Raw genomic sequence first — 144179 nt, 5'->3', positions numbered from 1 at the left:
GCTTTTGATTTCTCCTGCTCAGTCATCCTTTATTCCTGGACGTTCAATTTCAGATAATATTTATACAGCCCACGAACTTTTTCATTACATAAGCCACAAGAAGAAAGGAAAGCAAAGGTTCCTTGCACTTAAGCTTGACATGAGGAAGGCTTATGACAGGGTGGAATGGGAGTTCGTGGAGAAGCTATTGCAGCAATTTGGTTTTGCTCCCCAGTGGATTAACATGGTCTCAGCGTGCTTGCGCTCGGTTTCTTATAAGATTCTCATAAATGGGGCAGTGCATGGAACTGTAACCCCTACCCGTGGTATTCGGCCGGGGGACCCTTTGTCTCCAGCCCTTTTTATACTGTGCTCGCAAGCTTTGAGCGGGGTGATATCTTCAACAGAGGAGGCGAGTCTGTTGAAAGTAATTAAAGTCCGTAATAGAGCAGCCCCTATCACTCACTTGCTTTTTGCGGATGATTGTTTGATGTTCTCTGAATTGAAACTCGCTGAGGTGTGCCACCTTCGTGATTGCTTGGATATCTACTGCAAGGTGAGTGGTTAAGCAGTTAATTTGCAGAAGTCCTCCCTCTCCTTTAGACTGAATGTTCCTATGAAATTCAGAAGGTGGTTTTCTCGTGTTTTGAAGGTTCGCTATGGGAAAGGGCTAAATAAATATCTGGGCTTACCAACTCACTTTGGTTCCTCTAAGGCTATGTTGTTTAAGGAAATTTCGGACAAGGCAGGTAGAAGGTTTGCAGGGTGGAAGAAGAGTTTGCTTTCCTTTGCAGGGAAAGAAGTTATGTTAAAGTCTGTGGCGTTTTCCCTCTCAAACTATGCCTCTTCTCATTTCAAGTTACCCCCTTCCCACCACGCCTATCTTCGCAAGGTTGCGGCTGACTTTTATTGGGGAGATGGTTCGAAGAAGAAGAAGCTGCATTGGATTTCTTGGACACGCCTCTGTCAGTCTAAAGAGAAAGGAGGGCTTGGCTTTAGAGATCCGACCCTTCACAACAAGGCTTTGCTCGCTAAGGTAGCTTGGAGGCTTTGGAGTGAGCCGGATTCGGCTTGGGCCAAATTCATGAAAAGCATCTACTTCCCTAATTGTGATTTCATGGAATCTTCTTTGGGTTTGTCCCCTTCTTGGGCCTGGAGAAGCATCCTTGCAAGGAGACAAGGGCTCCAGGTTGGTATTAGATGGCAAGTGGGTACCGGTGAGCACATTAATATTTGGCTTGGCCAGTGGATTTCGGAAGTCAGGGGTTTCAAGCCCAATTACCCTCCCTGCGAGGACTGTCCTCTCATGAAGGTGGCTAAGTTGATTGATCAGGAAAATAGATGCTGGGACCGTGCCTTGGTGGAGCGTTATTTTCATCCCAGTGACCAGGCCGCTATTTTCAAGATTCAGCTTCATCTCTTCAATTTCTCTCTGATCAGTTGGTTTGGGGAGGCTCTCGAGATGGATTATTCTCAGTTAAAAGTGTGTATCATGCTCTCTATAATCAAGAGTAGGTTGAAGCTTCTAGTAGAGCGTCCTCCTCTTCTCTTCACTCTTGGGAAGAGGTCCCTGTAGGTATTTGGAAACTGATCTGGAAGGTTGAGACACTGCCAAAGATTCGAAACTTTCTTTGGAGGGTGTGTGCTGACAGAGTGGCCACGGCATTTGCTCTAAACTATAGACAGATCCATGTAAAGTTTGCCAGAGGTGTGGTAACCATGAGGAAACCAGTGCTCACATCATTCTGACTTGCTAGTTTGCAAGAAGTGTGTGGTTTGGGAGCTCTCTTTCTCATAGAGCGCCTTTAGATGAAGATTCAATGCTTCATGGTTGGCTGAGTTCGTGGTCTCTTTTCAATAGCCAGCCAACGGCCCTCGGTAAGGCTAGCCAATCCCTTTGCTCCTTCATTTTGTGGTATCTGTGGTTGGCGCGAAATGATCTTTTATTCAACAAGAAAAGGTGGAGTCCTAAAGAGGTTATCTCGGCAGCGTCTAAAGCTTGTAAGGAGTTCCTGGATGCTTGCAAGCCCACTGTGCCTGGTATTATCACTGAGAGAACCCCACCTTCCCAGGTTTGGATCCCCCCCCTCCAGGCTGCTTCAAGCTTAATGGGGATGCTTCCTACAATAAGGAGAATGGCAAGAGTGGCATCGGTTTCCTCCTCTGTGACCATCGAGGGAGGTGCAGGCTTGCAGTTTTTGATCCTATTCGCTTTATTGATGTGGCTATGGGAGAAGCAATGGCTATCCGGCAAAGCCTCCTTGAGGCTATTTCTGAAGGGACTCTCACGGTTTTTGTGGAAGGCGATAACCTTGAGGTTATCAACGCTCTCCTCAATCATGGTCGCTACTCAGCTCTCTCCATCCGCCCCATTATTGAGGATATCCTTCACCTTGCTTCTTATTTTGATGATTGTCAGTTTCACCACATTTCTAGGGCTGCAAATGTTGTCGCAGATACCCTGGCTAGGAGGGCCCAGTTCGTTGCGGAGTGGATTGTTTGGCCAATTTTCGATCGCTGCCTAGCTACCCCCTTTGTGGTAGACGGTAGGAGTTCTATCCGTCCTTTGCAATAAATTTCCTTTCTACCAAAAAAAAAATCATCATACAACAGCGACCTTGCCTAGACTTACTCTAGAAATGAGATTATATCTCACACCAAGATTTCAATACAAAGGATTATGGCCAATCCAAAGATTCTAAACACATACTACCGTAATTGACGAAACTAAAATAGAAAGGGGTAGGATCTCATTGGGGTTTCACTTTAACATGCTATGTGTTAACCAAATGCCACATTCATTATGTGATATTTACCAATACATACACAATTAATTAGGTATAACCAAATTCTCCTAATAAACGTAGAAAAATCTCCTAATAAACGTAGATAATTATGCATCAATCTCTCCACTATACAACATCACATAATATACTAGGACATGTATAAAATTACTGTCAAGACCCCAGTAGATCGAAAATGTAATTTCAAAGATTTGGTAATTCCAATTAACCATTAAAACATTTAAAAAAATGTTAGGAGAAATGATTTTTGTGGGGTAGTGTGACCCTTATGCCCAGACTCATGGGGAAGAGTTAAATGACCGCCCCACACCCCATGGAAGGCATAAATGCTTGCCCTATTGATGCTTTCATGCGTGTTTTCATTGACCCACGTGCACTTAGGGCCATGCACCCCCATAGAGAACTATTCTCTTAACATTGAACTAGTAGGTCCCTATACTTTGAGCCACAACCTTTTTTTAATAGATATTGAACCACGTTAGTTGGTAAATTTTATTTATTTTTTATTATGGGAAGTTGGTAAATGGTTTTGAAGTGAAAGAACATATATGATCTATTTTCCTATTTCATAGGTAATAATATCATATCGGGTAGATAGTGGCTATGTTGCAGTAACAGATGAAAACTTACTCAATCTGCTATTGATAAGGGGGTGGGCATGCCATGCCATCTGCATGAAGAACCTTTCACACTACACCAACGGCGAAGAATGATATCATTCTCATGAAATCCACACGGTTAGAAGAGACACTATGAGAGGATGATGGTATACTAATTGTGGGAAATTTCTTCACCTGATTTAATTAGATAATTTTTTAATAAAAATAATAATAAGTTTTCGGATCATGTGATTGGATTCCTAAGCATTACACTCCCACTCCCACGAAGTAGAAAATCCCCTCCTAAAAACCATGGTTCGTAGTTCGTACCCACTAGTATAACTCAAGGCTAAAACAGTAACAAAACTCAATTTTCATCCAGTAAATTGCAACCAATCCAAACTGATTTAAGGCAACTTGGATTAGTATTGGCAGAGAACAATTCGGTTCAATTTCCAATACCTTTAACATTGCTCTTAACCCAAAGGTGTGATTGAATGGTTGGGTCATCATTAGACTCCCAACCCATATTCCACCCTAGTCCAATTTTTTTAGTAAAACCATCCTAATACAATGGCACCAATAAGAGTGAATGTGAAGACTCCCTAACATCCATATTAAGAAAACTAGGTCCTAAAAATAATTTATGCATGTTGCACCAAGAAAAGATCCTATAGAACTAGAGGTTTTCCTCTCTGCAATAGAAGAACTAGCAATGGAAAACGAAGGAACTCTCTTGGAACTTTCTTGATCTCTCTATTTATTGAATACTTGAATGAATACTTCCTCTTACATGGGGCACAAGGGGCCTCTATTTATACATGTTTCTCCCCCAATCCCCTTTACAAAGGTTTTACAGATCGCTTTCCTTCTGGGGAAGTGATTGAGTCGTTCTCGGTGTAGGATACTCCGTAGAGGAGTAATCTTCCCCTATTTTCCAAGGATTAGGAATCTTTCACACATGGATTACGGTTAGCAGTCATAGTCTATTTAGGTTTCTCTTTAACTGACTCTATTGACGTGTCTATAGCGATTTAACCACATCGCACATGACTTGCGAGTCTTGGACGGAACATGTTCCTTGGGCTCTAAGCTTCCACGTGTCATTCTAGAATTGGATGGATAAAATATGGTGTATCATTTGCCCCTTACTCCCTTTGTTTTGAATAAGGCATAGGGAGGATTTCAACTTTCTTCTGAGTACCATTATATCGATCACCATGTTCAGTTATCCGTGATCTTCGTTTGATGCAAACTTTCACTGATGGTCTGTTTTGATTTGACCTTGTTCATGTTCGGTACTGCCAAACATCACTCGGATGAGGAAGTTGTTTCATTTCTAAAATGCATCCCTTCTATTAACGGTTATACCCTTGGATATGAAGCGTGGGTTTTCAAAAAGTGAGCCGTCATTTTCCGTTTCTAGCACGTGGGTCCGAAATATCTTCCGGATTTCACGTCTTTTGAGGGACTTGAAAATACACCATAAAATTTAAAATTGAACCTTTTAGCTCTCGGCCATACCTTGTCGTCGAAGTTTCCCTTAAGGGTTTGACACGTGTTCACCACGTTCTCATTTCAAATTTCCCGTTGCATCTGGATCGTGTAATAAAACATGTTGGATTGATCCAAACCGTCCAACCTTTCCTCTAAAGTATATAAGGTTCTAAATTCCCTAAACCTTTCTTCTTCATCATTTCCAAGTTCTGAAGCTCAAAAGTTTCGATTCTCTGCGTCTGTTTCGTCCCCTGAAGTCTTCTTACTCTACTCCTTCTTGTTCAACCATACTCTTCTTACTTGAGTAAGTTCTCTTCTCCTTCTTTCTGCAGTTGATTCCATTTCTTTTAACAAGAGATGTCGAGTTCTAGGATGGTCCTAATTTCTGAAATTGTGCAAGATGCAGACTCTTTATTTGAGGAATCTAACCGATTGTTTCATTGTTCAGAGACTAGAGAGGTTGCCATGGCCTGCTTTAGAAGGTCTACTGTAGAACATCGCACTCAATCCAGTGCCTTAGCCGGTACCTCCTCTAGTAGTCCTTCGAAGAAGCATTCTGCCACCTTACACTGTAGTCCTTCGAAGAAATCAGCTGCCCCCTCATGCGGGAAGGTCCACCACATCCGCCTACCCCAAATTGATCCCACCATAGGAAAGAGTGTAGATGAGATTCCTTTGGTGTTAGATGTGTCCGATGTGGTGGAGATCCAAGAAATCTACTTGATTCCGAAATCTATCGATCTTAGGCCGACCACCCCTGAAGATAGTTGAATACCGAGCATCCTAGTGAGGTCACCCTTATTTCGGTTGCCTTTGAAGCCGATTTTCGTCTTCCCATTCCTCAGTTTGTTTCGTGTCTTCTTAAACATTATGGAGTTACCCCCAACCAGTTACTCCCAAATTCCTGGAGGTGCGTTGGTGCCTTCATCATTAGGTGTTTCCGGTTATGCAGATGTCCTTCCCAATCACTGTTCATTAAATGTTTTCTACTTAATTCGCTTAGTGGTCATCCTGGATGGTATTTCTTCCGCCAGCGCAATCCCACCATCCTGATCATGATTAAAATTCCTTCCTTCATCTATGCTTGGAAACAGAGGTTCTTTTGGGCTTCATGCTCGAGATACAGATTCCCCAATAAGTGGTGCTCACCCAACACTTCTGCTCAGAACAAGATTCCACTCCTCGATGATGAGGATCTGAAAACCTTCTAGTTAATAATGGACTTCAAGAGTCCGGTTGAGTTGTAAGCGTATTTCCCATATGTTCTATGTGTGTTTACTTCTTTTATCATACTAATCTTGCTCCATTGTTTTGATGCAGTAGATTTTGATATGGATTCCATGATGGAGTTTATGGCCGAGGAGAACATTCAAGTCGCTAGGGACTAGGTGACCTCATCCTTGTTTCTAGAGAAGAAGGGGAAGGAAGCGCCAACCAAGCAAGAAGGGGTTCTCCCGAGGAAGGAGCCCCGAAAATGTGGTTGCACCCATACTTTACAAAACCCCATTCATTAATGTGGTTCTACCCTTTTACCCTTAATTTACAAAACCCAAACCCATCTCTTCACCTTCCATCGTCCCAACGTCATCTTCCATCTCACCTCTTTCTTCTCCGGCAATCCGACGATCTGTTGAGGGCAGATAGGGAAAGAGAGCGTTGATTTTGACCGAGACCTTCTTTTGTCTCGCAATGGTTCGATCATTTCTAGGTGCAGCGTCCATCAACTCTAACCATGTTCAAGTCTTCAGTATTTAATTGACAGACCAATATGGAGTTTCAAGTCTCCTGTATTTTTAGTTGAGGTCACCTTTAAATATATGTAATTGACAATGAAGTCTATCTTCTGGCTCACTGTAAAAAATGTCAAGAAATAAGAGGAAAATGAAAGACTTGACTTCTAAGGTAAAGCGCTTGATGGAATATTACCATTGTTTTGTTTTGTAGTTAATTGAGAAGGGCTTGGGAGGAAACAGCAGAGCCCTAAAACCCCCAAAAACTAACAGAGGGGGGATTGCAGCCTGCAGGTATAGGGTTACAGAAGAGTTGGGGGGGGGTTGAGGTTGCAGGAAAAATGAAAGAAGAAAAATGAGAGAGACGGGGTTGTGGCCTGTGGGGCTGTGGGGGTGTGGTTGAAGAAGGGGAAAGAGTGCGTTGATGTTGATAAGAAGAAGCTCTTTTCTTATACTGGAGAAAAAGAAAAGCGCAGGAAGGAAAGAAGATGGGGCAGGATTGCAGAGGGGTGGGGGAGGAGGAAGAAGAAGAAACGAATTGGGGATTTTAGGTTTGAGTATTTAGAAAATTTATCATTTTAGTTGAACATATAATTAGGCTGTGTTTGGTAACGTTCTTTGTCAACCACTCGGTTTTTTTGCAAAAAATGTCTTTTGCTGGACCTGGAACTCTGTAGATTTTCTATAAGATTATAATTGACCGTTTGGCAAAACTGTTGCAAAAACACAAGGAAGGATTCAAGCCTATGTTATTCATTTTGCTGATTTTCCAGTCTTGATTCTCTTACAAATGCAGACATGGGAACTTCCATGTGGTGAACAATGACTACTCACTGGGAAATGTATGCCATCGGAGGATTCAGATGGTTCCATTATTGCTGTCGTTCTCAACAGCAGGGACAGATTTCTTAACAAGAGGCTAAATGCGTGAAACAAGTATATCAACAGGAATCAAACCCATAACAGGCCCCCCCCCCCCCCCCACACACACACCTCAGAGAGAGGGAGAGAGACCTCTGGAGATGGAGGTTTCAGGTCTTTCCCCTGCTTTTTTGTTTGTTTCTTCGTCAAGAGTGAAGACCCAAATCAATGCAATGTCTAGCCTTTGCAAATAACCCTCGATTTTTTGTGCCATTGAGTTGTTCCATGGGAGAAAAAAAAAAAATTGGAAAATGCAAATATGGGAAAGATATGTTTAATTGAATTTGGATCCTAAATTTAATACATGACTATTGATGTCCTCTCTTGACTATTGTCAGAAATCAATGATTCTTCCATATGGCATAACTAGGTGATTTATCAAGAAACACTCCCTAAATAGGCCACTCACATCACGAACAAAATATCTAACCAATATCAGTGAAATATATTAGCTTTAAAGAGATTTTAGTATGGCTATCTATGCCTATAGCAACATATTTTCTGCATTCAAATTCTATTGGAGTGAGCAATAGTGTGTACAACTCGAGCAAAAAAATCCAAGAATTTGGAGCTTGCTAGGATCATGTTCAGTTCAGAACACTCAGAAGATCATTGTTGTGGTTAATGAGAGACAAAAACCAATGAAACAAATTGTGCAATCCTCATATCAATTTCTGTTTAACAACTGCCACGACCTTGTCAAAGTCAACCGACATCAGGGGTTGGACGGGATATTTCTTTTCCCGCAAACAAATATCAGGGAAATAAATAAACAATCAATGTGTGTATCCTCTAAGTTATAATAGGTCAATAAATCAACAATAATAACAGCAATCAGATTCTTCAAACATATATTAATTCAACGACACAATACCCGTTTGCACATCAAGAAACCATTTCACTATGCCCTTAATATCTACCAAATAGCACTTCAGTTGGGACCTGAATTAAGTGGACAAGTTATCCATGTCATATAGGTTTAAGAAGAAAAAAAATTTGAGAAGTCTTTGAAGTCAGTTGAAATAATAGTTAGCCGGCCAAATAATGAGTTTTTATACTCACAACTGCGGTGCACTGTCCAATGCACCACACTTAAGCGTGATGGATTCTTATCCTCTTAAGTGTGGTGCACTGTCCTATGCACTAGAGGATGAAAGTCCCCATAAAATCCATATGGCTGAAATGTGACAGGTGTTACTGGAGCAACTCGGGCGTGATTGGTAGGCTTTTTGAAAACCTAGGCCCAACCCGGCCAAATCTAAGACCAAAAGATTGCAATCGACACACGTTAACACCAAGTATCACATGTATAGGAATGGTATTGTATATAAGTGTACACTTAAGATGTAAATTGGGCTAAGCCAGGCCGGGTCAACTGTGGGGTCTCAACTCTCAACCTTAACTAATCCTTACCCAACTTTGGGTTCAAATTTCTATTCCTAGGCCTGGCCCCACTAGCTGGAAATTCGAGCCCAAGCCCAAAATATTTCAAGCAGGCTTCTGGCAGGTTCAGGATTTTTGGGCCAAATTGCACCCCAGTAGGATGGAAAAGATTCCTAGTACAGGCATTGTGACATCTTTTTCCCCCAAAAAATCTGAAACCAATTTTGTTCCAGTAATATTATCGGTACAGGGTTGGTATTTTGGGACCAAAATCTGAATGACACCACCTTGTGATAATAGTTGCCACTTGTCTTATTCTCAAAGGTTTTTAAGATAGGGGTATAAAAGGATTTTTAAAAATAAGTTGAAAATGACATCATTATGTCATTATCAAAACATGTCATTGTCATGCACATATTTCGAGTATGCATATGAAATGACACTATTACCCTCACAGGGAAAAAAACGTCTAACTAAAAGGGCAAAAAAAGTACAATGACAAATTATTTAAGAAAAAAAATGTAACATTAATGTGCACTAAGGTTCGTGAACTCCGTAAAATCCAACCATTGCCTTGTGCCAAGAAATGGGCATGCGTTTATGCATGTTTTATAGGATCATGCACCCATCCTACTCATTCAGAGTTTCAACCCAATAGAATTTTGCTATATAGGGGTCAACACAAATCTTCAAAGCTATTGCAAATTACAAGAATACTGCAAATCTCACAATTCTGAATGTGCCACAAGCCCACAAAGCTTTATAACATAATAGAGGTCAATGCCATGTTCATAAACTCTTGAATCTTTGAGGCCTATTTTAACCCAGATAGTATCCTTGGGTTGGAATATAACTCATGGATCAAGGTGGGATGTCCATTATAATAAGGAGCCACTCAAATGTCTACTAATCCCTTGTCAAGTACAACTCATGCGATGGCAATATTCACCAACTTTTGTGGGCATAATCAATTCCCGGTCCTCACAATATACTAATTAGTGGACTTACTATAGTTAAGATATGTAAAACATGAAAAGGGTTCTCTGAACTACTCCATTTCCTACACCATCTCACAAAGAAGTTTTTTTTCATTTTTTCACGAAAGAAAAAATAATAAAACAATCAAATGTGAGGGCGTAGGAAACACCCTAGGGTCTCTTTGGTATCATTTTTCATTTTGTTTTTGGCCTATTTAAAAAAGAAAAATCATTATTGAAAAAACCATTTTGATCAAAAAAATAAAAATTATTTGGTAATTACTAAACACAATAGATTGTAGAATGAAAAATAAGTTTGATAACTACTAACATATAAATAATTTTTAAAGAAATAGGTCCAAAGCCTATACATATTTTAGTAATAGGTGAAGAAATTCTTCCATCACCCATCTTCTTTCCCAAATCACCTCTAGACCTTAGCTAGTAAGTTCGGGAGCGGCAATTGAGCGAGAGCGGATACATACGGCGATTAAGCGGATTAGGCGGTAATAATACTTTTCAAAAATCCGGCTTCATAAAATGCATACGATAATAATACGGTGCAGCGTTTAATACGGATATAATACGGCATAGACGGCAATAATACTTTAAAAAAACGGACATATATTCATTATATAACATGCATTCACCACCTAATAAACAAAATAATATCATGATTTTATTAACTAAAATAAACACAATAATATAATATGCTATATAACATCTCTAAGATTATCATTTAACATACCAAAATATCAATAATCTACAAGAAATGAATGTAGATTGTCCGAAAATGACATGAGCAAGTTGAAAGACCAGAGAAACAAGAGGAGAGTACAAGACTTAAGTGCCGCTTTGTTGAACGGAGATGGCGAGATGATTGGAGATGGAGGCGGCTACTTTTGCTGCTACGGTTGGATGTTCAACGCAAATCGAAAGGGACGAAAGGGAAAGTGAAATCGTTTCCTAAATTCTAATCTTTTGGATAATTTTTTTATAAAAAAATGTATAATACGTGTATTATTGAATATATACGTGCTTGCTTAAAAACGCGTTTTTTATAAAAATACGGGAAAATACGGGGACGGGAGTATTATACGTTTAAAAATACGAACGCATATAATACGCATATGATACGCGACTTTACTAACTAAGCTCTAGTGAGGTAGCCTCTTCTCTGAAATACGACATCAAAGATGTCCCTCTCGAATTGAAACAACCGTAAAGAAGTTTTCATGGAAAAACCACTCCTCTTCCCTGCCTCTGCTAACGTTTCCCTTTCAACCATTAAATAGTCCAGGAGTCCTTCCCTGTCTTTATCCCGAGATAACTCCTCGTTTCCCGTTCTCCCCCCCCCCCTTTCTCTTTCTTCCTTACCTTGACAGGGTTCTCCAGGCAGTCACAATGGGGTGCAAAGCCCGCTCGGCCCGACCCGAACCCGGCCCCGAGCGGGGGGGGACCCTATTTTTCAACCCGAAGGCGGGTTAGGGTTAGAAATAGCTGACCCTAGCGGGTCGGGGCGGGTCGGGTTAGGCCTCGGGTGAGTCCGCCCCGCCCGACGCCCGACCCTAATTGTTTATAAGTATATATATATACTTTTATATATACAATATATAGATATATAGATATTTATAAATATTATATTCTTCTTTATACTAACAAAAAATAATAAAAAAACTCAAAACCCTTGAAACCTAAAAGCGTGCACATTTCGCTCTTTCCCTTCTCTTTCCACTCATCCATTGTCCCCCAAACCCTATCTCTTTCCCTTCCAAATCCCATCTCTTTTCCCTCTGCGATGTCCTGGATTAGCACTGGCGATTCACATTTCACTCTTTCCCTTCTCTTTCCCTTCATGCGCCGTCTCCAAACCCCATCTCTTTCCCTCTGCGATGTCTGGATTAGTCTCATATATCGTTCTCGTTTGGACTTTGGAGGAGAAGGTGACGAGGAGTCTCCAAAACCCATCTCTTTCCCTCGCAATGTCTGGATTAGCCTCATCTATCGCTCTCCTTTTGGACTTTGGAGGAGAAGGTGACAAGGAGAGGCATGCAAGGCGAGTTTCGACCCATTAGGTATGTCCTATTGTTCTTCTTGTTCGTATCTCGCTCTTGATTCTCATCTCTCGCTCTCTTCTCTTTGCTCTTTCTCCTCTTTTTTTTTTTTTCTTTTCACTTGGTCGAACCCTAGAAGGGGTTAATTGAAGTTTCGAGGACCGTTATTTGCCTATAAATTTATGATTTGACTTCAATTTGTAACTTTTTTTTTGCGCTTTGATTCAGTGTTCTTCCCCATTTAACCATGGAAGTAGAAAGAGTAAATCTTCATCGAGAAAAGGAAGTGTGGTGGTCATTGCTTCACAAAGATCTTTTCGATTTAATTCGGAGATGTTAGGTCTTGCCGATCTAATTCAAGTCAGCTGCGTTTGCGGTTCACGGAGATCGATTTCGCCTCCTTTCCATCTCTAGGGGTTTTTGTGGAAAAACGGGGTGGTGGGCGTTTCGTTGGGAATCGACGGTGGTTATTTTTTTTTAATTTTTTTTTTAAGTCAAATGGGTGGGTTGTATTAACGGATGAATAGCTATTTGTTTGAGGAATCAATGGCAAAATTTTCCAAAATATCCAAAACGTATCCAGTAAGAGGTGAATGATACGCTTGAGATCGAGAATTTTGCATGCCTTTTCCAACCCTTTGGCATCATTTGTTGCCTACCACTTGTTTTATAGTTTATGCTTGATTCTTAACGTTTTAGATAGCTAAATATATTGTATGAAAGGGATAGTGAAAATTATTCTGGTTACCTGATAAGGAAAATCATTCTAGTTCGTAGTCTTTGAAACCTCAAAATTTAGCTCTAGATCAAGTGATCAAGATATTTTATGAAGTGGCTCACCAACTGAATGCATACATATAAATATAGAGTCCTGGTAATGTTCATGAAGCTCATAACCTACACGGTTTTGATTATTGAATAAGATTGGCTTTGCCTTCTTCTAATTCTGTGTGATTGAGAATATTGTTGTGAGATGCGAGGATCGGTGGGATTCCAATCTAGTTCCAGGAGAGATGCTTGGTCTATATCCTTTTACTTCTCTTCCATTCTTCTTCATTCTTTCACCATCAAATCTGGTCGGTGTTTTGTTTTCTATTCTCTTCTTGTGAATACCCTACTTGTTGCAATTTCAATTTCTCCATTGATTGCATCTGTGATTCCAAGTCGATTTCCAGTTCTACTCTATTTTAAAATCAGATTTGATTTTCTGTTTCAAATTACTATCTTCATATTATTTCTTGAAAATCGTTGGTGTTTTTGATGCACTTTTGATTACTGTTTGAACCCATTAAGATCTACTATTAGTAGTCAATTCTAGAATTCTATTTTAAAGAATCCTATCCCTAATATTTTTATTATGAATTTTTATAGATGTATGTGAATTATTTTATTTAAATTTACAAGTCCCTCTCTCCCTTTCTCTTCTTCCCCTCTTATTCTTCTTCTTTAAAGAATTTCTCAGGTTTTTTTAGATATATTCTTTGACATATATCAATCAGGGTCAAAACAGGGTCAACCCGACCCTGCCCGACCCTATCAGGGTCGGGTCGGGCCGGGCAGGTTAGGAAGACCCTGACAGGGTCGGGTCAGGGTTGAGGGTTTCTTGACCCTGCCAGGGTTGGGTCAGGGTCAGGGTTTAGGTTAAGGGCTCTAGGGTCAGGGTCAGGGTTTAGGCAGGCCCGGCCCAACCCGACCCATTGACACCCCTAGTCACAATGACTATTCCCTAGGGGTTCCTTCTTTGCTCTGCGCGCTTTCTGTTTGCTTTCCATTTCCCTGCCTTTCTCCTTTTTCTTCCCTCTTCGCCGCTGTTTTGCGACGTACCTCTCTCTGTGCTCTCCAGTGGTGAGCGTATGATTCCTCGTCCCCTGTTTTGGTGACGTTTCTCTTTCCCCCCCTCCCTTTCTTTTCCCCGTGATCCAGCTTCCCTCTACTCTATTTCTTTTCTTTCCCTTGTCATTTCCTATCCCTCTTCTCTTTTTATCTCTGATTGCTTTCGTTTTTGTTTTACCGTCTGCAGATTGTCTTAATGTCTTCCAGGGGTTCCAGCTCGCGGCATTCTGCTAACTTCCGCCAGTCTAAATGTAGGGATTTCCGGTTTGCAGATGAACGATCCCCTACCTTCTCCAACTGGGTGTCCAGATCAAAGACCCCTCTCTCCCAAAACCTCTCCCGCCATGAAATTGCAGAGCGCTATTTTCACGGGTATGTGATTGGTTTCCCGAAGCCTCCAAAGGACACTTTCTGCAAATTTTTGGGGACCCTATGGGAACTTTTTGGGGCTTTATCAGTCAAATGCTTCGACAAAGGAAACTTCTCTGTGGAATGTTGCTTCCCGTCCCAATGCAATGCTCTTATGAAGCATGCCCCTTGGTGGTATGATCAATGCCTTTTGCACCTGGTAAAGCACTCTGTGGATGTCCCTTACTATGTTTTCGAGTGGGACCCTATACCCCTTTGGATCCAGGTCTTCGACATTCCGGCTAGTTGTCTCACATTGCCTCACTCAAGCGGTCTTTGAAGGATGTAGGTAAACCTGTCGAATTTCTGTTCAACTTTGTGGAACTTGGACTACCACCTTCTTCAGCCAAGGTCAAAGTTGAGATTGACAAAAGGAAGCCCGTTGTCATCTCTTCCTCAGTTGAAGACATCGGTGGCTCTTTGGGATTACACCTTATTCGGATCAAGTATGAACTCACCTTCCTATGTTTTTGCTGCGGTCGCATCTAGATCTCTCTCATGGTCCTTATGTCAGAGGAAACCAGGTCCCTCCGCTCCCACCTTTGGGTTATTTCAATGATGCTATTACCATACCCTTACAGGTGAACCAATCGCCTGGTCTTATCCGGCTTCCTAATCCATCGGCAATAGCCTCACAATCCTCCTCTGATATGGATATCTCAACTAATGCTTCTCATCTTGTTCCCCCTAATGAACCGGTGCATACAACCACCGCTGCTGCAGTTCCTGCCAGCTCTTCCTTCCCCCTGCCTGAAGATAAGGGGAGTCCTGTTCTTTTCGACTCCACGGTTTTACCCTCTCTTTCGGAGACTTTTTGTCCCCCTTTGCCTTCCTTGTTATCTGTTGCAGAAGATCTACATTGGATCCCCCCTGCCACACCTATGCTTCACCAACAAAATCCTGCTCCTGCACCACAAGGTCGTCTGCATTTACTGGTGTCTCTTTACAAGGATTTGGATCTGCTGCCCAGATGTTCACCTCCAGCCAGTTACATTCCAGTGCATTTGTTGGACCTGCTTGTTCTTTCCCTGCCAGCAAGAAGCGGAAGTTAGAACAGCCGCATTGGACCAGCCCAGTTGCATCAGAATTTGCTGCCCTCAAGAATTCTCTGTCACAGACCCTGCTCTCCCCCTCAGATCCACGAGTCCTGATCTCTCTCCTCAGAGATTGGTTGAATAAGTTCTCTCCCTTTGCTTCTGAGAATGCCCAGATGCCTCCTTCATCGGAACCCTTGCACTCTAACTATTTCGTCACTGAGCCTGATACGGTGAACCCTGCCCAGGTAAGTTCTAGCCATTTTGCTTCTAGGTTCTTAAATTTTTTTTTATTTCTTTTGCGTTTATTTTATCCTGCTTCTTTCTTTTGCTGTTTGTTGGTTTATGCTGGATCGTAAGACTAGAAACAGGTGTTTAATCCCTCGCAGGTTGTCTTCTTTCTTCAGTCTTTATTATCTTCACTGCACTATTTTTCTCTGTATTGCCTTTTATTTCATCATGTCTATTTTCTCCTGGAATGTTAGGGGCTTGAACAACCCCTTTACCAAGCAATGCATCACCCGCCATTTAAAACTCAGACCTGATATTGTGTTCTTATGTGAAACAAAATGTGCATCTGAGAACAAAACCAATTTTACTTTTCTTTCAAAAAAATTGCAAACTATTTCTTTTGTTAATAGCAGAGGGTCTAAAGGCCTAAAGGGGGGATTTTGGGTTCTTTGCACTGCTTCTTTTACGTATTCAATCATTTTGGTCACTGACGTTTTGTGTGCTTTCAATTGGACCGTCTCTGATAACCTTATTGTTACAGTTATCACTGTTTATGCTCCCCCACAGGGACCCCCTAGAACTGAACTCTGGACCACCCCAAATACTTTTCTCTTAACCATTAAGCATCCTTTTGTTATTATCGGCGACCTCACTGAAGTTCTTTCCTCCTCCGACAAACTTGGAGGGGCACCTTTTGTCCTTCACCCCTCTGGATACCAACTTCTGCACTTAATGGAGAATCACTCTCTTAAGGATCTCATTCCCCATGGTTCTTGGTTCACATGGACCAATAAACAAAGACCTCCCCACCTTATAAAAGAATGTCTTGACCATTGTCTGGCTTCACCTTCTTGGATAACCACCTTTCCTCACTCATCAATTTCCAAATTACCAGCTATGGCTTCTGACCACAACCCCATTGTTTTAACCACTACCAGTCCCAAACGTAACCACCTTAAACTCCTTCATTACCAGGAGGCATGGTTTCATCACCCAGATTTATTTTATTTCTGTTTTAAGTAAATGGAATTGTTTACCAAAAACCAATCTCCATTGTCAACTCACAGCCCTGAGCAAGATCTTAACCCACTGGAATAAAACTGTTTTTGGTAAAATACAAGACCTGAAAGATCAGTACTTCTCCTATGCTAGCTTTCTGGAAAATAAGGACCCGGACCCTACGGTTGGGGATCAGTTTCTTTTACTCAAAACCAAACTTCAGTGGATTGCTGATGCTGTAGAGAAATTCTGGTTCCAGAAGTCCCGGCATGCTTTTATCCATGACTGGGACAGAAATACCTGATTCTACCATTCGGTGGCCAAAGCTAATATTCACAAAAGCAGGATCCCATATATTTTTAATGATCTTGGGGAGAAAATAGTGGAGCCAACAGCCATAGCCAATATATTCTCTGACCACCTAGGGGCTTTCTTCCAAACTTCCAACCCCTTGGATACTTCTTTCATTCAATGCCTCTTCCCTCCCATTCTCAATTCCTCTCATGCCCTATCATTGACATCCTTACCCTCCCACAATGAATTAAAAGGGAATTTTCACCATAGGAGCGCTTATAAAGCCCCTGGCCCTGACTGTTTCCAGGCTTGCTTCTTCCATAAATTTTGGGACTATGTTCACCCTGATATCTACAGTTTTGTCACCTCCTTTTTCACCACAAAAGCCCTCCCCCCTGGATGCAATCATACCCTCTTCTGCATGATACCCAAAAAGGACAATGCTGCCCTTCCTGCTGACTTTCGACCCATAAGCCTATGTAATGTGTCCTATAAAATCATAGCAAAGATTCTGGTTAATCGTCTGCGTCGCTTCCTATCTTCTTTCATCTCTCCTTACCAATCTGCCTTCATCCCTGGCCGCCAAATATCTGACAATATAATCATGGCCCATGAGATATTCTTCTATCTCAATCATCTTAAGGGGAAAACTGGTTATGCTGCAATTAAGATTGATATGTCCAAAGCCTATGATCGGGTTGAATGACAATTATTGGAAAACCTTGCTCGTTTCCTGGGATTTGGCTCTGACTGGACTACCATTATTAACTCCCTCATTTCCACTACATCTTTCTCTTTCAAAATTGATGGGGGTTCCTTTGGTTTTCTCAAACCCAACCGTGGCCTGAGACAAGGCTGCCCCCTCGGCCCTAACCTCTTCCTTTTCACTATGGAAGTCCTCTCTAGACTCCTGGGTGCTTACCGAGAGATTAATCTCTTTCGTGGAGTCAAAGTGGCCAGAAATGCCCCTGAAATCAGCCATCTGCTCTTTGTCGATGTGTCGATGACACTTATTTTCTGTAGAGCAACTAAGGAAGAAATTCTTACCATCAAAGCTATCTTGGACCTTTTTTCGGACCTCACTGGCCAAAAAAATTAATTTCCACAAGAGTGAGTTACACTTCAGTAAAAATGTAGACACTTCCTAAAAGGCTCAACTGTGCAACCTCTTGAATTTAAATGAGATGTCAACCCACTCCTTATACCTTGGCACCAAGTTGTTTCCGTCACGTGCTAAGACCAAGGATCTATCCCATGTTGTGAATAGAGTTAAAACCAAACTCTCACTTTGGAAAGCCAGCCATTTATCCTTTGCTGGTCGCAAAATTTTAATTCAATCTGTTCTTACTTTTGTCCCTTCCTACCTTATGTCATGTTTCCTTTTTCATCAAAACATATGTAAGTCCTTGGATTCTATATCCATGAAATTCTAGAACAAAGATACTCAGGGACAGAGGACTTGCCATCTAATTAAATGGGATAAACTTTGTCGCCCTACCTCTGCTGTTGGTCTTCGAAAATCTGAACATCATAATAGGGCCCTCATCCTTAAACTTGGTTGGAGACTCATAACTGATTCCTCCTCCCCTTGGTCCAAGGCTCTCACGGCCAAGTACTTCCCCAAATTATCAATATTTCACCCAAAAACCTTGACTAGAAAAGGATCCTGGACCTGGAACAGCATTGCGAAAACACTTCGAACTTTGCGCAGCATGATCTCTACACATATTGGAAATGGTAAGACAACTTCTTGCAGGTATGATCCGTGGATACCTTCCACGAATGGTAAGTTCTTACCCCCCTTTCCATGCCTTTAAATAACTACCAATTGGTCAATGATTTCATGCATAACTTTAATTGGAATAGAAGCAGATTGACCTCTTGTTTTGATAACTTGACTGTTTCAACAATTGAGCGACTTCCTATCTCCAATTCTGAGGATGTGTGGAGATGGTTCCCTAACCAAAACAGGGAACTTCTCAACAAAATAAGTGGCCACTCATCTCATAAATACGTCCGGCCCCCCTAGGCTTTTGCTGTTCCATGGTGGAAATTCTTTTGGAAACTTACTATTCATCCTCGATTTAAAGTTTTCTTTTGGCGTGTTTTACATGTAGGAATTCCCACAATGGCTTATCTCTCAAAATGGATTTCAGTCGAGCCTACATGTGTATTATGTGGTTCTTACGTTGAATCGATTTGGCATCTCTTCCTATCATGTGATTGGACTAAGCATATTTGGGCTGCTAGCCGTCTTGGATTAAGAACCGAGCATTTATCAGGCCCCTCATTACTTAACCTCTGTGTCTCCCTCCTTGGCAAGTTTGCCTTGGACAAACAATCTTGCATTTGGGTTTTTTCAGTTTTTATTATCACTTTTTATTATATCTGGGTTGTAAGAAACAAGGTTGCTTTATTTGCTAATAAAGCCGATCTTGCATCAGTTATTAAGAGTGGCATGAGATGGTTGATTGATCTTAACATCTATCCCCAAGATCAAACAGCAAATCAAGACCACATCTCCCAATGCACACACACTCTCACGAACACTTTATTACCTGCTAACGTTAATTTGCAATTCCCTGGTTTACTGATCGTAGGAATTTTTGAACCCGCACTTAATCTAGCTCAGTGGGCTTTTTACATTTTGTTAGATGGATACCATATGCTAACAGATGCAGGTAGATTACAGATCACTGATAGCACTGAAGTTGAATTGGTTGGACTCTTTCATGGACGGCAAACAGCAAGACAGGAAAACATTAAGCTGAAGAGCCTGTGGACCATAAACAAGAAAATATATGACATGCTTAAATATTCTTTCTCAGTCCCATCCCCTGGACTTCAATTGGTATCTACTGTGAACTCATAGATCATTCTCAGAACTTTGATAGTTTAGGGCTTAAACTATATATACTACTAACTCCCAAAACAATGGTTAATTAGGATTGTAGCCCTTTTCGTTTGGTCTTTTTTATATATTTGTGTTTTTTATCAAAAAAAAGAAAAAGAAAAAAGATGTCCCTCTCAAGGCGGCACTAATATCGTCGACGGACCTATTGTGGGAGCTGTCGTTGCCACCATCTGCAACCCCACCCTCCCTGCAACCTTCCGCCCCATATTCTTTCTCATATGCCCCACTCTCCGCTGTAACCCCTCTCGCCCCCTCACTTCGGGCAACAAAGCCCTGTGGATTATGCCCACCACCCCTAATTTTCAACAATTCTTTCTTCCACATGATTTCTTCTTACCCAACTAAGCACCTAACTTTTTCTTCTTCCCCATTAATTACTTACCCTCCTCAAAAGGAAAAATTCCATATCTCATTCTATAACCCTTCGTCACCAAGATATAGTTCTTCCATCTACCCCTCAGACTACCCTTACCTGTTATTAATTTCTCTATCAGAACCTCTCTTCTTCCATCTGTTTGAGTTATTGTGCATTTTCTGCTAGCAGATCACATCCATATTTGGATCGAGTACTTGATTATCAGGAAACTCACTCATTGCCAAACAAACTCAAAGCCCAATCTCTGTGTGACAATCAAGATGTTGATATATGGCTTTCACTAATGAGGCCACAAAGCAAACATGTTGTAATCAATTCCCCATACTTCTTGTCGATCTCTAGATGGCCGACAAGTTGATATAAATAAACCACAAAAACTCAAACCTAGACAATGAAATTATAACCTGTACGTCAAAATGGGAGAGGAGATGGCATACTATCCTTACTGGATTTGTATCGCCAATCCCAAACCCGGAAAATGAGACAGAGAGAGAGGAAATAACAATATCAGAGCAGAAAAAGATTAGCAAAGAGGTCGAAATACTAAAGAAAGCTGAGAACGAGGGAGTTTGATAGCAGATGATGAATCAGGGAAAGACAAAACCCTAGCTTGAGAGTGTGAGTAAAGCGTCACAGGCTTGCAGCCAACACAATTGACCACCTCCCATTTGGATTTTCGAAGGAATAGATGCAGAAGCTCTAAAAAAAATTATCTGTAAGCAGCGACATGATAGAGGTATGGGTGCGGGTGCAGGTGCATTGAAGAAGGAGGAGGGGCCAGGCGGGGCGTACTACAACCTATGGTTAAGGCTCGTTGCAAGAAGAAGAGGAGGGAGGAGGGGGCTTGCCTTCCTAAAAATAAAAGCAATATGATGCTTTTATCCTCAACTTTAAGGACTTAAGAGCACGTGCTCATTAAACTAGCGAAAAAATGAGGGAAAAACGTTTTTGCCCATAATCCATAAGACTCATGAGCCTAAACAAGTTTAAAAAATGATACAAAACACACGAAAAAATGAAAATGAAAAATGACACCAAAAAGGCCCTCAGGCTCAAAGAACCTTTTCCCATAAATAATAAATAAAATATAAACGGCAAAAGTTCAAATAAAGTAAGTAAATGAATTTTCAGGGCCTCTAGTCTCTAGTCTTCTGATTAAATCACTTTAAGTATTCCCAAACCTCCTAAAATTCTGGGACCACAAGGTCCTCCACATAGAATTCCTAATCTCTATTTTGATGTCATTATATCCCTCCAATTTCCAAATAGGCATTGTTGTGAATTATAATGTCCATTATACCATTTTTTGTTTAAGATTTTTATAATATCAAATTTACCCATCACATTCCACCACTTATTCCTTAATTATAATTTGATTACTTGTACTTTATTACATCAAAATAAACAACCAATATTTGATTTTAAATTTTCCTTCTCGATTGCTAAATTTGTCGAACCATGTCAACTTTTTGGTTAGATTTATCAAAGTGTTCATTTCAGAAAAAAATATAGTAAGAATGAAATGGTTAAGATTTAAATGATCCTAATCTCTTGACGTAGATAGGAGAGATGGATTTGCTGCATAGTTCGAAAACTTGGGTTTCATGCCCGTTTTGGGTATGCCCGAAATGACTGAAATTTACAGAAATTTCACTGGAAGAATGCATTTTTTGCTGGTGAGATATGGTTGGCAATTCAAGGGGGCAAACAGCTGTATTAAGCTCTGATACTTCAAGAAAAGTATCAGAGCTTATTTTAACCTCTATAAATATATGTGGGAAACCTTATTTTAACCAAGGTACAAAAACTCGGGTCTCGGTACCAACTTGGCTCTTGGAAAAACCAAGACGAGTCGAGATCTCGCTGAGTTGGTGCTTTTTTTTTTTCCAACTCGAAGTTCAACTTTAGGCTAACCCGAGATTCGAGATCTCGCCGAGATATGTTGAGTTTTGTCGAGTTAGGTGAGGTAGTTAAGTGGTAGGTGGTTAAAAAAATGGGTCAAAACCGAGATCCAAGATCTTGCCGAGTTTTCATAGAGATCTCACCGAGATATTGCACTTTTGAGACTCGTAGGCAGTATCGTCTCGGCTTTTCCAAAAATCGAGAAACTCGGCGAGATCTCACGAGTTCTCGAACTATGATTTTAACGTATATAAATATATGTAAAATTTTATATTGCAAGAAAAGTCAGAGGAAGTGGTGGCTTGGATTTGCACCCTTGGTTGGTGTTAGAATATATCCCTCTTAGCATTAGTGTCAGAGAGATTGGCACTAATCCTGAGATGGCTTCATGTTATGTTATGCTTTTTCTTTTTTGCCCTTGTGATGTAAACCTACATCTATATATATTTTATTCTTTTGGTTCTCTCTGATTATGAGAGTGCAGTCATTCTCTTGCTCTCTCAACCTCTCTTTTTCTCTCCCTTTTCTCCTTATTTACATGGTATTAGAGAAATCTGATCTGTAGGGCCACGCTTCTTTTCTCTTTTCTCAGTCTCTCATTGTCTCTACAACAAAAACAAAAAGAGGCAACCAGTAACCGATATAAGTGAAGGCTTTCGGTTTCTCTTTTTGCAATAGGGGGTGTTCTCACCCCAGTTGAAGACATGAAGTTGTTTGGAAGATGACTTCAAGACATCCTTATTTCGAATCAATCACTGATTCTCAGGTTCAATGTCTTTTTTGTTTGCTTTCTACTGAAGATTGGTTGTTTTTAGATCGACACTTCTGGTCGATGTTGCTGGTTTATGAAGATTGGTGTTGAAATCAATTTTTGAATCTATATTGGGGTCTGGTTGCTGGTTGGTTTGAGTTCGGTATTGGTGCAGTTTGATTTTTCAGATCGAAGTCTCATCCACATTGGGAGGCTGGTTGTTGATTGTTTACCTGGTTATTTTGGTGCAATTTCTAGTGCTTATTTTGGTGTTGATTTGGTTTTAATTTCTGTTGGATTGATTTTTGGTGCTCTTCCTTTTGTGCTATTTGTCTGGTTATATACTTGCTGATTGAGATGGGTGATTCACAGAAAGATACAAAACTGGTGACTGAGGTAGTGTCCTCCTCTTCATCTACTAATCTTTTTTTTTGGGCGAATAATAATTTAAATTACGAAGAAAAGAGAGGGGATATACAAGCCCAAGGGCCAACAAAACAGAAACAAGAAACTAGCTGGAGCGCAAAATGGAGGTAGGGAAACCCCAGGAGACAACAATAAGCCTGTTCCTTGGGGTATCCAAAACCCTACCCGGGGGAAGGGAGCACACTTTAGAAGAAACATCGAATAAGATGGCCTTCCAAATCCTATCGAAAGAGCGGGATTTGGAAGTCCATCTTCTAAGATGGAAGTTGGAAGGTAGCAACAATTTTCAGCAATGGCAAAAATTGTAACTCTTGTTCTCACAGGTAGAGGTGATAAGAACCACTCGAAAGGGTTGAAACCTGAAGGTACTGATGAGACTACCTGGGAGACTGTTGATGCCCGTATTTTAGGTCAGATGCTGAACTCAATGGACAGAAATATAGTTGATCTGGTGACTCATATTAATACAGTGAAGGAGTTGTGGGATTACTTGGTTGTGTTAGATTCCGGACATAATAATCTTTCTTGGATCTATGAGTTGTCCCAAGAATTTTATCATGTTGATCGGAAGGGCCGCCCTCTCACACAACACTTTGCTGACTATAAACGGAGGTATGAGGTGTTAAATTCTCTGCTCCCCATTACATCTGATGTAACACAGATGCAGAACCAAATTGAACAGCAGTTGGCAGTTATGAGTTTCTTGGGCAGCTTGGGACCCGAAGTTGATTTTGTTCGATCTCAGATCCTTGGTGGTGACACGGTTCCCTCTTTTGCAGACACTTCCTCCAGGGTCCTACGTCATGCAGTTAGGAGAAGGGTCCAATAGGGATTCTTTTTAATTTTTTAATTTTATTCATGTTATTAGAATAGTAGGAAAATAAGAGTCCAATTTAAATTACGTTTGTTTTCTGTTTGGCTGAAGTAAAGTTGAGTCTAGGTTATTTCCGTTTCACAATAGGATTGGGGATTTATTTTATAAAAAGGGCATGTAACCAAACAAATGGGAACAGATTTGAGATTTGAAAATTGAATGAAAGTTTTGTTGGTGTGCTGCCATGAGCCTTGCGTGCATCTCTTCCCTCTTCTGATTCTTTCTTTCCTCCTCTCTTTCATTATTCTTCTTCGTTTCAGGTTTCTCCCTTGTTTCTGTTGGTACCAGCAGTGCCCCAATCATTGGCATCGATCTCCACTGATTCACTTTAGATTAGTTTGAGATTCTGAGGGGTCTTTCCTGTGATAGAAATGACTTCAACTCCAGGAGCTCTCGTCCTATAGCTCTAGTTGAAGATAGAATCAGATCTGGTTTTTTTTACTGGAATCATCTTCAATATCAGTTTCTGATTTCAGATTTCACTGATCGATTGCAAGCAAAATTTTGGGGCTAATTCTCATTGGGATCGACAGACCTTGGCACTGCGATTTTATCCCAGAAATTGCAAACAGAATCATCTACATACGAGGGAGTTCCCTCTGCTGGAACGATTCCAATTCACCGCCTCTCTTGCTATCGTGTATTGCAAGGTTGAAGAAGACATAATAAGTCTTCAAATGTGGTCAAGTGCCTCGCGCACTTGGTAGCTAGTGGTGTGTAAAGGCCCATTGCTATCAGGAAGTCTTGAGTTCAAGTCTCCTGATTCACATCCTACATCCCCCCCTTACCTATTAAAAAAAAAATGTCTTTAAAATTGCAAGGGCAACTTATATTATTTACATAAAGCCCCTATATTCTCTATTTCTATTCTATTTATCCCCATTTATTTGTCTAATCCCAAGAATACCCCTCCCAATAACACGTTATTAGCCCATTCAATTTACTCTTTTACTCCATTAAATTACAGTTCTGCCACTTTACAACTTCAGATTAATTACAATTCTACCATTGCCCTTATAAATCTTGATTTATTTACTAGTTTGCCATTGAACTTTGGATTTGAGTGCTTCTTTTCTTGGGTGGGCCCTTAAGCAATCCAATAAGGGTTATTCCAACCCGGGTCTGCATCAAATTGGTATCAAAGCTAAATTTCTGGCAATTATTAAACATGATAGGTGGTCACACTACCAACACCGAGTTGCACAAATTTTATCGAGAATTGGCTGAGAATCAACAGGAGAGTGAGGCCAGACTTGAGGCCAGATTTGAAAAGAATGAGACTAAACTTGACAAATTTATGGAAGAGATGTTTACTTTTATGAGGAGAATCGACAAGCAAGTTGAAGCAGGAACGTCTGCACCACTTCCTCAATTTCATAACTTACAGATCGAAAGTACACCTCAAAGTCAACCTGATCCAGTTATACACCCCAGGATATCACCCGACAATTTTCTGATAAGGACTATGGTATCAAAGTTGAAGTTCCAGAGTTCAGTGGTGAAAAGAGGCCAGAGGAATTTCTTGATTGGCTTACCAAGGTTGAAAGGATCTTTGCTTATAAATCCTTTCCGGACGAGATAAAGTGTGAACTTATCCTCACCAAATTTATTGGGTATGCATGTTCATAGTGGGATGATGTATTACACTCGAGGCTTATCAGGCGACTTGGACCCATTACCAATTGGGAGGTCATGAAATAGATTCTGAACTAAAAATTGGTTCCTCCTAATTATGAGACGGAATTGTTTCACAAATTGATTAATATTCAACAAGGCAGCAAGAATGTGGATACCTACACTCTAGAGTTCCACAAATTATCTTCAATGTGCCAACTTCAGGAGACAGATCGACAACGGGTTATGAGATATATTAGCAGATTAAATACTGAGATTCGATTAGAGTTGGCTAACATTGAATTCAGGTCTGTTCATTTGGCTGCAATCATGCCAAGACAGCTGAAGAAAAGTATGGCTCTCTAAAGAATATGCTCAAGCCTCCTTCAGCTTATAGACCTCCACTGCGAATTGAAGAAAAGTGGACTGAACCTCCTAGGGTGTAAGAAAAGAAGTTAGACTATAACAGGGGCAACGATAGGTTGAAGAACTTTTTGTGCCGTAATTGTAGCGAAAAGGGTCATTTTGGCAATAAATGTCCCAATAAAACTCGCCCCATAAATATAGCAGAGAAACAACCAACAGAGAAGGATGATACAGATGGTGAAGGTTTATACGCTTTACCACCTGACGAGGATGACTATACTTATGATGATGATGAAGTTGAAGCTCACTTTGCCAGCCTTACACCATTCGCAAATGGGCTTGTTGATAAAGCTCCCCTCTTCAGGCAAAAGGGTATACTTTTGTACGGTACAAGTTCCACAGATGTTCATACAGTTGTTGACACCGGAGTAGAAGCCAATTTCATCTCTGCTGATTTTGTTCGAGCACATAACCTTCTATAGAAGAAGCTTTTCAAGAATATTCATGTGCGAGTTTTGGACCAACAACTCGAGAAGAGGCCACGGCAGTAGTGCGAGTACACTTGCAATTTGGGCCATTACAGTACCATGTGCCTTGCCTAGTCACCTCATTGGCGCACTGCGACATTCTTTTAGGGCGACCTTGGCAACGACATGCTGGTATTCTCTATGATGGTGCACAAAACACCATTAAAGTAAAGCAAGGAGGGCGTACGTTTCTAATGTTGCCTCATGCATTGAAGGATATGCCGCGGCGACAACTATTTTGTCCTCCTCCAGCTATGGATCACTCTCTCCTCCCTACTCATGGAATTGCAGTTCGATCGTCTACCTCGAGATATGTGCTACCTCACCATCGAAATAATTACAGAGGCATTTTGGGTTCGAGACCTAACTCGACGGAGTTGAGTTCTTATAAGACCGGGAAAGTTAATGCAATTAAAAGATGGGTCCAATAGGGATTCTTTTTAATTTTTTTAATTTTATTCATGTTATTAGAATCGTAGGAAAATAAGAGTCCAATTTAAATTACGTTTGTTTTCTGTTTTGGCTTAAGTAGAGTTAGAGTCTAGGTTATTTCTATTTCACAATAGGATTAGGGATTTTATTTTATAAAAAGGGCATGTAGCCGAACAACTGGGAACAGATTTGAGATTTGAAAATTGAATAAAAGTTCTGTTGGTGTGCTGCCATGAGCCTTGCGTGCATCTCTTCCCTCTTCTGATTCTTTCCTTCCTCCTCTCTTTCATTGTTCTTCTTCTTTTCTGGTTTCTCCCATGTTTCTGACGGTACCAGCAGTCCCCCAATCATTGCATTGATCTCTACTGATTCTCTTCAGATCAGTTTGAGATTCTAAGGGGTCTTTCTTGTGATAGAAACGACTTCAACTCTAGGAGCTCTCGTCCTAAAGCTCTTGTTGAAGATAGAATCAGATCTGGTTTCTTTTATTGAAATCCTCTTCAATATCAGTTTCTGATTTCAGATTTCACTGATCGATTGCAGCAGAATTTTGGGGCTAATTCTCATTGGGATCAACAGACCTTGTCACCGCGATTTTATCCCAGAAATTGCAACCAAAATCATCTTCATACGAGGGAGTTCCCTCTGCTGAAACGATTCCAGTTCACCGCCTCTCTTTCTATCGTGTATTGAAGGTTGAAGAAGACATAAGAAGTCTTTAAAATTGCAAGTAGGGACAACATATATTATTTACATAAAGCCCCCTATTCTCTATTTCTATTCTGTTTATCCCCATTTATTTGTCTAATTTCAAGAATACCCCTCCCATTAACACGTTATTAGCCCATTCAGTTTTCTCTTTTACTCCATTAAATTCCAGTTCAGCCACTCCTTTACAACTTCAGATTAATTAGAATTCTGCCATTGCCCTTATAAATCTTGATTTATTTACTAGTTTGCCATTCAACTTTGAATTTGAGTGCTTCTTTTCTTGGGTGGTTCCAACCCAGGTCTGCATCACCACGTGTATCCCTAGACACAACTCGTGATTCTACTTCTGGTGATAGTACTGCACTTGTTAGTAGTGGTAGTGGAGGAGGCCATGGCACTGGTAAAAGTCAGACTTCGTGTATACCCCCTTCGCCTACTGCACTGGTCTTGCCTGATAAATCTAGTTCTGTGAAGACTTGCCACCACAGTGGCAAACCTGGTCATATCCAACGATTCTGTTGGAAACTTCATGGCAAACCTTCTCAACCAAAGGTTGCCACACTGCTAACACTGAACCAGCCTCCCCATTCTAGCCTTTGGAGAAGCGTTGTGTGACTTTGACTATGACAGGAGAGGAGTTTGCTCGGTATAATCAGACAAAGGTGTCTCAAGAGTCTCCTTCTACTGCTACTTTTGTTCAGACAGGTAATGCCATTGCATGTCTATCCACTTCTAGGCCCTGGATTATTGATTCAGGGGCCTTAGATCCCATGTTTGGATTCCAAGTATATTTTTACTCCTTACAGACTTCTTCTAGTGTTACCTTGGCTGATGATTCCTTTGCAACCGTCAATGGAACTGATACTGCTCAGCCCACAACCACGTTATCTTTGTCTTCCGTATTATATTTACATAAATTCCCATTCAACCTCTTATATGTTAGTCAACTTACCAAGGCATACAACTGTTCAATAACCTTTTACCATGATTCTTGTGTGGTAGAGGCAGAGTATTAGAGGGGCAATATCTTCTTGAGGACCATCTATTGCATGTTTGAGTACATTATCCCCTCATCAGATACATTATCGGCTGGGTCATCCTTCGTTATAGAGATTGCAGGAACTTTATCCTAGTTTTCGTTCCATTTCTATTTTAGATTGCGAGTCAATTCAATTTGGGAAGCTCCACCGTGTGAGTTACCCACCTAGAGTCCATTAACGGGCCACACATCCTTTTACTTTAGTTCATTCCGATGTGTGGTTCCTTGTCCTGTAACGTCCGACCTTGGCTTTAAATATTTTGTTACATTTGTTGATGACTACTCTCGTGTTACTTTGCTTTATTTAATGAAATGTTGGTCTGAATTATTCTCTATATTCTCTGCATTTGTGGCTGAAATTAAAAATCAGTTTGGATGTTATATCATCACTTTACGTAGTGATAAACTGATAATGCTAGAGAATATTTTTCTACTCCATTTACTGACCTTATGGTTACACATGGTATTGTTCATCAGTCTTCCTGTTCTGACACACCACAACATAATGGTGTTGCAGAGCGAAAGAAATGTCACTTGATGGAAGTCACTCGATCACTTCTCTTTGAAATGAAGGTGACCAAATCTTTTTGGGTTGATGTTGTTTTGATTGCATGCTATCTTATCAATCAAATGCCGCCTTCTCTTTTAGGTGGTAGCGTTCCCCATACTTCATAGTTATCAAGGCGTATCCTAGGCGTCCAGGAACCTTGGTCGCCTAGGTGGGCGCCTTGAATTTTGGACCTTCTTCAACGCCTTGTTCGCCTTCCTGCCTTGATAACTATGCTTTACTTTGCCCTTCTGATCCTCTCTTTCTTTTGCCATCACATGTGTTTGGATGTGACTGCTTCATTCTGGACCATCGCCCTGGGTTATCAAGATTAGACCCTAAAGCAATTAAATGTATTTTTGTTGGATATTCCCGTGTTCATAAGGGATATCAGTGCTGCTCTCCAATCTTTCGTAAATGTTTTACTATTGCTGATGTGTCTTTCTTTGAGTCTCAATCCTATAAGGATGAATCTGTTGTGGAGCTTGGTTTGGATGATGATATTCCTACATACATTGTTCAGTCTCATCCTGCTATTCAACATGTTCACAGCTGTCGTCCAAAGGAAGTTGTTGCACCCCTTGATCTTTTGTCCACTGCTACGTCATTACCGTCTACAGATCCTGCGCCCGAGTGTAGTCTTCCTCCTTTTGACTTGGACTTTCCCATTGCTCATCACAAAGGTACACATCGTTGCGTTCAACATCCCCTTTCATCCCATGTTTCTTATTCTAGTTTATCTTCAAATTTCGGACATGTCTTTCTACTATTGCATCTTATCCTATTCCTAAGACCATTGCAGATGCATTATCTAGATCTGGCTGGAGGACAGCTATGGAAGAAGAATTACTGGCTTTGGAACATAACCAGACATGGAATCCTGTTCCCTTGCCACAACATCAGTAAAAATCTACGAAGGCCCATCTATATATGATTGGATCGGCCATGCCATAACAGAGCCGATCTTATCAGGTCTCCAGATCAGCCAACATGCTAAGGATGGAATCACTTCACCAATGTCATACATCTTGCATGACTTAAGGTCATGCCTTCAGCATGACTCTCAGGGACAGGTGTCCACACCAGAGGAGCTCCACCTATACACATTGTAGACCAGAATGATGGTCTATCACCGATGAAAAGCCTATGATGATCTACGATCTTAATCCTATAAATATCCAAGCATCGCATAGGTAAAAGGCCGATTCACTTCTCATTTTTTCTACTTAGAGATTTATCTATTGCAAGAGATCTGACTTAAGCATCGAAGTGAATCCCTCGGCTCAGACCAGCCCTCCATTTTTTAGCTCTGTTCTTCTATGCAGGTTAGCTCAACCACAAGAGGGCTCAGATCAGATCTTGTCGCAACACGCTGAAAGGCTACCCAAGTGATTTTCAAAACATTTAAATGATTGTCTTTCTTACGCTGTTCCTAGCTGAAAATATACACACTTGTTACTAACCTTGATCCCAAAAGGAATCTTTCTACGAAATCCCAATCAACACATAGCTTGATTCATAGTTAGGGTACATAGGCAGTCTGGGCAGCTATATGCCAAGGTTCGGTCATTCCTCTACCATTATATATATATACTAGTAAATGTGCACGTGCAAATGCACGTGTGACCATATGTTAGGGCAATATAGAAACAAGTAAGGGCAAATCCTAGAGAGAACAAGAGATTTTGAGAGAGAAGGAATGTGAGGGAGAGACAAAGAGAGAACGAGGATAGGGGGAGGGTGAAATTGTGGAGGGAGGGAAAGTTAAGTCTAAAGCTTTGTGTGTGTGTGTGTGTGTGAGAGAGAGAGAGAGAGAGAGAGAGAGAGTTTAGGAAGGAGCTAGAAAGAGAGAATGGGAGGCGATAGAGCCATAGATGGGAGAAATTTGTAGGGGCAGGAGAGAGATTGAGTATAAGAAAGAGACTCTCATCCAAAACGTCTAAGGGATAAAGAGAGTTTGTTAAATTAAATAATATATTTAATTTCTCTCTTTCTCTCTTTCTCTCTTTCTCTCTTTTCTACCACTCAATTTTAAGAGAGAGATATTAAATAGTATTTAAGAGAAAAATAATTTATTTACGAGAGAGAGAGAGAGAGCCAATCAATTTTTAATATATAAAGAGAAAGAGAGAGCCAATACAAGCAGAATGGCTTGAAGTTTTACCTAGGTATGATAAATACACATCAATTCCAGCTTGAATTGTGGACAAATAAATAAATACACATCGATTGGATACAATAGTAATTTGTAGAAAAATACACATCAATTTTTAGTATTTATAGGTTTTCATGAGCAAAAAACCAATTGCATTTTCAATCCAAAAATACATTGGAATGACATCAATTTTTTATGTATCTATGCATTTGAGAACAATATCAACAACGCCATGAGACTTGTAGGAAGGATATAGTATCTCCTATAGAAATGGGTTCACAGCATCATGGGGAAGAATAGTGATGAGTCAATTATCATTCCTCACTCCCATTACGCAAACGGTGCTCCCTTCCATGATATACCTATGAAGACCCAAGAGAGTAAAAATAAGTTGCTTTAGAACATCTAAGAATGCATATTGGAGATCAGTTTAAACCAGCTTTGTCAGCTTCAAATATTAATAAAATTGAGTTGGGGGGGGGGGGGGAACAACATTGAAATCTTTTTTACGTAAACCATTGCACCAAACCTAAAACATACAAACAAATTTCAAATTAGAGGGCTTGAATTCTCACCCTACTTTGAAAAGCATTATCTGATCATCACTTGAGAAGTTCTTCTCTAATGACCAACTGATAAATTCAATAGACAGATCTCTGTTGGAGGGTTCGATAAGGACGTTTGTGAGAGAGAGAGAGAGAGAGAGAGAGAGAGAGAGCAGAAATCTGCACTTCATTTGCTTAATTATTTCATATGTTCATTATTGAAATCAGTCTCCTCAATTGGATACAGACACCGAGTTAGATACCATACCTCGTAGTTTGAGGTTCATCTAAACTTGCACTGCCTTCTTGTTACTCTTCAAGTAGGCAAGGTACAAATGCTAGCAGGCATCTGCTAAATGTCCTAGATAAGTCGGTGGAAGCCATTGATGCCACAGCCAATGTCCTATGTAATCTTCAAAATTTTCACTTCCAAAAAAAAGGGCAAAGACAGCAGTTGGGTCAAGCATTGTTTCCCTGCACACACACAAAAAAAAGGATATAACAGTTTAGCAGGAAGGTCTGAAGGGGGTGAGACTTAAACAGCAGGACATTAACTTGTGTGTGTGTGTACACACACATGTAATCAGATGAGCAGCTAAAGGACAGACCATGATATTTTTTATATCCATTTCCAAAAAGGAGAATAAGATACAGAACTGCACTTATCACCATTAAGACTTAGCAAAAAGGATTTTACGAACACATAAGTATTTTCAGACAATGCACAAAATATTAGAACCTGGCATGTATTAGTGTGTATAGGATTGCCAGGACTCTTGGTTTGTTAGGTAGGGGCTTAAAGTCTTATCCTATTGCACTTGTTTTATGATTTAGTTTTAATTGAGTTGAATATTTTGAGAGAGTAATTTATGTCATGCTCAAAGTAAGTTCAGAACTAAGCTGCTGAGTTCAACTAATTTAGACCAAGTTTGTCAACTTTATGACAGGGTCTCTAGAGAGCGTATCTCTGTGTTTGTTTAAAGAAAGGGGTCCCAAATAGATTTATAAACATGATTAAGGACATGGTTGTGTATGCAACAAATTGTATTAGCCAAAAATTTTCATGGTTGGCCAAGTTCAGTGAATTTTGTATCACTAAAATCACTCACTGACAGCATCTTGGTTCCCAAATTAAGGTTTATAGTTGAGAGGTTGTGAATTAATAATTCTAGTTTCCCTCCTTCCAGTGTCTTGGTTTATATGGTCTTGTCATTCACCTTTAAGGTGTCTTATACATCATTTACCTACATATATGTACCTACACAAACACATGAGAAAAGGATGTTGGTATTTCTTGTGTTCTTTTTGGCATACCTGGAGATGCAATATTTTCCATTCCAATTGTAAGCATCCCTTTGTACAGGATCACTCAAAACCTGATAAGCTTCTCCCAATACCTGCTGAGCAATTGAACTTGGATTACTCAAGAGGTTCTACAAAATTGCACTCATAGCTCCTCATTTCTGACATACTTGGCACATGTATGAATCTACAATCAACAGTATTAATAAAGTTGCACAGCAGCTTATATGAATTAGTAGCAGATCGATGTCCTATCAAGTGGTGGCATTATGTTCTAATATGAGAAACTCACTACAAGGATTACTTCATGAGAATCAAAATTCAGGATTTATTCATTCTGTCCTACTATAGAAGAGGAAATAGAGTATTTGTCTGAAATCTTTCAGCTGCTTGAGGATCATTTGGATTTTTGTCAGAATGAACCTCCCTTGCCTGCATCAAAGTACAAAGGTTCCAGTAAAATGCACGAATATATATCAATTAGATTAAAGCAAAACCAAATTCCTCTCAAAGGAAACATTAAAGAAAAGGGAAACACATTGTGGTGCAGACGAAGTCGATGAAAAATGTAATTTCAATATACACTGGTATATCAGTAACGAAGACCATAAATCCTGATAATGAATTGGTAGTTTGGATTTAATTTACAGGCAAAAACTTATCCTGGAAAAGTTTTGTCACTCAAATTGAGCAAGCTTGAAGATTTTAACTACAGAAATGGGATGTATATATTCATCTAATGCCCTCAAATATCTCCATTTGAATGGTAAGTTCTCCTCCCCCTTCTCCCAAAAAAGATTAAAAAAAAAAACCCTAATCTTAGAATTTCTGTGTTCTCATTTTTCAGGCACCCTTTTTCCTTGACATCTGCTCCAGTGGACAATTATCTCAATGTTCATATTAGAACTCAAGGGGACTGGAGTTATCAAATGTATAGTCTTTTCCAAGAGGTAAAATTAATGAAAAAAGGGAATAGAAAGGGGAAAGAATTAGAATAGTTTCAAACAAAAAATGCAATTAAGATTGGTGACATTATAGTAAGAAAATTTGCTGTGTATTGGTAGGCACCGGCCAGCAATCAGAGGAACCATGAATGTGATGAATGCCGCAGCAAAAGCAGAAGCTCAAGTTTGACGTGTGGTTTTTACATCTTCAGTAGCAGTAACTTACATGGAACCCAATAGGAATCCATGTAAGAAGAAGAGAAAATTAATCTTGATTTTATGCATGCATGTAATATTGGTTCAGTGACTGGTATTCTTATGGGAAGATAATGGCAGAGCACACAACGTGGGAGATGGCAAGGAAGAGAGGGGTTGATGTGGTGACTGTGATCCCTTTCGTCACGAGGGGTCCAATGCTTCAACCCAATGTGAATGCTAGTGCAGTTCACATTCTCAAGTTTCTGAATGGCAGGAATAAGAAGTATGGAAATGCTAAACAAGTTTATGTAGACGTGAGGGATGTAGCCTTGGCTCACATTTTGTTTATGAGAATCCATCGGCATCTGGGACGTACCTCTGCCTCGAGAGTGTGCTTCACCGAGCTGAGATCGCTGGCATGCTTCTTGAGATGTTCCCCTACTACCCCATCCCTACCAAGTAAGCTTCTTAATTTATCATCAACTCAACTAAGTTCCCAGAACCAAACAGTCCAAAATCCAAACTATATAATGTTCTCTCATACAAGGAGAAAAAGTGTTGCTGAAAATCTATAGCAAGATTTTTTACCTATCATCTTCACATCTAAACAAGCTTTCTTCATACTGGTTTTTGCGCATGTGTTGTTTGAAAGAGTAATCCTTATCCCTTAAGTCACTGACACCCAATTATCATTCAATACCTGAGCACCAAGCTCTGTTCTCTGGCTTGCTGCAGGCGATTGATACTGCAGAGTAACAGGCATCAGGTAATCAATATGTCATGCACACAAGTACACAAGAGAAAAATCTAAAAATAAAATAAAATCCCTCTGAGTAAGGATCCCATACATTCTTTGGCAGAGGGCGATAACTCGGAGTACAGCGTTCACAATTACAGAGGTCAAGCTCGATCTGAAATAGGTTTATGATTAAACTTCTCTCTATTTGGATGGATGGATATGATGGAACCTTGTGACCTGAAACATTTTTGTCAAGTCTTTCCCTTTCTTTATCCTTCTCCCTTTCATGGTCGTCGCTCCCGCTCTTTATCCCTGTCCTCCTCAACCTTCACTGATCTTGGTAGATGAGGTCCTTCATTCCAAAAAGGTTCTGCAGGGAATGTAAAATTTTATATCCTGTAAAGATCATATAAGGTTCTGCAGATGTTGTGTTCATGTATTCCATAGGGTACTCAAATTTTTTAAGGCTTCAACATGGAAAACCAGTCAAGGCTATCGCTCTAGGACTGGAGAAACTTCTCAGCGATCTCAATTGAAGAGAATATAGAGAATCAGAATCTTGATACTGTTTGCCAATGCTTCTTGTGAATTACTAAATCATAAAGGAATACCAAGAAAGAGAACAATAGAACAGAATCAAGAAACGAAATACTGAACTCAGTAGAGTAAAACAGAGAATCGAATAACAATCTGATTGAACGAATAAATTGTTGGTTAAACAACGGTCCAGGGATCAAACTATGGTTCCCTAGGGAGACCAAGATATTTACCCTCAGGGTTTTGCACGTCCTGGGTTAGCCCATGGTGTCCCATGGGTGCCCCATTTAATTTTTAGGGCTTCCCATGGTCGCCCATGAAAATCCTGGTGCATTCCTGTTAGGGTTTCTCCTTCCCTCATGTGTCCCATAAAATTTATTATCACAATAGGAACGAAGAAACTCATCCCTAGTCCATCACATGGCAAGGGGGATCCATCCCTAACTCGAATGCGCAGCGGAAAAGGTCGATTCGAGTTTCTTTCGCATCCCATAAATATTAATAATCAATAAACTGAAGGAATTAATTAAAAACTACTAACTTGGTGAGCCTCAAATGTTGCTCTTCCAATATACAGTGGTTCTTCCTCCAATGAGCGCTCCAAGCAAACAAATCTGAACCTCCAATGGTGCTACCAAGGTTCTACACGTCAATCCTAGATGCCCTCAAACTCCTCAGCATAGATCTAGGGTTTCACAAACCCTAACTCTCAAACACAGGTGAGAGAAGCAAGAAGAAGAAGAGAGATCACAAGAGGGAGAGAGAGAAACCAAAAACGTAGGAGAGAGAGTGTCTGCTCCAAAAAAGTGGAGAGCTTCTTCTCCCTCTTGCGTGTTGGTCCCCTATTTGTAATAATAGGGCTTAATTAAATCCTAAATAGATTTAATAGAGCTCTAGTGAGAGTCTGACTCTCTCTCTCTCAGTCTGCAGTTCTGTTTAAACTCAAAATGCTACACAGGTGAAGAAGCAGAATCTAATAGGGAAAGTATTAATTAGATTCTTTATTTAATTATTAATGGATAATTATAATTAGCACCAAATCCATTAATTAAATACAGAGCCAATTAAATTAGCAAATTCCAAATAACTCCCTATATGATAACAATTTATCATATACAACCCCCCACTAATCGACACCATCATTATGGAATCTAGGGCATGCACACATGTATTGCCAAACCCCAATCCATAGTACATGTCCATATAAGAGCGTCTGTGCATCTGATCGGATCCCGCAAAACTCAATAAAATACTTTGTTCAAATAATTATAAATAATGTATCATTTTATGTAAAATAGATTTTTGCAAAACCATTTTCAAAACGGCACTGGATCCAGATTCTGATCCGACCATGCACAGACAGTCTCTATCTTGGTGTTCCCCAATCCGACAGTGGTGACCGTGTTGGATAACTCCTTCACTCACAAAGTGTTCACGCATTCCCAGCACATCGGCTTTGACTTGCTTGAGTCTCAGTCATTGATGAACCAAAGAATGCGATCACACTTTGCGATGTGGGTTCCCTCAGAGCCGTGGTGTCGGTGACACATGTCTATCCCTTCCTACATCTGGCAGTAATACATGAGGGAATCGATAGTAGATTCTTCGTCAATGCACACATCAAACATGTGAGTACTCGCATTCGTACCCTAACATCACATGTCTAGGCATAGCCAATGCGACGACTATATGATAAGGGTGCCCAGCCCAAACCCTAGTCGTGACTACCATTTTAAGTATAACTTACGGACACATAATGTTCAAAAAGTTTATATCGCATGTGACAATATTAAACTAAAATGTATAAATGTTCAATACAAAGGTGAACCGGGTTGAACCAGATCGAACCGGGTTTGATGGATACACACTTGTCCAACAATCTCCCACTTGTACATCAAAGCCAATTCCCCATACATTTTAAACCCATGCCCTCCATGTGTTTCTCAAACACTCCTGGTGACAAACCCTTTGTCATGGCATCAGACATATTTTCAGTTGTGTCCACTTTGGAGATACTCACGTCGCCTTGCTGGATAATCTCTCTGATGAGATGATACTTCCGCTGCACGTGCTTGTTCCTCTGATGAGCGCTAGGCTCCTTAGCTTGTGCAATGGCCCCTCTGTTATCACCTAACAGGGGAATGGGGCCCTTGACAAGATCAGGGACTACTCCAAAAATGTTAGGAACTTCCTAACCCAAACACCTTATTAGCCGCATCACATGATGCAAGGTGTTCATAAAAATAGGGATCGGTTGTAGATTTCTATTTTGTACTCCTCTATACAATGACACCTCCACTCATTAGACTCGTAACAACTCACAATACCTACTGCATAGCAAACCTCTGGCCTCGTACGCAACATAGCGTACATTAGACTTCCTACTGCTGAGGCATAGGGAATCCTCCTCATCTCTTCCATGTCCATCTGAGACTGAGGACATTGAGATCTGGAAAGACTGACTCCATGCCTGAAGGGAACACTTCCCCTCTTGGAGTTCTCCATACTAAATCTGGCCAGGACTTTGTCTATATAGGTAGCCTGTGACAAGCCTAATATCCTTTTCTGGCGATCTCTTACAAGTTTGATCCCAAGGATATAGCTAGCTTCACCCAGGTGTTTCATCGAAAACGTTGTGGATAACCACTGTTTTACTGATGAAAGGAATCCTACATCGTTACCAATCAACAATATGTCATCTACGCATAAAACAAGAAAACATACTGCCCTCCCACTGATCTTCTTGTAAACGCATGGTTCATCCATGTTTTAATCAAAACCAAACGATTTGATTGATTGATCAAACCTTATGTTTCAGCTCTTGGAAGCCTGCTTCAGCCCATAAATGGACCTGTGCAATTTGTACACCTTTCTTTCTTCCTCCAAGGAAGAGAACCCCTCTGGATGTTCCATGTAGATTTTCTCTTGAAGGAACCCATTTAGAAATGCAGTCTGCATATCCATCTGCCAGATCTCATAATCAAAGTGTGCTACGATAGCCAATAAAATCCTGATGGATTTCATCATCGCTACTGGTGAAAAGGTTTCCTTATAGTCTATACCCTCTTTCTGGGTATAACCCTTTGCCACCAGTCTCGCTTTGAATCTCTTGACCTTTTCATCTATGCCCTTCTTCCTCTTGAAGATCCATTTACATCCAATCGGCTTGACGCCAAGTGGTGGATCGACTAGAGTCCAGACCTTGTTGGAACGCATCGAATCAATTTCAGAGCGCATTGCTTCCAGCCACCTAGTGACATCAACATCCTTTAGAGCCTCAGAGTATGTCATCGGATCATCATCCGATTCAACCGATACCATGTGGAACTCTTCCACTCTTTCCTCTTCGGTTAGAAGAGTTAGCCTGGTGGGTGGTCTAATAGTCCTCCCACTGCGTCGAGGTTCCTTAAGTGTTGATATTTCAGCGGGTATGTCAGTTGGTCTCACTTCTAGAAGTGACGTTTCTGAGCCATCTGATAGCTCTTTTATGACTACTGGTTCGGACCTCTGGGTCATCATTTCTTCCTCCAAAAATGTGACATGTTTAATTACAATGACCTTTTGGTCAACTGGGTCATAGAAATAATAGCCTATCGTGCCTTTGGGGTAGCCTAAGAAATAGCATCTCGAAATCCTGGATTCTAACTTGTCTGTCTGTTACTTTCGCACATATGCTATGCAACCCCATACCCTAAGGTGTTGAATACTGGGCTTTCGCCCTTTCCACAACTCGAAGGGTGTCTTGGCTACAGACTTAGATGGAACCCTATTCAAGATATATATCGCCGTCTCCAAAGCGTACCCCCAGAAAGAAAGAGGTAGTTCACTATAAGTGAGCATCGTCCGGACCATATCCAATAGGGTCCGATTGCGTTGTTCGGATTCACCATTTTGTTGTGGTGTACCTGGAATAGTTAGTTGACTAACTATCCCTTGTGATATGAGATGATCTTTAAATTCATCCGATAGATACTCCCCTCCACGATCTGATCGTAAGGACTTGACGCGTTTGTCGAGCTGTCTTTCAACCTTGGCTTGGAATTCTTTGAATTTATCAAAGGCTTTCGATTTTCTACGCATCAAGTATATGTAACCATATCTAGAGTAATCATCGGTGAATGTGATAAAGTACTCATACCCATATCTTGCTTGTATGTTCATGGGTCCACACACATCAGTATGTATCAATTTCAATAGATCTGTGGCTCTAGCACCTTTATTGCTAAAGGATTTCTTGGTCATTTTACCCTGAAGGCATGACTCACAGGTGGGGAATGGTTCCACCCTCAGACTCTTTAAGGGCCCCAATCTACTAATTTGGTCCAAATTAATGTGACCTAATCTTAGATGCCACAAGTATGTTAAGTTCACTGGAGCTGCTTTCCGTTTCAAATCAACATTTGAAACAACATTCGTTCTAATAGGGCAATCTAAAAAATACAAACCACTTTGCATATATCCGGATGCCACAAAGGAATTATTAAAACGAATAATCAATTTAGAATTAAAGGAAAAACTATATCCGTCCAAAACAAGTTTTGAAACTGAAATTATCTTCCTCTTGAAAGAGGGTACATAATAGCAATCTTTTAAAACTAAACCAGCAGAACTAAAATTTAAAATAAAACTTCCCACAGCCATCGCCATGGTCTCAGCTCCAGTGCCCATCCGAAGACGCACTTCATTTCTTTCCAGGTTCCTTGTCTCCTTAAACCCCTACAAATCATTATAAATGTGAATAGTAGATCCACTATCCACCAACCAAGAATTGGTCAGTTCAAAAGATAAATTAGACTCATAAAGAACGTGAACATCACATGTACCTTCTTTAGCAGCCTCTATTTCATCCGACTTCTTATCTTTCAAAGTTGTCAGGTAAGCACGACAGTTTCTTTTTTAGTGACCCTTCTTTTTGTAAAAGAAGCACTTGCCTTTGCCTTTTTTGCTAGACTTCCCACCCTTGGCTTTCAAGGTCTTGCCCTTACTTCCCTTTTTCTTCTTCTTTCCGTTTGAAGAAGGCTTTGCCTCAGTTACATTGACCTCAGCCTTGTCCTTTTTCAAGGACGCTTCAGCCTCTACTAGTGCATTAGCAAATTCGGTGAGCTCCATCTCCTTCTCGGACATCTTGTAGGACATCCTAAAAGGTGCGTAGGCAGAAGTGAGTGACGCTAAGATCACATCAGTTTTGTATCGCAGGCTGAAATCAATCCCCATGGATTCCAATTTTTCAAACAGATTGATCATTTTCAATACATGATCCATCATTGGAGTCCCCTAGGACATCTTGGAGTTATGGATTTGACTCACCGCATCAGAATATGTGTGTGTCAATTGCCTGTTGAACAATTCAGCAAGCTAATCCATTTTACCCCCAACAGTGCGTATATCCTTGACTGAGTCTACAACTGACTTTTTCAACGATCTTAGGATATAGAGTGATGCCTTGGAATCCCTCATGAGGAACTCTTGGATCTCTTCATTTGCCTCAAAATTGTTCGGGTCGGGTTGAGGAGGAATTTGTTCATCTAGAACTGTGTACAGTCCTTCAGCAGTCAGGAGCAACTTAATGCTCCGGTACCAATCGACATAGTTTGTACCATTAAGTTTGTATTCGCTAATGAGTGTTAACAGGTTGAAATTAACGACAGCCATCGTATATTAATCTACACATGCATAAGTAAATAACCACATGCTAATTAATGACCATTGAAAATAATAAATTGAGCACACATATCAATGGTCTTTCATGATTTGGGTTTTCCTCATAACCCAAAAGATGAATTGGATACCTACAACCCTTGCATGCATAACTTACCCTGTCAGGAGTCATTATACACACCGTGGTAGTGTGGACTAAGCTGTCTGCCTCATGGGCTTCCAATATTTTCGGCCACTTGGTTGTCATGTCCAGATCCTGTAGGCTGACATACACCCAAGTCATGTACTTACCTATTGCATTAGTTAGAATCATGGAATCATGAAAGATGGCCCACTGTCGCAGTGCCCTCTCACTATCCATACCCTAATGTATCTAGATAGAGCTAAATATAGATAAATGTGACAGTGGTTCTGGCAATGTCCTGTCGACGTATGCGAGGCATATCACACAATCTCTACATTTATCTTCAATAGGAGGCCATGGACATGTCTACCGTTTAAGACTAGTCCATATCATACATGTATTATGATTAAAGAGGGATTAAGCAACTCTCACATATATGGATAGATTTAAACAACATAATTAATCAACATTAATTAAAAGTGATTATGGGATGATGACATTTTTATCAGAAGCAATTAAAGAACCCTCCCAATAAAAATAAAACTAATAATTTTGGGTGCATTTATCATGTTATGGATGCCACGCTTCGATCATCTCCTCCGCCCGATCATGTCTTCAAAGTAGGTGACTTTCATCTCCATAAGCTTTGAGCGCCACATGTGGATCATCATCAACATGCCCTGGGAGTCCTAGCTCCTCTAAAATTACAATGAAAACCTAGAAAAAATTCTATACACTTTCCTTTCCAAAATAATAAAGAAACCCCGCATGGAGAAACCAACCCACCATCTGGGCTACCCATGGGGTGGAGTACATTTGTTTATAAAAAAGATAGGAGGAGAGAGAGAGAGAGAGAGAGAGAGAGAGAGAGAGAGAGAGAGAGAGAGAGAAAAGAGAGAGATACATCACATCCACCCATAACCCCATATATCACATACATAAACAATCCATCCATTTATTAGAATGCCAATTCCATAATCACAACATAATATAATTTCATTCATGGGCATTAAAGCAAGTGAACCAAAAATTAAAACATGGATTTCTTCAATTATTGAACCACCACATCGCATGTGATAACATGTATCCAAGCCCATAAAATTAAAATCACATTTTAATTGCAAGTGGATAAAGAGAAAATCTCTTCACCCATCATCATCCTCCAAAAACAAAACAAAATAATAAAATTCTATTTTGAAAAATAATTCCTTTTTTTAAAAAAAAAAATTAAACCGGAGGGAAAACAAGGGGGTGCATGCAGCCCACACGCGCAGGCTGCAGGCACTCCCTACGTATCCCATGGGCCCAAAGCCCACGGGCAGCAGCCCAAGGCCGCAGTCCACAGGCTTGCTGCCCGCAGGCAGCAGCCCACGGACAGCAGCCTGCAGGCCGCAGGCAGCAGCCCATATGTAGGCTGCGCACATAGGCAAGAACAAGGGGAGGGCGTGCGCAGAGGCTTGGCAGAGAAACATCACATCCACCCATAACCCCATGTATCACATACATAAACAATCCATCCATTTATTAGAATGCCATTCCCATAATCACAACATAATATAATTTCATGCATGGGCATTAAAGCAAGTGAACCAAAAATTAAAATATGGATTCCTTCAATTATTGAACCACCACATCGCATGTGATAACATGTATTCAAGCCCATAAAATTAAAATCGCATTTTAATTGCAAGTGGGTAAAGAGAGAATCTCTTCACCCACCATCATCCTCCAAAAACAAAACAAAATAATAAAATTCTGTTTTGAAAAATAATTCCTTTTTTTTTAAAATATTAAACTGGAGGAAAAACAAGGGGGTGCATGCAGCCCACACGCGCAGGTTGCAGGCACTCCCTGCGCATCCCATGGGCCCAAAGCCCACGGGCAGCAGCCCAAGGCCGTAGCCCACAGGCTTGCAGCCCGCACGCAACAGCCCACGGACAGCAGCCTGTAGGCCGCAGCCGCCCCCCCCGGCACTTAAAATCATGATATAAATATTTAAATAAAAATTAATGATCATGACATACATGGATACATGTTTCAATAATTGGAAATAACTAATTAAAACTAAATCCATCATCACATGGGTAGGTTGTTACACTAACAACCTTGTAACTACCCATGTGCACATGAGAGGGTTGTTACAACAACCATAATTTAACCTCCCATGTGCAACTTGCATCCCACTCATGATAATTACATTAAACTATTAATTATCTAACATTCATGGGTGGGAAAGGTGGCTCTGATACCACACTGTTGGTCAAACAACGGTCCAGGGATCAAACCATGGTTCCCTAGGGAGACCAAGATATTTATCCTTAGGGTTTTGCATGCCCTGGGTTAGCCCATGGTGTCCCATGGGTGCCCCATTTAATTTTTAGGGCTTCCCATGGTCGCCCATGGGAATCCTGGTGCATCCCTGTTAGGGTTTCTCCTTCCCTTATGTGTCCCATAAAATTTATTATCACAGTAGGGACGAAGAAACTCATCCCTAGTCCATCACATGGCAAGGGGGATCCATCCCTAACTCGAATGCGCAGCGTAAAAGGTCGATTCAAGTTTCTTTCGCATCTCATAAATATTAATAATCAATAAACTGAAGGAATTAATGAAGAATTGCTAACCTGGTGAGCCTCAAGTGTTGCTCCTCCAATAGACAGTGGTTCTTCCTCCAGTGAGCGCTCCAAGCAAACAGATCTGAACCTCCAATGGTGCTACCAAGGTTCTACACGCCAATCCCAGATGCCCTCAAACTCCTCAGTATAGATCTAGGGTTTCACAAACCCTAACTCTCAAACACAGGTGAGAGAAGCAAGAAGAAGAAGAGAGATCACAAGAGGGAGAGAGAGAAACCAAAAACATAGGAGAGAGAGTGTTTGCTCCAAAAACGTGGAGAGCTTCTTCTCCCTCCTGCGTGTTGGTCCCCTATTTATAATAATAAAGTTTAATAAAATCCTAGATAGATTTAATAGAGCCCTAGTGAGAGTCTGACTCTCTCTCTCTCAGTCTGGCAGTTCTGTTTAAACTCAAAGTGCTACACAGGTGAGAAGCAGAATCTAATAGGGAAAGTATTAATTAGATTCTTTATTTAATTATTAATGGATAATTACAATTAACACCAAATCCATTAATTAAATAAAGAGCCAATTAAATTAGCAAATTCCAAATAACTGCCTATATGATCACAATTTATCATATACAACCCCCCCACTAATCAATACCATCATTATGGAATCTAGGGCATGTACACATGTACTGCCAAACCCCAATCCATAGTACATGTCCATATAAGAGCATCTGTGCATCTGATCGGGTCCCGTAAAACTCGATAAAATACTTTGTTCAAATAATTATAAATAATGTATCATTTTATGTAAAATAGATTTTTGCAAAACCATTTTCAAAACGACACTGGATCCAGATTCTGATCCGACCATGCACAGACAATCTCTATCTTGGTGTTCCCCAATCGGGCAGTGGTGACTGTGTTGGATAACTCCTTCACTCACAAAGTGTTCACACATTCCCAGAACACCGACTTTGACTCGCTTGAGTCTCAATCATTGATGAACCAAAGAATGCGATCACACTTTGCAGTGACAGGGTTCCCTCAGGCACGGGGTATCCGTGATACATGTCTATCCCTTCCTACATCTGGCAGTAATACATGAGGGAATCGACAAAGTAGATTCTTCGCCAATGCACACATCAAACATGTGAGCACTCACATTCGTACCCTGACATCACATGTCTAGGCATACCCAATGCGACGACCATATGATAAGGGTGCCCAGCCCAAACCCTAGTCGTGACTACCATTTTAAGTATAACTTACGGACACATAATGCTCAAAAAGTTTATATCGCATGTGACAATATTAAACTAAAATGTATAAATGTTCAATACAAAGGTGAATCGGGTTGAACCGGACCGAACCGGGTTTGATGGATACACACTTGTCCAACATAAATCATCATGAGTCATTCTTCATCGAGTCCAAACTTGGAGATAGTAAGCTTTCCTGATCTCCTCCTCGGATGCAGAGGGACTGACGCCAAGAACATCGTAATACTCCATGTACTTCACCATTTCTTCTGCAATGAGTTAAGAGAGAGAGAGAGAGAGAGAGAGAGAGAGAATCCAAGGTTATTATTAAGGAGATAGAGAGAGTAATGAGGAAAAATTCAAGAAGGTAACTACTAAAAGCAATATGAGAAGAAGAAGAGAGAGAGAGAGAATCATCTTGGCCGTACTTAAATTTTATGAATTTACTGATAAGGAAACTGAGATTAGGAAAGCGATTGTGGGAGAGAGAATTTAGAAAGATATAGATTGGGGTGGACAGCTATATTAGGAGGGGTGGGATATTTTAGAAAGAGAGAGGAAAGAGAGAGGGGAACGTGAGAGAGAGACATGGGGGAAGAGTTTAGAAGTGAAAAAGGAAAGTGAGAGAGAGTAGAAAAAAAAAAAGGTAAGTAGAGAATGAATATCTACTTTATTTAATTAAGGGTTTTTTTTTTTTTAATTCCCCTAATTTTATGAGAGAGAATTGGAGAGATTTTCTCTCCATAAGTGTTAACCGATTTACTTTTGATAAATCTAATTTTATGGAGAGATTTGCTTTAAATAATAATAAATATTATTAATATTAATTAATAATAAGGGTACCTAAGATTATGAAATTATAAGAAAGAATGACATAAAGATTAAGAATTGAAGAATGGAATTTTAGATAAGAATGAAGGGTAGAATAGGTAACTAAAAGATTTGCCAATAATAAATATTATTAATATTCATTAATACTAAGGGTACCTAAGATTATGAAATTATACGAAAGAATGACAAAAAGATTAAGAATTGAGAAATGGAATTTTAGATAAGAATGAAGGGTAGAATAGGTAACTAAAAGATTTGCCACAACGTGCTTTTATATAATAGTATGATATGATATATATATATATATATATATATATACACAACGTGCTTTTATATAATAGTATGATATGATATGATATATATATATATATATATATATATATGTGTGTGTGTGTGTGTGTGTGTGTTACCAAGATTAGGACTAGACTTATCGCTTTATGATGATATAACTATGAAGAATGAGACTGACCTCCGATCGGGTGTGGCTGGGTGTATAAATGCTTCCCAACACCTAACTTCGAATCTACCTAGAGATTTGGGAAGACTCTTGTCTTATCCCTCGTGAGTAAATTGTCTCCCCCTCTAGGGGGAGACATATACGGATCCTAGACCCTTATCTAGGTGGAAACTCCTTAACAAAAATAGAAACCCAATTATCCCCCTTCTCTCAAGCGATCTAGCAAAAGAACAAAGGGAACGAAGTTGTGAATCCACCCCCATGGCACCTAGAGTGGCAACTCCACTGAGGACTTAAGACCCTTGTTTTAGACGATTAATATATACTAGATTGCATAGTTATTACCTTCTTGTTTGTAATTTAGTTGCATAATGTCATCATATTCGAAGTGAAATCATGCGGTGATGATGCTCCATTTGTGCCCTAGCTCCGAGGAGGGGTACACATTATAGCATTCTGAGACCAGTTAATAGTCATTTGCACCACGACATGTTCAGAATGGGACCTCAATGGGGATATTCCGTATTGTGCCTTAACCCCCGGGGACTTATAGCATATTATGATATTCTGAGATCAGTGAATGGCCATTTCCACCACGTACATTGCACTCCTACTATCCCAGCGATGTAGTGAAATCAAAACTTTTGATCTCGTACCTAAGGGAATATTACATGGATAAAACCTTGTACCATCAACTCACTTTAACCAGTGATAGGTATATCAGTTTTTACACTACTCCTGATGATTAGGGACACTCTGTGCTTGTGTTGGGCTGCTTCGAGGCTTACATCAACAGAGGCACGTGAGTCCTCTAAAAACATATTGCGAGATCCTAGTCAAAGGTAGCTCACCCCCTCTCACTTGCACATTCAATGTAGAAAAATATAACAGCTAGGATATGCAATAACAATACTACCAAAAAAAGACATGCAATAACAATTACGATTATTTGAGATCAGACTAAGAACCAAGTTAGCTCTGGTCCTACTCTGGCGAAAAATTCTCTACGGTGAACCGAGAATTTTGTCAATCTAGTTTTTTCTTAAACTAGCGCAACAGTATGTATTAACCCACCAAAGCATAACGTGCCAAATCAGGGGGCAGAATATGGAATTCTAATAAATATTTTCGGCAGTATGACCAAGATTTAACCCGCCAAAGCATAACGTGCCAAATATTCTGAACTTGGAAAACTGTTTTTTCCCTCTGATGTATAAATGAGCCTTAAGGAAGATACATGCTATCATTACTATAGTCGTTAGGTGATCTACCCACCTGCTCGAGCCTCTTTGTTAACACATGCATCTTTCCAAATTGTATGCCCTTCTTTTTTGAGTTACTCAACATGGGAAACAAGTGTTTCCCTAATTCAGATCATTCCCTTGTAAACAGGTATGATTTCACATCAGGCAAAGCATCCACTTCTCTTGTGGGTTCTATGAACTGAACGTCAAGTCAGGGTTGCCCCTATTATGTTCCCTACTTCTAAATCTTTATCTATCCACTTTCACCTTATTCCATTGAGCCAACATCCCTAGAATAAGAAGTAACAGAGCATCACCCTAATACTATGATCCAATAGGGGAAGAGCATTAGGATATTCCAACAGTCCCCTTCAAATAAACCAATTACAAACAGAAATAGCCAAAATGAGACAAATTATGGCCCAACTCCTTCAGTATACCCAGACTCAAACATCAATTCAACATAGTCATTTAAGGATAATAATCAAGCCGCCCTAGTCACATCAGGGGCAATCCTCGTGACACCATGTATCCACCCTAAGTTGAAACTAGAAGGAGATGAAGATGATACTGTAGCAAATACTTCCAGAAAACTCCCAAAAATAAAACAAAGAGGAAGATAAGGGAAAAGCTTAAGAAGTTAGAATTCGCCTTCAGGAACACCAAGGGAAAGGAAGGTAAGATGGTAGACATAAAGCGGATATGCATTTTCCCTAATTTCAGAATCTTGAAAAAATTCAAGTGGCAATCAAATAAGTTCAACGGGTCCGGTGACCCAAAGGCCCATCTCAAAACCTACATTAGTCTGATGAATATATGGGGTTTCTCTGAGAAGCAAATGGGTCAAGCATTCCTCTTCATACTTTTAGGTTCTACTCTATGATGGTTCATGTAATTAGATCCCATTAAAAATAGGACTTGGGATGATATTGCCAAGCAATATGCATACAACACATAAATTGACATAACCCACTGTGATCTGGAGACCTTTAGACAAGATCCTAGATAAGGTTTCTCCCAGTTCAATGTAAGGTACAGAGCAATGGCCACAAGGATGTGGGAATTCCCCTTAGAGCATGAACAGGTTGACTTGATTGTCTATAATCTTTGCAAAGAGTACAACAACCTCCTGTACTTTCAGGATATCATATCCTTCAATTCCCTCATTGGCGCTAGGATGATCAAAGATAGGCTCTTTCAAGATGCACAGAGCCAGGGGCAAATAGTAGTTGTGCACCTAGGCATAAAAATAAATTAGAGGCGGATTAAGAGTTGTGATCCCAAAGTTATTATGATGAATACCAGTCATCAACATGCCGCACCCTATTTAGTCGTTCCTTCACCTTCCCAGATACATCTCCTGCATCCGCTCTTCTAATCATGGAATTAGGCCCATCGCTATCAAGAGAAAGGCGATAGTTCACTAACTTGGGAATGTCCATGACATCGTTGTTTTCCTAGTTGCAAAAGTCGGCCTCTTGGGCACAGTTCCCCCACGAGCAATCTCAGATCCCTTAATATTTTGGTATGACCTTTTGACTACTATTGTCAATACAACACACAAAAGGGACATTCTACCGATGGGTGCATGCCTCTTCAACATGCGATCTAGGATCGCCTGGAGGCTGAGTATGAAGTCCAAGCCAAACAAAAGCAGCCGAGTGTCACAACTTATCCGTTCTCCACACATGACTTAGTTAATATGGTACAGACAGATTCAGTGGGACCTAGTCCTTACATTGTCTATCAGATAAATTACCTCTCCAGTAATTTCATCACTTCCCATGGGGAAGGGAGGTCTAACAGCACATGAATACCATGCCCTTCTAAACTCTTTGGCCATGGTGTAGGTACCACGGTCTCCGTAATTGGGTGTTGGATGTCCGCCTTGCGGGCAGGTTGCATTCCGAAGACTATTACTTGTTCCACTGGTCCCTTGGAAATTAGGGCGATTTAGAATCATGCAATATTTAAAAATAAAAATAGAGTCGTCACCCAGGATTAGGGCCTAAGATCAAATGGATGTAGCCCTATCCAACAGAAGTGGAAAGGGCTACATGATTCCATATGATCTGCTCAGATAATTCGGGTAAGTGGTCAGGTTACGAGAATGGGAAGGTGTTAGGCACTCATCTAGCTCGGCAGAACCGGTCTTTGTACTAGATGCTTGATTTCGAATGTTCTCCCATAATGATGCAATTTATAAATGTAAAATGATAAATAAGTATAAAATAATTAAAAAAAGAAAAAAATAGCAAAAATATGGTTAAAGGATGTAATATCCTGGCATAATGGGGGAATTAATTTAAAGTTTGACCTGTTATGTAGATCCTACAAAAGTGATGGAAGGATGACCAAATTTCGGAAAAAGCCCTGAGACCACTATGGCCCTGAGACTGCCAATTAGGGGTAAGTACTTTTACCTATAATAATATTTTATTGGTTTTTAGGCTGAAATAAGTTGTACTTTGTATTTTTTAAGTTTTACCAAAAATGGTAAAAATATCATTTTCAATGTATCTGGAGAGAGAAACTCTGAGGGTTAATTTTGGAATTCTCATAATAAATAATTTAATAAATAAACCCATTATTAAATAATGCATTAATTGTTAATGGTATAAAAACAAACAGACACTAACCGATTTTGGGATAAATCAGATCTGAACTAGCTCTTGTGTGAACGGGCTTAGGACGTTTGGGCTGGATAATTATATTATTAAATTATTCTGTTATAATAAAATATTATTATTTGGGAATTTTCTCCTTGGCCGATTTAGGGAGTCATGGGTGAAACCTCACTTTGGATTTGATGAAAAGGCTTTGGGTGAGGTGTGAACTTACTATTGGTTGAAGACCTAGTTTCCTAAGAGAATCTTTCTCTATTAAGAGATAAAGAGAGTCCTTTTGTAATCCTTTTTGACTCATTCCCAGTAACAGAACGAATTTTAATAAGAATAAAATACCTTTATTAGTTTTCTTATATTAAAAGCTTCAAAATTAAAGATTCTGTTTTAAAAGTTCTAATTGGGGGAAGGGAAGATCAGTGGACTAGGAAATAGGGAAGAGAATCCTAGGCGGCGACTATTGCCTTCTCAAAGAGGGGTTTAAACTAGGAAAAATGTGGGCAGTTCCACGCTTTTTTTGAAAAAACCATAAGAGAGAGAGAAATCGTTAAAGAGGAAAAAAGAGAGGAAAGGAAGAAAGAGAAGAAAAAGAGAAGAAAAAAAGGGAAGGAATGGGTGTTCTTACCTTCACTGTTGAACCTTCTTCAAGTATGGTCTTCATCCAAGAGAGGGAGGTCTTCCACCATTAAATCACCTTTAAGGTTTTCTTAGAAATTTGATTTTCAGCAAACCAGTGAGTGAAATTACACAGCTTCATATTTTTTTTTTATTTTTATAATAGAATCTCTCTTTCTAATTTTAAAAAACTGTTGATTTTGATCATGTTTATAAAATCTGTTTTAATTGATTTACAAAAAATAAGCATTCTATGCATTGTTAATTTTAGAATATAATATTCTCTATGAAGTGTGGGTGTGGATTCATGTTTCCACGTGTTCGATGACCTATATAAAAGGTGCAAGCATCTCGTTTATTTTTGTGACCTATATAGAAAGTGCAAAAACATTTTATTTTATAACTTGTATAGAAGGTGCAGACATATTTTATTTCCGTGACCTGTATAGAAGGTGCAAGCATCTTTTATTTTTGTGACATGTATAGATGGTGTAGACACATTTTCTTTTGCATGCATTTTGATTGTAGTTACCTTGGTTGTCGATATGATTGAATATATATTTCTTCTCTTTAATTGCTATTTATTCTATGATATTCTACATATATGTCTTCAAGTATGTTTGTGCATGTTTTTAAATGTTCATATGGAATTGTTTTGTTTCCTCACTAAGCTTTCCCTAGTTTACCCCTCAATATATTTTTCAGATGAAGAATCAATTGAGTTAGATCAAACTTATATGGAGAACCATGAAGATGTGACGTTTGGATATGGTGAAGACGTTTACTTTACATGATTTTACTATTGAGGTTGATTTTGATTTATGGACTAGTAGTTTGACTTACCTTTTGATTTAAAGTTTGGAGGATGTAACTTTGATTTAATTTTGGTTTAGAGACAATGTAATAATTTAGACCATGAGTTTTGGATTAAAGATTTTTATTTGAAATAGAAGTCTTCCGCCGTGTTAGTTGAATGGATTATGATTAGTTTCTGCTACTTTTCTAATTGAGTATATGATGATTAATGATTTGATTCACACTTCGGTTCATATTTCGCTAAGATTTTTTGATCTTGTGGACCGTTAACGACCTAAACTCCTAGACGAATTTGGGCAGCGTTACAAATGATCTACATTTTGCCTAAATAAATGAACATAATGAAAATATGTACTTGACAGTAAAATTTACCAAAAACGTGAAAAATGCAAAATGGGGGACCACCCGGCTTAGGTGGAGATGAACAGATTGCCTACTTTTCTCTTGGCAGACAGAATGACGACCATAAATGAGGTATTTCTGTCACACCGCATCTAGACTAACCCGGGTTAATTGACTGAATGTCCACTAACATTCCCAAAACCACCAGGATCTCAGTTGTGTGGCCTACCTCACAGTTAATAATCAAAGAATCAATATAAATCAAAGTAATGCAGCGTAAGATCATATACTATTAAAGTAAACATCAAGCCACTGAATTCTACATGATAATAGATTAATTACATAACCTAAAATGTTCTTTATCTTTACGGCCGTTATATATGCATAATATTCCAAGATGAAATTTACACCAAAGAGATTGTCTTAACATATCCAACACCAACTACATCAAACCAAAGCCACTGAAGGCACGACTGACATAGGCACATGCATCGCCATGCACATCCTGCTCAGCTCCACCAGTGCACACCCCTTGTTTGACATCAAATTGAGATGAAGGCTCCAGATCCATCATCACCACGCTACCTATCATGTCTAAAAGAGAGATATATTGAGGGGTCCAGTGAGTGGAATCACATAGACAATCATATAAAGTCTATGATCTATGCATGATACGATGCAACATCATTAGAAATGCCTAGCAAGAAAATGCCTAAGTCTCATGCCAGGTTTATGTACTTCAGCAATAACTCGAGAAGTATATTGGGTCACTTCTTTGTCACCGTAATGTTAGCGGTGGCGGAAGCGAATCGATTCAAAATCAAGTTAAAAAATTTTAAACACAAGGATCTCATTGAATACATGAACATCATACTAACCTTGATGGGGATGGAATGGTCACCTAGAACACACAAGTGGCGTGTTCCTCCAAAGGGATGCAGCACAAGGTCACAAACACCAAAGCTTGCTTTCCTCTCCAATGGCCAAAACATGTGGTTGATCTTATCGGATATCAATCACGATATCTCCAGCTCACCTCTCTTTTCTCTCCTTCCATAGTTGTTGTATTCTTCCCTTGTAATTAGGAGTAGATTGAGTTATTCTTTTGTATATATATTTCATATATTGAATGCAATATTCAAGTGATTGTGTCCATATTGGATACCCACATTAACATGGTATCAGCCAAATTATTCGTTCCTTGTCTATCCCCTTGATTTCTTTTCTTTTTTCCTCCTCATCTTCATCATGGCCGATCAGCAATCCCCTTCGGCAGCACTCACTTCTGCTACCATGCCGGCAGGAACTTCATCTCCTGTGATACCAGTTTCTTCACCCTATTTCTTTCATCCATCCGACCAGCCCGAATCTGCCCTTGTTCAGCCTCTTCTCGATGATGATAACTATCCTACTTGGCATCGTTCCATGCTTATGGCTTTTGAAGCCAAGAATAAGCTACCGTTTATTGATTCTTTAACCAAGCCAGACGCCGATTCACTTGGTTATCATAACTGGATCCGCTGTGATAGCATGATTCATTCTTGGATTGTTCACTCCACCATTCCTTCAATCTCTCACAGCATACTATGGGTTGATTCCGCCATGGCTGCATGGTTGGACCTTCGTGAATGATTTTCTCCCAAGAGTGCCCCCTGGATATTTGAAATCCGGCGCACTTTATCCACCCACGTGCAGGGAACCGAGTCTATCTCGGCTTATTACACAACCATTAAAGCCCATCGAGATGAACTTCTCTCCTATCGTGCTTTACTTGCTTGCTCGTGTGGTGCCATGAAAACTCTCCATGAGTTCTTAGAAACTGATTCATTGATGGATTTTCTTCAAGGTTTGAATGAATCTTATGCCGCCGTGCGCAGTCAAATTTTGTTAATGGAACCACCGCCCACCATCAACAAAGCATATTCCCTCTTGCTTTAGGAGGAACGACAGAGGTCCATCACCATTACATGGTCTTCTTTGCCTGATCACACTGCTATGGCCGCTAGCCGTGCTCCTGCTGCCTCATCTCGCAAATCCGATCCACCCTCCAAGCCGCAGTACCATTGTACCCACTGCGATAAGGATGGTCACTCGGAGAGTCGATGCTTCAAGAAACATGGTTACCTAGACTGGTGGACTGCTCACCGAGATCCCAAACGCAATGATGCCACTTCTTCATGTGGAACCACCTCTCGGTTTGTTGCAACTGCAGCCACCGAATCTGCTTCAACATTGGGCAACATGCCTTCCCTTTCCAGTGATCAGCTTCAGCACCTTCTGGCTCTCATTTCCTCTGGTAACAATCCTATGGTAAATATGGCAGGTACTATTCCCTATTCCCCATCATTTTCCCCTTGGATTTTAGATTCGGGAGCAACTGAACACATTACTTATGATGCATCTCTTTTTACTTTCATGTCCCCTTGTAATTCTTCTTTACCCATTACATTACCTAATGGTTCTTTTGCACATGTTACTCACTTTGGTTCCATTACATTGTTCCCTGGATTTGTTATTGACCATGTGTTGCTTGTTCCTTCCTTTAAATACCATTTGTTATCAATTGGCAAGATCACTACTTCTTCTAAATTGATCGTGACCTTCACTGCTACTTCCTACTCTTTTCAGGACCCTCATTTGAAAAGGACTATTGCGATGGGGAGTAGGTGTGGTGGTCTTTACATCCTTGATTCAACCCCTCCCTTTTCGGCGGCAATCCCTAGCAACCATTTTGATGTTTGGCATTGGAGGTTGGATCATCCAGTTCCCTCTACTATTTCTTCTTTGCATCGCATTTTCCTGATATTTTCGTTTCCAATAAGTGCATTTGCACTATTTGTCCTTTAGCTAAGCAGTCCCGTCTTCCCTTTTCAAACAATTTTATTACTACTACTTCTTATTTTAAATTGGTACACTTTGATGTTTGGGGCCCTTACCGTTCCACTTCTTTATCTGGTGCCCGTTATTTTTTGACAATTGTGGATGACTTTTCTCGTAGTACATGGACTTTTCTTATGGGTACTAAATCTGAAGTTAATCATCTCATTCCTAATTTTTTTTCTATGGTTCATAACCAATTTAATGTCACCATAAAATGTATTCGGTCTGACAACACAACTGAATTTTTCAATCACCCAATATCTCAATACCTCCAATCTCTGGGGTTTCTCCACCAATCTAGTTGCGTTGCCACACCCCAACAAAACGGCATTGTCGAACGAAGCACAGACATCTTCTCAATGATGCTCGTGCTCTTCATTTTCATTCTAGTATTCCAATTGAATTTTGGGGAGAATGTATCCTAACTGCTGCTTACTTAATCAACCGCCTTCCCACCCCCGTTTTAAAAGGGCGTTCTCCCTATGAAATCCTCCATAAAAAATCACCCAATTTATCTCATTTGAAGATTTTTGGATTCCTTTAATTTGGGAGGAATCATGTCGTTCAACACAAGTTTGATCAGCGGGCTTCACCCGGTGTTTTTATTGGTTATCCTAATGGTCAGAAGGGTTACCATATACTTGACCTCCAAACGAACAAAGTCTACGTCACACGGGATGTCGTGTTCCATGAACACATTTTTCCCTATCCCATCTTACCCAAGCCCATTCCCCTTGGTTCTCCATTTTTACCCCTTCCCCATCCCCCCTTGATGACCTTACCCCTGACCCCCCCCACTGATCCTACACCCACCATCCCCCTTCCCCCAATACTGTACCCGACTTACCCTCACCCCAGCCTCCCAATCCTACACCTGCCCCATTACCTCCCACTCTTCCACGTCCAAAACGCAATACCCAACCCCCCCGCCGTTTCAACGACTAACACTGCCCTACTTTACCTATGCAATCGTCTTCTTCAAGTACCCTCTCTTCTCATCCTTTAGTAAATTATCTCTCTTATGACAAATTCAATTCCTCTTATAAAGATTTTCTCACATCTGTTGTTCTTGATAAAGAACCTGCCACATTTATTGAGGCCATGAAACACAAGGAATGGAAGGATGCTATGCAGGCTGAATTATAGGCTTTGACTCAAAATGATACCTGGACTCTTGTTTCCCTCCCACCTGAAAAGAAGTTTATTGGTTCCAAATGGGTCTTCAAAATCAAGCGTTGGTTTGATGGTAACATTGAACGTTATAAGGCTCGCCTTGTTGTGAAAGGTTATACCCAGATTGAGGGGGTTGACTATCATGCTACTTATGCTCCATTGGCCAAACTAGTCACTGTTCGAGTCTTATTAGCTCTTGCGGCTGCCCGGGGATGGCCCCTCCACCAGATGGATGTTAATAATGCCTTCTTACATGGCGATTTGGATGAAGAGGTCTACATGTCCCCTCCTCTAGGATATCGTTGCAAGGGGAGACTATTGTTTATCGCCTCAATAAATCTCTATATGGCCTGAAACAAGCTTCACGCTAATGGTATTCCAAATTTTCAGCCGCTTTATGTGCCTATGGCTTCCGGCATTCCACAGTCGATCATTCACTTTTCATCTTTCACATGGGCGATGCTTCTATTTTTATTCTACTCTATGTTGATGATCTTGTCATCACTAGTTCGGATTCATCCATGATCGCTGATGTATGTCAGTTCCATATCAAGGATCTTGGTCAACTCACATATTTTTTGGGCATCGAGGATACTCCTTCTACATCCGGTTTATATCTATGCCAACACAAGTATGTCCTTGATATTTTGGTCGACTGTGGTTACACTGGTGCTTTCCTGGCCGATACCCCCATGGAACAAAATTTAAAGTTAACAAATGACGCAAGTGACATCCTCCTTGATCCTTCTAGTTATCGTTGCCATGTTGGGCATTTGATCTATCTCACGGTCACTCGGGCTGACATTGCTCACACCGTCAACATACTAAGCCAGTTCATGCACAAACCACGGCAATTGCATCTCAATGCCACTCAACGCTTGCTACGGTACCTCAAGACCACTCCAGGGCATGGCCTTCATTATCCATCCAACAACACCTTGGATCTCTAGGTCTATTGTGATTCAGACTGTGCTAGTTGTCCAATGACACGATGCTCCACCACTGGCTACTGTGTTTTATTAGGCTCCAGTTTGGTTTCATGGAAGACGAAAAAGCAGCAAACAATCTCTCGCTTTTCCGCCGAGGCTAAATATTGTGCCATGGCAGTCGCTACTTGTGAGCTCATCTGGTTGACCTATTTGCTTCGTGACATCAACCTCCCCTACAATACACTGGTTCCCCTGTACAGTGACAATCAGGCAGCCCTCCACATCGTTGCTAATCTAGTCTTTCACGAACGCACCAAGCATATTAAAATCGATTGTCATCTTGTTCGTGAACGACAACAACAAGGGTTCATTATCCCAAGTAAAGTTCCTTCTCAGAACCAACTTGCAGACATCTTCACCAAGGCACTTGGCCATGAGAAGTTCCAACACTTGTTGTCCAAGTTAGGCTTTCACAATCTCCACGCTCCAACTTGAGGGGGAGTCTTACCGGATATCAATCACGATATCTCCAGCTCACCTCTCTTATCTCTCCTTCCATATTTGTTGTAATCTTCCCTTGTAATTAGGAGTAGATTGAGTCATTCTTTTGTATATATATTCCATATATTGAATGCAATATTCAAGCGATTGTGTCCATATTGGATACTCACATTAACAGTTGAAGAAGGAGACTCTTCTCTTTTCAACTCCTAACCCTCTAAAATTATTAGTTTGAGAACTAACGATTAATCCTTAAAATTGACCTAAACCTTCTCTTTTAAAGAGAATGCTCATTTTAGAGATTACAATCTAACGGTTCAAATTGTCCCAAGTGGTGTGATGCTAAAGGGTAGCCCTTTAAGCTATCCATATTTGCACATAAGGAAATCTCTACAATAAAGTTTTTCTTAATTGTATAAAAGGACGTCTCTACAAAAGGTGTAACTAGAAAACCCCCAATCGGTAGATGTTTTATCACATTTTCTCTCCACACTACTAACATCCATAGTAGACCCTCATAACCATGGAATAAAATTCATCGCCATGATTTCGTTTTACTATAATTAATCACGAAAGTGTCTAGGACTTTGAATGGCAAAAAAATAATTTGAAAATTATTTTCAAAATAATTTAATTTATAATAATAAAATAAAGGGAAGCAGTTTTCTGTATGGGAGTATGGTCTATGCCACACTCCCATGTGTCTATCACTCTCCTCCATAACACAAGGGGGCAGAGGTGTCTTTTCACATGGGGAGGAGAGATAGACTCATGGGAGTGCTCGCATAGGCCATACTCCCAGACAGAGAACTTTTTCCCTATAATAAAATTCTCTTTTGCAAATACTTCGCAAATACCAAGGCTTTGGATTTGGCACAATCAAATCCTACAACTCTCTTTTGGATGTTCTCCCTATACGGGCAGTGGACCCTATTGAGCATCACATCTACTACTATTTGGATTGCATACAACAAGCTACCGATATATAGTCAGTCCTTTCAGTAGACATCAACCATTGACTCACCACAAATGCACACAACACGAATAAAATAGCAAGTATCCCTCAGGTATGGAAAAAGTAACTACCAGAGATTCCCATCGTAGATCAAAACATGACGGTGAATAATCCAGGAATCTCTGTGGATCAATGATCAACACCATATGTGCCCGTAGGATGAGTTGTATACATTAAAAAAAATAAATTTGTGTCCAAAACCTAATGATAGTAATGTGCCCATGAGGATTTTTTTTTTTTTTTAACATTTAATTCTTATCAAGTGATCAAGTCAGAACTCGGAAGTACAACTGATCATTATAATTACCCTTTTTTTTTAATTATTAATTAAAACTTCCCATCTTCTTCCCCAAATCATGAAATCAAAAAACAGCAAACCCTTTTAGGGTTTTGGGAAATCAATTGCTACCTCCACCGGCGGCCAAACCGGAAGGTTAGCAGCCCTTAGAAGCACACAGTGAATGGCCGCCGTCCTTAGGTGACAACTTTTTTGACCATCATCGCCTGAAAAGAAAACCCCAACTCCTCTTGTATGCATAATACGGAAGGTTTCACAGGTTTCAAAACCCATTGGCGTCTCTTACAGTGGCCAAAAACTCATGGGCTAATGATCACCCAACTCCGGCGACTATGTTGCCTCTCTCAGATGCCGGTGAAGCTTAACGACTAACATGGATTTAAGCAAAAATCCTTTCAGGGTTTTTTTTAATAATAATAAACTGCTGCCTAAATCAAAGAGTCGGCATCCTCATGAGTCACCGACAAATGCCCGCAAGGCTCCTGTGATCATTATGCCTACGTTCCAATGCCCAGAAACCATGAAACAACGGTTTCCCTTATGCAAATCATAGGTGTATCATCGGTGATCTTCTGGCCTTAACAGGCCACCGTCAGTAGTTACATCGACCATGGCCGTAACCCTTCTATCCCCTTTATTTATTTACTTTGACTGTTACTTGAATCCGGTGGCCAGAGTTTGACGATTATTACCTTAGGTTTGAGTGGTCGGAAAACCACTCAAAGAAGCTGGTCTAACCATTAAACCTCACTATAGAACAAAACCCTACGATTCTCATCACTAAAGCTACGCCCATGGCTGTAGCATAATTTTTTTTTATCTTTTATATTCAGCCATATAAAATTCGCAGCCCATCAACTCTATGATCGGTTCTAATACCATTGATAGAAAAAACTGATGCGAAAACATTCATGGAGATCAATGAGCATACAAACATAATTATGGAGGTGTGATCGGTGTACCTGAATCCATGGTTATGGAAGCCGAATCCTTTCTTGACAATCTCCGTTGTACACGAACTGTGTTGGTCTGGTCTACCCTCTTCCACAAGGCTTAAGGTTTTCTCTAGTTAGTTACTAATGGGCCAGTGACAACTATTTATAGTGGTGAGGGTAGGAACCAGCTCTGCAAAGAGACTAGGGTTTCCTTCCCATTAAGGAAACAGTATTTTAGGTCCACACATAGAAACTGGACTCATACCATTAAGGTAGCCCCCATCAACACTACTAAACCGATTTTATTAAAACAAAATCGGGACTATGCTAGCCCACCTTATGAAAATCTTACATAGGGATCATTATCCCCATGGCTTGAGGGACATGTCTCGTAATGGAGGATTAGTTACTATTGAGGTTTGGTTGTATTGGAGCCTCGATGCAATAGTTTTCCTCAACCACTTCATGATCGTGCATGGACTGGTCCTCCCTTATCTTTAAGGAAGTTATGAATCTCAATGATCTTACCAGCATTGGTGATGCTAACGTTGGTTAGGAAATGGACGTATTTGTTCCCTATTTTATGGTGATGTTCTTTAATGACATCACACCCTTGATGTGGTTCTCGACATCCTAACTATCATCTGCTTGTATGGTGATCTTGAGCCATGTGTCAAGTAACCATTGATGGGGAATTTTTGTGTACATCAGATGCCCCCCACTCCCTTGGACACAAAATGGGTTCGAGGGAGTTGATTTTTTTTAGCCAAGTTTTTTGTCGGCCCTGATTGTTAGAAAAGGAAAGCCAATGGGGGAATATTGGATATTCCACCCAAGATTGGATTCTTCCAGCAATGTAAATCTTTCTCATTGAAGAAGATTGCTTGGGTAGATAATTGAGCCATATTTGGAAACTCAATATATCATAACCACATGTGAGCTAGTCTTTGGGATTTTGTGAGATGCTAATATATAATTAGTGGGATTGCAAAATCACACAAGAAGAGACACCAAAAACCCAAAAACGTTGAACTCTCCCTCCTCTCCAAAAACCGTTCTTCCCTCTCTCTCTTCTTTGGTGTTTGTTCCAAGAAGAAGTACACTTGGTGGTGTGATCATTGGTGTTGTGGAGGAGATACATAGCTTGACAGTGGGAACGCAAAGCTTGCGTGGTACGTGGAACGGTCGAGAAAGGGCTATTATCGATTGGAGGTCTTGCACTTGTGTGGCTTAGATAATAATCGATCCTTGCTTCGTTCTGTTATTGAATAACTTCTTTCATTGATAGTATGATTTTGTTTACGCTTTCATTGCGATCGTACTTGCGATGCCTTCAGTGGCATCAGAGCCTCTTTATCGATGGGGTTATTTTCAATTTTTTTTCCATTATTATGTGATGCTCTTAAATTTTATTCAAGTTTTTATTTAAAAAAAAAAATTGGGATGAGATGTATGCGCACAAGAGGGCCGCGGGCTTGCTGCCTACACGAGCCCACCTGCTGCGCGCACCCCAGCCCTATGCCGCCCCATGCCCCCTGTCCGTGTGTGCCTGGCTGCTTGCTGCATGCACGAATGGCTGTCAGCCACATGCATGTGTGGGCAGCCTTGCTGCGTGCAGTGTTGCCTTGTGCCTTTCTGCACTTGGTCTCATGATTTTCCCTTTCTTTTGCTATATTATGTGTAGCAGTCTTTATTATTAAAAAAAAAAATTCTGTTTTACTTGTTGAAGGGAATTTCATTGGAGAAGATGGGTGGAGAGATTCCTCCCTTCACCCACCTTCCCCAATAGGCATAATGGCTTATTATAATTTTATGGTTATTGATTTTAGTCTAAGCATGTATGTGATGGCTTTGTGGGGATATGTGTCATGACCATTATGGCATAAGTTGTCATGGTAATGGCTATGTGATGTACATGATCATAGTGACATTGGATTATCATGGTAATGGTCATGTAATGCACATAACCATTATGACATAAGTTGTCATGGTAATGGTTGCATGATGGATGCATTGGATGCATATGATCATAATGGCTTGGATTGTCATGGTAATGATGGTTTTATGTGTTTTTGGACAATTTTCACATAAAATATTGGAATATTATTTTTGAGCATCATATATGGAATGAGGACCATGGTTATGGGATTTAAAAAATTACATGCATTAGATATGTGTGTGCTAGGCATGGCATGGATGTGATTTTATATGTAATTTTCTTTTATATCCTCCAGGCAGTCCAATTTTGGTGGATTGGTTTTCTGTTATGTAATTTTATTTATTTGGAAAGGGTTATAATAATTTTTGAATTAGTTTAAAAATTATTCATTGTAACCACTTGGAGACCATTATGGATCATGGATTGTGGATCGTGGATCAAAGATCTTGTCGGTTCGTTGGAGAGAAGATTGAAGGATGGATTTGCTCACTTGAGTGTCTAAATTTATTATAGTTTTGGAATTTTCCTATAATAGTTAGTTGCATATGCATTATCACACTAATTTTGTCATGTGTGGGAGTAACATATGAGATTGTGATTGCTCCCATTCATCTTTTAATCAAAGTGAGTTTGTCTTGGATATGAACTCATGTTGATTAAAGATGTTATCCCATAACCATTGGTGTTTATGTGTTTATAGTTTTCCTTGGATGGATGTGCTCTTATGTTTATACATTAGATGTACGTTTATGGTTTATATACGTTCCTATTTTCCCTCTTTTTAATACAAGTGTGATATGGGAAACCCTGGTTGGTGGGATTCTCATGGCCTCCCTTAGTTGGTGAGTGTAGAATTTTCATTGATCCATCCTTGTAGATGCCGATAGGATAATATTTGGGTGAATTGGTGAAATTGTTTGCACTCATCTCACATGTGATAGGTAGAGAATATGGTCAGTGGTATATGTACTATGATAATAGGCATTAACCCACAAATACCATAGTTCCCTCCAAAATTAAGGATAAACACTTGACTTGAGTATGTATCAGCCGATAGGAATGGACATGATACTCAGGTGGCCAAATTACATTGGAAGTCTAAGTGACGAACAGAATAATCCACCCAACCAAGATGCGAATGATGAACTCCAATAGGCTAAGTCAGGAGCATGAGGGTTGATGGTTTTCAATTCATGCCCTATAAGCTAGAGGGAAGCTTAGGATGTGATTGACCATTGATTGTTCTTACCCCGGTTATTTCAATGGTTGTCGATCATGCTAATTACTATTTTTTGTACATCATGTAGATTTTAGAAATGTCAACCCAAATGAACTATACCACCCTTATCAAAGACCATATTTTGACCTGTTGGAATTGTGTGTCCATCAAACCCGAATTATTAAATTATTGAATTTAATTTTTACACTTTATTATTTTATTGGGCTTATAAGAATGTTCCATAGGTCTTTACCTAAAACTAGTCTGAACTAGGAATGGGACTGGACATCCCGTTTATATGGTTTCCATATCGCATGTCACGAGAAATGGTGATTTCGGTGCATGGATGTGGGTACACGTCGAGAACATGTATAGATGAGAATCTGGTACGTATATCTTATGTATTGCTACTGGTTGCGTGTGTGATATACTTACTCACCACTCGATGGCCCTTTGACCTGAGAGATTCCATTTGTTGCAGTGTGGCATTACAGATTTTGGTAAACCAATGGTTGATGTCCAATCGGACTATAAACTAGTACACTAGATTCATGATCCTGCATTGTAAACAAAGAGGATTCTCAACATGGAATTGGTCGGAACTAAATCTTGATCCAGTGTTTATTCAAACTGTTTTATTAATTTATTTTTAATATAAAATTACTATATAAATTATATTAAAAATTGATTTCAAAGTTTTATGGCTGTCCGATCGTAATCACATATTCTCTCGATCAACGTACATGATGAGTTGGGGATAAATAGCATTAAAGTACATACCCTATAATTCATTATGGGATATTAAAAAAGTGGAAGGGCTTATGTGCAATAAAAGTGTTTATTGGACACATGGCATTATATGGGAGAACAAATTATTTATGGTTAAATATCTTTTTATATTGTGGCAAGAGATATTATGAGAATATCTCATGGATCATAATTTAGAAAGACACTTTAGTAGCAAATTGGAGTTGCAAAAATTAGAAAATTCACAAAACACCGAAATGGAAGATTGAGCCGAGGCCAAGATGGAAGGAGATAACTTGAGACCCAAGGATCTCCAAAACTATAAAAGAGGGAGAGGGAGGAGCCTCCCACGATTTTGGCAGTGCTCTCTCCCCCTCCCACGTTTTCTCCTCTCTCCTCTCTTGTAGTGGTGTGTGTGAGATTTGAGTTAGAGAACTCAAAAGGCTTTGGTGATTTTTGTGTTCTTCTAATAGATTGCAAGGATTGATCAAGCTTCAAAGTGTTGAATGATTTTTTAATCTCCAAGTTTGCACAAGTTGGAAGATCTATTATCTATAGGAGGAGTTTCACTTGCGTCTCTAAGGTAACCATGAATGTTATTTTGAAATTATTTCTTTCCTACTCTAAATCATGGACTACAAGTATTGACCCGATCCAAATTCTACTGCATATCGGGTTTATTCTCAATATGACCGGCCCAAACTATGTTGACTGGAAGAGGAAGATCAAGTTACTCGTATCTGCAGAAGGTCTAATGTCTGTCCTAGACGAAGATGAGCCTGAATTCCCTAATGAGGAGAACCCCGATTTTAAGCTTGCTTATCAGTTGTTTTGACAAAAGAACTCTAAGGCAAAACTCCTCGTGTTGAGTTCTCTAGAAAAGACCATTGTTGATTCGGTCGAGGACCTTTACTTGACCAAGGACATGATGGAGGAGTTGAAGGAGATGTATGGGAGAGAAGAAAGACATGCCCATCATCAACTGGTGACACTCCTCCATGGCACGAAGATGGCTCAAGGTACTCCAGTTATTAACCATATCATGAAAATGCAGAACTTGTTCCTCGATCTGGAGAACCTTGGGACATCCTTCAAGCTGAATTATAAGACGGATGTCATCTTTTACTCTCTGGCTCAGGAGATCTACGAATCGTTTATTATTAATTATAACATGAATAAACTCGCCGTGGACTCCCTGAGCTAGACAACATGTTGCAAGAAGTGGAAGATGCATCCAAGAAGTAGAAAGTAGAGGTCTTGATTACAGAGGACAAGTCTTCTTCCTCAAAGCCCAAGGGCAAGAAGAAGAAGAAGAAGGTTGACAGGGGCAAAAACCCTAAGGTTGGCAACAAGGGAATTCAGAAGAGCAAGGGCAAGGGGACTTGTTTCTATTGTAAGAAGGACGGACATTGGAAGAAGGAATGTAGTACTTTCCTGGCTGCTCAGAAAAAGAAACAGAAGAAACAGGAAGAAGGTATTTCTGAAACCTTGGTCATTTATGAGTTTAATTTGTCAGAGGAACTTACTAACACATGGTTGGTGGACTCGGGGTCTACCACCCATATTTGTAACTTGTTGCAGGGGTTCAAGCTGATAAGAAGACTGAGTAAGGATGAAGTTCGATTGCAAACGGGTACGGGTGCAGAGGCAGTTGGAGATTTTACTTTAGTTTTTGATAATAGTACTTTAATTTTGAGAGATTGTTTTTATGTTCCTCATTTCAGGAGGAACATTGTTTCTGTTAGTAGGCTTGTTGTGGATGGTTATACTTTACTTTTTGGTAATAAGTTAACTATTCGGTTTAATAATTCATTTATTACTTTTGGCCTACTAGATAATGGATTATATCTCTTAAAATCAGTACTAGAGGTTAATGAAATCTCCAATAATTCTTTAAAAAGAAAATCAGCCCAAGATAATTCAACATATCTTTGGCACTTGAGGTTAGGTCATATTGGAGTAGAAAGGATAAACAGGTTGGTAAAGGATGGGCCTTTAGAATCATTAAAGGTAAAACCTTATCCAACCTGTGAGTCGTGTCTATAAGGAAAGATGACCAAGAAACCCTTCTCTAACAAGGGAAGAAGAGCCGAAGCTGTGTTAGAATTGGTACACTCAAATGTATGTGGACCCATTAGCGTTCAGGCGAGGTATGGTTACGAATACTTCGTGACCTTCATCAATGACTACTCTCATTATGGTTATATTTACTTGATGCACCGCAAGTCAAAAACCTTTGACAAGTTCAAGAAATTTCGAGCGAAGGTGGAAAAATAGTTGGGTAATTGCATCAAGTACCTTCGATCTGATCGAGGAGGAGAGTACTTATCACATGAGTTTAGGGACTATCTGAAAGAAGCTGGGATCATAACCCATTTGAGTGTCCCAGGAACACCTCAACAAAATGGAGTTTCAAAAAGGATGAACTGAACCTTGTTGGATATGGTTTGGTCCATATTGAGTTATTCAAAACTGCCATTGAGTTTTTGGGGTTTCACACTGGAAACTGCCATCTATATACTGAACAGGGTACCAACAAAGTCTGTGACCAGAACACCTTTTGAGTTGTGGTATCATCGTAAGCCTAGTCTTCAACATCTTAAGGTGTGAGATTGCATAGCACATGTAAGGAAACAACAGACGAATAAGTTGGAATCCCGAACAGATAGATGCTATTTCTTGGGATACCCTAAGACTACAATCGACTACTACTTCTATGACCCTGTTAATCAGAAAGTCATAGTTAGTAACCATGCGACATTTCTTGAGGATGACATGATCTCACCAAGATCAGATCCGGTGGTCATTAAAGAAATAACTGATGACCAAGTACCCTCTACATCGACAGAGGTTCCAGTTGACGTACCCATAGTTGAGCAACAGCCCCAAGAGCCTAGGAGGAGTGGGAGGTCTATCAAACCACCAACTCGTTTGAACCTTCTCATGGAGGAGGGTCAAAAGGTGGAAGAATTCCACATGGTGTCTGATTGTTCAGACACAAATCCTTATACTTATGCCAAGGCTCGTAAGGACGTTGATTCGGTGAAATGGCAGGAAGTTATGCACCGTGAAATAGATTCCATGGATTCTAACCATGTTTGGACTCTTGAAAATCTGCCAGAAGGGGTAAAACCCATTGGCTGTAAGTGGATCTACAAGAGGAAGAGAGGTGTGGATAGAAAGGTGGAATGTTTCAAGGCAAGACTGGTGGCGAAGGGATATACTCAGAAAGAGGGTATTGACTATGATGAAACCTTCTCACCGATAGCGATGATTAAATCCATTCAGATTCTATTGTCGATTGCTGCATACCATGATTATGAGATCTGGCTGATGGATGTACAGACCGCTTTCCTTAACGGTTATCTTGATGAGGTCATATACATGAATCAGCCAGAGGGTTTTGTCTCCCCAGGAGATGAAAACAAGGTATGCAAGTTATTGAAGTCCATTTATGGACTAAAACAAGCTTCCAGATCATGGAACATCTGTTTTGATCAAACTATCAAGGATTTTGAGTTTGAACAAAACATTGATGAACCATGTACGTATAAGAAAGTCTGTGGGGGTGCCGTCTATTTCCTTGTCCTATATGTAGATGAAATACTGATCATTGGGAATGATGTAGAGTTATTTTTATCTGTAAAGATGTGGTTATCCAAAACATTCTCAATGAAAGATCTGGGTGAAGCCAGCTACATCCTAGGAATTAAGATTGAGAGAGATCGTAAGAAGAGGATGTTGGGATTGTCACAATCCACCTACATTGACAAAGTGCTTAAGAGGTTCGACATGCAGGATTTGAAAAGAGGTAATGTGCCTCTCAGATATGGAATCGGCTTATCCAAGTCACAATGTCTTCAAACTCCTGAGAAAATTGAGACTATGAAGAGAGTTCCTTATGCTTCGGCAGTGGGAAGTCTGATGTATGCCATGTTGTGTACCGAGCCAGATATTTATCATGCTGTAGGAATTACGAGCCGATATCAATCCAATCCAGGATAAGAACACTTGACAGCTGTCAAAGGGATCCTTAAGTACCTGAGGAGGACCAAAGATTACTTCCCTGTATATGGTTGTGATCAGTTGTCAGTAGTTGGATATACAGATTCGGATTTTCAAACTGACGAGGATGACAGAAAGTCTACCTCTGGGATGGTCTTTGTGATTGGTAGAGGTGCAGTGATTTGGAGGAGTGTCAACTAGAAGTCAACAGCTGATTCAACAACAGAAGCTGAGTACTTGGCAGCTAGTGAAGCAGCCAAGGAAGGTATCTGGCTCAAGAAATTCTTTACAGACTTGGGGATGGTCCCTACGCTAGTGGAACGACCCATACAACTGTTATGTGACAACAGGGGAGCTATAGCACAATCGAAGGAACCAAGAGCTCATCAGAGGAACAAGCATGTGGAGCGAAAATATCACTTGATTCGTGAGATTATTCAGCGTGGTGACATAGCTATAGCTAAGGTTGACACTACAGATAACCTATCTGACCCCATGACTAAGGCATTGCCTCCTAGTGTTTTTGAAAAATATGTTGGAAATATGTGGGTGAAGTCCATGGGTGACTGGCACTGATGTACAAAACTCCTTTTGTATGAATTAACAAATTTTGGTTTTGATTACCATGATTAGTTGTTGTCCATAGGTATTCATACCTAAAACTATGTACCACTGGGGATAGGACTAGACATCCCATCCGGCATGGTGGTCACATTATGTGTGCTTAGAGAGGATATTTTTCCAAGACACAAATGTGAGTGTACATTGGACTGGATCGCTGAGAATTTTACATGTGGTCTACTGTCAGTTTATAAAAAAAATGAGATTCTCTTAAGTAGTTCACAATTGGTCCCTTGACCTGAGGGGTCCTTATTGACGCATTCATATGTTGAGAGTTTTGGTGTACCAATAGTTGATGTCTTTCTCTGACTATATATCAATGCGTTGGATTCTCAATGTCTGACTGTATTCGAAAAAGATGCCCAACATGGAACCCACAACCCATACGTTGGGAGTATATTGAGGAGAGTATTCTATACAGGATTGGACATAAATCCGGATCCGGTAGCATCTTCAAAATGTTTTTGAAATGTTTTTAGTTATATATATAAAACATTATCTATTTTCTTGAACATTTTGTTTGAAATGTTTTCTCTTGGTCCAATCAAGGTAATTGAATCTCTCGATCGATGTATCGGTTCATTGAGGATTGACAATCTCGAACACATGCCTTATATTGAACCATGCAACATTGTTTTGTGGGGGACTGATGCATGTTTCAACTAGTTACCTTGGGGTGTAGTTTATTACATTTGCTTAGCATCTTAGATGTTACATTACTTAGAAGCTGAGTAGAATCCCATTGCGATCCTACCCCTTTCCTTTCGGTTCCATTCATCTACGCTGTAACGGTTGATCATGGTTTCCTTTTCATGATCCTCTTGTAAGATTGGATCTTACGGTAGGATGGAGGAGATTGTTAGAAAAGGAAAGCCAATGGGGGAATATTGGATATTCCACCCAAGATTGGATTCTTCTAGCAATGTAAATCTTTCCTCATTGAGGAAGATTGCTTGGATAGATAATTGAGCCACATTTGGAAACTCAATATATCATAACCACATGTGAGCTAGTTTTTGGGATTTTGTGAGATGCTAATATATGATTAGTGGGATTGCAAAATCACACAAGAAGAGACACCAAAAACCCAAAAACTTTGAGCTCTCCCTCCTCTCCAAAAATCATTCTCCCCTTTCTCTCTTCTTTGGTGTTTGATCCAAGAAGTACACTTGGTGGTGTGATTATTGGTGTTGTGGAGGAGAAACACAACTTGACCGTGAGAACGCAAAGCTTGCATAGTGCATGGAACGATCGAGAAAGGGCTATCATCGATTAGAGGTCTTGTACTTGTGAGGCTTAGGTAATAATCGTCCCTGCTTCGTTCTGTTATTGAGTAACTTCTCCCATCGATATTGTGATCTTGTTTACGCTTCCGTTGCAATCGCACTTGCGATGCCTTCACTAATACTGGAGTTTTTGCTCAATCCCCTAGCTGCAATTGGGCTTTAACCCGATTAGCTCTGTGATTAGCTCTATCCGGCTGGGATTTTTGCTCGTCCTCGGTTCCCCAAGCTCCTTGGCTCACTTTGACCAGTTATGGACTATGGGGGTATCCTTGGCCTATTCTGCCTAGGTAAGGACCTGAGGGATACCTCAGTTCATTTTGCCTGGTTGTGGACCTAAGGGACACCCTAGTCTATTTTGCCCAGCTATGGACCCGAGGGATACCCTGGTGCATTTTTCCCAACTATTAGTCATTGCAGCCTGGTTGATTATGCTCGGTTTTGGACCATGCACCCCGGTTGATTGTGCTCGGCTTAGGGCCGTGTTACTCCGGCTAATTGTGCTCGGCGTAGGGTTGTACCACCTCTGTAGATTGTGCTCAGCTTTGGGCCGTGGTACTCCAATTGATTGTGATCAACATAGGGCCATAGCACCCTAGTAGATTGTGCTTGGTCTAGGGGTTAACATCCAAGCAAAATGGACTAGGGAAAACATCCCAACTTTTAAAGATCCTAATTAATGTCGCTCCCTTCACTGTTTTTTCTTTTAACATATTGAAGGATACGTCAGCTTTTTACCTAAAAAATTTAAAGGGTTTTTCCTCAAGGAGAAGGAATGCCAACCACCACATTTGAGCCTCTTTATAAAGGAGGTGTGGGCTCACATGAGTATTTCATTTAGAACTCTCAAGTTTCTCTCTTTGGCTCATAGGTGCTCCTACTTGGTCGGTCATCTTTTGGTTTAATTTGGTAAGTGTTATACCCGTGCCCAAATCTGTCCTAGTTTACACTTGACGAGTGGGTACTATGCCAATAGTTGTCCTAGCTGGCAGCAAGTTGAGAAGATTAAAACAAACACCCTAATTTATTTTGAATTGTATGATTTTGAAATGACCCAACCACTTTCATTCGAACTTTCACATATACGGTAGGGTGCCTCCATATTATTGGGCACGAACACCTCAAGAAATAACTTCATGAACGGACGAGAGTCTAAGCCAAATTCCAACCCAAACTGAGTTGAAATTGACTCACCGATCATCATCTGGGCAGGCCCTGATCAGCTTGCTGCTTGTGCTGGTGGTCTTACTGTCCTAGATTCAGACTGCTATGTGTGGGACTCCCAAATTCCGCATCGGCCTGACCCTCGTACGCGTGGATGGCCTACCTCTTACTTCACGGCCAATACGGAGTCAAGACGGAGGGTCCATGGGGTCCAACTAAGGAATTAATCCATTTTGAACCGAATAGGTGTGTAAGCAAACGGACCCTAATGTCTTTTCCTATTTATGAGAGTGTGTGTTTTTAAAGCTCATTATTCCAAAACCTAGCCGAGAGAAAGAGAAGAGAAAGGGGAAATGAAGAGAAGAAAGGAGAAGAAGAAGAGGAAGAGGCGAACTTGGAGCAAGGGCTGTTGGCTGCTACCTCATGGCTGCCGTTCGTACCCTAGGTAAGTTTGTGTTCCTCCTCCTTCCTATTCCCTATTTTACAAGTTAGGGTTTATGATTCTGGGTCAGGTTTTGCCTGAAACTTCATGCCAACACTTGGAATCAACAAACTTTGTACTGGTTACTGATTAGCATCCTTGTGCATACAATCTAGTTAATCAACGGATTGGATTCCGGCAGTTTTGGGATTAAATTTACCAAGACCTAAAAGTTAGGTTTTGATCAGAGAATCGATCGTATCTCCGATTTCACCCAGTGAAATGGAGTACAAATAGACTCCATGTGTAGGTGGAGTGATCCCCTACAATCTCTATGGAGTGGAAATGGCCCCGACAAAGTATCAAAATGCATTTGAGCTGAAGAAAAGCTCCTGGAGCACTGACCGATCGATTATTGGGGTTCCATCGGTAGATAGCTCCATCAATCGGTGGGTAAAATCTAGGAATCCAAACTACTGCCAAGGCCACCGGTCGATCATTGATCTTACCACCGGTTAATGGCCTCATCACCGGCCACATCAATCGGCTGGTTCCTAGTGTGGAATTGTACTTTGCTCTTTTGGGAAACCATCTGACATTCATCCAATAGTAAGTCTAACATATTGCTATCATGAATAGGTCAGTCTTAGCACAATGGTGAGGCATATTTGGGAATCTAACAAGCATTGATTTTGGGATTGAATCACCTCATCGTTGATAAAGTGAGTGGGTGTGGTTTGAACTTCTTTTGGTGTGTTCCTCATTAACTACGGTTGTATTCACATTGATGGCATGTTCTAATATAAGTTGTATGGAATAATGTTTGTTTTATACTTATGACCTAATAATATATGATTTTTATTGTTTTATGTTGAGATTATGTTTTGTGAGAGAAATGGAATCCGATGTGGCTGAGGAGGTTCTGAAACCAAGATTACCATATTGATATACATTCATATTGCATCATGTAAATTAATGCAATAATTGGAAATGGGTTGCGGTGTAGCTGAGGTTGTTCCGGTACCATATTCGCCATCCAAACTATTGCATTAGACTTACATGCTAGGATTGGAAACGGGTTACGGTGTGGCTGAGGTTGTTCTGGTACCGTATTCACCATATAAGCTATTGCATTAGACTTGCATGGTAGGATTGGAAATGATTTGCGGTGTGGCCGAGGTCATTCCGGTACCGTATATGTTATACTATTTAGTATATATGTGTGTATGTTAGAGGAGACGAGAGAACAGTGTGGCCGATGGATGATTCCGGTACTATGGTCCTGGCCTCGTTACATATATGTATATATGCGCCTCATATTGTACATATAGATGGATGCAAGTTAGGATAACTAACCCGGTTTCTACAACCCTAGCCAATAGGGGGTTACATGTTGGTTGGCCCTTCGTGGTAGGTTAGATGTTGATTTTCCTAACTACTGCATTTGCGGTATGATGTGATTATTGTCGGATGTGGTTTCAAGCCGAGGGACCGAGGTTGTTCTAGGACCGACAGGGTTTCTTCAGGGTTTGATGGGTGACCTAAGGTCGTATTTGGGGACCGGTAAGCTCCCTTCGCGGCTAGGATTGCAATTGTTGGGGGACCCAAGTCGTATTCGGCGACCAATTATGCAACCTAATGTGTTGCAGTAGGACCTAAACCATGACTTAGTTGTATTGTGTATGATAATTAAAGGAATTGAACTCATGCACCACATCATTATGTTTGTGTATGCTTGTATGTCCTCATCCCTTATTGTGCCTGTGGTAGGCAGTGGTCTGGAAATGTGTTGTTCTTGTTCTTCCTTATTATTTTAAGGTTACAAGGTTGTATAAATGATATATTTATGGGAGAATGTTCTCTGTGCTGCAACGCAGCCTGCTCCCAGGCACATGGGCAGCCTATGCAGGGGGGCAGGGTGGTCATTGTGCCCACCCTCATGTATTGGGCCGCAAGCTGTGCTATGACACAGAGAACAGCGCCCCTATATATATATATACACACACACACACACACACACACATACTTATTCGTTTGAATATTATACATGGAGAAGAATAACTTGTAATGATATTATTAATTAATCATATTAGACCCCCTTATTACTTGATCTATTACTATTATTTCCGTTGTTCTGATTTGTAATATTTTATGGTGTGCTGTGATGGTATTGTATTTGAGATCTTGGCAGCCAGTGTGGGATGACAGTTGGCAGCCTAGTCATACCAGATGGCTCCTTTGGGAGTGGGGTGTGACAGTAAGTCTTCTTGCATTTTTCCTTCCAATAGTAGGTCTTACTTGCTCAGTTCTCAAATGTTTTCCTCTTCTTTATTTCCCACTTGGGAGGATAAGAGTTTTCCTCGGATTGGTCTTCTTCCTCTTCTCGAGTTCATCATCCACATCCCATACTCGGGTGAATAGTGGGGCAAATGTCTCCACTTTAATGCGATCTCAAGAAGGTCTTAGGGAGGACACCTACTTTGAAGAAATTGTCGATGTTGCTGCCTCGGCCGACCTTGCTCTTGTAGACAGCCCATATTGTCACCCCGAGTGGCCTTAGATGATGATGAGCTCGAAATCTACCTAAAGTATGGAAGTGGTTCCCTCGTTATAATTCATAGTGTCCCCCTTGCCCCTAGGCAGTTTTCTCAACTTCCATGATGTTATAAGTGGTTAAAAATGAACCAAAATGATTTTCAAAAAACAATAAATGATTTTAACACATTTAGATAGTCCTACACTGACCCCATAGACTCAAACCCTAGCTAGAATAGGCTTAGAACTAGCTAAAATATCCCCCTTGGTGCTGCATTAGGACCAGGTACACTCTGTCCCGAAATAGCACCCAATGCTATCAAAACAGCACCAACATCTCAGCCAGTGTCGTTCTCACAATAATGGCATTGTTTGAGCTCCATTCTATGTCAGTTTCTTCATCCAATGTTGTTTTGGCAAAAATATAAGGATGTTGTGAATCCTAGTTCGGGATTCGATTTTATTCCCAATCCCACAACCTTAGTACCCCCTAGACACCTTTTAGGACTCTAAAGGCCCTCCACAAGACCCTAGAAACCACCTTTTCCCGGATTATAGTTATTCCCTTCCATCCAAAGCCAAGATCAATCCCTCTTATGGTAAGAATATTCCCTTCAAATGGAAATTGAGAACCGATACCTTGAACGGTTTTGGAACCTTCACACTATAAATAGGTAACCCCTTACACATTTTAGGGGATTCTGATACGATTCCACTACAATTCTGATATATAAAACTTCAACAAGTTGATACGATATGGATATTGGAGCATATTTTGGAGCCTAAGATGTTGTGCCATTGTGTCAGTTCCAACTTCAAGCTTCTCTAACCTAAGTCTAAGCTGTTCAAAGGATTTTCCTTCATTCACAAAAGTTGTAGCTAGGTGTGTCTTCTTCCTTTTAGTTCTTATTTCATATTTTTATGATTTTTTTGTGACTAGACGTTAGGTATGTCAAATGATCCTTAATGTAGTAGGGGAACCTTATGTCCTATTTTAGATCTATTCAAATGGATCATATAAGGACAATAAATCATACACTTAGGGTACACACAACTAACTGTAATTGGTGCTTTGGATCACCCATGAGAATTTGGGGGTTCAATTTGTTTAAAAACTGTATGACCACCTTCGTTGCGAACCCTTTTAGCCATTTAGGACATAATCTGAACCTAATTAGTTTTTTATTACCTTTTTAGGCACCATTTCATGACCTGCTGAAACCCACCCGACAAGGGCGTGTAGCCACTATGACCAGAGATTAGTTAGGACCACAAAACCATCATCAACAACTCCATCGATCATGAGCAACAACGAAGAAATGCTCAACAACTTCGACCAACTTCAGTCTTGTAGGCATCGCAGATGCGATCGCAATGGAAGCGTAAACAAGATTACAGTATCGATGGAGAAGTCATCCAAAAATAGAACGAATCAAGGATCGATTATTACCTAAGCCTCAGAAGTGCAAGACCTCCAATCGATGATAGCCCTTTCACGATCGTTTCATGCACCATAAAAGCTTTGCGTTTCCACACGGTCAAGCTGTCTCCTCCATACTTCCAAGTGTACAAAGTATGGACTATCTCTAAGAGAGGGGAAGGAGAAAACGGTTTTTGGAGGGAGAGGGAGAGCTCCACGATTTGGGTACCTTGTGCATTCCTTGTGTGTGATTTTGTAATCCCAAAATTAATTATGAATTACTCCTCACTTCATCCCAAATTGGTAGCTCACATAGGCAAAGCATATTGAGTTTCCTATTAGGACTCAATTGCTAGCCTAATCTTTTCCCACAAGGAAAGATATGCATTGCTAGGGGAATCCAATCTTGGGTGGAATATCCAATATTCCCCCATTGGCTTTCCTTTTCTAACAATCTCCTCCATCCTACTGTAAAATCCCATCTTATAAGAGGATCATGAAAAGGAAACCATGATCAACCGTTACAGCGTAGATGAATGGAATCAAAAGGAAAGGGGTAGGATCGCAATGGGATTCCACTTAGTTTCTAAGAAATGTAACATCGCAGATGCTAAGCAGATGTAATAACCTATGCCCAAGATAAGCAGTTAAAATACACATCAGTCCTCCACAAAACAATGTTGCATGGTTCAATATAAGGCATGTGTACGAGACTATTGATCCTCAATGAACAGATACACCGATTGAGAAATTCAATTACCTTGATTGGACCGAGAGAAAATATTTCAAACAAAATGTTCAAGAAAATAGATAATATTTATATATATATAACTAAAATATTTCAAAAACATTTTGAAGATGCTACCAGATCCGGATTTGGGTCCAATCCTGCATAGAATACTCTCCTCAGCATACTCCCAACGTATGGACTGTGGGTTCCATGTTGGGCATCTCTTTCGAATACAGTCAAACACTAAGAATCCAATGCACTGATATATAGTCAGAGAGAGACATCAACCATTGGTACACCAAAACTCTCAACAGATGAATGCATCGATAAGGACCCCTCAGATCAAGGGACCAATCGTGAACTACTTAAGAGAATCTCATTTTCTTTATAAACTGACAGTACACCACATGTGAAATTCTCAAGTGATCCAGTCCAATGTAGACAAAAAATGTACACTCACATTTGCGTCTTGGGAAAATATCCTCCCTAAGCACACACAATGTGACCACCATGTCGGATGGGATGTCTAGTCCCATCCCCAGTGGTGAACAATTTTAGGTATGAATACCTATGGACAACAACTGAGCTCAACAACTGATCATGCTAATCAAAATAACAATTTATTAATTCATACAGAAGGAGTTTTGTACATCAGTGCCAGTCACTCATGGACTTCACCACCATATTCCCAACATGTTTTTCAAAAACACTAGGAGGCAATGCCTTAGTCATGGGGTCAGATAGGTTATCTGGAGTGTCAAACTTAGCTATGGCTACGTCACCATGCTGAATAATCTCACGAATCAAGTGATATTTCCGCTCCACATGCTTGTTCCTCTGATAAGCTTTTGGTTCCTTCGCTTATGCTATAGCTCCCCTGTTGTCACATAACAGTTGTATGGGTCGTTCCACTAGCTCAGGGACCACCCCCAAGTCTGTCAAAAATTTCTTGAGCCAGATACCTTCCTTGGCTGCTTCACTAGCTGCGAAGTACTCAGCTTCTGTTGTGGAATCAACTGTTGACTTCTGTTTGGCACTCCTTCAAATCACTGCACCCCCACCAATCACAAAAACCATTCTAAAGGTAGACTTTCTGTCATCCTTGTCAGTTTGGAAATCCGAATCCATATATCCAACTACTGACAACTGATTACAACCATATAAAATGAAGTAATCTTTGGTCCTCCTTAGGTACTTGAGGATCCCCTTGACAGCTGTCCAATATTCTTGTCCTGGATTGGATTGATATCGACTCACAATCCCTACAGCATGACAAATATCTGGCCTGGTACACAACATGGCATACATCAGACTTGCCGAAGCATAAGGAACTCTCTTCATAGCCTCAATTTCCTCAGGAATTTGAGGATATTGTGACTTGGATAAGCCGATTCCATGTCTGAGAGGCACATTACCTCTCTTCGAATCCTGCATGTTGAACCTCTCAAGCACTTTGTCAATGTAGGTGGATTGTGACAATCCCAACATCCTCTTCTTACGATCTCTCACAAGCTTAATTCCTAGGATGTAGCTGGCTTCACCCAGATCTTTCATTGAGAATGTTTTGGATAACCACATCTTTACAGATGAAAGTAACTCCACATCATTCCCAATGAGCAGTATATCATCCACATATAGGACAAGGAAACAGACGGCACCCCCACAGACTTTCTTGTACACACATGGTTCATCAATGTTTTGTTCAAACTCAAAATCCTTGATAGTTTGATCAAAACGGATGTTCCATGATCTAGAAGCTTGTTTTAGTCCATAAATGGACCTCAATAACCTGCATACCTTGTTTTTCTCTCCTGGGGAGACAAAACCCTCTGGCTGATTCATGTATATGACCTCATCAAGATAACCGTTAAGGAAAGCGGTCTGTACATCCATCTACCAGATCTCATAATCATGGTATGCAACAATCGACAATAGAATCCGAATGGATTTAATCATCGCTACCGGTGAGAAGGTTTCATCATAGTCAATACCCTCTTTCTGAGTGTTTCCCTTCGCCACTAGTCTTGCCTTGAAACGTTCCACCTTTCCATCCACACCTCTCTTCCTCTTGTAGATCCACTTATAGCCAATAAGTTTTACCCCTTCTAGCAGATCTTCAAGAGTCCAGACATGGTTAGAATCCATGGAATCTATTTCACTGCTCATAGCTTCCTACCATTTCACCGAGTCAACATACTTAAGAGCCTCGGCATAAGTATAAGGATCTGTGTTTGAACAATCAGACACCCATGTGGAATTCTTCCACCTTTTGACTCTCCTCCATGAGAAGGTTCAAACGAGTTGATGGTCTGATGGACCTCCCACTCCTCCTAGGCTCTTGAGGCTGTTGCCCAACTGTGGGTACGTCAACTGGAACCTCTATCGATGCAGAGGGTACTTAGTCATCAGTTATTTCTTTAATGACCACTGGATCTGATCTTGGTGAGATCATGTCATCCTCAAGAAATGTCGCATGCTTAATAACTATGACTTTCTGATTAACAGGGTCATAGAAGTAGTAGCCTATTGTAGTCTTAGGGTATCCCAAGAAATAGCATCTATTTGTTCGGGATTTCAACTTATTCGTCTGTTGTTTCCTTACATGTGCTATACAACCCCACATCTTAAAATATTGAAGACTAGGCTTACGCCGATACCACAACTCAAAAGGTGTTCTAGTCACAGACTTTGTTGGTACCCTGTTCAATATATAGATGGCAGTTTCCAGCGCGAAACCCCAAAAACTCAATGGCAATTTTAAATAACTCAACATGGACCGAACCATGTCCAACAAGGTTCGGTTCCTCCTTTTTGAAACTCCGGTCTGTTGAGGTGTTCCTGGGGCAGTCAACTAGGTTATGATCCCAGCTTCTCTTAGATAGTCCCTGAACTCATCTGATAAGTACTCTCCTCCTCGATCAGATCGAAGGCACTTGATGCAATTATCCAATTGTTTTTCAACCTCCGCTCGGAATTCCTTGAATTTGTCAAAGGTTTTCGATTTGCGATGCATCAAGTAAATATAACCATAACAAGAGTAGTCATCAGTGAAGGTCACAAAGTTTTTGTAACCATACCTCGCCTGAATGTTAATGGGTCCACATACATCTGAGTGTATCAATTCTAGCACAGCTTCGGCTCTTCTTCCCATGTTAGAGAAGGGTTTCTTGGTCATCTTTCCTTGTAGACATGATTCACAGGTTGGATAAGGTTCTACCTTCAATGATTCCAAAGGCCCATCCTTCACCAACCTGTTTATCCTTTCTACTCTAATATGACCTAACCTCAAGTGCCAAAGATATGTTGAATTATCTTGGGCTGATTTTCTTTTTAAAGAATTATTGGAGATTTCATTAACCTCTACTACTGGTTTTAAGAGATATAATCCGTTATCTAGTAAGCTAGAAGTAATAAAAGAATTATTCAACCAAATAATTAACTTATTACAAAAGAGGAAAGTATAACCATCCAAAACAAGCCTACTAACAGAAACAATGTTCCTCCTAAAATGAGGAACATAAAAACAATCTTTCAAAATTAAAGTACTTTTATCAAAAACTAAAGTAAAATCTCCAACGGCCTCAGCAACCGCCTCAACACCTGTACTTGTTCACAAATGAACTTCATCCTTACTCAGTCTTCTTGTCAGCTTGAACCCCTGCAACAAGTTGCAAATATGGGCGGTAGACCCCGAGTCTACCAACTATGTGTTAGTAGGTTCTTCTGAAAAGTTAGACTCATAAAGGACCAAGGTTTCAGAAATACCTTCTTCCTGTTTTTCCTGCTTCTTTTTCTGGGCAGCTAGGAAAGCACAACATTCCTTATTCCAATGTTCGTCGTTCTTACAATGGAAACAAGTCCCCTTACCCTTGATCTTCTGAACTCCCTTGTTGCCAACCTCAGGGTTTTTGCCCTTGTCAGCCTTCTTTTTCTTCTTCTTGCCCTTGGGCTTTGAGGAAGAAGACTTGTCCTCTGTAATCAAGACCTCCACTTTCTGCTTCTTGGATGCAGCTTCCACTTCTTGCAACATCTTGCCCAGCTCAGGGAGTTTCACGGTGAGTTTATTCATGTTATAATTAACAATAAACGATCCGTAGATCTCTCGAGGCAGAGAGTAGGAGATGATATCCGTCTTATAATTTAGCTTGAAGGATGTCCCAAGGTTCTCCAGATCTAGGAATAAGTTTCGCATTTTCATGACATGGTCAATAACCGGAGTACCTTGAGCCATATTCGTACTATGGAGGAGTGTCACTAGTTGATGATGGGCATGTCTTTCTTCTCTCCCATACATCTCCTTCAACTTCTCCATCATGTCCTTGGTCAAGTACAGATCCTTGACCGAATCAGCGATGGTCTTCTCCAGAGAACTCAACATGAGGAGTTTTGCCTTGGAGTTTTTCTGTCAAAACAACTTATATGCTGGCTTAGAATCAAGGTTCTCCTCATTAGAGAATTCAGGCTCATCTTCGTCTAGGACAGACATTAGACCTTCTGCAGACAGCAGTAACTTGATGTTCCTCCTCCAGTCAACATAGTTTGGGCCGATCAAAATATGATCTTTGATAAGGGCGGCATAGTTCTTTTGTGTTGACATTTTTAAAATCTACATGATGTACAAAAATAGTGATTAGCTTATAGGGCATTAATTGAAAACCCTAAGCTTCCCTCTAGCTTATAGGGCATGAATTGAAAACCAACCCTCATGCTCCTAACATAGCCTATTGGAGTTCATCATTCGCATTTTGGTTTGGTGGACTATTTTATCCGTCACTTAGACTTTCAATGTAATTTGACCACCTGAGTGTCATGCTCATTCCTATCGGCTGACACACACTCAAGGCAAGTGTTTACCCTTAATTTTGGAGGGAACAATGGTGTTTGTGGGTTAATGCCTATTGTCATAGTGCACATACCACTGACTACATTCTCTACCTATCACATGTGAGATGAGTGCAAACAATTTCACCAATTCACCCAAATATTATCCTATCGGCATCTACAAGGGTGGATCAATGAAATTTCTACACTCACCAACTAAGGGAAGCCATGAGAATCCCACCAACCAGGGTTTTCCATATCACACTTGTATTAAAATGAGAAAAAATGGGAACGCATATAAACCACAAACATATATCTAATGTATAAACATAATAGCACATCCATCCAAGGAAAACTATAAACATATAAACACCAATGGTTATGGGATAACATCTTTAATCAACATGAGTTCATATCCACGACAAACTCACTTTGATTAAAAGATGGATGGGAGCAATCACAGCCTCACATGTTACTCCCACACATGGCAAAATTAGTGTGATAATGCATATGCAACTAACTATTATAGAAAAATTCCAAAACTGTAATAAATTTGGACACTCGAAGTGAGCAAGTCTATCCTTCAATCTTCTCTCTAACGAACCGTCAAGATCCTTGATCCACGATCCCGATCTCAACACGATCTCCAAGTGGTTACAATGAATATTTTAAACTACTACAAAAATCATTACAATCCTTTCCAAATAAATAAAATTACATAACAGGAAACCAGTCCACCAAAATTGGACTGCCTGGAGAAAAAAAGAAAATTACATATAAAATCACATCCATGCCATGCCTAGCACACACATACATCTAATGCATGTAATTTTTAAATCCCATAACCATGGTCCTCATTATATATATGATGCTAAAAAATAATATTCTAATATTTTATGTGAAAATTGTCTAAAAACGCATAAAATCATCATTACCATGATAATCCAAGTCATTATGATCATGTGCATCCAATGCATCCATCATGCATGTCACACCTCAAACCACCCCTTAGGAGGATTGGGTAGGTAACCCGAATTACATAAGGGCAATCCGCCAAATCCCACGGATCTAGAAGCAGTGCTTACATTCACGGAACCACATTCATCTCGTTACCATAAATAAGATCAGAGTGCTGCAGATAAACTACAATTTCAATAATAAAAGGAAGCATAGCGATACAGGAAAATGATGATAATATATACATAAGAAAGATTGTTTTGGTACATTTTCCTCCAACCAACAAGCATAAGTATAAAGCTGATAAAAATAGAACTACATATATAGACATATACAGGGTGAGCATACTCAACCCCAAAAAAAAAGAAGTAAAAAGAAACTACAACTAATCCACAGTCAGAACGGGGATGAACTCCTAGCAAGAACAAAAAGGAGTCCCCAAAACAAAAAGCATCAGAAGCAATTCTCAACGGTCTTCATCAATGACCACCGAGAAAGTATGCAGAATCGGTATGGCCTCTGTCGGGGTCCACACCAACATCATCATAACAACTAGGATTCTCCTCCTCGATATGACCCTCCAGGCCACACTGGCATCTATCTGTAAAATCATCTAAGAAAACAATGTATAACAGAGTGTGAGCCCCACCGCGCTCGTGAGAAAATAATATCAATTATGCATGCATTTACAATCACAATACATAGTTCAAATGATCCTACATGATGTGCAAGTCCAGATTATTTATTAGCCACCTAACAATACAACTAAGTCAGGTCTGTGCTACTACAATCCCTAATACATATATCCCTGGTGCGGGCTTCTAACCCCTTCCTGCGATACACCCCATTGAGTTGTCGGAGAGGACCAGTCAGCTCCCGCATCAGTCACCAAGGTCAGCCCGACCAGCCCTCTGTGATTAACCCGTGGGACAATCCATTTCGTTTCTTTCTTTTCTTTTCTGGCTTATAGCCTGGCATATAGCTCATATCACCATTCCAGTGTTCTTTTCATTTCATGCACCATTCCAGTGTTCTATTAATTTCTTTTTCTCTTTTCTCATTTTCTGATGGTCGCCCCCACAGGCATCCAACACCTAAACCCCTGTTGGCTAAGAGTGCGTAGCATGGGTGATGAAACTCTATCCCCATGTCTATATGGCATTGTATGAGTCAGGTGGTGTCAATCGCATCCCATACTACGGGCTACCACAGACCTCATTTCCAAGCCGACTATGGCATCTAGTCTAACAATCACAATCATCATATAAAAATTCACAGTGTTGATCAACATATAGTCATTATGCAGTGATTTGAGTAGTTTGAACAGAAATAAATAACAAAGCATATATGATTCAATTCTGATTAGTCGGCATAGTATCATAATTACACATGCACACATGATAACATTATTCACTCACCTGAGTTGGGTTCTAGATACTTGTTAGCAAACTCAGTTCCAATAGCAGTCTAATGTTGTCCTCGAGCGCGGGATCAATTCCTAGATGTAAATCAAAAGTTGTTATGTTAGGGTTTCAGTCTATCACTGGTACTCCTAGGGTTAACCTAATCTTACTGGGTTGACCCGGTACTTGGTTGGTACTCATTTGGGATCACAGGGCTTACATTGGGCCTTAGGCTCTTGCCCCGGTGCCTCAACCAGTGTCAGTGGCACAAAGGATAAAATAGTCATTTTAATGGTTATACCTAACCCTAGGTCAGATTAGGTTCACGGTGCTGTCCACAGCTTGCCTGTGCTGTAAGACCAAGCACAGCACGGCTTCCTTTACCTGCGGGGCCCACTTGGGTTCCAAAGCATTTTCCAATCAAGGGCAGATGTGGGGAAGGGCTTTTTGGTAATTTTTTAGCCTTCCCACACTGTCCAGGGGTCAGTGGGTGAGATCCCCCAGGTCTGTCCACCAATCCAGCCATTTTCCCTTCATTGAGCGTTGGCTCTGGGTGATGTCTGCATCACCCAGTGCATTGCCCAGTGGCTGTAGAATTGATATGGGCTGAGTTTCCAAGGTGGGGCCTTATGGGCTGAGGTCAGATTGGATCTCCTGCATGTCAGGGGGGTTTGGTAGCCCCTAAGATGGCCCACCTATTGGTCCAATTGGATCCTCCATCAAATCCACCATCAAGCTGCCAATGGCTATCCAAGCAGTCCCAGTAAATAGTGTCACAGGGTTTTGCCAAGCTTGGGAATCTGATTTCAGCCACATACAAGGCTGGAAAAGTCTGAAAAACAATGGTTCAGGACTGCAACCACCTAGGGTTTGGTCTCTGCAGCCCTAGCTTGCACCCAGGACTCCAATTAGTTCATCTGGAGCAAATTTGGGCAGTGCAGTAGGGCACAGCCAGATTCGGCTCCCAAGAACAGCATCTCAGACTTTTATTTTTCTATAAAAATCTCAGATCCTCCATGCACAAGGTCTGCATGGTTGATCTGGATAAGATCTGGGCAAACCCTAGCTAGTTTGGGCTGCCCAAAGCATAAACACTGTGAAAGCAAGGAAGAGATAGGGAATAGCAGCATATAAGGGTGCTTTTATACCTGCATAGAGCCAAGAGAGGCTCGGTTCCAGCCTAGGTGAGGGTGGTTGCAGCTCCTCTTCTCCTTCCTTCTCCCTCTTCTTCTTCTTCTTCTTCTCTTTCCTTTTCTCTCTACTCTCCCACGGCTTTCTCCAATAGATAGAAAGCTCTAAATGGGCTCTATTTCCCCCCTATTTATAGACCCCCCTTCACTGAGGCCTGTTTGTTTGTGAAGGCCATTTCTAAAAATCAATCTTTAAACTGATTCTGACTGATTTTGAGCTCTCTGGAGGGGTCCATAGTGAACTGAGGGCATGAGGTGGTTCCTTAGACTCCCCTCAATCAGTGGAGGGTGCCCATGTCCATAATGGGTGGTCCCTACAATTATAATAATTAAAAATATGCAGAATCAGTCACTGGGCGATGTCTCTGGGCCTTACTGCATCGCCCAGTGCCATCGCCCAGAGAATTCCAGCAAGCTGAAATTCAATGGGGCTTGCACAGGGTTTGACCCCAAGTCAGGGTGTTATCCCCACATGCCAAATAGGAGATTTTACACACTTTTCACATAGGTGAGTCCCACTGTTTGGGGAGGAGAGAGATTACCTGGGATCCAAACCATATATCAATCAAGTTGTGAGCTGCACAGTTGCAAGGGTCTGCTATCCATCTTCTAACAGGTATATAGGGAAACCTGTTCAAAGTATTCTCATTGATCTCATTGAGAGGAGTGGTGCTTCACAGTGATCCTGGTTGCCTGGTTAGAGGTTCCTGCCCTTCAAATAAAAAATCCAACCAGTCAGGAGCAGGGTTTGACAATGCAACCATTACCATGACAACTTATGTCATAATGGTTATATGCATTACATGACCATTACCATGACAATCCAATGTCACTATGATCATGTACATCACATAGCCATTACCATGACAACCTATGCCATAATGGTCATGACACATACCCTCACAAAGATATCACATACATGCTTAAAATAAAATTAATAACCATAAAATTATAATAAGCCATTATGCCTATTGGGGAAGGTGGGTGAAGGGAAGAATCTCTCCACCCATCTTCTCCAATGAAATTCCCTTCAATAAGTAAAATAGAATTTTTTTTTTTAATAATGAAAAACTGCTACACAAAATATAGCAAAAAGGGAAAATCATTAAACCAAGTGCACAAAGGCACAAGGCATCATCGCACGCAGCAAGGCTGCCAACGTACGCACGCGGCTGGCAGCCATGCGCGCATGCCACAGGCAGCCAGGCACGCACAAAGAGGGGGGCATAACCACCGCATAGGGTGGGGTACATGCGGCTGGTGGGGCACGCACGCAGGCAGCCAGCCCACGGCCCCTTGGTCGCATGCATCTCATCCCAAATTTTTAAAAAAAAAAATAAAAACTTGAATAAAATTTAAGAGCATCACATAATAATGGAAAAAAAAATTGAAAACAACCCCATCGATAAAGAGGCTCTAATGCCACTGTAGGCATCGCAAATGCGATTGCAACGGAAGCGTAAACATGATCACAGTATCGATGAAGAAGTCATCCAAAAACAGAACGAATCAGGGATCGATTGTTACCTAAGCCTCACAAGTGCAAGACCTCCAATCGATGATAGCCCTTTCATGATCATTCCATGCACCACGTAAGCTTTGCGTTCCCACACGGTCAAGCTGTCTCCTCCACACCTCCAAGTGCACAAAGTATGGACTATCTCTAAGATCAAACACTAAGAGAGGGAAAGAAGAAAATGGTTTTAGGAGGCAGAGGGAGAGCTCCACGATTTGGGTGCCTTGTGCATTCCTTGTGTGTGATTTTGCAATCCTAGAATTAAATATGAATTGCTCCTCACTTCATCCCAAATTGGTAGCTCACATAGGCAAAGCATATTGAGTTTCCTATTGGAACTCAATTGCTAGCCTATCTAATCGTTTCCCACAAGGAAAGATATGCATTGCTAGGGGAATCCAATCTTGGGTGGAATATCCAAGATTCCCCCATTGGCTTTCCTTTTCTAACAAGTCTGACATGTCTGATATATAGAAAACCGTTGAAGAATTGAGTCTCGTTATTAGGAACCTACTACCACCGGAGGTTCCACAACAGTCTTCAGCCCAAGCTCCCTAAAAAAGTTAACCAAATGTAGGGACCCATTGTATGCATGTAATATTCCTTCCCCCTACATTTTGATCTTGAGATAAGATTGCTTTTAACTGAATCCAAATCCTCCTAAGTTGCATCCATTGCTTGTGGCTTAGGTTGCAAAGTTTTTCTCGTCACCGTGCGCTATTTGAAGGTTGCTTTGAAGAGGGTGGTGGTTACTAATCAACTTCTTCAATGAGGAGACATGAAAACCCAGATAAATGCAGGAGTCTCCATGTCTAGCTCTGATACCAAGATGTTACGTAATTGGATATAGGTGGACAGAGAAAAACAAAAAAAAAGAGAAGATAGGGATTTTGGCTTTACAGACGAAGCCTGACGTCTTTGGCTCAATTGAAGAAGTTAAGCCTCCTTCTTCGAAGAGAAAAGATAGTAATCCAATTATCAATCAAAGTCCCTTCTATTTCCATTCCCTATCCAATAAATAGTGATTACAAGTAGTTTTAACTTCCGTGAACTACTTAAAACCCATGACTCAAATAACTTCCCATGACTATTTAACTTCTACTAGAGATAAAAAATTGAGATAGAAATAAAGGGAAAGGGCACAAAACATCGACACAAACTCTAGGGAAACGATCCTTCCTAGCTACATACCGCTTCTTATCTTCCCAACATATTGCTCTAAACCTTGGAAATGGAGTTTATTCACAACAACAACATCATAGTCCAACTAGATGGGGTCGGCCATATGGATCTTTACTCTCCACTTAGCTCTATTTGAAGTCATGCTAGGAACAAGGCCCAAGCTAAGCATGTCTTTCTTCACCACTTCTCCTATGGTTATCTTAAGCTTACCCCTGGCTCTTTTGGTTCCATCAATTTGGATCAAGTCACTCCTTCAAACTTGGTCATCCGAAGGCCTCCGTTGAACATAGTAAAATACACTTTAAATAACAACAATAATAAATTATCACCGCTAAATGTCCACTTTTACTACTTATTTTATATTAAAATAAAATTATTTTACTTTTTATGGAGAGTTTCATATATAGTCATACATGAGTATGGTCAACAATTTAGTTTTCTAAGATTAGTATTAGTAGACAAGTATCAGCTATATCGGTTTGTTATGCTGATCAAACATTTTTTTGGTATCGGATTCGGTATCGACCTAAGCCAATCAAATAAAAATCCAAATCTAAAAAAAAAATCAAAAACTCCCAGAAATTAAAAAAAAAAAACTTCAAAATAAAAAATTGTGTAAAAATATTTCACAAAATGCAATATTATTAATTTTTTTTTGTAAAATATAAAAAAAATAGAAAAATTAATACACATTAAAATTAAAATTGAAAATAAAATATAGTTTTTTTTTAAAATGTTGCATCAAAGGTAATATTTTTTTCACTAAGGATGTAAAAAATGGTGAATATATAGGAAAATCCATAAAACGTATACTAAAATTATAAGATTTCTAAAAACAAATCCATGAAATTAAAAAAAGCTCTTTCCAAGAACTAAATAATTCTCCATTGATGGGTGAATATTTCACAATTAATGAATCATTAGACATTGCATTATATTGAATAATAAAAAATAACAAAAAGAGCATGATTAATCATGCCATTTCTCATAATTAAATTTAAATAATAAATAGGAACATGTCATACTAATATGATTTTATAATAAAAAATAACAAAAAGCACATGAATCATATCAATTTTTAGTGGAAATGTATTTTTGTAAAACAAGAACTGTGAAGAGGTACGTAAGATATACTGTTGGAAGAGTAGGAGGTACAAGAAACTTGTTAACAGTTTCAAGGGAACAAAAGAAAAAAAATGTTGACTGACTAACCTTCAGTTGATTCCTATTTAGTTGGAATCGTCTAGAATTGTATAAAATCAGCATAAACCCTAGAAACTAGTAATAGTATACCCTACACCCTAAACTTGTGTAACTCAACCAATTATTTTTAATTAAAATAAATATGCTATCTTATTTGTTTGTCAAAGCTTTCATACATGATAACTATGAATATGGTTAGTACTTTAGTTTTTGAATAACTTCACTCAATTTAACCAAAATTGGCAAGAATTGGCTCTAAACAACCTAATCCTTATATAACTGCTACAATAGGCTATTATCCAATTCAATAAACAAATATATGTATATCCATATCAGTGTTTGGAATCAACATTCCTATTAACATACAATGCAACAAAAATAAAAATTTATATAATGGCAGTAATAAAAAACCACCACTTTTTGTTACAATCAATAGCGATTTCTTAACTGCTACAATATATACCATTAGTCATTCATGTATTTAGCAAAAAACCGCTCTCAGTTGGTTGGAGGCATTGCAAGTTGAGTGCATGCCCCCTAGGAGGTCAAGGGATCAACTCCCTTGGATTGCATATTGTGCCAAAAAGGCACTCTCTCCCCTTCGCCTCCCCCGCTAGTTGTAGATTGTGGGCTTGTCTTAACCTTCGCCCTTAGCTTGTAGTTGGCCTGTAGGCCCTTTAGTGGGATAGATCAAAAAAAAAAAAAAATCATGTATTTAGTATACACATGAACTACCCATTTGGCAATGGCATAAATTGCAACGGTAATAAAAAATGTCTGCTATTTGTCATAACTAGTAGCACTTTTTTATTAGTCGTGATTGTATTTTACTGCTTTTAATTGGTGATCTTTGGTAGTGGAAATAGATTACCGCCACTACATATTGATATTTAGCAACTGGTAAACCCAAAATCACACTGGCCAATTGTAAGCCGCCACGTGTCCCGACCCAATCAGGGAGGCCATCCCAAGGTTGGCCAACTCACGTCTCCGGATGGGAAAGGACCAAGTCCAGGTACTATGGGCTACTACCATTAAGGACCAAGTCCAAGTACTATAGGCTACTACCGCCAACAACAAGATATACATCATCTCATGGGCACAAGGCACCGCCTACTAGCAACATAGTCCTAGATGGACTCAAGCACCAAGGATCTTATCCAACACGTATGAATGTCTATCTACCAGGAACATCCACCTTACCGGGACTCTACCTCCCATAGGGAGACAACTAATCAAGGAAGAATCCTACTACCTAGGAACTCTATCAACTATGAGGACTACTCGTCATCAACTGGGGCTCTCCACACCGCCACACTCCACTTTAAATGCGAAGGTACTCTACCCCATCATCCCATCTTGAATTCTAACTATTCATCTGTTTGCTTAGAGAGATCTAACTTAGGCATCAGAGAGTCCTAGGCCGGAACCACACTGGTTCTCCTTTGTCACCCAGGTCCTTTTGCAAGTTACGACACTCAAAGGGACCACCGAACGATTTCTTGACTCAATAGGTTGGCGCCGTCTATGGGAACAACGCTAGCCAACATATCTACTAGCTCAATTCTTCAACTACTCAACGACACCACGGGGTAAGAAGACCACTCCCTCCACCAACAATGTTGCAAGGGAGAGGAATGGGTCACCTCTGCCAGAGAGCTCACGTCGTGGAGCCAATGACCATGTCTCTCAGGAGAGGGAGATCCTAGAGAACGAAGAGGTTGAGGTAGACGACCTCAACCACGAAGTAGCCGTGGAGCCAGTACCTGACCCTAATGCCCCGGCGACTGTGGGTCAAATCAATGACTTACAATGGCCGATCCTCAATGACCAACGACTCTTTCAAAACTACCTAAGGCAGCGAGCGACATCCCATCACTATAGGGTGTTGCCACCACCAAGGACGGAACCTATCCCTGGACAAGAGCAAAACCCTAGGAGGTTATCCCCAGGGATGAAAGGTCAGAGAGACTCGTAAAGCGTGCAAGTCCCACTGACCAGCAGGGAGATCATTCCCAGCATCCTAGGAGAACAGAAGACCTGCCAGTACACTTAGGATGTGGGTGACACCGACACACAGGTCCGTGGTACCCAGTCCACAAGGTTCGATCAGGAGGTCAGTGTTCCAAGGTCGACTAGAAAGAAGTCACACGTCAAGGCGGAGCCGGACCTACCGAGAAGAAAGTCCCTCACGTTCATACCAAGGTTTGTTGCACTGTGACCACTCACCATCCTGTCAAAACTCCCGACAGGAGGGAACTTCAAGGAGAGATCGAGAGCGAGGTCACAGCGAATGCCTGCTAGGCACGAAGCACAGTCACGAGAAGAGGAGCTAGACAAAAGACTTCGAGATTTAGACGAGAAGCTGGAAGGGCTAAAGAAGCAGACCAAGGGTGAGACGTACTCAGTACCCGGACAACAGCCATTATCGGCAGAGACCATGGCAGCCGCACTCCCCTCCTGGTTCAGGCTACCCACCTTTGAACTCTACAGTGGTACCACGGACCCTAATGACCATATCAACTACTTCAATGGGATGATGACCCTCTACGGGGATCGGACGTGGTCTCCTGCCGAGTATTCCCTACATCCCTCAATGGTGCAGCTACCTCATGGTTTTCCAGGCTACGACCAAGGTCGATAGGTTTGCTGGCAAAACTCTGCGAGCAATTCGTCACTCGCTTCCAGAGCAGCGTCAAGCAGTAGAAGACCACAGTCAATCTGTTGAATGTGGTACAGAATCCTGGGGAGTCCCTCAAGGAGTATGTCACCAGGTTCACCAAGGAGTCCCTGGAGGTCCGAGATCTAGACGATCAGACCCAGTATATAGCCTTGACTGGGGCATCAGAGACCTGGACTTTATGAAGGACCTAGCACGACATGAGACTAGGACCATGAAGGAACTTTTGGAGCGATGCAATGAGTTCGCCAATATGGCCGAGGTACTGTAGGCTAGGAAGAAAGCAATCGAAGCCAAGCCGTGGCATAACAAGAGGTTGGTGCCAGACGACCGTAAAGAGAGCAAGAGGTTGAGGACCGAACGCCAACAAGAAAAGGGCGATCGCCTGTCAAGGAGGACCGACCATCGCCCAGAAAGGAGTGACCGAGCAAGCAGCCCTGAGTTCACACCTCTGAATACCACCAGGTCTCAGATCCTCATATAGATCCAGGACCATGGCCTACTACATTGGCCACGACCTATGCTAGCAGGACCTGAGAAGCACAACCCCAACAAGTACTATCTCTTCCACAAAGACATCGGGCATGACACAGAGGATTGCATTCAACTTAAAAGGGAGATAGAACAACTTGTAAAGGCAGGGAGCTTGAACAAGTATATGAAAGGAGGACGCGGAAGCCGTTCAAGCCAAGAAGTTAGAGGCCTTGAACGAGAAAGAGAAGAGCCCAGGAGGGAAGAAAGGACGGATCGAGATAGGAGAGAGAGCGCCTAAAAGAGAGGAGAGACGGAGTCGAGCCAAGCGGCACCAAGGGAGCCTCCATCCTCACCATACTGAGAGGACTTGGGCAGGAGTCTACCCGGAAGGCCAAAGCCCATGTCAGGCTCATGGGAGTGGCCGAGAAGCCAAGGAATATAGCCAAGACCGAGACGGTAATGTCCTTCTTGGACGTCAACTTAGAAGGACTACGCCTTCCAGATGAGGACGCTTTGGTAGCCAACCGACTAGTTCACAGGATGTTGATAGACGCTGGGGCGTTTATGGACGTGCTCTCACTAGAACCCTATCGGCAGTTCGGGTTCCGCGATGACCAACTTAAGCTAGAGCTTACCTACCTCCACAGGTTCTCGGGTACTACCGCTTCCATCAGAGGTACCATTAAGTTGCCCGTCACCTTTAGAGAACACCCTCGGCAGGTGACAATCATGGTGAACTTCATGGTCGTCAAGTCCGTGGTATCCTTCAACGGCCTCCTAGGATGACCATCTCTGACAGCCCTTAGAGGAGTTGTATCACCCATCCATCTGAAGATGAAGTTCCCCACAAAGAATGGGGCAGGCCAGGTCCAAGGAGATCAAAAGAAAGCTAGGGAATGTTATACGACCTTCGTCAAGAAGAACAATGGCAACACCCATGGAATGGCGCTATGCATGGAGAACCTTGTTAGCGACCAAAGAGATGAATAGACAGAGAGAAGAGGAAGGTCAGTAGAGGACCTCATCCCATCTCCTCTTAACAAGGATGATCCTGCCAAAGTAGTACAAGTTGGCTCACTGTTGAGCAAGGAACTGAAGGAAGAGCTTGGGCGTCTCCTCCAAGCAAACATGGATGTCTTTGCGTGGTCGACCTCCGACATGCCAGGTATATCCCGGTCCATAGCGGAACATAGGCTACACATAGACCCAGTCATGAAGCACGTCCAACAGAAGCGACGAAATTTCACCCTCGACCAACAGGTAGCCATCAAGGAAGAAGTCGAGAAGTTGAGCCAGTCGGGGTTCATCAGAGAAGAGAAGATCCCAACCTGGCTTGCAAACGTGGCCATGGTACCAAAGCCCAACGGGAAGTGGAGGATGTGTGTCGACTACACGGACTTGAACAAGGCATGCCTGAAGGATGAATATTCTCTACCCAAGATAGACCTGTTGATCGACACTACCGCCGGCCATGAGATGCTGAGCTTCATGGATGCCTACTCTGGGTACAACTAGATCCTCCTGAATGAGGAGGATGAGTCCTATACCGCACTCCAAACGGACAAAGAGAACTATTACTACCGCGTCATGCCGTTCGGGCTAAAGAACGCAAGAGTCACTTACCAGAGGATGGTCAATAAGATGTTCGAGGAATAGATCAGATGCAACATAGAGGAGTACGTGGACAACATGCTCATGAAAAGCGTCTAAGCCCATCAACACCTGACCGACCTGGAGGAAGCATTCAGAGTACTGAGAAAGAACCGGATGAGGCTAAACTCCGCAAAGTGTGCCTTTGGCATAACATCAGGGAAGTTCCTGGGCTATATGGTCTTGGTACACGAAATAGAAGCCAACCCATCAAAGATAAAGGCCATTCAGGAGATGGCACCACCCTGGACAGTCAGGGAAGTACAGAGGTTAAATGGAAGGGTTGCAGCCCTTTCAAGGTTCGTGTCATTGTCAGGAGACAAATGCCTACCATTCTTCAAGACCTTGAAGAATCTTCGAAGTCCTAAAGACTTTGCATAGATAGAGGAGTGCCAAAGGGCGTTCAAGGAGTTGAAAGAGTACCTAGAGAACCCACCACTACTTGGGCGATCGGAGCCCAATAAAGAGTTGCAACTCTACTTAGCCGTCACCCCGGTCACGGTTAGCGCTATATTGCTGAAGGAGGAGGGTAAAGTACAGAGACCAATCTACTATGTCAGCATGTCCTGATGGACGCAGAGATCAGGTACACAAGAATTAAAAAGGTAGCTTACGCACTGGTGATCGCGGTAAGGAAGCTACGACCATACTTCCAAGCCCACACGGGCGTGGTACTCACCAACCTACCGCGGAAGAAGGTATTGCACAAACCAAATGTCTCTGGATGATTGATAGCCTGGGCGGTAAAGTTGAGTGAGTATGACATCAGATTCCAACCCTGGACAGCCATCAAGGGTCAGGCCTTAGCCGACTTGGTCGTCGAATGCACCCTATCTGAGATCGAGCCAGAAGCAGAGGAACCAGAGGAGCATGATCGTGGGTCGTGGGAGATGGCGTGGATGGTTCGAGTAACGCAGTAGGAAGCGCGGCTGGCTTCATACTCACCAGCTCAATTTTTTAATCCAGTATGCTCTCGAATTCACCTTTCAGGCATCCAATAATGAAGCAGAGTACGAGGCACTGCTAGCTGGACTCCGGGTGGCCAAGGCCATCCAAGTCACCCACCTAGCCATCCGGAGTGACTCCCAACTCGTAGTGAATCAGGTGAATGGAGAGTACGAAGCAAAGGACGATCGAATGGCATCATACATAGCACGTGCTCGAGAGATGATCGAGGAGTTCGAGAAGTCCGAAATGGTTCGGGTACCAAGGATTGAGAATGCCACAGTCGACGCCCTATTCAGGCTAGTAAACGACGAGCTCTGGAACTTGGCCAGTGTCGTTTACGTTGAAATACTGCATGAGCCAACGTACCGGGAGACAAGGTCGAGGCAAGAAAGTTAAGGATGAGAGCTGTAAAATACACGATCGTGGACGGGGTACTATACAAGAGGGGGGTCATTGCACCACTACTCAGGTGCCTAGGACCTACGGGAGCCAAGTACGACCTGGCAGAGGTCCATGAGGGGATATGTGGAAGCCACCTGGAAGGGTGAGCACTAGCCTACAAAGTCCTCTGCCAGGGGTTCTACTGGCCATGGATGTAGGAAGAAGCCATACAGTAAGTCAAAACTTATGAGCAATGTCAATTGTTCGCCCCAGTACCCCATCTACCCACCACCAAATTGACATCCATCCTCAACCCCATACCACTCGCTATGTGGGGGATGGACATCCTGGATGACTTCACGGCAGCATCTGAGAACCGAAAGTACCTGGTAATCGCCATCGACTACTTCACCAAATGGGTCGAGGCTAAGCCTTTGGCAAAGATAACAGAGAATGAAATGGAGAAGTTCGTCCACGACAACGTCATCTATAGGTTCAGGGTACCAAGGATCCTGGTTTTAGACAAAGGGAAGCAGTTCAACAACCCAAAAGTTCAAGGCTTTTTGCTAACTCTACAACATTGACTATCGGCCTGTCTCGGTAGCCTACCCACAGGCCAATGGTCAGGCGGAGATGACAAACAGAACACCACTAGAGGGAGTCAAGAAAAGGCTAGAGGAAACAAAAGGGAAATGGGTCGAGGAACTACCAAGTGTCCTATGGGCGTACCGAACCACAATAAGGATGCCCACAGGAGAGAGCCCATTCCATTTGGCATACGGTACAGAGGCATTGGCACCAGTAGAAGTCTTCGCCATGTCCCATAGAGTCCTGCATTTTAACAAATGCACCTACGACAACGGGTTGCGAGTAAACTTGGACTTCCTAGATGAGGTTCGTGAGAAAGCACTCCTAAGGAACGTGGCATACTACAATCCCAGAGTCAGAGAAAGGCCTTTCCATCAGGGAGACCTAGTTCTAAGGCGAGCTAGTGCATCACAGCCAAGGAAAGAGGGGAAGTTGTCAGCCAACTGGGAAGAACCTTACATAGTTTCCAAGTAGATACGCCCAAGGACCTACCGCTTGAAAACTCTGGGAGGCAAGAAGATAGATCGTACCTGAAACTCAGAACACCTGAAGAAGTACTACCAATAGAGTAGAGTAGCTATAATTGGCCTTCGGCCGTAGTAGTTCGCAGTAGTTTGCATTATAGTAGCAATATTCCATTTTTCAAGGATAATTTAAATTTTTTTTTTTTTAAAAGTTTGAAGTAAATATTTGTTTTTGGGCTACATCCGTCTACTTCTCGGCATCTGGTCGAACACTTTCAAGCATTGAGGTCAAATGACCACCAAGGCATAAGGCCACCAAGGTCTATGAACCACCAAGGCGTAAGGCCACCATGGTCCATGGACCACCGATGCATAAGGCCACCAAGGTCCATGGACCACCGAGGCGTAAGGCCACCGAGGTCAAATGACCATCGAGGCATAAGGCCACCAAGGTCCACAGACCACCGAGGTCAAATGACCACCAAGGCGCAATGCCACCCAGGTCTACGGACCACCGAGGCGTAAGGCCACCAAGGTCCACGGACCACCGAGACATAATGCCAACCAAGGTCCACGGACCATCGAGGCGTAAGGCCACCAAGGTCCACGGACCACAGAGGCTTAAGGCCACCGAGGTTAAATGACCACCGAGGCGTAATGCCACCCAGGTCCACGGACCATCAAGGTGTAAGGCCACCAAGGCCCACGGACCACGAGGCGTAAGGCCACCGAGGTCAAACGACCACCAAGACATAATGCTATCAAGATCCATGGACCACCAAAGTCCAAGAACTAGCAAGGCTCGAGGCCACCAAGGTTGAATGACTACCAAGGCCTATCGGCTATATGCACAAACGACGAGAAACAATATGCAAGAAAGACGAGAACTTAACTACAAATATCAATAGTAGGAAATGGCAGTAATCAAAAGTCAAGTATAAAAGTTCCAGGTTCAATATATGGAAAGAAAATATACAAAGTCAAGGAGCATCCGCTAGGGGAGTCACATCCTCTTCGAGGAGAAGCCATATCGCCTCGCGGCGAACTGCTTCTCCTCGGGAGCAGCGCCTCTAGGCGAATAGCGTCGTAGGCGGGACAACACCCTCCACCGAGGAATGTCCTGCCACGACATCTCCATCTCCGGGATAGGCGACACATAACTCCAAAATCGAGAGGTCGTAATCCAGTCTCCTCACGTAGGCCTCCGGTCCCGGATCCCCGCATCGTAGATCTCCTGGTTATGCTCATAGAATAGCATCTTGATGGCCCGAGATTTCCAAAACTCTGCCACAGCTCGCTCACCGGCCTCGGCCAACTTACCAATTAGACTAGACAAGAAAGCACCTCTGGATATCCTTCGGGCCTTGTCACATCCCCATCCCGATGTAAGATATTTTGCCACATAGAGGGATGACTGGGACAACACATGTCATCCCAACACCTACAAGGATCGTAGATATAATGTCCCGAGCCACAATCCACCCTGTCATCACATATTGATAACAGAAAGGAATATACCAAAATGGAATAAATCGTTCCAATTACAGAGTTAGCGGAAGCAAAATTAAATTTAAATCATGTGAAATTATAGAGCATCGATTCTCTAATGATAACACATATTACACTTTTAATATTTGTAACCATTCAATCTCTCCTTATAAATAAACATATAGTTTATATATGATTGTGGAATGAATACTAAAATTAAATAATAAAAAATTTTCCCAAAGGCACCAATTCTTGGGTGTACATCTACATCCAAGTCACGGCCTCCAACATCACTTGATTCGCATCCAACGGTGCTCATCAAAAGTAGTACCTCCTGCATATCAACTAAAAGGGGGCTACGCAATGGGGTCAGCTACACCAGCTAGTCAGGGAGCAAAGGGGAATGCACATACACTACACCAACTATTTCAATATCAGAATGATGCATGCTAATGTTAGATTCATTTTTCACCTAGCACACAAATTCTATTGGCTAAGTATATGCTATTATGATAACTCGAGAGACACTAAGGGTCATTTATCCTATCGCCCCAGTGAAGCCTCAGTTATCACGTGGGAACCTACGCCAGTAGAAACCATCATGGTCACCCAGTGACAGACTCCTATAGTCATCACTACCTCTGTCCTGGCCTCTCCCATATCCACAGACCACAGGTGCTCAGACTATCCAACACATAAATCCCTATTGGCAAGGGTCGTAGCATAAGGGAACAAGCATCCTAGCCACAGATATACTATATGTAAATCCTATCATCCCGAAAGGTATTCCGGGTGCATCAACGTCCCATTCCATCTAGTACCTGGGTACCAGCATGGCACGACACATACAAATCAGGATGACATATAACAGTTTTTATAATTAAATAAATTGAGATTTCGATACCGGCACACCCGGCACCGCAGCCCGATACAATGGTGAGAGTAATATCGCAATCGTAATAGTTCACATTTGAGATAATTAATGCAATGCGCACAATGCTTATATTTATATAATAGCATGCTTAAGACTGTCAAATATATATATATATATATATATTCAAACCCAATAAGGTCACCCAGAATCCACTCACCTAACACAGTTGTCACCCGGTGTGGTTGACATGAATCTCACCGGTGCACCAGCTATCCATCGAGTTGGGTAGCCTAAACATACAAAAGTAATCCTTAAAGCATATATAGAAGGATCCCATGCTAAGCCCTCAAGGTTAAAATCAAGTTTCAACCAAGACAGCACGAGCGGACTCACGGACAATTTCAGCAGAGGTGAGTCCGTCCCTGACTCCATTCAGCCCAAAAGGTAAAAACAGAGCGAGCGGATCCACGGACGAAGTTTCTTACTTTGATCCGGTCGTGCATCTGTTCGAATTCTGAGACACACCCGAGAGCGAGCGGACCCACGGGCGGATGTGTTTACTTAGTCTGCCCCTGCATCCGGTCAATCCTTGAGACATACCCGAGACCAATTGGCCCACAGGCAGATGCAACAGACTTGAGTCTGTTCCATCATCCGTTCAGGTCATTTCACAGAGTTTATACTGGGCGGACGGACGGTACCACGATTGGTGGATCTAGTCGTGCGTCCACCGACAGTTTTGTTTGAGATTTCAAAGCGCTTTTGCTCCAGCTTGAAGCTTGGACCATCCCAGCACTTCAGGGTCATGGAGGGGGTGTTTAAGCCTCCCTAGGGTCATTAGAACCTAGGTTCACCTCATGGATCTAAGATCCTACAAGGGTTTGGTCTCAAATTGGTCTAAGGGTTGAGTTTTATGGCTTAAGACCAAAGCTCAACAGCAATGGCTGCAAAGCAGCTCATAGGAACCATTTCTAGAGCTAGGTCAGCACCATTAGAGCTCCCAATTAGAGACCGAGCATCACCTTGAGTCCCAAATGGAACCCTAGGTTAGCCCTAGCTCAAGGAATTCATCAAAATGAAAATGAGAATGAAGGAGAACCAAGTTTGAGGTCTTACCTTAGTGAGAGAAGCTCCAATTCCAGCCCTAGCCAGCCTTGAAGCACCACATTCTCTTCCTTCCAACCTCCCTCTCCATCTCTTCTCCTTCACCTTCTTCTTCTCCCTTCGTCCTTCTCCTTCTTCTCTCGTCTCTTCTCCTCCACGGTTCACTTGGGAGGGGGAGAGATAAGGGAATGAGGATTCTCTTATCCTTTTAAGGGGTAGAAGGGGCCTTAGATAGTGTTTGGTTAGGTGTCCTTAGAATACATTTAACTTCTTAGGCTTTAAATGGATTTTAGTTTGGGCCTTAGGTCTAGTTTGGTCCAAGTCATAGGCCATTAGGTCCATTTAGTTAGTTAGGGCATGTTTGGTTTGGGACCAAGTCTCATTAAACCTATTAGCCCTTAGGCCTTGTTTGGTTTAAGTTAGGGTATTAAAACCTATTATTCATTTAAGTTAGGCTTTGTGGGCTCACTTTCATGGCCCATTTAATCAATTAATGGTAAGGGTGAGGGTCTATATGATCCAAAGGTCTAACTAGGGTATCCAGGACACGGGGATGTGGGTCTCACAGGAAAAATTACCAAAGGATAGGCAATAACACGGTGAATCCTCGTGCGGATTTAGTTTAAGTCCGTTCGTGACTCCAGTGCTGTTGTCAAGGCCCAAACTTCAAAGAAAGTTGCGGGGCTTTGGCCCACACTTCCAGGACTTCGAGGGGGTACTTGTAATAATATTTTAAGTTTGTGGTCACAGGTGTTGGTCAGTGCCATCATGGCATTGCCCTTTGGTAAAGGTCTAATTTACCCTAGGGCACTTGGGTATATTTCGATTGCCGGTGTAACATGCCCCCAACCTTATTAAAAATTTCATCCCCGAAATTTGAGGCAGCTAGGGTCTCAAGGGTAAGGGCTTGTTGAGTAAGAGTGAGTAAGTGAGTAACAACACTTTTAATTGCCCACTACTTGGACTAAGTCAAAGGTCGGGTCAATATGAGGAGGTGCTTACACAGCATAACAAGTAAGGTTTCACAATCTTTCTACCCTATATGGTCACATTACCACAGGGAGTGTGGTTCACAATAACCCTAGGTTCCATTGAGTTTAGAGCCGGTGGTCGCATTACTCTGGTGGGTAACATAAGGCTTTACACACTAAACTAAGCCACCAGGAATGAAAAGTTCCCTAGGTCTTCCAGATCAGGTGATACCACTTTGACCTTCACTACTCTGGTCATTCTTAGGTTACAGGACTCAACCTATCCAGTCCCCAGCATAGGGTTCACATTCTGAATGCTTTCATTTCTAGTTATCTCATTACCTAACCCAACTTTAGAATGATTTGAAATATTGATGGAATCTCTTATTGTTCACTCCCAGTGCAGAGGGAACGCATTTGGTGACCCATTACTCCATTCATATCTATCGTTGGAGAAGGTCTTGTTACATCCTTCAGTTTACAGTTTTCACAACCTTGTAGACCTACTACTACTCAGTCATCCCATAGGGGAAAGTCCATATCAGTCCCTTTTCGAGAACCAACAATCATTTACTAGTTTGGATTCAAGTCAATTTCCTTTAAGTAGGTTCTATTAACTAACCTACCCGGTCATTATTAAATTCATTACCTATCATCTCAGGGTTCGGTTGACCAGGGTTGGGGCTCAAACTAGCTACCATGATAAGGTCAAACCAAAGTTACACTTGTGGCCCAACGAACTAATCTAGCCACATATAAGGGTTTAAGAAATATATTTATATTTTTTATTTTCACACCAATCATAGGTATAAGTTTAATAATTACATTCATATCCCTATGGACATATCTGTAACCTAGGTCAATCCATAGGAACAAGGAGTTCTTAGGTACGGTATACTAGGTCTCTTCGAAAATCAAGTCACAGTGTAAGACTCCCTCTATGAGTCTAAACAAGGTTTGGATAAACCAAGTAAAGTAAAAATAGAGTCGTCACTAGCTTGAGGTGTCATGAATGATCTCCAAGTACACGTGGTCCCGATTGATTACCTGAGCTAAGTTATTCCAACCAGCCAAGTGTTTCCTTCTTCAGGCCTGGCTAAGAGTTGGATCCTATGTACCCCTATAAGGGTTTCTATACCACATAGGTTTAGGTTTCCCTATCTATACGTTTTGGTTTACTCACTAATGGGGTCTAAGGATTTGCATCCTCCAAGGTAACTCTCCTTCTTTCACATAGGAAGAGATTCACAGCGTACACTGATGCCTGTCATTTCTCATTGGCTGGCCCAGTCGGGTACAAGTCCTAATCCCTTTAAATTTCAAGACATTAGACTAGACTTAGGTGGGCCCCACAAATGGGTCACATAATATGGGTGTCCAATCTAGGGTATAGGCACACAATCACCACACCTAGGTGGGGCCAAAAGGTCTCAAAAATCTGGGCTTAAAATCCTAATAAGTAGGGCGGACTCACGAGTGGTATCAGTACTCTGGGTCCATTCGTGGCTCCTCCGTAAAATAGGGAGAGCGAACTACTGGGCGGATGCGGAACGTGAATCTGTTCGTTCGTCTGTTCTCAGAAGGTTCAATGGCCGAGAGGATTTGAATCAAACGGATCTACAGACGAACTCATGGATGTGGATTCATTCGTTGATCCGGGCAGTTTTAAAAGTAAAGTTTTACGATTTTGTGCGGAGCAGATTAACAGGCGGAATCACGATAAGTGGATCCGTTCATTCGTCCGTTCGCAGAATTTTAACAAAACAGAGCCGCGAGTTTTAAAACTCATTTTTGGCTCCAAAGAGGGGGAAACATAACCGTAAGAGGAGAGGTCTACTAGGGTTTTTGTCCAAGCTTCCTTGCCCCATTTTGGGTGATTTTCTTGCAATCTCAAGCCCTAGGGTTCATCTCCCACACACTCAAGGTATGGTATTCTCCTCATTTCTCTTTTCCATTCTCTTTTTCCTCCATTAGTAGGATTTTGCTTTTGTCTCTTCATCTTTCTTTCCTTTTCTCGTTGGATTTGATATGGATAATCCTAGGTTGTGATTGAGTTTGATTTTGTTTGCACTTTCATGGCCATGTACACCAAGTTCATGCTAAAATCGGTTTAGGCTAAGGCTTTTGGGTTAGAATCAAGCCCTAATTGATCAATGACACTATATTGTTGGATCCTTGCTTGAACATTGCATTTCTTATAAATTTTAAAGTCTTTGCAAGCATTTTAGAGATTGTTGCTATGGTTGCCATGCCTAGCCAAATCATTTGGATTATTTCTAGGTTTTGGGTAGAGTAAAATCCTCAACCTTCAATGCTTTTGGGAAAACTCTTCAAGTTTGTGTTTAATCCATTGTATACATCACAATTATATATATATTATCTCATTAACATGTTCTCAAGTACCTTTCTCATTTTCACTCAAATAGTGTTGGAGCCGTTTTTAGGTGGGTCCCACGGTATTATGCCCCATCAAGAGATCGTTGTGGGATAAGCCACGTCAGTAGCCCAGGTGGAGTGGGGTGGACTTCGTCAAAGGCAGTTGAGAAGATCACTCCCACAAAGGGGGGCGTTCCCTGCTTCTGAGGAGGGAGGAGGGAAGATCACGTTCATCCCAACGGTGGGCCCAGGAGAAACGCAGCAAACCCTGCCACGTGGAGGTAGGAGATAGGGCTTAAGGCCAGGAGGTGCAGCCGCCACCATGCAAAGAGGAGTGACTATAAAAGGATAAAGGCTGTCGCGGATAAGGGACACACAATCCAGCTCTTGGCATTATCCTTACTGCTTTTCGGTTTTACTCTTTGCTTTAGTGTACTTCATAGTTTTGGAAAGGTGTACTTGCCACTTTAGTGGGCCAATCATTGGAGGAGAAACTGGGGAATTTGTTCATCCTTGCAGGTTTGATCCTAGTTGTGATTGGTTAGTGTACTTTTCTCATTATCAATTTAGTCATTTCGTTTCAATCCCTTTCTTATTTGATCTTACAAGTTTTCGTGGGCCCATTGAGACCGTTGCCCATATAGTCTAACCCAAACGTCCTTGGAGATAACTCAGGCACGAGGGAACCCTACATTCCCTGGTTTGCAGTCAGATAGGCCGCGACCCCAGTTCGTTTGAACCTGCGTCAAAGGTTCTGGCACGCCCTGCATTTATCATAACCCACGTCATCCTGTGGGTGTTGGATATTTTCCACCAATAAATAGTTGCTAATAATTACTTGGTATTTATCTCATTGCTCCTCAATAAATCATTCCCTTAGTGTATCCTCAAATACATTGCTTATTTATGGGATTAATTGCATAATTCTTAGTGTTTATCCCCTTTTTCTTCAAATAAATAATTCTTATCTCTTGTTGGGGTATTTCACTCAATCACTTGCTTGTTTGGTGTTGTTTGGAATGCAAGATAATCAAAAGCATATAATGTTTACATCAATCTCACTTTTTCACATCTATACACTAGGGATCTCATATAGACTTCATGTGTGTATTGATCTTGTTTCTTTTCCTTTACTCCTGACACATCTCCAATGGTATCCATGTTCTACATTACACATTATATATTTTTTTGTTATCTTCTCATCATGTATAGCCTTCTCTTCAAACCATTTCCTTATCACTTAGGCTTTTTATTTCTCTAAATTTTATTTGCCAGTCATGACTCATTATTCCAATTTGGCTCACATTTGTTGTCCTTCTTTGGATGGTGCCTTGCGTGTAGGTGACTAGCCATAGCTCCTAAAAGAAAGAGGGACCTTGCTATTGTGCCTTCCATTCCCACAGCCTACAATGTGCATCGATTTACTTCAGAAAAGACTGAGGGGATCTTTTGAGAGCACCTTTTCAACAGAAAGATTCTTGTAGAGAGGGATGTGACAGTTGAGGAACTCCTAGCATACAAGGTGGGTGCCAGATTCGAGAGGTTGAAGTGGAGCAACATGTTGATCCAGCTAGAGCTCTATTACCCCACTTTGGTTAGGGAATTTTACTCTAACCTAGTACTAGCCAAGGAGGATGATAATGAGTTCCAACTGACTTCCTTTGTGAAGGGAGTTGTCATTAGTTTCACTGTAGTGGAGTTGGGAACTCTTCTTGATGTTTCTTCAGAGGGTAAAAGGGTATATTATCCTCGAGGCAGTCATCCAGACAAATGCCTGCATCCGGATGAGAGAAAGAAGTTATTCAAGGTTCTGACAAATGACAAATATGAAGAGAATGAAGACCTCTCCAAATTTCCTTCTTCTCAGCGGGTTCTCATCTTCATCGCCAAGACTAATCTGGCTCCTTTCAAGGCTCACAGCCACTGCCTCTTTTGTTGTCTGCAGTTCTAGCTCATTCTCTGTATACTGGCCAGCCTATTTGCCTGCCTCATGTGGTCATGCAGCACATGGCTCGAGCAGTAGTGAATCCGGCCCGCAACACCACTTTGCCCTATGGTTGACTGCTCTCTAGGATCTTCTTATTCTTTGGAGAGCCCAAGGAATCAAGCACTGAGGGGCCCATTGGATTTTATACCTTGCAGAAAATGGGACCATATTAGGATTATGACAGTGCTGGGGAGCAGGTCAAGTATGGGGAGGGCAGAGGGGCCAGAGATGACGATGAGGATAGTGATGATGACCTCGAGTTTATGGGTTCTGGACCATCTGCAACAGGGACTTCAGGTGCACCAGGTGGTGGAAGTAACATCTTAATGGCTATCAGGCGACTGAACCTGAGGGTGGTGGATGGCTTTGATGAAGTCAAGAAGCAACTCTCCAACTAGGCTCGACGCCTAGAGGGCATAGAGAGAGGAGTAGATGATATCAACACCTTTCTGGGTCGCGATGGTGGCGACGGTGCAGATGATTAGTCTAGCTTTCTTCTCCAGCAGATTGAAGTTATTTTGATCAGTTCTTTGTTTTTTGGTCTTTGATAGATAGTTGTGGAATTATTTTCTTTTGCTTTTCCTTTAGTTTTCCCTTTTTTTTTTTTTTTTTTTTTTTGATCAGATGGTTTGAACAATTTGGGAACTCTTTGGAATTGACGGATGTGTATATTTTGATCTGAGAAGGATAGAATTAGATGCTTTGAGTTGGAATAGGTGGAATCTTTGTGTTTTGGGTTGGAAAGGGCACAGTCATGCCCAAATATATATCCTATATTTACTTATTTCTTCTTATTTGAATTATTGTTCATAATTATGGGTTGGTTGTGTTTGATTCATTATTATTCATTGTGGACCATTATGTATATTTGCCCAACCTTTACCTAGTTAACGCCCAACAAACAATTAAATAATTATATTCAACAACCTATGTTTCAAGCACTAATTTTCATGTTGCCTATTATCATTTAGGTTCTTATTTTCACTCCAATCAGTCTTCTCCTATGTCTTCACACACTGAGTTATGCTCTTAAGATTTTTTATTTAGAACCTAATTGTGGAGAGTAAATCAAGAGGTTACATCGAACTGTGGTCGGTGCAAAGCATCATCGCTCTGATACCACTTTGTCACACCCCCATCCCAATGTAAGATATTCACATAGGGGGATGACTGGGACAACACGTGTCATCCCAACACCTACCAGGATCGCAGATACAGTGTCCCGAGCCACAGTCCACTCTATCATCACTATTGATAACAGAAAGGAACATACCAAAATAGAATAAATCGTTCCATTTACAGAGTTAGCGGAAAGCGAAATTAAATTTAAATCATATGAAATTATAGAGCATCGGTTCTCTAATGATAACACATATTACACTTTTCATATTTGTAACCATTCAATCTCTCCTTATAAATAAACATACAGTTTATATATGATTGTGGAATGAATACTAAAATTAAATAATAAGAAATTTCCCCTAGGGCACCAATTCTTAGGTGTACATCTACATCCGAGTCACGGCCTCCAGCACCACTTGATTCGCATCCAACGGTACTCATCAAAAGTAGTACCTCCTGCATATCAACTAAAATGGGGTTGCACAACGGGATTAGCTACACCAGCTAGTGAGGGAGTAAAGAGGAATGCACATACACCACACAAACAGTTTCAATATCAGAATGATGCATGCTAATGTTAGATTCATTTTTCACCTAGCACACAAATTCTATCGGTCAAGTATATACTACTGTGATAACTCAGGACACTAAGGGTCACTTATCCTTTTGTCCCAGTGAAGTCTCAGTTATCATGTAGGAACCTACGCCGGTAAAAACCATCATGGTCACCCAGTGGCAGACTCCGATAGTCATCACTACCTCTGTCCTGGCCTCTCCCACCTTCACAGACCATAGGTGCTCAGACTATCCAACACATAAACCCCTGTTGGCAAGGGTCGTAGTATAAAGAAACAAGCATCCTAGCCACAGATATACTATATGTAAATCCTATCGTCCCGAGAGGTATTCTGGGTGCATCAACGTCCTATTCTATCTAGTACCCGGATACCAGCACGGCACGGTACATACAGATTAGGATGGCATATAACAGTTTTCATAATTAAATAAACTAGGGTTCCAGTACCGGCACACTCGGCACCGCAGCCCGATACAATGGTGAGAATAATATCGTAATCATAACAGTTCAAATTTGAGATAATTAATGCAATGCGCACGATGCTTATATTTATATAATAGAATGCTTAAGATTGTCAAATATATATTTACTCAACCCAACAAGGTCACCTAGAACCCACTCACCTAACACAGGTGTCATCCAGACGTGGTTGACATGAATCTCACTGCTGCACCAGCTATCCATCGAGTTGGGTAGCCTAAACATATTAAAGAAAGCATTAAAGCATGTATAGAAGGGTCCCATGCTAGGGCCCCAAGGTTAAAATCAAGTTTTAACCAAGACAGCACGAGCGGACTCACGGACGGTTTCAGCAGAGGTAAGTCCGTCCCTGACTCCTCTCAGGCCAAAAGGTAAAAATAGAGCAAGCGGATTCACGGAAGAAACTTCTTACTTGGATCTGATCGTGCATCCGTTCGAGTTATGAGACACACCCGAGAGCGAGCGGACCCACAGGTGGATGTGTTTCTTTAGTCTGCCCCTGCATCCGGTTGATCCCTGAGACATACCGGAGAGCAATTGGCCCACGGGCGGATGCAACAAACTTGAGTCTGTTCCATCATCTATTCAGGTCATTTCACAGGGTTTATACTGGGAGGCCTGACGGATGGTACCATGATTGGTGGACCCGGTCGTGTGTCCGCCGACAGTTTTGTCCGAGATTTCAAAGGGCTTTTGCTCCAGCTTGAAGCTTGGACCATCCCGGTACTTCAGGTCATGGAGGGGTTGTCTATGCCTCCCTAGGGTCACTAGAACCTAGGTTCACCTCATGGATCCAAGACCCTATAAGGGTTTGGTCTCAAATTGGTCCAAGGGTTGGGTTTCATGGCTTAAGACCAAAGCTCAGCAGCATTGGCTGCAAAGCAGCTCATAGGAACCACTTCTAGAGCTAGGTCAGCACCATTAGAGCTCCTAATTAGGGACCGAGCATCACCTTGAGTCCCAAATGGAACCCTAGGTTAGCCCTAGCTCAAGGAATTCATCAAAATGGAAATGAGAATGAAGGACAACCAAGTTTGAGGTCTTACCTTGGTGAGAGGAGCTCCAATTCCAGCCCTAGCCAGCCTTGAAGCACCACCTTCTCTTCCTACCAACCTCCCTCTCCATCTCTTCTCCTTCACCTTCTTCTTCTCCCTTTGTCCTTCTCCTTCTTCTCTTGTCTCTTCTCCTCCACGGTTTACTTGGGAGGGGGAGAGATAAGGGAATGAGGATTCTCTTATCCTTTAAGGGGTAGAAGGGGTCTTAGGTAGTGTTTGGTTAGGTGTCTTTAGAATACATTTAACCCCTTAGGCTTTAAATGGGTTTTAGTTTTGGGTGTTAGGGCTTGTTTTGCCCAAGTCATAGACCATTAGGTCCATTTAGTTAGTTAGGGTCTGTTTGGGTTGCACCCTAAGTCCATAGGACTTAATTGTCTTCTAGGTTTGTTTGGTTTAAGTTAGGGTATATAAAAACCCATTAATTATTTGAGTTAGGCCTTGTGGACTCACTTTCATGGCCCACTCAACCAATCAATGGTAAGGGTGAGGGTCCACATGGTCCAAAGGTCCAATTAGGGTGGCCGGGATACGGGGATGTGGGTCCCACAGGAATAATTACCAAAAGGATAGGTGACAGTACGGACGGATCCTCGAGTAGATTCAGTTCGAGTGAGTCCATTCGTGACTCAGGTGCTGCTGTCAGGGCCCAAACTTCAAGGAAAGTTACGGGGCTTTGACCCACACTTCCAAGTCTTTGAGGGGGAACTTTTAGTAATATTCTAATCTTGGGGCACTTGGGTATATTTCGGGTGCAGGTGTAACAAAACTAGCGGGTCCACAGCTGTGCCAGAAGAAGAAACCACCCCTTGCCTCTAGAGGAGGGTGGAACAGAGGACCCAGATGCAACAGCAGCAGCAAGAGTCGGTCGTGGAAGCCTAACCCGTGGAGAAGTCCTCACAGTACCAGGAAGATCGAGACCACCCTTCCGCTTGGCACCCACGGCCACGACCATAGTAGAAGGAAGGGTAGGGACTCGAGGAGTGCCAACGTCCCCTGCCCCCATAGAAGAACCATCTGCAGGGCGTGTAGCCTGAGCCGCTGCTCTCCTCCGCAAGTTGGCACGAAAAATGCCAATGTCCAATCATAGATCCATTGAACAACAATAATAAACCAGAACAAGAAACAAGTCAGCAACAGATAAACAAAAATCTAGGTGCAAATACCAAGTCCAAGTACGAGGACAACAATCTTACCAGGACTCAGCTTCCAAAGGTATAGGAAGGCCTCCGAGTCCAACTCTCGAACATTGAACGGACCACGTCCCAGACACCGCTTGAGGGAGTTGCTCTCAAAGTCACTCAACTCAAGAGAATAGTTCACGCTCTTGAGATCAATAACCTCCCAGGTGGTCTGCAGTGAACATCGGGGACCGTAGCAAAGAACAATCAATCCCTCCAATACTTCACCGAACTGGTGATCCCCTTGAAGAACAAAAGGCCCCTTGAGGATACGATGAGCAAAATGATAACACCCACCATCCCCCTTCTTCAACGAATAGAAGTGCGAGAATAGGGGAATGGTGGCGACACGTCCCATTCGGGCAACGAATACATAAAAGCCCAAGATAACCCTTTAGGAATTGGGCAATACCTGCCCGGGGGTAAGGTGTAGTGGTCTAAGACCAACTCGACAAAGCGAGGAATGGGGAAGCGAAGGCCATAGGTGAAGAAAACTCGGTAAAGATAGATCTTGTCCACTCGATGTGAGAATGCATGATCATCGGGCCCAGGGACGCAAATAACGACCTCAGAAGGTATGTGGAACTCCTGGCAAAGGGACGCCAAGTGCGAAGCGGTCAAGAAGCTAGAAATCTGAGCTAACATACTAGCAGAGTCAGCAACAGGGAGCGTCGCCCCGGAGGTAAGACCCCTGCTAGGGCCAAAGTCATCAAAGGCTCCCTTGTCCTCATCACTGACAATAGCTCTGGGAGAAGGCAATGGAGGGGGGGGGGGGGGAGAGTGCCTATAGAAGAAGACGACCCTGAAGAAGGCCCATCCGTGGACCCCATCACAATAGTGGTGGTGTCGGATTTGCTAGACGTCATGAACAAAGGTGAGAAAGGCTACTTACTTGGGCGGTACTCCCCCAACATCAAGCCATTGACCCAGGAGAGTGGAAGACAAGCTGCAAAGGATCAACAAGCGAACCTGTAAGATAAGGTACCATAAAAAATTAAAAAAACAACAACAACACCACAAATATTTCCTGTACCAGAAAAGACAGGCGCAAACCCACAGAAATGGGCGTGGAGCCGGATGGGCGTGGACCAGCCAAGGGGCACAGACGCCGGATGGGCGCGGACCAGCCAAGGGGCGTAGACGCTGGATGAGCTCGGAGCTGGATGGGTGCGGACCAGCCAAAGGGCACGAACGCCCGATGGGTGCGGACCAGCCAAGGGGCACGGATGCCAGATGGGCGAGGAGCAGCCAAGGGGCGCGGACGTCGGATGGGTGCTAACAAGCCAGACAGGCGCAGATGCGTTGATGAGCACAGACAAGCCGGACGGGCGCATGAGACCGAGGCACAAGCGACAGGTTCAAGGCTGAGGCGGACGGGAGTGAAGCACGGACATGAGGCACTACAAGCGTGAGCACAAAGGCGTGATCGAGATGGAAGGGCAAGGCTAGGCAAGCTACCAAGCAAACCAAAGGCTAATGGCCAAAAGATGGAGAGACTAAGAGAAAGCAGGAAGGCAAGGAAGAGGCTACATTATTCATTATGACCCAAGATCAAACACTTGGGGGGCACAAGGAAGAGTGACTATGCTCAAAGCAAAAGCCTAGCAAAAGCAAAGAGGCTTCAAAAGCATAAGCAAAAAGCCAAGAGAGAGATGAGAGAAAGTGAAAAGTGAAGAATGAAGAGAGAAGAAAAAGGATATAACCCAAAAGGGAAAAAAATGAAAGAAAGGGCAAAAAAGTGCAATGGGAGGGGTTTGAACCCACAACCTCTCCCACTTCACTAAAGAATTCGCAGGAACACCCTCTGAGAAGAATTCCCAAACCCCTCACTGATACAAAAATGAAAAACCTACTCTCTTGAACACTCCGTTCCAAGAGAGCAGGGGGCAAATGATAAACCCAAAATCATACCGCCAATTATAAGCCGCCACGTGTCCCGACCCAAGCAGGGAGGCCATCCCAAGGTCAGCCAACTCACGTCTCCGAATGGGAAAGGACCAAGTCCAGGTACTTCCAGCTACTACCATCAAGGACCAAGTCCAGGTACTATAGGCTACTACCACCAACAAGAAGATATACATCATCTCATGGGCACAAGGCACCGCCTACCAGCAACATAGTTCCAAATGGACTCAAGCACTAAGGATCTTATCCAACATGTATAAATGTCTATCTACTAGGAACATCCACCTTACCGGGACTCTACCTCCCGTAGGGAGACAACCAATCAAGGAAGAATCCTACTACCCAGAAACTCTATCAACTACGAGCACTACTCGTCATCAACTGGGGCTCTCCACACCACCACACTCCACTATAAATGCGAAGATACTCTACCCCATCATCCGATCTTGAATTCTAACTATTCATCTGTTTGCTCCGAGAGATCTAACTTAGGCATCGGAGAGTCCTAGGCTGGAACCACACCAGTTCTCCTTTGTCACCCAGGTCCTTTTGCAGGTTACGACACTCGAAGGGATCACTGGATGATTTCTTGACATAACAACAGTGTTAATATATTATCATTGTTGATCACAACACACACAATTGTCCCATTGTCTTTGACAAGTGTTGTTTTTAGTTATCGCCGCTATATATGGTAGATTCGTGTACATAGCAATGGTATTTTTCACTGCTTTTGAAAGGGAAAGAAGACCTACTAAGAGTCCTCTTTGGGTATACATCTTGAGCTCCACCATCCCCAGTTAAGTAACAACCCCCCTTTCCTTCTAATTTAAACCTCCCAATTGTTGTTAGAAAGGGATATAGAACTTGTACTAATCCTATAGCTCATTTTGTTTCCTACGATGCTCTCTCTCCTACAAATCTTGCCTTTATTGTTGTTCTCTCTTTTATTTCCATTCCCAAGAATGTCACTGAAACTATGTCTGACCCAAAGTGGAAGCAAGCCATGTCTGAAAAAATAATGGCTCTTGAAAAGAATGATACTTGAAAATTAGATCTGCCCAGAGAGAGAGTTCCAGTTGGATGCAAGTGTGTCACACAATCAAATGTAAAAAACACTCTAATCTTTTATCAGAAAAATTCTCATCTCTCCTTTTGGGGCTTCCACTCTTACGTAGAGTTCTTGTTTCGACAATTCAAAAGTGGGAGAAGACTTTTTACTAATGAATCGATATTAAAAATCATTCCATTTAGAATCGTTTGTTCTATCTTAACGAATTTGTCTTTGTAAGAGTAGAAGTCAAGGCTGCTTCTTTTGAGCTTTCTATAAGGCTCTAAAGCTATTGCTAAGCCAAGATTAGCAAATGGCCTTTAGTGTGCTGCCTATTTTATCATATTCACCCATTGAATAAAAGTGGAACATTATTAATTAATTTTCTCTATGACGTTTGATCCTCTTAATCATATTAGATTAAGCATTTAATGATTTTCAACCTTAGGTTCAAGTGTAATCCACCTACAAAATGCATTTATTAATTGCCTACCTTTCTTCCTTTGTGTTTCTTCCAAACGTAATGTGTCTTGCCCTATTTTAATTTAATTTATTTTTATTTTTCCATTTCTAGCCATTTCTTTTTATTTTCTCCAACAAATAACCACTACAGTACTACTGGAGAGAAAGGCTTTAAAGGAATCAGTTCTTTGAGGTGGAAAATGTGCCACCAACAATCCAGGGTTTCAACAAAATTTCAATTTCTTCAATGCAACAGATTCATGATGTAAAATTTTGTCAAGCAAAATAAAATCACCAAAAAAAAAAATACAAGTATATAGAATAAGGGAAAAAGTTCTCTGTCCGGGAGTGTGGGGGTGGCCTACGCCAACACTCCTATGAGTCTATTTCTCTCCTCCCCATGTGAAAAGACATCTCTGCCCCCTTGTTTAAAGGAGGAAAGAGAGAGACACAAGGGAGTGCTGGCGTAGGCCACACTCCCGTGTAGAAAACTACTTCCCATAGAATAATTTGACCAACTCTATATGCACTATAAAAACTGGCTTAGTAGACTTTGAGCTTACAGAAAGGAATGAAAGAAATCAAAGGAACCCAAAAGCTTAACCTGTTAATGGAATATATCCCAAGTTTAAGTGACCCACTGCATCTCAACAATTTAGGGATAATTTCCTCAGCCAAGTTTAACTTCTACACGTGAAATTGTAGTTTTGACAGCCATTGGTTTTGGGTGGTCACCTTGCATCTACTTCAGCTTACAAAACTGACATAGGAAAGGGGATCAGATTGAGATTAAAAACCAAATAACACAAATTGCACAGATAGAAGAACCAAGAACTGGAAGCTCACTTACCCTTGCATTTACATAACTTTTCACAAAGCCTCTCTGATCTCAGAACTTGCTTCATCAGAGAAAGCAACCTCCCTTGTCTGCTATACCGACTGAAACTTGAATTCACTGGAAAGAAAACTGAACCATTTTAGAAGGGATACATCTGGATAACATAAATATTATGTGAAGTCATAAGATAACAGAGATGAAGCCCTTTTATTAACTTGAGAGAAAGTGGAAATGCAAGTTTCATTGGGCAGGATGGACAGTCTTCATTATGAACATGACTTCCCAAGGACAAAATGAGAGATTATAAAAAGCAATCATCCTATAGATTTCCAGCAAAGTGATCATACAGTATTTTGACTTTAGCTGATCTCCTGCATGTATCTATATATAAAAAAGAACATGGTGGCAACCCGGTGCAAGTCCTACTTTTTCAGGATCCTGAGAAGGGTGGATTAGAAACGGTCCTAACTTTGGCATCTAACATACATCAATACCTTATGAAATTGCTATGATCCTATAGCCAAGTAGAATATTGGTCATGTCATCATGAAACAGCTAATTTCCCTGCAATTCTACTGTGAGGGGTGCTATTACTTAACTTTGGTATTACATCCAACAGAAATTACTCAACTTCTCATTGATATTTCGTAGAAAGGAAAACAATGGTTAGAGTGGTAATTGCAAGTACGAAGACAGAAGAAGGGTGATAAAAAAAAAAGTAGATCTATGATCTGTTTAGAAAGAGGCAAAACTACCTCATTAGTCAACATTGTCTTTATTTAGTGGTAGCTTGACTTTTCACCGAAAGGACATGTTATAAAAAAATATTACGTTTCTCCTTTCCTTTCGTTTTGATATGTGAAGGTAATTTATGGTAAACAGGCAACAGCCACGAAGAAAAAAAAACAGTAACACAATTTTTAGTTTCAATCAACTGATCTACAGCATGCGAAAGTGTAAGACTATGAGTTGTATATGTAAACCTTCAACAGCCACGAAGAAAAAAAAAAGTAACACTATTTTTAGTTTCAATCAACTGATCTACAGCATGCGAAAGTATAAGTAGTATATGTAAACCTTCGAGACCAACCACAATGATCTCCTAGAGCTAGGAACTTCTCTTGCTGTATGCATCAAACTTTTTGAATTCATTCCAGCAGGTTTGGTGTATCCATTTTGATCAACACTATTAGTGTGCAGTCTCTTACTCTGAAGACCATCAAGATATTCAAAACCATGTGACCGTTTACAAGTCCTTTCTGACGAGTTGTCTATCTGCGAACATCTGAAGGAACAAAAATGATAATAATCATGCTCTGTCCATTATATTAGACATAAAAACACGAATTTAAGGATAAACTATACTCTGAGCTCTCTCTATCACTTATGGTGCAGCTTTTTTCCTGCATATGAATAACAATCTTGTCAGTTTCTAAATGACCGAATTGACAGAAAATCAAACCAAAAATCCAACTTTAAGAAAATAAAGAAATTGGGATATGGATATAACTTAGTTGTTAAAGATAAAAAGTTCCAACGATATTACAAAGTCAAATCCGAAATGTGGTCAATTCAGCTTCAACTCAAACATTTATCGAGAGTTTTCTTAATGCCAATCTGTGCTTAATTTGATGAAGTTGTATTTAATACAATACAAATGAATTACACAATAAAAGCACTAGAGGATTTATAGTTCTAGTACGTAGCAATGCCTCACTTATGCATGTGTGACATTTCCTATCAGTCAGATGCCTTTTTCTCTCTGACCTTGGGGTCTCATTGTCACAAAAAATATTTAACTAGTAATGTGGCATAGCAGAATTTCATGCCATGTGTGAAAACTTAGAAGTGTAAAAATTCAATTCAACTCAAGAAAAGCATATCCCAAGCTTTCAACCCCTAGGGGTCCTTTAGACATTTACAATAAGTTATAAATTCTTTTATGAAGGCCCACTACATTTCCCATCATACTTCCTTAAAATCACAAAACCTCAAGCCTTTCCTTAATGCATCAATTCAATTTTTGTAGGACCTTTCCCTTGTCTTGTATGAGCCTTTATCTTGCACCAAGCCACTCCTCACTACAGTGGCTATTCCTTAATTGAACATGACAATTATTTCCACATAATATCATCCGTCAGTGTTAACCCTAAGTTCATGTGAACACATTCAATTCTAATTCTACCCTTTCTAGTCTTACCTGTCATTTATGTGTTTTCCTGGGTTTTGCTCTTGTGTCTCTCCTTCTCTGTTGAGATCTAGAGGCAGTAGTGATTTAGTCCAATGGCTTCCCGATACCTCTATGAAATTTACCTCTTCCTGCCTGGAATTTGATTAGATCTCATGCTCCTAAATTCCCTTGGTGTAATTTGGCCTGCTTTGGCTTCCAGGGCATAGTTTTACTGTTTGGAGAGCCTTGACATTATCCCTCTCTACCCCAAATTTTCTCCTCACGAGAAACTTGTCTATCCCGAATTGTTGTCTTAGTTGGAACTCCCATGTGATGCACCTCTTCTTTTCTTGCTCCTTCTCTAGATCTGTTTGGGAAGAAGGTATCGAAAGGGAGATAGAAGATCGAGAGAGGGCGAGAGGCGGAACTCGAGAGCCGGGCGGAGCAAGGTCCGCTTTCTCGAAGAAATGAGCTGCCTTTTATAGAGGGGAGAGGTCGGTTACGGATTCCAAAATTTTATTTCAATTCCGAATAGTAATCGCGACGCGTGTGCCGACGTAGGGCGGCTGGTACTATTCAAGCATCGTTCATGGGTCCGGATGACGCCATGGGTGACGTAGGGCGGCGGCACTATTTGTGGACGCGATGACGTAGGCGGCGCACTATTCATGGGACCATGCCGATGACGTTAGTCTCGATCCAAGATTGATGTCATCTTCGCTATGACCGCAAAGAGAGGATTGGGCTCGCTGAGGAGGGCTTCATTGGCGGCTTCCTGAGCAACTAATTCGCGCGCTGCCGCAGCCATGGTTTCAACGGCCGCAACATCGGCAAGGAGAGTGCCTGGGATGTCGAGGACGGGCGAGAGTGTCTCGAGTTGGTCGATCGCTTGAATGTATCGGCAAAGAACTTCATCGTGATCTCGTAATCCATCATGAATCGCGACGAAGAGTCGTCTTCCGTCTGAGACAAGATAACGGTATCGTGGACAACCGTTGGGATGATGAGTCCAAGAGCTTTTTGTGTAAGGCGATCAAGGATCGTTTGTACAAAGCTTTCCGCATGGATCCGCAAATTAGCAATATGCGAGCTTCGGCTTCACCGAACCAAGGTAGGGTTGGGCGAAGGCGTAGCACGAGGCGGGGCGGAGATGCCGAGGAGGGCGTAGGAAGAAGCGTTGGCGTTCACGCCACCGAGGGTGTCAGATGGTGAAGTCAAGTCCACCGTAAAATCTCCAATTGGCGACGGCATGGAGACCATAGTTCGATCATCATGGGCAATTGGTCGAGAACAAGCAGATTATCACTAGAGAAAACCAGTTGGCCTACTAGTCCCCATTCAACAGAATGATACTCCATGGTTCGGAGCAGGGTAGAAGATAAGACGTGCTGATTATGTTGTTCATCCGTATTATATTTTTGGGAAATTCCAAGATAAAATCTTGATAAGCGCGGTATTGGTCATGATCACAATGACGTTGTATCATTGGAAATATTTCCCGGGAAGGATTTCTTTAGCTTTTAAATATAAGCAGATTTTGTATGCTTTATGGAAGAGAGCATCTTTTAAATGATCTTCGATACAATCGCAATCAAGAAAGTCGTGTACTTTCTCGGGGAAGTAACATCGTCCCAATCGGTGTCTAATTGAGTCGAGTACAATAGGATCAAGGCTAAGCTGCTGGCATAGAAAGATCCAAGAGCCTCGAGAAGGCGGTAAGAGCAAGATTTAAACGGCTTTTTCTCGCCGCAACCTGCGTCTTCCACAAAGTGTTCAACGATGGTACCACTTGGTAGGTATGCCATCGTGAAGAAAGAAATCGCTGGTGTTGAGACCAATCGACCAAATTGAGAAGGCGGAATATTAGCCGATTGTTTTTGTACAATCACTGGGAGTAGCCGGTCAGGTATATTCCACAAGTAAAAAGGATCCTGACTGCCGTTCTTCGACTATTCCCGGGAGGAAATAGGGACTAAATGGTGAGAAGGGGAAGGAGAGAATTCCTCCATGGGCAGGAACTCGAATGTAACCAGGGGAGTCCATCGGGTAGGTATCGTCATTATCTTGGGGTTCTCTAATGAGAATACCACCATGGGGATAGGGAGTAAGCCAAGAGAAGAGGCTTTCTTTTGCTCTTGCGATGTGGTGTCGCGTGAGCTTTACCTTTACCCTTATCGGGGGATGCCGAGGATTCATGATGTCGGCGTCGCTAAGATAATCAGCCAAAAATTGTCGGTGCTTTAACATGTACAATTTCATACTCGATATTGGTTAATAAGATTGGCCCAATTTATACGGCGAGAATTAGTTTCTTTGATTTTGGTTTTAAGAAAATCACGAACCGCTTGATTATCAGCTCTAATAAGAAACTTCTCGTAAAAGATAAATTCTAAACCGTTGAATAGCATTTACAATGGCAAGAATTTCTTTTCATAAATATTATAATTCGTTGAGTCGGGTAAATTTGCGAGTTGTATCCGCAAATTTGTTCATCGAAGGGTTTTTGAGGGGTCGTGCTTTCGGACACAGCCCCAATGTTCATTGCTAGCATCTGTCTCTAAGATCAAGAGATCACCAAAGAAGAGGGAAATAAACAGACGGACAAGATTTGGTAATCTCGGTCAGTATGTCAAGGACTATCTCAGTGTCGATGGGGTCCAAGAAAAGTCAACATCTTTTTTCAATTTTAATAAAAGACTTTTTTCTTTAGTTGAGAGGTCTTTTATGTAATTGCGTCCATAGTTCAAGATTCCTAAGAACTGTTGGAGATGCTGTTTGTCACGGAGGACGAAGGAAAATCCTTGATTTTAATCGATGTGATCTTGGAGTTGGAGGCCTGATCACTCGGATGAGACCAAGAAATTCGATTGAGTTTTTTTGAGTTCGATTTTCGTGGGAGAAAGGATTATTCCATGTTGGAGGAATAAATCACCGTGATACGAAGGTGTTTCGTATGTTCGTGAGGAGATTCGAGAAGACGAGGATGTCGTCGATATACGCCACACAAAAGAGAGGGAACCAAAGATGGAATCAATCCAACGTTGGAAAATCCGAGGGGCAGTACATAATCCGAAGGGCATAACCGTCCATTGATAATGGCGATTAAAAGGAGTGGAGAAAGCGTGAGAGGTTTGGATTCCTCGAAGCTTAATTTGCCGTGCTTGATTTTAAGTCAAATTTATCAAATCTTAGCCTGCTTGCACGATGGATAAGAACGCCTTTTCGCGAATGAAATATCCGTCGAAGACAATGTTTTGGTTAAACGCTTATAGTTTATAACCATACGGGCTTTGCCACGTTTTATTTCCGCATGATTGCGCACACAAAAGCTGGGCAAGAGCGAGGACTTGCTTGATGGTTCAATAAGCCGGAGAGCCAATAATTCGAGATTTGTTTATCGAATTCTTCGATATCGGCTTGATGTAGAGGATGGGTTTGACCCGAATAATCGTGTGAGGGAGTACTAGTTCGAGCAGAGAAGGAGAACCAAGAGGAACGGCGGCGGAAATATATGTTATTTCCGTAAGCCTAGTTCAAAGGTAGGAGGAGAAGGAGCAGTGATATTTTGAGGGGTATCAAGAATATCGAGAGCATCCATTCCTGGGTAGTTGGATATCATGCCAATCGAGTAAACGAGGTTGAATCTCGTGTTCGAAAGGTTTTGGTTCAAGAGTTCGACGAACCGTTTATCCGGAAGGGGCAAAAGTTTGGTAGAAGTAACATTCGTTAATTCGTGCAAACATTTCCAGCTAACAATGTGTTATGGCTTCGGCCGCCTTCATGCCAGTCCATTGGGTCTTAATTTTAAGAACCACGGAATCACAAAGGTCGGGATCCTGGACAGAGAGGAAGAAGTTGGGTCGGAGTTTAAACCAGACCGAACCGTGAATGAGGTTGGACTCAATACCACCAATTAAGGCATTTATTGGGTCAGAAAGGAATCTTTTGTCAAAAACAGCAATGATAACAGGAGTATCAATACCTTGACGAAAGAGAGCAGTGAGTTCAATCTGAATGAGACCAATGTGAATGTATCTCAAACGAGGATGTTTGGCTACTAATCGTTGGATTTGAGCCGATTGAACAGGAGATCTCGAGAGACGCGTTAGCATTCAGAGATCGAGCAGTGGAATTGCCACTTGCTTGGTCAAAGAAACGTCGAGACCGAGGTTAAGCCTCGGAAAGCTTGTAAACCTCGTCATGCTTAATAGATTTAAGCTTAGTGAAGAGATTAGGTCAAAAGAGACATCTTCACGAATAAGGTGATTTAGAGAAACCGAGTCGTTTTTGAGGAGAAGGAATCGGTTGGATTTCAATAAGTCGAATCGGTTGTGGATTCGTCTTCCGTGAAGATGAAATCGCAGGCGATAGCGTCATCCGAACCAGAATAATGCAATTTCAGAGAAGACTTCATAGAGAAGTTACGTAGGGTCGAAACCGGAAAAGAAAAGAATCTCGTAATTACATTCGTCGAGGTAACGAATCATTTTACGGGCATTCTTGGATTTGTTCGGGCATTCGTTTGCAAAATGGCCCTTTTCATTACAGAGGTAGCAGTACACGTGATTTGTCCTTTTACCAAGTGTAAGGGGTACGTTTGGAAACAAAACGCTTTTTGGTGAAACGCTTGTTCCTGGACGAAAAGTCCTCGAGGGAAAGTCTTTTTATGGAATTTCTTCCACGATACCGCTTTCGCTTGGAACGAAAAGGATAGGATTTGAAAGACTTGGATTTAGAGAAATGAGATGGCTTTGTACCAAACTCAAATTCGCTTTGAAGAAGATCTTTACAGAGGCCGGGAGACCTTCTGTTTTAACGTTTGCAAAGACGGGCCTTTAAACAGTGATCTAAGATGTGGCGAAACACGAAATTAATTCGGTTAAGGGTATCAACTGATTTGGAATCGTTGATGAAACCGGGGTATGTCGTATGACATAATTCATCCCAAGGAGGAGGGAGTTTAGGAAAGAATTGTTCCTTCCAATAATCAGATTTTGTGGGATCTAATAATTGAAAAAGATACATATATTTTTTAGAAAAAGCTTCGAATTCATTTAAATTATTAAGCTTAATCTTGGTTAGGTTAAAACTGACATCTTCTGCAAGCTTGTCAGGGTGATGGTAACCACAAAACTCAGATTAACTTGAGCTTCGTGAATTCGACCAAGACCTTCTCTGGATTAGAGACATAGGTCAGAAGGGTCGTTTTTGCAACTTTCCCATCTTCAGTTTGGTCAAACTTTTTAATAAATTGCAAGACATCACCTTGCAGGGAACCACAAAAGTATTCGAGGAATTGTTCCACTTTCCATGTGGTCTTGTTATTGGTAATCAACAAAGAAAAGGTTTGAGCCCATTCTGTGATTGCCTTATCATAATCCTTAATGGCAATATTGGTGAGATCCAAATATGTGCCATAGGAGGCTAACCCATATTTATGGAGGTCGTCCTTTCGGGTAAGGATGGGAACCTCAGGATTAATGGTAAAGACATCGTCTGTACCAAAGGAAGTGCGGGCCCCAGTGTGGGGGTGAAAGTCCACATCGTGTCAAGATGGTCGGTTGGACCTACCTTGCGTTTAGAAGAAGGTTCACCTACGCTTGGGGTACCGTGGAGAACAGGAGGTGAGTCGTGATGGACTCGGGGACTCAAAGTCCGAGTCGAGGAGGACGAAACGAGTCGAGGACGATTCGTTAAGAATTTCGTCGTCAGCGTCATCGTCAGAGAAAAGCACAAAATTATGTTCGACAAAACTCTGTTGGTTTTCAACATAGAATTGTTGCATCATAGAGAGAAGACGGGTTTTTTCAGACTCATCTGTGGAATCTTTATACCGGTCTTTCCAATGATCCATAATTTCTTTATGATAAATATAATTATCATCAGGAGGAGGAGGTTCAGAAGAAGAAACCTCATCATGGGTGCTTATTACAAGAAAAGTAGCCCGGGGAGGGCACTCAGGGGGTGTTTCTGGTTGGGTTCCAACCAGATCTGACAAGAGAGTGAGAGTATTATCTAATTTTTTTGAAAATTTTTCATTATGTTCTAAAGTGAGATCTATTAAAAAATTAAGTGCACCACTAGTGCTAGTGCGATCATGCTGTGCATGAATACTGTGGTCATATGGGATGAGTGGGTCATCACAAAAACAAGGAGGAAAAGAAGCCATAATTACTAAGCAATTAAAAAGATAATTTCCTGGGGGCTAAACCCGTTTGCAATACTGGGAGAGACAAGGGTCCTAAACACGTACGGTTCTTCCAACCTGGTGTTCCTCAGGACATCAATCTCCTATGCAAATATATGGCCGTGGAAATCACAAGATAAAAGCAAAGAAATAAACAAGAAATCAACCAACCTCGCGTGTGTGCTAACCGAACTCTAGATCGATAAAACGACCTTCGCAAGACTTCAAAGGGGGTAACCTCGACGATCTATCACTGCAGATAGTCTTCGGTTATGTGCTCATAAGTCTCAATAAAGAACAGAAAAGAAAGTACTGAAAGGAAATACAGGAAATAGACTACTTCAATTTACATATCCTTACAATAAGTTGGCAATAAGTCTGCCTCTTTCACTCTGTTGCAGATCTGAAGATAGGATTGACGATCCTTGGTAGATCCTCGATACTATCTAGAGATCATTAACAAATTCTATACCTGTTGGGTCAGGTGCAGTTACAAAAAAAAGAAAAAGAGCGTACTAAAGCTCTGATACTCATAGAATTATCCTTCCCTTCCAGAGAGAATAGAAGTCTATTTCTTTTGAGATCAGAAACAAACTTCTTCCCATTCATATTGTAAGCCCTGATACTTGTCCAAACAAGCATCTTGCTTCATCTTGGGATCTCCCTCTCATTTCTCCCCCCCCTAGTTTCGGTTGTATTACTCTTTTGGCTGATGTTTCTCCCCTTCCCTGTCTTTTGCTATATCATCATGTTGATAGTTGTTTCTCCCATTCCTAGCTTTTTTATGTATCATCCTTTTGCTAGTTGTTTTGTTTTAGTTTGGGGATCTCGCATTGGTAAGCATGTTTGGCTGTTGTTTGTTTTCTGCTCTTTCCTTTAATATATTTTCCATTCACCCAGAAAAAATATTTAATTCTGTTGAATTCCGTGAATACTGGCTTGAGTCAGAGTGACTACAACCATCTTTATTTATAATGAAGAGAAGAACATTCTGGAATGGGTGCAAGCACAAAAATACCCCTAGGACAATTCTACCCTTGAACCCATATTACAACACTCCCCCTCAAGTTGGAGCATACATATCAAACATGCCCAACCTGCTAATTATAGGAAAAAATAACTTATTACTGATTCCTTTGGTAAGGATATCAGCTAGCTGCTCACTAGAATGGATAGACTGAATACAAATAATTACCTGTTCCAATTTCTCTTTGATAAAATGTCGGTCAATCTCAACATGTTTGGTACGATCATGTTGGACCAAATTGTGAGCAATGCTGATTGCCGACTTGCTGTCATAGTAGAGCCGCATTGGAAGATCAGCATTCATAACCAATTCCTGAAGAAGCCCCTTGAGCCAGAGAAGTTCACAAATACCGTATGTCATAGCACTAAATTCAGCTTCAGCACTCGATCGAGCTACAATTGCTTGTTTTTTGCTTCTCTAAGTAGTTAGGTTTCCTCCAACAAATGTGCAATACTCAGATGTCGACTTCCTGTAATCAGGACTGCCAACCCAATCTGCATCAGTGGATGCTTCTATCCAGAGATGGCTATGTGGAGAATACAAGACTCCTTTTCTAGGAGATAACTTGAGGTAGTAAAGTATTCTGTATGCTACCTCCAAGTGAGAGGAGTGAGAAACATGCATGTATTGACTTACAACACTCACAACAAATGTGATATCTGGTCGGGTATGTGAGAGGTCTATCAATCGACCAACTAACCTCTAATAGCTACCCTTATCCACTCGATCACCTTCCTTACTCTTCAAGTGTGTGTTGGGCTCAAGAGAGGTATCTGTTGGTTTATACCCTGTTTCACTCAATAAATCTAGGGTATATTTTCTTTGAGAGAGATATGCCCTTAGCTGAATAGGCAACCTCAATCCCTAAGAAATATCTTAACCTACCCAAATCTTTGACTTCAAATTCGGTGACCAAATAAGTCTTTAGCTTCTGGATTTCTTGTGCATCATTGCCCGTAATTACTATGTCATCAACATAGACAATCAAAATTGTCACTTGCTGTCCCCATCCTTTTCAGAAACAAAGTATGATCAGCATTGCTCTGCTTATACCCATAAGCAATCATAGCCTTACGGAATCGGCCAAACAAAGCCCTTGGTGACTGCTTCAGACCATACAGAGCCTTCTTCAACTTACATACCTTTCCCTGAGTCTCTGAAGAAGTAAAACCAAGAGGTATCTCCATGTAAACATCTTCTTCCAAGTCTCCATGCAGGAAGGCATTCTTCACGTCAAGTTGTTGGAGTTCCCAACCATGATTCACAACACAAGAAATGATAACCTGCACAGTATTCATCTTTACTACAGGGGCAAAGATCTCTTGATAGTTAATTCCTTGGGTTTGAGTAAATCCTTTGGCAATTAGTCTTGCTTTGTATCTTTCCACTGAGCCATCAGCCTTGTGCTTCACAACAAAGACCCATTTACAACCAACGGGTTTCTTTCCTAGTGGAGGATTCACCAAATCCCAGGTTTGATTCTTCTCAAGGGTAAACATTTCTTCGTTCATCGCATCCTTCCATTTCTGTTTGGCTATTGCTTCTTGCCAATTATTAGGGATGGAAACAGAGGATAAAGAAGATCGAAGGCATGCAAAGTAGGATTTAGAGAGTTGTATGACACAAAGTTAGAAATAGGGTGTTGTGTACAACTCCTCTTTGGTTTTCGAATAGCAATGGGTAAATCAAGACTGGGATCAGGAGGAAGCTTACTAAAAATATGACTAGGAGTAGCACTTGGAGGAGGAACAGATGCCGATTGTGTAGGATCGGTGGTGGTGGTATCTTGAACCGAGGGCCATGAAAAGGAAAATCAGTTCCACAAGAGTAAGTCTTCACGTTATTCTCCCCCTGGACCGTTTGCTGCTGCTCAGTTTGTCCCACTTCTTGTTCCCGACGTGTAATTCCATCTTCTAGTTCAACAAAAACATCCTCTTAGGTATCTCAATGTCCAGAGGAGCAATCAGCGGATCTCTTTACCACTTAGAATCTCCCCCTGCAGAGGTACCGGCTGTTTAAAGTAAGCCTCAGACTCCCGGAACACCACATCCATAGTGGCAAACACCTTTTGTGTAGGAGTGATAGCATTTATACCCCTTCTGGGTAGTAGAGTAATCGAGAAAAATGCATCGTAGCCCTTTGGGATCAAAGTTGCCGTGTATATGGTGATTCCTGGCAAACACTACACAGCCAAAGACCTTGGGAGGCACATCAAATGTGGATTTCCCAAACAGAATTTTCAAAGGGCATTGGTCACCTAAGACTCGTGAGGGAAGCCGATTGATAAGATAAGTAGCTGTAAGGACAACATCACCCTAGAAACAAGGAGGAACAACCAATAGATGTCGGTTCTTGCGTTCAGCCACTCCATTTTGAGCCGGAGTGTCAACACAAGTCTGATGTATGATTCCATGGCTGTCCAAATATGAGCGAAAGGCACCATCCATGTACTCTTTTCCATTATCTAATCGGAGAATCTTCACTTTGGCATCGAACTGGGTTTAGACCATTTTATGAAATAGAGTGAAACAGGTAAAGACGTCACTTTTACTATGCATCAAATAGACCCAAGTGGCCCGGCTAAAACAATCAATGAAAGTGACAAACCATCGAAACCTAGAGGTAGAAACAAATTGGGCAGGGCCCCACGCATCAGAATATATCAAACCAAATGGACTCAAACTTCTATTATCTTAAATAGGAAAAATACTTCTAGTTTACTTTGCCCAAGTGCAAGCATTACAAGAAAAATTATGTTTATTACATCGTTTCATTAAACTAAGAAATAAATCTGATAAAACACCAATCGGTGGATGGCCCAAACGACGATGCCAATTATTCAACTCAAATAGTGCAGAATCAAAATCAGAAGATACTGGCTTGAGTCAGAGTGACTACAACCATCTTTATATATAATGAAGAGAAGAACATTCCGGAATGGGTACAAGAACAAAAATACCCCTAGGACAATTCTACCCTTGAACCCATATTACAACAAATTCACTTTATTATGCATAATATTAAGGCTATGGTTGTCCTTAGGTTTTCACCTAAAAGTGTTAAAGACCAGGGATGAAATTGGGCATTTTGTTCATATGGTCGTCACACTGTATGTTGTATGGAATGATGATTCCAACACACAAGTATGAGTGTACATATGTGTATACACTGGATCACTTGAAAATATTAAATGGAATACTATCAGATATTTTAGCAATAAGATTCTTATAGGTAGCTTACAATAGTCCTTCACCTGAGAGGTCTTTATCGTAGTGGCTGGGCATTATTTGTTTTGGTGTACCAACGGTTGATGTCACTCGGACTATATATCGGTGCGCTGGATTCATGGTGAGTTGTGTACGAAAGAGATGCTCAACACGGAATCCACATCTTGCAATGGAGAATATCAAAGAGTGTTTGTACATGATCGAACGAAATCCGGATCGAGTGATATGTTTTGTAAATAGTTTACAAAAGTTTTTGAAACTATTAATTATTATTCACATTTGTTTTCTAAATGTATTTGAAATAATTTTTATAAAAAATAGTCCAATCAACGGTACAGGTTATTTGAACATGAAATTACTTATAAAAATAGTCCAATCAACGGTACAAATTATTTGAACATGAAATTATGACCGTCTAAGGTGGTGACAGTAATTGTTACCATGCCCTGAGGATTGTTACATCATAGTGTTAAAGTGGAGGGACCTGTGTGCAATTAACTGTTTTCTTGGAGAAATAAGAGTTATTTTACTTTTGATGTACATATCTGTAAATTTCTTTAATTGAGAATTAAAGACATTATCCAATATTATATTAAAGATTGATATCCCAAGGAAATCCTACCTCTTCCTAATTTTAGCAACCTAGGACTCTTTAGTAGCATGGTACTTTATTTAGAAGTATTGTTGCTATATAATTCTCAATAGGATAGATGAGATTAAGATATATCAATTGATTGATAAGAGAGAGAGAGAGAGAGAGAGAGTGAGTCTATTAGGAACCACATTTTGATTTTCTATAAAATCCATACATGGGTGTGGAAGACGAATTAGGTGTTTATACCCTAATTCTTGAGATTTCATCTCCTTATTTGGGTTGTGAGAATAAGGGTTGAGAACCCTTGAAGTGACTGTAAGAGAGATCTCCCTCCTGATTGGTCAGGCAATCGTTGCAAAAAAAAATATCTACAAAGGTTTCCCTATGTTACAACATAGAGGAAGAGCTAAGTTCCCTATGCGGTACTGCGCGTGTGGTACTCAATATAACTGTTCTCCCTTTCCAATGGTAGGAAATTTGTAATTATACTCTACACCATCATGAGGACTGATCATAGGGGATTAGTCGCATTAAATTAAATTTTTCCGCTGCATTCTTGTAACTGTTCCAACAGTCCAGCCATCTACTATGTGAGAGTGCAGACCTGCAATCGTGACCAGTAGAGAAGAAGAGGGAAGAAGATGGAGAAGGAGAAGAGGAGTAAGATGGAGAAGAGAGATCGATAGAGAGAGGAAGGAAAACTCCCTCACGATTCTGAATAAATGAATTGTGAGGAGAGACATATTACTTATATTGACTTAAATCACTTTACAAGAGTAAATACCCAAAACACCCTTAGTACAGAAAATAAACTAGAGATATAAATAAAATAGAAATCAAACCAAACACCCCCAAACTACTAATTCTAATCGACACCCTTAACACTCCCCCTCAACCTGGAGCATAGACAACACCAAGAACCAGCTTGGAACAACCATCCAAGAACTGAGGTCGAAACAGGGCCTTCGTAAACATATCTCCAAGCTGAAACTGTGAACGAACAAATAGAGTGGCAATGAGCTTCTTCTGAACAGCATCTCGAACAAAATGACAATCAACTTCAATGTGTTTGGTCCGTTCATGAAAAATAGGGTTGTTGGCAATGTAAATAGCAGCTTGGTTATCACAGTACATCTCCATGGGCTGATCACTGGAATAACCAAGCTCAATAAGGAACGAATGTATCCACATCAACTCTGCAGCAGTATGAGCCATGGCTCTATATTCAGCCTCAGCACTAGAATGAGCTACAGTCGTCTGTTTCTTACTCTTCCAAGTAACCAAATTTCCTCCAAAGAAGGTACAATAACCTGTGGTCGATCTTCTATTGCCATCAGAACCAGCCCAATCCGCATCAGAGAACCCAACCACGTTGGTATGACCATGGCGACAATACACTAGTCCCTTACCAGGAGCACTTTTAAGGTATCTTAGAATGCGATAGGCAGCATCCCAATGTACTTGCTTAGGGTTCTGCATGAACTGACTAACAACCCCTACAACAAAGGAGATATCAGGACGAGTGACTGTGAGATAAATAAGTTTACCAACCAACTGTCGATACTGATGTATGTCACCAAACTCTTTGTCATCAGAAGCACCAAACTTGATGTGGGGATCCATAGGAGTATCAATAGGTTTACAACCTAACATCCCTGTCTCATCAAGTAAATCAAGGACATACTTTCTCTGGGATAGGCTAAGACCTCGAGAACAGCGAACAACCTCAATGCCAAGAAAGTACCTAAGGCTACCTAAGTCCTTGATCTGGAAATTGTCATGTAAATAACTCTTCACCTATGCAATTCCAGAAGCATCATTACTAGTAACAATGATGTCATCGACATATACTACAAGAATGACCACGTTAGACCCCTGCCGTCTAACAAAAATAGAGTGATCAGAATAGCACTGAGAAAACCCATAACCAGCCACAACACTGCTGAATTTATCAAACCATGCAGGGGGAGGCTGTTTCAGTCCATAAATTGCCTTATGAAAGCGACAAACTCGGACACTATCCTCCCCCTGAGCACCATACCCAGGAGGTTGCTCTATATATACCTCCTCTTGGAGATCACCATACAAGAAGGCGTTCTTCACATCCATCTGAAATAGAGGTCGGTCAAGATTGACAGCCAAGGAAAGTAAGAGATGAACAGAATTCAAACGTGCAACAAGAGAGAAGGTCTCAAAGTAGTCAACCCATAGGTCTGTGCAAACCCTTTCGCAACCAAACAGGCCTTGAGCCATTCCACAGTTCCATCTGGATTGTACTTAACTGTATACACCCAACGACAATTAACAAGATCCTTACCAGGTGGTAGATCCACTAATGACCAAGTCTTACGAGAGATCAAGGCATCCATCTCCACATTCATAGCATGTTTCCACCCCGGGTGAGATAAGGCAAGGGTATAAGAAGTGGGAACAAAAGTAGAGTGTAATGTAGTAGCAATAGCACAATAAGAAGTTGGGAGATGAGCAATAGAAACATAATTTGCCAACGGGTAAAGAGAACTATTTTGAGTGCAAGTACGAGTTCCTTTATGGAAGGTAATGGGACGGTCATCAGCATCTAAAGGAGGATCCGCAGGCAAGAACTTAGCTGGTGGCAGTAGAGGGGCAGCAGAAACATTTTGAGGCGGCACAGGCAACGGCTGCTGTTGGGCACGACGGTGATAGACCCGCAGAGGATTGGCAACTAACGGAAGAGGAGGAGCAGTAGTAACAACCGGACCAACAACACCAATATCAATAGTAAGATCAATATCACCAGGAGAACTAGAAAAATAAGGAGTATTTTCGAAGAAAGTCACATTAGCGGAAACAAAGTATTGGTGAGAAACAGGATCAAAACACCGATACCCCTTCTGGGTACAAGAATAACCAAGAAAGAGACAATTTATCAGGCCACAAACATTGATAGCCCACGAGGAGACAATTTATCAAGGCCGGAAACAAATTAAGAATATGAACAAAACATTGGCAACCAAAACACGAGGAGGAAGAGAGAAACAGCTCGCCAGCGAAAACAACATTAAAAGGAATTTGTTCAATGTCATTTAGTATGCATAATATATGTCATAACATCAAAATCAAGGCATGCGATTATATAGCATAATCAAAAGAACTAATATCCATTGGTATATAAAGTATAAAATTGAAATATAGATTAACCTATCAAATAATTGAAAGCAATAGTAAAATCAAATGATAGTAACTAGCTGAAGATAGTCTTCTTAATGATGAGAAGCTCAGTATAAAGTTAAAATTTATCAACTTTATAGATATAGCAAACATAATGATCTAGTATTGTCTAACAAATGGCGATTTTGCGCTCCACAACATTTTGTTGTGGTGTATAAGAGCAACTAGTTTGATGAAGAATGCCATTGTCAGAACAAAAGGAAAAAATCTCATGTTGAACTATTTCCAGAGCATTATTAGTACGTAAAATTTTCAAATGAACACCAAATTGAATACGAATTTTATTATAAAATTGTTTGAAAACAGAAACAAACTCAAATCTATCCTTCAAGAGGTACAACCATGTCATCCGAGAATGATCATCAATAAAACTGACAAAATAACAAAAACCTAATCGACTCTTGACCCTACATGGACCCCAAATATCAGAATGGACTAACTAAAATAAAGGACTCCTAGACTCTGGACACAAAGGAAAAACAATTCGACGATGCTGGCCAAGCTCACAAGCTTCACACTCAATACGGGAGTCAGATTTGCAGCTAGGAACCAGATGTCGCAGCTTGGATAAGGAGGGATGTCCTAGCCGATAGTGCCGATGTAATGGACAAACACCAGAAGAAGTAGCAACAGCCTCTGTTGGAGAAGTTGCCAAATCAAAATAATAGAGACCATCCTTTTCATGCCCGCCACCAATCGTCGTCCTCATTGCGAGATCCTGGAAGACACAATGAGACGAATGAAAGGTTATAGAGCAGTTTCAAGATTTAGTTAACTGACTAACAGATAAAAGATTAAAAGGCAGTCTAGGTACATGAGAACATTAGTCAAGGAAAGATAAGAGGATAAGGGGATATCCCCATGACTAGTAACAGGAATAAAAGATCCATCGGCAATGGAAATCCGAGATGAAGTAGTAGACTGAGTAAAAGAGGAAAATAAATTAGGCTTACCAGTCATATGAGAAGATGCACCGGAGTCAATGACCCACGGAGAGGATGAAGAGGCGAAACATGCAGTAGTACCTGAGTGGGAAAGAGTAGCTGTAGGAGTAGAAGATGATGCCTCTAGTTGTTGAACTCGTTGTAACAGTTGAGAAACCATATCCCTAGAAGTACTACCACCATCAGTAGGAGACCCATGATTAGTGTGAGAAGGATGCACAGAATCAGCCGCTCCATCAGAGACTATGGCATTGGCAAACTGCTCACGAGCCCATTGTGGTTTGCCATGTTTCAGCCAGCACTTTTCAACAGTATGGTTAGGATGACCACAATGAGAACACCATCGAGAACCAGCATCACTAGAAGAGGAACCAGCCCCTCGACCACCAGAAACAGCCCCACGGCCACGACCAGCTCCAAAACCACGACCACCTCAAGAGGAGGTACCACCACCACGACTACGCCCTCCAGTAGAAACAAAAAGGGCAGAATTATCCTTAGAGACAGGAGCTGCATCAGATTTGACCGTGGAAGGAGAAACAACCCTTTGTATGCGACAGTAAGCTTCATTCATAGATGGAATCTTCTCACCAGTCAATAATTGGCTTTTGACTGACTAAAGATCAGAATCTAACCCAGAGAGGAACTTAGCAACAAGAAATTCAGAACGTTGAGCCTTAATCACAGCAGCATCAGTAGATATAGGCTGGTACACATTGAGTTCCTCCCACATGCCCTTCAAAGAGCTGTAGTATTCGCCAAGCGATTTTCCCTCTTGCTTGAAGGAGAAAAACCTTTCATACAAATCATAAATCCGTGAGAGATTAGTGTCCTGAGAATAGCTCTCCTTGTGTTCTTCCCAAACACCCTTGGCAGTTTTATGAAGCATCACGTTTGAGGCTATGGAAGGTTCCATGCTATTCGAAAGCCAGCAGAGGAGGGTTGCATTCTCAGCCTTCCAATCTTCATAGTTATCATCAGTAGAGGCTGGAGCAGTCATAGTAAGGTAGGACAGTTCCGGCGAGCAGTAACATATACCTCGATGGCTTGAGACCAAAGAAGATAGTTCGAAGCACCATTCAACTTGATGGTAGTAATCTAAACATTAAAGTGATCTGTAGGAGGCTTGAAATCAGCCATGATAACCAAGTAGATGATACCTCAAGGCTTGGACAGATGCAGCCAACAAATAGAACAGGCCAAACCAAATCGATTTCAGCCAAAAAACCCAAAATAGGGCCAAAAAAAAAAGAGAAAAAAAAAAACAGAGGATCCGATAACCCTGAGAGCAGCAGCCAAAAAGAAGACCAATTAATGTCCAAATAATCACCAACCAGCAGAAAATAAAACCCCAGACCAGCAGCCAATGTAGAGAACATAAAATCCCAGAAGAAACAAAATCGATTTCCACAGGGTTTTTGGAAAATCGATTTTAGGTGGGGGTAGAAAACACTTCAACCATCAAACTTGCAAGCAGCCAAACTGTAGCATAGCAGGGAACCCTAGTCCTTCATCATAATATGACTAGGGTTCAGGCAACATAAGGCAGCATATGGTTGCTGTGGACCACGATAAGAGAACACAGAAAGACCTTCAAAACTGTAGGAGAGGGGGTCGTGGATCAGAATTGTTGCTCTGATACCATGTGAGAGTACAGACCTGCAATCGTGACCAGTAGAGAAGAAGAGGGAAGAAGATGGAGATGGAGTAGAGAAGTGAAAGATGGAGAAGAGAGATCGATAGAGAGAGCAAGGAAAACTCCCTCACGATTCTGAATAACTGAATCGAGAGGAGAGACATATTACTTATATTGACTTAAATCACTTTACAAGAGTAAATACCCAAAACACCCTTAGTATAGAAAATAAACTACAAATATAAATAAGATAGAAATCAAACCAAACACCCCCAAACTACTAATTCTAATCGACACCCTTAACATACTACATTGAGCATGGTTAGTCTTACAGCAGTTTCAGAGAACATCAACAAACATGAAGCTTGAGGCAGGTCAACCTATGAGTAAGGCATGGGTAGGGGCGTAGGTGGGTTGACCTAACTCTGCTGCTGCTAAACCCCATAAGACATGAGGTTGGGCTAGATTGATGCCTTGGCTAAATAAACTCTCCTGAGTCTCCCCCACCCCAAAGAACAAAAAAAACAAAAAAGGTGAAAGGTCTACTGTACATCAGATATGCATATGTATGACATGCATAGATATTATTTATAGTAAGCTCAGTAGATCCTAACTATGAAGGTGCTTGTTTGTGCACTGGAAAAGCCGGTGGGGTGTTATCTCCTGTGCCTGGGATTGAATCCCACCTTCATCCTGCCCCCTCCCCAAACCCTAGATTCTAACTATACTACTGATAATTTTTTTTTTTCTATGTGGTTAAACCTACATATACAACCTCTAGAGCATTGATACATTATGTCAATGGTGGTAGAGATTATTTCAAGGGTTTCAGCTTTAATTATGTTGGATTTATATCCACATTGCGATCAATGAGCCTCCACATTTTCTTGATAAATAACTACTTTATTGACAAAATAGCCAGAACAATAAATAGTTAAAAAAATCTCAAAGGTAAACGTCCACAACCTTAGAGAAGATGCATAAGAGAAGCTAACATACAACAGAAACCAAACCCTTCCATTGTTTACTATCTGCTACAATGGATATGAAAACCCTGAGTACCATCCAGGTCTCACTAAGCCTCTATTTTGATGCCACAAGGCCAATTGAAACAAGATGTTCGCTGAACCAGGAAAACTTGCCTGAGCCCAACACAAGGAAATAGTAGTCAAGGCATCGCCTAGGCGTCCAGGTGCCTTGGTCTCCTTGTTGATTTTGCCTTGGATCTAGGTCCCCTCCAATGCCTTGGGTCTCCTAGACAGAGTGACAACTATTTAATGTAGTCCTATATAGGTAGGAGACCTACTAGGAGCCAAACAACAGGATCAAATAACAAAAGGGGCTTCTGGTTCGAATGGACAGCACTAGGATTTAGGTCAATTCCTAGGGTTAGGGTTGGATATTGGGAAAGGGGTTTATAGGGTATTAATGGGCAGGTCTAGAGGGCTATTATGGTATAAAAAAGTTAGGGTTTGGATGAGTTTTGAAATTTTACAATTCTGGACAGAATTGAGTTGCAGGTTTTGGGCTTTAATGGAGTTAGGGTTTATAGGATTCAAACCAAAAATAAATGGAATCAATTGGGGAAAAGGATTAGAGGATTAGAAGAAGAATTTTGGGGTCAAACTTACTGGAGATTCCACTGGCAGCAAGCTTCGACAGTTGTGAAGGATAAAGCCACCTTCAAATTTGAAGAAGATCCTTCCAGCCGTCACGGCGTAAGGAGTCAACCGGATTCCACCAGTCCCTTTCCACCTTGATAGAACCACAAGGATGCACACTCACAAGGAGCACAGGAGCAGCAACAATGGCAGCCAACAAACAAAAGCTTTTTTCATTAATCAAATTCGTGTCCAATGCTGGCCTCCCTTACAAACTTATATAGAAGACTAAAAAATAGACTTAGACACTAAAAAGGAATGGCCTAATCCTATCCCTAACCTATTAGGTAATTTAAATTGACTAGGAAACTAAAATACTAAAGAAAATAGACTCAAAACATGGCTGGACTTATAGAGTCCTAATCCAGCCCAACTTACATCACATGACCACTTAAGTTGCCACATGACCACTTAACCAAGTCACATGATCACTTAAATTGAACCAATTGGATGCAACCAATTTGAACCGGTTCAATTAGAAAACATAAAAATAAACTAAGCATTGGGCTAATCCCGTATGCAACCTATGTACCCCTAGTTTAGGCTCATTAAAGTAGCCTAATACATAGAAAACCCTTGGGAACAAAGGCCCAATATGTATATGACCTAACCCTAGGCCTATTTCTAAAGAAATAAGCCAATATCTATGATGAACCTGCCTCAACTCTCCCCAACTTGAAAAAATTTGTCCTCGAATTTTGCAGTGATGAGGGGGAATCAACATGTGATCAGCAGCTTTGACCATCCCCAAACAAAATTCCGATGAGGTAGGAACATTAGGGATAAAATCTTCAATGCGTGGAGCTTTCTCTTCGAAGAACCATGGTGGCATAACAAACTCTATGTGTTCTGCCTGTGAATCAGCAGCAACTGTCAATGTCTGGTCCATAGAGCCTTCAGTGTTAGCAACCTTCTCATCTAATGCATGAGACACAAGCTCCACCTCTTCAAGAGCAGCATCTTGAAGGTCATTGTTTTCCTTTAGAATGCTCTCAATCAGCTTTTAATCTTTTACTGGTTCAACCTTATCTATATTGGTTTCTTCAACATAGATCACTTCAGTAGGATCTTCTGTTGCTGCATCTGCCATTGGTGAAACTTCAAACACAGTCGATGCCACTTGCGTTTGAGTTGACATGTTCGGCAGTCTCTGCGGCTGTACAGTCGATGGGGTCACCTTTGGTTGTAACCCTTTTAGAGTAAATAAATGGTATAGACGGTGTCGATCAGGTAGGACACACGAGTTGTTTTCAAGTTCAATCCAACCTTGTTGCTCCTCCAACCAATCACCACCTACTGCAATAAAATTCTTTGAATGTGGTACCGGCTGACACCAAGCACCATCATGGTATGAAGAACACCCAAATTCAACACAGACTTTACCTGTAGGCATGATGCAAATCTCTCCTGATTGGGACAACATATCCACCACGGATTGTGAAATAATATTGTTACGTCGCCTCTCACCAACAATTAATATGGTTGTGCTCCCATTGGGTAGACGAACTCGGGTCTTAAAAACGAATGGAGGTGGGTCTTTCGAGGCTTGGTTGGAGCTTCCCTCCGCCATAGCTCTGATACCAATTAATGTAGTCCTAGATAGGTAGGAGACCTACTAGGCGCCAAACAACAGGATCAAATAACAAAAGGGGCTGCTGGTTCGAATGGACAGCACTAGGATTTAGGTCAATTCCTAGGGTTAGGGTTGGATATTGGGAAAGGGGTTTATAGGGTATTAATGGGCAGGTCTAGAGGGCTATTATGGTATAAAAAATTTAGGGTTTGGATGGGTTTTGAAATTCTGCAATTCTGTCCAGAATTGAGTTGCAGGTTTTGGGCTTTAATGGAGTTAGGGTTTATGGGATTCAAACAAAAAATAAAGGGGATCAATTGGCGAAAAGGATTAGAGGATTAGAAGAAGAAATTTGGCGTCAACATACTGGAGATTCCACTGGCAGCAAACTTCGACAGTTGTGAAGGATAAAGCCACCTTCGAATTTGAAGAAGATCCTCCCAGCCGTCACGGCGTAAGGAGTCAACAGGATTCCACCAGTCCCTTTCCACCTTGATAGAACCACAAGGATGCACACTCACAAGGAGCACAAGAGCAGCAACAATGGCAACCAACAAGCAAAAGCTTTTTTCATTAATCAAATTCGTGTCCAATGCTGGCCTCCCTTACAAACTTATATAGAAGACTCAAAAATAGACTTAGACACTAAAAAGGAATGGCCTAATTCTATCCCTAACCTATTAGGTAATTTAAATTGACTAGGAAACTAAAATACTAAAGGAAATAGACTCAAAACATGGTTGGACTTATAAAGTCCTAATCCAGCCCAACTTACATCACATGACCACTTAAGTTATCACATGACCACTTAACCAAGTCACATGATCACTTAAATTGAACCAATTGGATGCAACCAATTTGAACCGGTTCAATTAGAAAACATAAAAATAAACTAAGTATTGGGCTAATCCCGTATGCAACCTATGTACCCCTAGTTTAGGCTCATTAAAGTGGCCTAATACATAGAAAACCCTTGGGAACAAAGGCCCAACATGTATATAACCTAACCCTAGGCCTATTTCTAAAGAAATAAGCCAATATCTATGATGAACCTGCATCACTATTGTCAAGGATAACTGATCCCAATTGAGGAAATGAAAATTTTTCTAGGACTGGGATCGAGCAAGTTCAAAACTAAGGTCGATTTAGGCTCTTTCATCCTTTTAGCCTGTCCAACCGGCCTAATGCCCAACCCTGAGCTCTAACTCATGTTTCAGGGGACTTTTCTTAAATAGGACTGACATGGAACCACCTTTGGGGCCAACCAGACACATGTCCATAAGGGAATATGTTTTTATGAGAGGCTGCAATATTAGAGTTTTGATTTTGTTAGCACATTTTGTGTCATCGTTTTTTGTTACAAGGGCTACCATCGAAACCCTGGTTCTTGATGCAATTTAGGTCTGGTCTGGTCTGGTTCTTATTATATTTTTTTCTATTTGGGTTAGTCTCAGTTTAGAATTAGTACGTTGAAATAGTTTTGACTTTTCAAAGTATCATTATGAGTTTCCTAATTGAGTTACAAGTGGGGGAAATCCAAACATATATTACACTGTAATCCTATTTCATCCTTTGTGTTTTATGAGATTTGGCTGCTGTACTTCACTGCATGAATGAGGATGCTAAGAATCCATTGGACCTTGATGATTTCAAAGAGAAACTTTGATTGCTAGCAATTAAAATCCATTTAATTCAAAAATCTTATCCATCTTCACACATCTACCTTCAGCAATTCATATGGTATCTGGTTTTTGAGATTGCTTCTTCCATTGATTACTTGCTCCTCAACTTCAACCACTAATCCAAGCCCACAAAAACCATCAAAACCACCCAACAAGCACTTCTAACCCTGCTCCCATGGCAGAAGAAATTTCAAATAATATGAAATGATATAATATCTGCAAAAGGAATCCGGATCCTTAGGTTGTGACTGGTGAAATTGTCATGAACTGTACATACAAGTACCTGGGAATTTCTATAACTGCATTTGACAATGATGTCTTCTATCTTCAATATGAAAAACCATGCATTGAATGCATATCCTATACTTACCACACAACCAGAATACTAGTCTAAGTCATACATTCAAATGATCTAGGCTCATAAAGTGAACCTATTCAATGAGATGAGATAGTGTAGATAATAGCATCTCCACAATTTCAAAAATTTCTTAGTTCTTCAAAGCTACCATATGTTGGCAAGAAAAGGAAAGAAAGGTCATACCCATGCTTCATTATATGCTGTTGGAGGGTTCGTACAGGTGTTATGGTCATGCCCACAGTTTGCAGATTCTCCATTTTCAGATTGTATACTATACATCGGATCGTTGAAATTAATGAGACCACAGTTTTGGCCATGATAATTCAATACGCTCTTGCATATACTTCCAACTTCTGATAACTGCATCTCCATAGAAACACTTGTTGAGAGTCCAGGACAGACTTCACAATGATTTTCAAAACTGGCAGTATTATGAGGGACTGGAACCTCACAAATTTCGCTAGATAATGGATGACCTGTTGTATCCAGGACAACATTATAAGTCCCTGTGCTGTGTCTTTCAGAATTTTCGGTAGAAGTGCTACTAAACATTGAATTCCTATGCTTCATAGAATCATCGCATTTTTGTCCATCCAACTTCGTATCCAGAAGAGAGTTAGAGGCCAATTTTATATGAGAAGTATCAGGTGCCTTTAAATAAAGACATGCCGTTTCCCCTTCTCCAGGACAGGTTTCAGCACCAGAAACCATCTGGATCTGTACATCAGAATGACGTCTGGATAAGGATGAAAGTACTGGATCATCATCCTCTGAAACCCCTGATATTTCTATAGGAGTTTTGCATGGTATTGTTGTAGAGGACCTTAGTGATTCATCAGTTATAACTGGGTGATAAGGCACGTGCAGAGAGTGGTCATTTGTCATAGCTGAACACAGGGAGGATCTGGAACTTCCAGGTCCACCTTTGGTTTGGAAGCCTGACTTCTTATTGCAAGTTGATGAGATTTTCTTGTCACAAACTCCCAATCTTTTAAGCTCCTGATGAAGAACCTGGGACTTGTTATGGTGTAGTTTCTGGAAGATACAGACCTCAGTTTTCAAGCCCTCAACCCAGTCTAATGGATTTGAATTCAAATCAATGTTAAGATTAATCCCTTCTTCAGAACTGACATGAAACTCAAAAGAAGGAGGTGTTTTTATAGAAGTCTGAGCGGAGGTAAGAGGGCCACTTTCTGTAGAAAACACACCAGAAGTAGGGTTTCTATACTGAGTTTGTGGTGAATTTCCAGCCCCGCCATTGGTGGTGGAATCCTGTGAATTCTTATCAAAGTTTCTTGCCTCTGCAGGTCTCTGGGACTCAAACTTTTCAGGGTTAAAACTAGTTGCATCATATTGCGAGCCAAAACGTGATATGATTGTAATCTCTTGCTGATCATAAGTACAGCACCCATATCCTTCTTTAGCTCCATAGATAGAAGGGTTATTGAGAACCATGTTCAGAGTCGCACCTGAAGCCTGCCTCGATGTAAAACACAATAAATTTCCATTACAGAGAGAATAAAGAAATAAAATTACAAAATAAATCAGCACAAAAATGTTTTTATTCATTCCAAAAGGTAGAATACAAATTGAGAATAAATCTGCACAAAATGTTTTTAACCAATCTAAAAGGTCGAATATGAATTGAGAAATTACACCTTAGAATACATTTGGGCATCTGCATGGCCATATAATCCATCATATTTGACAGTTTGAGAATTCAACTTTTCAGAATCCTCCTTTTGTTTGGAACAATGGGAAGGTCGAAGGCCATCAGCATCATGTGTTTGCAATCCTCTGTCATGTGTTCCTATTAGAAGCCAAGTTATATTTCAAGAAGACACAATTAGATATCCTTTTCCTGTTCTGTTGGAAAGTTGCTAATATAAGCTAATAAGAAAATCCACAAATGAAGAATACCTTTGCAGATTTCTCCTACAGCTTCTAATTGCATTACAGATGATGTAGGAGGGAACACCTCCATAGATCCATTGCACCTCTCCTCTGAGGGTGTTGAATTGGTATTCTGATTTAATGGAAATTTAAAAAAAATAAAGAAAAATATGTTAGCAAATACATAGAAGTATTTGTCAAACTGAAACCAGAAACCTGCTTTAAGGACTAGATTGTGAGAGATTTTTATGCATCTAAGCCCTCTAAGCATGGTTTAAAGTATCGACCGATACGGTACATAGATACATATCTTTTTTTAAGAAAATAGTATTCTCGATTGGTATCGTATTGTATCAGCCGATGCAGATCGATACGTATTGATACGATACGTCCATTAAAGATTCTGTGAGAGTATTGATATGTATCGGCCAAGACATATAGATACAGCTCGATACATACCGATACGGTCGATACCAACCGATACACGTTGATACGGCCATTAAAGGCCCCTGTGACTATTAGACTATGATTTTGTTTTTGAGATCAGAGATTGCTGGAGATATCATAGAAAAAAGAGATTTCACAGAAGGTAGGTTTCAAAAAAAATGATTTTTGTGTTTAAATCAAGGTTTTTTATCCTATTTTTTGCTATAAATATATAAATTTAGATAAAACTAAGTTTGTTGATGCATCAAACTCAATCATTTGCAAGGATTTGTACTCAAATAGATGAAAGTCTCTTGTCTTATTATACGTTGTTCTCCATTTTAGTGTTTATGCATTATACATGTTATATATTGCTTATTTATATTGTTTTTTGCTCCAAAAGTGTATTTCCATGTGTATCTTGACCATTACCATGCATATCTGTAGTGTACAATACGTATCCCCGATACGATACGATATGATATGATACGTCTCTTAAAATCACCCTTCCGATACAATACCCGATACCGATACTTTAAACCTTGATTGCACTGCTTTCTAACGTCTTTCTCTAGTTACTATTTTGGTTACATTTCCTAATCTGTAAGTTATTTACTGTTGTTCTCTAGTTTCTAATTCTGTTTTGGTAGCTACTATTTTCTATATTCACTTTCCATGTTGGTTCTCTAGTTACCAAATCCATTCACTCATTTTCTATTTTGGTTTCTCTTGCTATTCTAACTTCTAGTTGCTATTACACTGATCTTTCTAAATCGGATTCCATTTTCCAGCAAGTTGCTATTCCTAATATGATCAAATCCGACCGGTGGTTCTGGTTCAAACTTTAAGTGTTTATTCTTCTTCCCTGCTAGCTCACTCCACTTGAATTTTGGCCACATCAGACTTGTCTTTTCTCCGTTTAATTAAATCTCAGTTGCTGGTTTTGGTTCATATAGTCCCTATGATTGGGGAGTTACATGAGATTTTCCAACCATAATCATTAGGTGATTAGAATACCCCATTAATTGCTATCCGAGCTATGAAGGGACAGCAGAGCCTGATGCAGATAAGTCATCTGAGGGGCTTATTTTATTGAAAATAAGCTTTGGGTTGGGTTATGTATGTATTGGGCTTTTGATCCCCATGGGTTTACTGCATAATTTGCCAATTAAACTAGCCTAAAATATGGGTAGAAAGTAGGAAAACGGGATTTACTTCATTAGTTTAGTTAGAGTCCTGTTTTGAGTCTCTATACTTTATTATTTCACTTTCCTAGTCAATTTAGGTTACCTTATTAGTTAAGGATAGGGTTAGGCTTTTCCTTTTTAGTGTCTAAGTCTATTTTTGAGTCTTTTATATAAGTTTGTAAGGGAGGCCAGCATTGTAAACGAATTTGAATGAATAGAAAAGTTGCTTATGCAATGTTGAAATCTAGAGATAGGATAGGTGAGAGACCCATTCCATTCTCCCATCCCTTTCCATTAGTTCTTGAATCCAAACCCTATTTTTGTTCAAATAGATCTCAAGAGTGCTACAAGCAGGTTGGGATTTCTTTCAACTGATTGTCGCATCATTTTCTTGAAGATTACCACATCCAGATCATTGTTGCTTCAATAGGTTACAAATTTGTGGGTTTTTATTTGTTACTTCAACCAAGGAAATTGTTTCCTCATTTGAGTTCCCATTGTTCTCTTGGTTCCCTAATATGATTTCTTGTTTATTGGAGGGTTTTCTATTTGATCCTACCTGGGATTAGACCTATTTTGGTTCTAGTCTTACACTAGAGCCACTACGTTGACAGGACAATATCGAAAGTTTCTGAATTCTAACTCCGATTGAAGGATGATAATGCAAAAGTCAACCTCGAACCAGGGAAGAACCAGTGAGAGATCGATTGCAGCTAGGATCAACACAATAAGGAAGAACAAATTGAATATAACTGAAACTTTATTGCTTTTTTTTTTTTTTTTTTTTTGTTTACATATGAAAGAAGAAACATAAAAGGGTAAGAAGAAGGGGATATAGAAGAGGGGATAGGATCAGCTCTCTCAACGTTGCCACATCACACAGCTTCAACCATAACTCTTTTCTCTTCAATCTCTGTTCTTCTCTGCTCAGCCTCATACTCTTATTTATAATAACCCAATTACAAAGCAACCCAGTCCCAATCTAATTAAGAAACTAAAGAATCCTAAAAAGGAAACTACTAATTCATAAAACCCATAAAATAGAAATTTCCTATAAAATCTAGCTGCCATACATTAAAATAGAAACTTCTATTTCAGAGAAGAAAATAAAAATAGTAACAAACTGAAATTAGAAACTCAAGCCTACTTTCTAAATATGAAAATAGAAACTGAACTTTGGCATCATTAGCATAGAAGCTTTCTCCACTTAATGGGCCCACAAGATCTTCTAAAAAGCATCCCTACACAAGGCTAATATGGGCTGTGCCACTGTTCACGTGAACAGTACCATGAGTAGTGTTTTGGTCATTTTTCTTCATATTTCGATCTAAATCAACTCTCCCCATCTTGAAAAAAAAAACTCGTCCTCGAGTTTTAAAAAATTTAGGGATGAGCCTTGGTATGGTGTACATCCAGTTTCAGCCCAAAACAGTACTCCGGCAGTTTTGGAATGCAATCTTCGAGACGGGGAGCTTTCTCTTCAAAAAATTCAGGTGGGATTACTGACTCCATGTGGTCAACTTCAATATCATCCGTCGTGTCCATGTGGCCTTCTACAGTAGTGTCTTCGACCTCTCCAAACTCCAATGCAACGTAGAGATCTTTTGGTTCATCTTCCTGGTGGTTCTCAATCGGTTCAGTTGATGCTTCATCCTTCTCTATCTCAAACACGAGCTCTTTAAGTTCTTCCTGTCATTCAAAATATCCTCAATGGTTTCTTCAACCACCTCATCAACTGTAGTGTCAAGTTCCACATTGTCCCCTACCTCAACCTCATGTTCTGGTTCTGATTGAAGGTTTCATCTCTTGTTGCTCTTCCATCTTCAAAACTTCAATGATTTTCCCGGTAGCATCTGTTGGAGGTGCAGGGCGATGGGGACCAAATGTGGCTTTAAATGTTTGCGCAAAAGAGACCATTCGGTCCATGTTGAGAACCGTAGGATCGGAATATTTTCTCTTTGTGTTTAGGGTTTTTTTATTTTTCCCTCTTTACTATTTTGCCCTTGGGATTGTAATCATTATAAATAAAGTGGACCTCTGTTATTAATGACAAGTTAAATCATTCTCCTAATTCTGATTCCGAACTTGGTATCAGAGCGCAATCCCTAGGAAAATCTTTTTGGTTTTTGCACTGTCATCTCCACCGCCGCCGTCGCTTCCCTCAGAGGCTTCGCCTCCTCGTCTAGCATGGTAGATGGTACCATGCCCAATTAATTTCTCCTTCCGCCGCGCCTCCTCCCCACGCTCTCAATTCCACTGCTGCTACCGCTGCCCATTGACCACCGGCTCTTATCTCCCAATCGGCGCTCTCTCTGCAGCTGCCTCCTTTGCCTGCCGCGACTTCTAGGTTGCCGCTCCAAATCGGTCAGCTTTTCTATTGCCGGTGCTACTTCACCGCGACCCATCGTCGCCGCTACATTGCCTGGCCCTCCTCTCGTCGTGACCTGTCGTCGATGTGCCATTCCGCCTAGCCCTCCTCTTGCCAGCGCAGACTCGCCGCGACCTCCAATTGTCGCGTTTTCTCTGCATGGCCCTCCTCTTGCCGGCGCTGCCTCTTGCCGCGACATCGGTTGCTGCCCCACTTCCTTCTGGCCCTTCTCCTTGTCGCAACCTCAATCACTGTACCACATCCGCCGGCCCCTTCTCTGCCGGTGCTGCCACTCGCCGCGACATCCCGTCGCCGCACCATATCTGTCGGCCCCTCCTCTAGCCGGCACTGCCACCACCATGACCCTTAGGTCACCGTGCCTCTCCGCCAGCCTCTCCACTATCGGTGTTGCGCCATCTACTTGCACTGCTTCTGAGTTCTCTTCTCCATGGTTCCCATGGGTGATGAGAATACCAGTACTGTCACTTTTGGGGTTTCTGCAAGGCAATCTCTTGGTCAATCTGGCACTATTGGGCATTACACTCCCTAACCTGGTCCTATTATATTAAATGGTCAGAACTATCTCTCTTGATTGAGCATGTCTCCTTACACTTTGAGGACACAACTATTCTGGCCTTCTCACAGGAGACACTCCCAAACTAGTTGATCCTACAACTGCTGCTACTTGGCTGTCCAATGATGCACAGGTAATGTCATTCCTGTTGATTCGATGGAACCCTTTATTAGTCCCAACTTTGTTTTACTTACTTCGGCCAAGGAACTATGGGATGTTGTTCCCCAGACCTACTCCCATGCAGGAAATTATGCCTAGATATATGAAATACGACGTCAGGTTCGTAATACTACTCAAAAGGAGCTCTCTCTTACAGCATACTATTCTACCCTGACTATCCTTTGGCAACATTTGGACTTCTACCATCCGGTTCCTAGGGTATGCCTTGATGATGCTGGCACCTTTCATAAGGAAAGGGAAATGGAGCGTGTATACGATTTTTTGACTGGTCTCAATCCTGAGTATGACCAGGTTAGGGTGCAGATTTTGGGACGTGACACGTTTTCCACTCTTCTTCACACATATAATTTGGTTCCATCTAAG

The sequence above is a fragment of the Telopea speciosissima genome, chromosome 3 (genome assembly GCF_018873765.1).
Source record: "Telopea speciosissima isolate NSW1024214 ecotype Mountain lineage chromosome 3, Tspe_v1, whole genome shotgun sequence".
Classification (NCBI taxonomy): domain Eukaryota; kingdom Viridiplantae; phylum Streptophyta; class Magnoliopsida; order Proteales; family Proteaceae; genus Telopea; species Telopea speciosissima.
Note: the sequence above shows the minus strand (reverse complement) of the source record.